At 38.5% G+C, this 144,179-nt stretch overlaps 2 protein-coding genes across 23 annotated transcripts; both read right to left on the bottom strand.

The window, feature by feature from the left end:
- Positions 1–2,990: 2,990 nt before the first annotated feature.
- aebp2 (AE binding protein 2) lies at positions 2,991–19,387 on the bottom strand. The gene is made up of 8 exons (XM_017494227.3): positions 18,776–19,387; positions 13,260–13,470; positions 12,123–12,230; positions 11,784–11,970; positions 11,526–11,650; positions 10,496–10,563; positions 9,854–9,967; positions 2,991–3,812 (listed from the first exon to the last, which is right to left on the bottom strand). The coding sequence occupies exons 1-8, from the start codon at positions 19,249–19,251 to the stop codon at positions 3,800–3,802; spliced, it is 1,302 nt and encodes a 433-aa protein (XP_017349716.1). The 5' UTR covers positions 19,252–19,387; the 3' UTR covers positions 2,991–3,799.
- A 3,102-nt stretch (positions 19,388–22,489) lies between these two features.
- plekha5 (pleckstrin homology domain containing, family A member 5) lies at positions 22,490–121,743 on the bottom strand. 22 transcript variants are annotated; one of them, XM_053688479.1, is made up of 30 exons: positions 121,589–121,743; positions 121,357–121,433; positions 120,617–120,674; positions 58,855–58,938; positions 52,854–52,974; positions 52,499–52,603; positions 52,118–52,190; positions 50,881–50,981; positions 48,719–48,834; positions 45,266–46,204; positions 40,717–41,167; positions 40,511–40,582; positions 37,147–37,266; positions 36,231–36,284; positions 31,815–31,895; positions 30,436–30,498; positions 29,748–29,828; positions 29,407–29,556; positions 28,635–28,736; positions 28,409–28,517; positions 28,257–28,288; positions 27,937–28,107; positions 27,460–27,580; positions 27,255–27,367; positions 25,925–26,119; positions 25,394–25,477; positions 25,183–25,283; positions 24,956–25,092; positions 24,565–24,652; positions 22,490–23,544 (listed from the first exon to the last, which is right to left on the bottom strand). In XM_053688479.1, exons 1-30 carry the CDS (start codon positions 121,678–121,680, stop codon positions 23,517–23,519), a joined length of 4,119 nt encoding a protein of 1,372 aa, XP_053544454.1. In that variant the 5' UTR covers positions 121,681–121,743; the 3' UTR covers positions 22,490–23,516. The 22 variants fall into 22 exon arrangements, 21 of the variants coding, with proteins under 21 accessions (XP_053544454.1, XP_047018333.1, XP_047018335.1 ...); XM_047162377.2 differs by lacking the exon at positions 31,815–31,895 and having other exon boundaries at positions 22,490–23,548; positions 24,539–24,652; XM_047162379.2 differs by lacking the exon at positions 31,815–31,895 and having other exon boundaries at positions 24,539–24,652.
- Positions 121,744–144,179: the final 22,436 nt, after the last annotated feature.

Below are 144,179 nucleotides of genomic sequence, written 5' to 3'. Positions count from 1 at the left end.
CATGGACTGGATTGCAGACAGTAGTGGTGTACATCTGGTATGGAAACCTGCATTTAGTATGCGCCTTACTGCACTCACTGAAAACTCAGTGCCTGTTACACCAAGTCTTGCTGCAGGTCTTTTGCAGTCACTCGAGGGTTTTTCACAACCTGCCTTCTCACAAATCTGCTTGCAGCCATCGATAGCTTCCTTTTTCTGCCCCGTCCAGGTATTTTAAAGTATTTCTGCCCCTAGCCAGTTCAGGTATTTCATATGTTTTCTACCCCTAGCCAGTTCAGGTATTTCATATGTTTTCTACCCCTAGCCAGTTCAGGTATTTCATGTGTTCCAGCTCAAACACACCTGGTGCAACTAATGAAGCCCTTGATTAGTTGAATCAGGTGTGCTTGAGACAACACCTGTTGCTGTGAGGGATTGTATTCAGGGTGTTGAATAATTTTGAAACTGGAGAAGTCATTATAAGTTGCATTTTCAGTTGAATTTGGGGAAAACACAAAGCATTTGTTGTGTCGAACCATTTCAATTGCGTTTGTTTGATTTGTTCATCGCAAACAGCTGAAAGTCTAAATTTTGACAATAAACCTGATCTGCAATGGGGGTTGAATCATTTTGTCTGCAACTGTATGAATGCAGTTTGATAGATTTGGGGAATTAGTAACTATGGGGGTAAATACGTTTTCACACAGGCCCAGTTGGTTTTGGATAACTTTTCTGCTTCAATAAATAACTATCATTTAAAAACTCTATCTTGTGTTTACTCAGGTTGCCTTTGTTTTATCTTAGATTTTGTTTTCATTTCTGAAACAGTTTAGCATGAGATATAGACAAAAACAGAAATGATTCATTCATTCAAATAAGTACAAAACAGTCTTTACAGACACTGATGAGAATTAAATTTTTACATTGTATTTAGCATGAAGTTTTGCTAAATCAGAGGAATGTTTTAGTATTGACCTCTTTGTCTCCATGTATCTGTTCGATTGCCTGCTCTTCCAATATTGTCCCCCCCCCCCTTGATATATAAAATATTATATTACATATTAAACATTAAGGAGAAGTGGTGGATTAATCAAACTTTGAAATGAGATGTACAACTGAATTAGACAATTTTAATAAAAAGAAATTCTCAACAATATTGTCAAACATTCAACTTGCTGCTAAAGCACATACTGTACAGGTCAATTTTGCCTGGGGTGAATGAGTTGTATAAAGGACAGAGTTGTATAAAGTATTTCATGCTGTGTCTTTCCAAAGGTCAGATTGGAGAGAATGTTTAAAAAAATTAACAATTATTTTGAATTTCAGTTAAGATGGCCTATCTGTATGACAGGACTAACCCATTAAGTATTTCACTAGGGAATCAAAATGGCCATGTAGTTACAAATGCATTGCAATGTGGGTAACTGCATAGATTGCAGTGATGTCTGATTACACTATCATTAAAAAGTAACCTGATCTAACTTGTTGGACATAAAGTAGTTTCATCCTCTTTTTCTTCAGCTGGCATGTAGGCTGATGGACAGACTACTCACCTAGGGTTTACTATAATATTAAATGTATAACTTTGGCCAATTACTGAGATGTTTAACCTCTTATCAAAACATACAATAAGGAATAACCATTCCTAAAAGTTTACACAGATATGTATGTTCACTAACTGCGTCATGTTTTGTGACTGACTTATTTTATTTTAAAAGTGACGTGCTATTAAAAAAAAAGGCACATGTCCAAGATTAAATACTGATTCCATATCAACATTTTATTTTAAATATTTATTTATGCCCCATAAATGCTTTACAAGTTAACACATTAAGTTATATACGTGTATACATTAATTGATTTGAATCTTTCCATAGTTCTACTGAGGTCACTGCTGGGTGAACAGTAATGCTTTACTGCCCCCTAATGGTGTGTTGGTGTCACTGCTGCCAGGTCCAACTGGTCTTTCAGTCATTTCTGCTTATTCGTAAGTGAAACATGTGTGCGCATCATAAACTCAGATTTGAGCTCAGCACACTTTAGCATGGTCTCATGTCCGAGTGGGTTTCAACCAACATCTACTCTAAAAGTACCCCATTCTGACCAGGATAACGCAGTTTACTGTTGTTACAGTCAATATTAAGTGTGTTTGCATTCTTGGCATTGATTCTATAAGTCTCTGGAACCTAGTACAGGTCTCTGGAAGGATGAACACCATGTAGGCTCAAAAAGCTAGTATAGTGCGCTCCAATATCGCCAATAGATGTTCAGCAGGGTTGAGATCTGAGGATTGTGAAAGCCGTAGGCTGCAGTTTACATCAAGTTCATCCTCATCAAACCATTCAAAGTGAACCCTTGTACCCTGTGGATTCATCCTGGAAGAGACCACTCCCATCAAGATGGTGATCAGTCAGAAGAACTCTGCATTGACTTGTAGTGACTCCTCTCTCTTAGTGGACAAGTGTACACAAACCATCCATCTAAAAATAGCAAAATGGATCAACCAGTTTTTCCAGACCACAATGACTCCTTTGTGATTGGGATATACACCAGTTTCAGTTAAGGGAAGTCTGTAGTTTTCAGAACTATAGTAGAGAACATTTTTTTTTTAAACAAAAAAACAAAAAGATCACACACACACACACATACACACATCTATTATTGTTCCTCCCACGCCTAAGTTCTGTTACCGGGATTAACACCAGCTCTCATTTGATCATTATCGAACAGCAATATTTTAGCAAATACTGATTTAAACATGCGTACCTATGAATCTGTTTGAGAAGAGGAATGTTTAAGACAACTAAGACTATTATCAAAGAATAATGCTAGTTTTAAACAGCACCTAGTTTAAATTAACTCATGATTCATCAATGTTCTAGACTAGAGCGTAGGAGTGTGTGCCCTGAATTGTGCTTTATACAGTTTATGCTTTACACATGCTTGCAAGCGGGTGACTGTTGTGCGGATGTGTGAAGAGGAACACACAAGTAAAGACAGACGCAATGGTCTTGCATTGTTTTCTGTTTTTACTACAAAGACAGAGTTAGGATCCAGCAGTACATTGGCTTGAGTTACTCCACATACTACAGAGCACAACCATTCTCGATCAAAAAAACTTTTCTATACAAGTCTAAAATGCTAGTGTTTACTGTAGCACCATTTCTTTGAGATGTCTTTAGGGTCCTTGGCTCATATATAACTAGAGTAAGGTCACTATCAAAGAGCGCACACGTTAACATTAACATCATTCTCATCTATTATAAAAGCACACTGTAGCAGTACTCGACAAACATCGCAGTGAAAAAAGGGGTCACTACATCTAGTCTTTGACTAAAAACGTGTTGGAACATTCACATAGTTCCAAGCTAAATAACTATCCCGTTCTATCTCTCTGTGCAGTAATATTTCCTGACGTTTGTGGAATATTACAGGTATCTACAGTACAGTAAAATTCTTCAAGTACAAAAATATATTACAAATCTCCAGGCATATTTACATGGGCACTTTCTCAACAAATACATCTATAGGATTTCTATAAAGCTAGTGAGGAAAAGCTGTGGACAAAAAGGGAGGGCAATTCAATTTTAACTTTATAGTGGTATTAAGAAATAAAATGAAGCATTTCAAAGTCTAGCACCATTCAGAGTTCGATATTGTGCAATTTCTTCCTCTTCATAGATTGAAAACACGTTTAAAATTTTGGGCATTAAAACAAAACAAAAAAAAAAAGGTAATAAGAATTTGAACTCCTGCCTCTACAGAGCCACAAGTCCATTTGAGCTTGGAAACATCAGCAGGCAATGATCCTCCCCATCTCTTAGAAAAACATCCTGAAAACAAACAAATTCACATTCAGTAGGAAAGACAGACACATTTTAAGCATGAGGTAAGGAGCACAGGTCATGAGTTATATACCAAACAAAGATAAGGCTCTACAGATTCTCATACAAGATCCACATCTTTAGATACATACTTTCTCACAAAAACTTGTTATTCAGACGTGATTTATTTAAAAATGTACTATAGCATGTTTACTACAATCTGGTAATGATTGAGCATGTGGACTCTCCAATCAGAAACACACAGAAAAGCCCAGTTGCACGGTCACCAGAGAAAGATCTGCGACTCTTCTTCTAGACAACAGAGTGTATAGATATAGGTACGATGAGGTCTGATGAGGTACGTTCAACATTATGAAAGTACAATGACTAATATAGCTGCAAGCAGCAATGATCAGGGTTCAAGCTGTTTAGGACCCTTAATGACCTTAAAAGATATAGCTTAACAATGCGCAATCCTATAAGCACCCAAGTCGAAGAAAGAAAAAAAGAGAAGATAATTTTAAGAAATATCGGCCTTCGTTAAGCTCGTCTAACAGCTGCTGAACATTGATTGACCAATGGCGGCCATGTTTTTCAACATTCACAATTGTCCTCATTTGCGTTGATTGGACCTTGCATAAGGACCATTCTCGCAAGATTTATTTATCAAGTCTATTGGACCAACGGTTCCACATTTAGTGCCAATTTCATGTTTTGTTCTGTTATAACGCCACCAATTGGTCACAATCATTAATTATTTTTGTATCTGTCCTCAGATTGAGCCCATGCATAAGCACCCCATGTTTGGTGATGTCATATTCCGTTCAAGAGTTGTAGCCATTTAAGTATGGGTGGCCACGCCCACTTCAAACGTTTTTGATGTGATCTTACAAGGGTAAATTAAAAGATACTTTAAAAAAATAAATAAATAAATAAATAAAAAGGGATAGATTTTATAGATCTAAATAGTCCAAAGAATTGTCCTGCGAAAAGCCTAGGACTAGTTTGCAAAACTAGGTTTTTTAAGTAATCTCAAATATTTAACGGACAATTTGACTGACAGCAGTGGCCCTATAGCAAAGTTGTTCAGAATGAGGAGATCTAACAGAGAATACAAAGAACATGTGCATGTCTCAAACATCGGATCGTATACAATCATTTACACACATACGCAGCCATGCTGGCCAAACTCAGTAATTTTTGTCAAGTGATCTTAAAGGACATACATAAGTATCCCAAGTTCGGTGAAAATATATAATTCCATTTGAGTTATTACTATGTAATAGGGATGCACCGATGTATTGGCCGATAATCTGTATCAGCTGATAAAGGCTATTTTCACACTATCGGTTTCATCGACTTCATCGATTTCGTGCTGTGTGCTACTCGAGCTGAATTAAAGGGTCAGTACACCATTGAAAGATTTTAATGAAGATGGGTCGACAAAAAAGTATATATACACTGCACAGAAAAATATATTTGTAGAGTAGTATATTTCATATCCAGTTAATGTTAATATATAAAAAGTTGATATTATATATGACCAGTTTGGTGTCAGTGATGGAGTAGAAATGCTTGAGTTCGTGGTGAGTGAATGTGAGACTACCAGGATGTTTTTTTTTTTACAATTCAGTCAATGTTAATATGAATTAATAACATTCAATGATTTAATAAACTTACTTTAATCTTCAGAATTTAATGTTAATTCGAGTAATGTGTTTTCTGTTTATGAGACCAGTTACTGTGAAACAACTTGTTGAAATGGAGAGAATAAAGTCTGATTTGCATTTCTTTCAGAATTGTGAAATTTATTATTATTCATTTATAAGAAGGCATAAAAGGCAGAACTATCGTATCGGCATCGGCCGATATCACTCTGAATAATCTGTTATCGGTACGGCCGATATCACTCTGAATAATCTGTTATCGGTACGGCCGATATCACTCTGAATAATCTGTTATCGGTACGGCCGATATCACTCTGAATAATCTGTTATCGGTACGGCCGATATCACTCTGAATAATCTGTTATCGGTATCGGCAGAGAAATTTAGTATCGGTGCATCTCTACTATGGAAATAATGTGGCCAAGTCCATGTTGTCGACACGTAAAATTGAAAGTTAAACTTTTTTCAAAAATTATCTATAAAAAATAGACTCCACGGAATCTTGTAGCACTTGTCATTCATACTGACCAAAAAAACCTATGGCTAGTTCGCAGAAGTAGGTTTTTAATGTTATCTGAAATACTTACCAAACGGTTTGACAAACACCAATAGTTCTTGAGGCACAGTTGTTTAGAAAGAGAAGCCCCATCATTTGATGTATATCATTTGTGTTTTTTCTAAACACTGCACTATATACAACCCTTAACGACAATAATTGTGATAGCACCACCTAAGTGGCCAATTTTTTTTTTTTTTTAAACTTTGCAGAAACCTCTTAGACCAAGAGTCAAATAGGTCCAGCAAGTTTCGTTCCGATCGGTCATTGTTAACCTTGCCTAATAGCTGCTGAAAACTGATGGCAGCTATGTTTTTCAACATATGTGAATGTCCTCCTACATAGTGATGCCACCTGAGAAGGACACTGTATACACATTTTGAAGTCAATCGGATCAACAGTTCCATAGTTACATGTCAAGTTTTTTTGGTATTATAGCGCCACCATGTGGCAAAACCACCATGTACATAAGCCTATCAAGTTTGGTGAAGATATCTAATTTCGTTCAAGAGTTATATCAATTTACATAAACATGGCCACGCCTACTTCCTTTGATAACTTTTGATAATGAGACTCCGTAGAATTATTTGGCACTGGTTTGGTCCCGATCGGACAAAAAACCCAGGACTAGTTCGCAAAAGTAGATTTTATGAAAAAAGATCTCTACCAAGATTGTGGAAAATTTTTATAGGCAGAAATGAAATCGGATATCCAATGGTATAAAGCACTTCAGTCTATGGTCAATGGTCTAGGAGTTATGAGTAGTTTCGCGTTTTGACCAATTTGGCCGAGTCCGTGTTTCTGAGCAGCGAGCAATACTACTACCACTATATGACCAAGTTTCAAGTCTCTAGGCCAGTGTATCCCCCAGTGTGCCGGTGTGAGAGCAGGGGTGCCGTGTAAAAATCCTTCAAACATATCTAAAATGCTAAAGTGTGTATAAAACACGCTTACATAGACATAGAAATAATAAAACAGACACACACACGCATAACAATAATAATAATAATAATAATAATAATAAATTATATATAAAAATAATAATTCCCTGCCCCTCGACCCCCCTCGCTGACCTGTCAGCAGCACGTCAACATCAGTATGCGTAAAATGTGTGTGTTTTATCCTAATAATTAGCGTGTGACGATGCGTGTGTATTGCAAAAGAATATGGACAGATTTCTTAAAAGAAAAGCTCCAGATGCTTCTGGACCATCAACTTTATCCTCATGGAGCTAAAGCCTTGTTTATACTTCTGCCTGGCTCCACAGCGAGAGCCTACGCTGACTGCGCGCGCACCTCCCCAAACGGACGAGGCGTTTATACTTCACGCGCTCACCAGTGTAATATTCTTTAAAACGAAAGGAGGCAACTCTGAGTAGTCGTCCTATAAACCAACAGGAAATAGCTGAGACGTAGTTTGCTGGAACAACAAACACGCAATGCTTACAAACATGGCGTCTCACATGGAGTTGCTGAATGCTGAGGAGGAATTGTTGTGTTTGTTTTCAGTAAACTTCACTAAAACCCACAGCATGAAAAAAAAAGAACAAAGAATCATATAAAACCCAGTAAACCTTGAGATTATCACTTGTCACATTACAACAAAATATAGCTAGAAATATGAGAACATGTATAAAACTAAAGCGAACAACCTCAATTTTATTTTATTCATTTCATTAAGAATTTTATTAAACATGGACCTTTACTTTCATTAACTAGACCTTTCATTTATTGTAGGCTCATTTTGTACATGTTAGCAATTACTGTAGACATAAGCAAAAAGTGGGAGCTTCCTGCAAATGTCATTTCTCACACTTAGAAAATCAGGTGATTATGTTCACTAGAGATGCGCCAATAAAGTAGGGCTGCGTGATTAATGGAATATTGATCTCGATTACGATTTTTACTGCCCACGATTACATGAACATGATCGACTGAGATACTGAAGTTTAAAGTTCGTCCTCCGCTCATAGAAAACTCCACTGCAAGATCAAAGCAAGCGCTTCCTACACTACAGCCAATCACCATAGACCAGTGCAGGGATGAATTCTTTCTGTAACGCCAAAACCCAGAAATGAGTTTGCGTTTTAGCGCTCGAGCTGCCAGCTTCGCTTCGTGCTCCAGCGCTTGCGTGAGGGGAAACCGTGACACTAACATGTTGCTAAATGACACTACAGAGGTTGCCGGGGACATTAAACGTCATCACGTCAAACAGGAAAAGTCTGTGCAGATAAACTGGTTCAGGTTTGCTCTGCACAATTCCCAAAAAGAAACGTGGATCCACACAGTAAATCCATATTATGGAGAATGTTTTAAATAAAGTTTGGAGAAGTTGTGGGAAGCTCGGTGATGGTGACGGTGAAGTCGAGCGACCGTGGTGTAGATCGTTTATAGCGTACGGTTAGCCGTTTATTTCTCGAGATTGTATTTAGGCTTCAAACTTCATAAAAGTCGTGCTGATTTGTGAAAATGATCTTGATGGACAGAACGTGTTAGTGTTGTTCTTGTGTTGATCACAGAGATTATTTTGTGCAATCATCCAAAAGTCTATGTGAAAATCCTATTGGGTTTTTGTGGAGGGAACCGGTGTGATGATAACTTCCGGGTTCCGGTACAAAATGACGTCATCCCTGTGTCACCGCTCTATTGGGTGATCTGTCTGCGTCTCTCCTCCTGTAAACAAAGTTACTGACTTTTCTGCATTCGCCGGAATTGTTTATTTGGTTGAATATCGTTATATTTGATGCACATTTTCATTCGGTTGATGGCATTTTTATTTTTACTCATCCTATGTTTTGGGTACAACTGTATTTATAATTTGCTTCTACGAGATGATGCACTTTAAGGACCAGTCGTATTTGATAAGATTTGTACGTGAGCAGGAATGTAGCACAACATGGAGGTGAAAGCAGTGGTCTGTTTATTTAAATGTGAAAGTGCAGTAAAAATATGTTGTCCCTAAAATCAATGAATAATCGTGATAAATAATCGAGATCTCAATATTGATCAGAATAATCGTGATGATAGTTTGGCCATAGTCGTGCAGCCCTATGATTAAGGGTTATGGCCCGTCGGCCAACGGTTTAAAAACATCATATGATCAGGGCTGATTATATCCTGTCAATCAAAAGAGGGCGGGAAAACACATCAATTTCGTGCTGTGTGTAAAGATGATGTCTCTTGTGTGGAATGACGATAGAACTGCAGTTTGTAATCTCTGCACTGCTAAAAATTTTACACCAGAAGTTAGCAGCAATGAACCAGGCATCGAGTCTTTTTTAAAATTTTATGTAGCACTAGTTGTGTCTTTTACCCCTGTGCGCACCACTAGCAAATATAAATTACTGCAGTAGCCAGGATTGAATCAGAAAAGAAAGGCTCCCTGAATGCAGCAGAGTGTATATTGTGTGTGTGTGTTTGTTTTCAGGGGCATAACTGAATAAGAATACATTAATCGGATTCAAAAGATAATGCACACTAAACAGATATAAATATAGATATAAACAGTTTTTTTTTACCCCCAGAACTCTTGCCAGCTCTCTTTACTGCCATGTGCCAATGTGTTAACTGTTCTGTGTGAGTGGTCATTTAAAATGGTGTTATATTTGCACTGTAAACTGTCATGGGGTCATGCCATTAGGTTTTTGTATTATTCTATGTCTTGTTTAAGTCCAGCACTGCAGTGTAGTGCTTGTATGTGTAAGTGTGCACCGTAGGAACACTTTAATTCCTTATACGCTTAGGCATACTCGGCCAACAAAACTGTTTCTGATCATGGTGCTACAATAAACTGCATCGCCTACTTAATACGGGCTAAGTGCATCTCACCTGTAGATATTCGGGTCCAGTAGCACGGCTGTATCCTGAGGCAGCTGTGAGAGATGTACCACTTTGGTCTTCATTAGTGGTCGGTCACTCTCGCTCACCCATGAGTCTGGCAGTCTGAGAGAGAGAGAGAGAGAGAGAGAGAGAGAGAGAGAGAGAGGCACTTAACAACATTTGTAAACCTTTTAGAAACTATCCTCTCTCTACACTGATGTCTGCCATCATAATAGCTGAACCCGATTCTTCTGCTCACAAACAACCACTAGCACCACCAGTCTTCCAGTCTAGTGGAACATATGCTAGTAATACCCATCTCAGAAGATCAGAAATACTCACCCTGTGCACATAATCATGAGTTATTAGTTCAATGCGGAAATAAATGGAAACCTTTAGCCATTAAAAAACCACATATAGCAACACTACAGTAATGTCTTCACACAAACATGCTTTAATCAGTCAGCACTATAAACGATCAAATATAATGCCAGTGCAATACAAACTAACATCATAACATCAAGGCTGTGTGCCTTTAAAACACGAAAGTACGCAAAATGACCTGTTCTCCCTTAGAGGTAGAAGAGAAGCAGTGCATTTCTGTTCTTCTGTCTAGACTGATGGAGGTTAGATTTGGTGAACTGTACTCACATGTCCTCTGGAGTCCAGTGGAGCAGCACCTTCACCTTCCCTGAATCCTCCTTCCGTCTCGCAATGACCTATTCATTTAAAATATATACAAAATATTTTGGAGGTTTTAGACTTAAGGATATTTTCAAAAAGACCTTGAGAAAGTAGTGCTCTGGTCAGCATAAAGAAAGCCTAGCGACCAGTTCAGTACTGAGCTTGAAGTTGTTGTTTTTTGGGAGGGATGGAGTTCGGATCCACAGCTGTTTCTTACATCCATTAGGATGGTACAGCTTACTTCCTATTTTTCCTTCTCTCTCTCTCATAAATCATGGATCAGACTCTCTCACGCCTCCATTTTGCTTGTGTGCTTTCATGCCTATTTGAAAAGGACAAAGTGGTTTGTTTGCTTATTTGGAAGGGTTTGGTTTCACGCGCTATATATTTAAACAAACCATGCAATACGGGAAAGAGATCAATAAACCTGTGCACGCGTAGAGAAATTATAATCTTCTGAGAATATGGGGACACGGAACCGTCGCTACATAAATGATAAATAAAGTGGAAATGTGATTTGCATCAAGCTTTTTTGTTTTCGATTTTTTTAATCAGATAGTCCAAATATCCTGAGCACAGCATTTCTGCAGCACTACATCTCTGTCCTTTGGCTCGGTTTGTGTCTGGTGGCTCACTTGCATCAACAAAAAAGCTGCCTGCAATCCATAATGCATGTCATGGTCTGGTTCACTTCCTGCAGTCGGGTCAATTCAGGACTGAATCACTTTGTCACAATCTAACCATGCTAGAGTTCAACTGACCATGGATCCAGACCAAGACCATGACCATGGTCTGAACGCCCAACAAAACTGATCCAAGCAGTAAAGGCGACCTGGAGCAGCTGAGAAACACCGTGTTTGAGACACATTTATCCCACTGACTCAACGATTCATTTCATGTATAAAATATTTTAATTGCAGCTTAAGGATAAGGATATTTCTGAAGGACAAAGTAACTTTTTACATGTTTGTTCTGTAGTCATGTATTACAGACTCACCGTGCTGTGAAACACCACACTGTGGCCCTTGCCCTGGCTCTCAATGTGGGTTGCCAGATTGAGACAGATGGCACGGTGACGGATGGCATCCATCGTTTGTGCGTCAAAGAAGTCATGTGGCCGAGCTGGAACAGGCGGTTTGGGTTAAAAAAAGAGGTATGCAAAAGATAATCACTTATAAAAAATAAATAAATTAAACAAAAAATAAAACAAAACCTAACAACAACTAAAAAAAGTCACTGAGACACCAATACATACGCAATGACCTCCTGCATTTGTTCTTCAGCTTTCTGCGTTTGCTGATGCCTGCTTTGGAAGGCGACTCTTCTTTAAGCTTGGCTTGGCTGGACAGCTTGGATGAATTCTGTGAGCTGAAGTGGGTGGGTACGTGACGCGCTAGTCCTCCCTGAGAGGCAAAGGTGGCATTGCAACCACCCACTACACACTGAAAAAGCAAGGAAGGATTAAATGAAACCAGACCAAAAAACCCCCGAAATAATGGAATCACAATTTTTAAGGAATTGTAGAAGAGTGAACCCTCTTGGTATGCCAGGTGTTTTGGCTCTGTAGACATTAATCCACAGAGCTGAATCATACCTTGAAAGGTTTATCACCACTGTGGGAAAGCATGTGTCTCTGGAGCCAGCTCTGGCTAGTGGACGGTGTGTTGTACACTTTACAGCCCTTCCACAGACACACAAACACCTAGCACAGAGAAACACACACATTTCAATTCAATTCCATTCCATTTTATTTGTATAGCGCTTTTTACAATAGACATTGTCTCAAAGCAGCTTTACAGAAATATCAACACGGTATACAGATATTAAAGGTGCGAATTTATCCCAACTGAGCAAGCCACTGAGTGGCGACGGTGGCAAGGAAAAACTCCCTACATTTAGCATGTATACAGTAAAGCTGGGTTAGATGGTGATATAACAGTGATTTTCAGAGATAGTGTGAGTCTAGTGATATCTTTTAATAACTTTAAAAAGAAAAATTATTACAAACTGACTGGAAGCAGTTGACTAGATGTTGAGTTTTTGTTTTACACCCCTTCAGTATATAGTTTGTGGTCATCCCCTAGTATAAAGTTTAATAGATAAACAGACAAGTGCCCATATGATGTAGAATTGTAATCTCTGACACCAGCACTGATGTAATTTTATATGATCAAACATTAAGCAGACACCAGCAACTTTAGTTAAACAGGGATGTACTTCAATGATTTTCTCAAACTCTAGGATCATAAACAGCTTCATATAGAAATATAAAGTCCTCATACTGTCAAAGAAACATGTCAGACACAGGTCTTGGTGAACACTGAACTCTCAAACGTATCTGAAGGATGTTCTGTGGCCTCATGGGGGACACGACTGTAACAGTCCTGATGATGCTACAATCATTCAAAACAGCTTAACCACATGTTACTCTACCAGCAATAAAAAAAGAATCAATACTCAGTGGTTGTTGAAATAGCAATACATATATAAATTTATTTTCTACATAATATATAACATCTGTTATTTATTTGCCCAATTACCTCCAATGCCAGTAAAGCAGATCAATATTAATATCAACCAGCTGATATATGGGTCAGTAACACTCTTAGTATCTATAGCTTGAGCCCACAAAATATTTGATATTTTGGGGGGGGGGGGGCATTCACCTAAATGATACACCGTGCGTTAAACTGATGATCATTTCAAACTAATAGTGTAGTGTGTTACTGACCCCTCCACGCTGACCATCAACGTGGACTGAGCGTATGTGTTCGGCCAGGTCCGGGCTGCTGGTGAAGAGCAGAGGGCACTGATCCCAACAGCAGGGATATGATGAACCTTTGGTAGATGCTGAAGCTGCTCCTCCATGGCCATTCATCATCGCTGGTGTGGAGCGTCCACTGGACGCAGTGCTCTCCATGTCCATAAGGGTGCTGCTGATACTAAAACACACACAAACACACATCATATAAGCAGTTCTCATTGTATTTTATACTGTAATTTTGATTAATTAACCGGTGTTAGCCGGCGACAAAAAGACAGGCAGCCGTTCATTTTCTCAGCGTCACAGATCCGAAATTCCAGGGACAGCGGCAAGTAACATTTGATTGGAGCTTTTCTCAATTCTGAACAAATTAGGTATGATGCAGTAAAGTGACAAAATCCAAAGAACTGCCTTGCATGATTTTTCTGACCAATCCTTTGCTGCGAATGGACCGATTAATTCGGTCCCTACTCACTTTTGTTCCCACCTGCAGTTTGACAAGCAAAAATGGAAGACAAAGTTATAAACACTAGTCAGTTCGGATCCTGGAACCTACTCACGAAGTGCCTACTGAGTGTGCTGCTGTTCCGAATGACGGGCAAACCTGGCGCTTATTTACGGGGTTCATAGGACCACACTTCATAACTAGCATCATATTTCACCCCTCATCAATGTGGATAACCCTATGCCACAAGGTCATGAGACCCTGACTCATACAAGGTTGCTTGGAAAGGTGTTTGGAAATAAGTCACACGTTCACACATTTGAGGGGGCGGGGCTGAACCTGGAGTGCATGATAATGCCCAGATAGCTATGATGCAGATCTCCTGAGTAGCACACCCCACAGTAGTGCCCAGCGAGAATGGCACACTTCTCAAAGAATGGCATGTCAAATTAACGAGCTGGATATCCAGTCTGCTTGTAGGACAGGGTGATTACTTCCATAAACCAGTGGGCAACTATTTGTCTAGAAAGGGCAGCACCTCACACCTTTACCTGATGAGTGGGTAGCCGTGAGGTTCAGACACTATAAGGCACATACTGAACAGAAAAATGAACACCCTGATGGTTGGCCCTTGTAGAATGCTGCAAGGTTAATTGCCTGGTTCCCAAACTTGGGCAGTGACTTTAAGCAGAAACGCAGGTTGGGTGTGGGAAGCCTTGAGGTCTAGGCCAGCTTGGACCTGCGAGCAGAAGGTTGTTTGGCCCAGCGACAAACCACAGCTAGCAGCTCTGGCGATGAAGGGAGTACCTTCCAGTGTGTTACCAACAGTTGTGAGGAGAAAAGAGCGGGAAGCACCACTGTGAATTGTGCCTTCTTGCCCCTCCCCAAGAAAAACCAATGCCAACAAAGAACAATGAATCCGTGTGAATGGGTGAATAGGCTTTTAGGGGAGGCTGTGCCTCTGTCCAACTTTTATTCAATCACATACACATGTTTAAAACAGAGGTACGGATAAGAATCTATACAGTTCCAGAAGCTACCCCTCACCCAAAACCACATACAGGGTTTACAAAGGATATAAGGGTTTCAGATGCACTACAACTCTTTGCATGTTTTTCCTGGCATTTTCAAAAGAACAAATCAGTCCCAGCATTTTAACAGGGACCCAATTATTAAAGGTAAAGCATTAAGCATTTCACTATTTGGACAAATATCGAACAGCTAAATAATTTTATTACCGTTAAAAAGATATGTGGTACTATAGCAACCACTATATTATAATTGAATACTGATAACTGATGAGCACTTGTACATGACATTGTTGTATATACTATAACTAAGAACGTCTATTTATTAATAAATGCTATACTGTAATCACGTCTGCTACAGTAATGTCAGAATGTAACAAACTGCTACTAAAAATTATATTTCAAGTTAATTAATTTATCTATTTATGCAACTTGATACTGCAAAAATATTGTTTGCAGGTGAAGATTGGAAAAAAATGTGAAAGATTGGGTAGATGGAAATAAGACCAGATAACCATTCCCAAACTAAAATATTTAAAATTGATCAAGCTCACAGTCAAAAGTAGCTTCCTCTTTAAAATGAATCAGGAGAGGCTAACCCCCCCCCCCCCCCAAAAAAAAAACCCCACAGCATGCTGGTTTCACATGCAAATAGGCTAGTATGCTAGCTCGAAAAAACAGAAATGGCCAGTGAGTGTTGAACCAAAACTGTAGAGTTTTCTGATATTTCCTTTTTAAACCACTGCAGTACGTAGAATTGTACACTGATTGATTGGCAGGTGGGTGGCCATATTCTTTACAAAATGTCAGCATGTTTTTCCAACAGTGTTATTACAGACAGCCGCTTGTGAGTAAATGGACACCACTTTCATGAAGATAAAGCAAACATCCTTGGAACAGTTTGCAAAAATGGGTTAGCCATATTATGCAAATGATGTTGCATAAGCCAGTGAATCAGGAGAAAAAGAAATCTTCACTAGACACTTTACGCATGATATTCTTGTGAAGTGAAAAGCATGAATAGTGCACAGGTGTAGGATATAATTTCAGCTGAATCAGACTCATGGTTCTTGAGAAACAGTTCTGACAACTGGTGGCCACACTGTTAACAAATCTCAACAGCGTTCTAATAAATACTGAGGGGCCGCCTCTGATGAGTCATTTGACACCAACGTCCCGAAGACAGGACAAACATTCTAGGAATAATTAACAGAAGTAGATTTTGCCTATTATGCAAACTAGCTACAGATCTTAGTAGGTTGAGCTAAATGGGTCGGAATTAGCCAGCACATAAACTGTGCAGATGTGATGCTCGGCATCTTTAAGAGCAACGAGTTTAAGAAATGGTCATAATTAAGATAAGCAATATGATCCAATACACGGTATCAGTGTTGGGCTGATACTGGCATAAAAAAGGTGGACATCTATCGGAAAAAACATATGAGATCAGATCCTGTACCAAGATTGAAATTAGAAAAGAACAGAGTTTTTTTGAACTGGAAATTGTGTATATAATATAATATGATATAATATAATATTATATTATATTATATAATATTATATTATATATTTCCAATGAGGTTATTCAACTGAATTTTTTTTTTCAAGCTTTGGTATTAACTCAATAAATCCACACATATAAAGAAATCCAAACATTAAAGTCCATAAACAAAGTGATGTGTAATAAACAGGAATGACACGGGGGAAAAAAGTATTGAACACACTAACTGAAATTTCTTTAAAACAGTGGAGAAGTCTTTGATTGTAATGACGCTTCAAGACACTTCCTGTATGAGGAAATTAATGGGCCGCAGTATTCAGGTGTGATTTTGGCCCGTTCTTCTAAACAAATTGCCTTTAAATCTTGTTCAGATGGATTCGAGTCAGGTGATCGACTGGGCCATTCTAACACCTTGATTTTTTTTTCTCTGAAACCAATTGAGAGTTTCTTTTGCTGTATGCTTTGGATAGTTGTCCTGCTGGAAGTCCACCCACGTCTCATCATCATCCTGGTGGATGGCAGCAGATTCTTCTCAAGAATCTCCCGGTAAAGGGCTCCATTCATCGTTCCTTCAATTATATGAAGTCTGCCAGTACCATGTGATGAAAAACAGCCCCACACCATGATGCTTCACATCCAAACTTCACTGTTGGTGTAGTGTTTTTAGGAAGATGTGCAGTGACATTTCTTCTCCAAACATGGTGTGTAGTATGAGAACCAAAAAGTTCCATTTTGCTCTCATCTGACCAGACTACACTCTCCCAGTATTTCATAGGCTTGTCCAGATGAGTTGTAGTAAACTTTAAATGAGCTTCGACATGTCTTTTCTTTAGTAATGGAGTATTGCGTGTGAGCGTGAGCAGTGGAGTGCATTGCCTATTGTTTTCTCTGTGACGATGACACCTGCTGCCTCCAAGTGTTTCTGGAGCTCTTTCTGAGTGGTCCTTGGCTCTTGGGCTATTCTTCTTACTATTCTTCTGACTCCCTGGTCAGAGATCTTGTGAGGAGCTCCTGTGTGTGGCCGGTTGATGACGGAGTGATGTTGTTCCACTTGTGAATAATGACCCTGATGGTGTTTACTGGAGGATTCAGAAGTTTTGAAATACGTCTGTATCCGATTCCATCAAAATGTTTCACAACAATAAGGTTGCTTTACTCATCATGAGATGTTTTTTTCTGTGACACCTTGGTAACGAAAAGCCTTTTTATAGACCATCAATTTACTAACACAGCTGATATTAATTTGCACAGATAGGAGGTATAATTACTTATGGGTTTCAGCTGGTTATTTGCCTTAACTTGGAGAACTGCTTTTTCATAGCGTGTTCAATACTTTTTTTCCCCCATGTCATTCCTCTTAATTACACATAACTTTATTTACGGACTTTAATGTTGTGAATTCTTTATATTTCCAGATTTCTTGAGTTAATACTGATGTCTGGTGAAAATTTAATGTGAATAACCTCATTGGAAATATATTTACTGAAAAAATGTTGACACATTTTATACTCACCCCCCCTACTGTGTGTGTGTGCATATTTTAAATATATATATGGCCCAAAAGTATGTGCATCCCTGCTGCTCACACAAATATGCGTTTGTTGAACATCCCGTTTCAGATTTATTCCCCCATTTTGCTGGTATAATAAGCTCCACTCTTCTGGGAAGGCTTTCCACTACATTTTGGAGCGTGGCTGTTGGGGATTTGTGTTCATTCAGCTCCAAGAGCATTAGTGATGTTGGTATGTCGAGGAGGCTTCAGTTCCAGTTCATCCAAAGGTGTTCAGTGGGGTTGAGGTCAGGGCTCTGTGTAGGACACTCGAGTTCCTCCACCTTCTTCCAAACCCTAACACACCACGTCTTCATGGAGCTCGCTTTGTGCACAGGATCATTGTCATGCTGGAACAGGTTTGAGCCTCGTAGTTCTAGTGAAGGGAAACTGTAATGCTACGGCGTACAAACACATTCTATACAATTGTGTGCTTCAGACGTTGTGGGAACAGTTTGTGGAAGAAGCACCTATGTTCGGGTGTCCACATACTTTTGGCTATGAAATGAATCATAACAGCTATATAGCTGGGAGTCATGGTGCAGTGCAGTAAACCACATTCAACTCAAAATCAGAGCAAAACTCGAGAGCTCTCACACCGACACCACTCGGCACAAACAAAATGCCATCTCTCTGTACTTTCTAGAGATGTCCACATCTCGTGGTGATGCGCTACAGTTTCCATCTAAACTCTTTAACACCGAATATACACTTTTTTTTTTTGTTAGAAGTGTAGTTTTGGCTGAGAGGAGAAAAAAACCCCACATGATAAAAAGCCTGGCCTGTGCCAGTGATGTAAAGTGCTGAAGTCCCTGCAGAGCTCCTCTAAACTGGGCACAAAGACAGATGTAAATAAACAGGTGGTGTCGGAGGTCAGTGTGGGTATTTTACCCAGGCATGCTGATGAAAAGTGTGGAGAACTCAGCCTCGTGTGGGACAGCGGTGTAAAAATGTACAAACCTGTCCTCGGAGTCGATGCGACTGAGCGGCTCTCCGTCGGATGAGGAGATCTCCACGCTGGCCCTGCGCTTGAGTTCGGTGCCCGTTTTGTCTTCACCCTTCCTCACGGCGCAGTGGAGCGGCGAGGACACGTTCTCCTCCTCCCTTTGTTCTTGCCCCAGCTCCGCCGTCACGTCTGCCGAGCCCTCCGCGTTACCGACACGTTTCTGCCCCAGCATGTCCGTCTCCGTGTCCATTTCCTTCTCCTCCTGACCGTCTCTGTTCAGTCCTTCGTCGTTGGATGGGGTTTCCTCGGACTCGTCGGAAGCCGTGCGCTTCTCCTCCTCGAGCTCGCCATTCTCGTCCATCTTAACACACTCGCTCTCAGCCGGTTCCTGATCCGGAGCGCGCAGGCCCTCGGGGTTAGCCGTGCTGTTTTGCTCCTCACTAGGGTTCGGGGAGTCTTGTTCGGACGTGTCGGAAGTCGCGGAAGCCATCGCGGGCGTCAAAAGCGTCTCGTGTAACTCAAAGTGTAAAGTTTCGAGGACAGGCTAGAGAAAGGAAATCAGTTCTCGTCGGGCCGCTACACAGCGCAGGGACGTGAGGGGCGGAGCCACAGCGGTGACGTAGGGCTCCATGCCTCCACGCGGTGGTAACACTGCCTCGCCTCGCGTTCAAGCACTTGCAGCAGTCATATGCTGCTTTCACGACGGAGTGGGAACTGCGGAGTTTCCGACTTGTCAGTGCGAACGATCCGTTTGAACGGCTCTCCAACTCAGAGTTGCGATTCCGTGACGTCACTTCAACATGGCCGCGCTCATAGTGGGAAAAGTAAGAGCTAGAAATAACTCCGCGGGTTAAGGTTTGCTATCGCTAAATACTGCGTGATACTTTGATAACTGAAATGTTAATTATCTTTCTATAAGATTCATTTTAATTAAAACGTCCCTTTTAATATGATTTCGGTGCCATTAACATTCAGTCATCACATGCACTTTACAAATGAATAAAGCACTAACCAAACTTTTTTTTTTAAAAAATTGAATCCACAACCCCAGTGCACAGTCATGTCTATTTACTTTCATGTAGAGTCAGTGTTAATTAACAAGTGAATGTGTCTGACTGATCTAAAGCTAAGCTTGTGTATATACAGTATAACCCATTTAAAGGTAAGAGGCGCTGCAGTGTTTACTGTACACGCAGCCATGTTGTTTGACGTCACGCGCTGAACTCGGAGTTGAGGAGAAGGACGAGTTCTGGAGTAGGACTTACGAGTTGGGGGACCGTTTTCTTTTAGGTTTTCCTGATCGGAAGTCGGGATTTACGAGTTACAACAGTAGTGTCGGTTTCATATTAACTTTTGGGCGGTGGACTCAACCAAATACTGACAATGAGGTTATTGTAGCATTAACACAGGCCAGGGGATTTGGGTATAGGGATTTGTGATGTTTGTGCAAGTAAGTGAGGGAAACCGTGAATTGAGTGAATTCGGAAATGCAGAAAACCCGAAAAGGAAATTTTTTTTGCCATTATTTCTGAGTGTAAGAAAGCACAGCTTGAGTAACGACCATTTTAAGAATACAGGAATGTTATGGACAGCTGTTCATATGGGTGCTGATGGGAAGGAGCTCCATTTACTCAGCCATACAAATACAGTTCAAATGATTTTTACTATAATTGTTTATATATGATTAATATACTTAGTTATTCCAATTAACAACAGAAATGTGCACTAAATTATGAAGTTGTCCTAGTTGTAGCCAGAATGCCACAGCACCTGGCTGCAGTATTGTTAGATGTGAAGCACCTTATGGACTGGCTATTCTACGTATTAACTCATTAGCTCATGTTTAGCAGGTTGAAAATCTTCAAGAAGGGGGAGCTTTTGGAATTTTAGTAGCCTTTAGCCTCAGTTCCAGTGCAGGGCCAAATTGACAGCAGATTTGGTGAGGACTTTGTGGTTATACACTCTTCTGGAAAGGCATTCCACTAGAGTTTGGGGTGTGGCTGTGGGGATTTGTGTTAATTCAGCTACAAGAGCATTAGTGAGGTGGAGGAGACTCCAGTTCTAGTTCATCGCAAAGGTGTTCAGAGGGGTTGAGGTCAGGGCTCTGTGCAGTACACTCAAGTTGTTCCACCTTCTGCCAACCTTAACACATGTCTTCATGGAGCTCACTTTGTGCACCACAAATGACCACAGCATATGATCCTTATTCTTTATACAGAAGCCTACTATATTCACTTTATTCCACCAGCTGTGTGAATGAGATATTTTTACTCATCATTGTACTGGAGTATTTCACTGAACACCTAGAAGAAGAAAAAAAGCTGCAGTAGTCATTAACATTATGTGGAATTATAAGTAAGCATTTAAAGCAAACAGATGTTTTGCAGGACTGTACAGTGCTTGTGAAGAGCAGCAAAGATCCAGCAGATGGGGCAGTAAATACACAGAGCAGGAACAAGTCCAGCAGATGGGGCTAATGATGCAAAATCGTGTGTCTGGTGTAATGCAGGATCTGCTGCATCAAGGTTATTTATCTGCTTGATACAATAGAGCAGTGGTTTTCAAAGTGGGGGCCGCCAGGGGGCGCCCGTGGGGCCTCAACAATTTGGTGTGAAAAATAAATTCTCACTCAGACAACCACACACACACACACACAATCAATTGCTAATGTAATGTAAAGATGTAAGATGTAATTATTAATAATAATTAAAAAAAGGGGGGATATATTCAGAAGTCTGTATTTTTAATGTGTTTTAAAGACATCTTGCAAAAGGGGGACCTCTGTCAAATGTTAATGCCATTTGGGGGGCCTTGCCCTGGAAAAGTTTTGGAACCCCTGCAATAGAGGACAAACAAGTCTTCTTTCTAAAATTTATCATTACCCTTAGTAGCAGCTTTAAAAATAAGAATCAGTCCTTTCTTTGTTGATGATTGCCATGGTAAAATAAATATTTTTACATAAAACTTTTATTAATAAAGTTACAGTCAAAATTATTCAACTGTCATTGCCAGACAGACTCAGCTGTTTGCAATGAACAAATCAAACAAAAGCAATTGTTTTTTCTGCTGTTGTGAGGGATTCTATTCAGGGGGTTGAATCATTTTGAGACTGGAGAAATCATCACAAGTTGTATTTTCAGTTGAATTTGGGGAAACCACTTGAAGCATTCGTTGTGTTGAACAATTTCAAATCCTTTTATTTGATTTGTTCATTGCAAACAGCTGAAAGTTTGTAAATTTTGACAATAAACCTGATTTGCAATGGGGGTTGAATAATTTTGATTGCAACTGTAGATACACCCAATAAGTGACTAATAATAGTTGCTACAGTTGCTTGCAAATTACTTTGTACATTATAATATCTGTGAACCTGATGAGATTTCAGGACACCATTATTGGCTATATGAATGCACTGAATTTACACATGGCATCCTAAGATGTTGAGAAAATATGTTTCTCTCACATTGTGCAAATGAGCATTGACTGACTATAGGATTTAGTGCTACGTACATGCATTTGATTTCTTTTTGATTACTCCACTCCCCCCCCCCCCCCCCCGGTCTGATTGGATATGACTGGTTGGAAATAGCCAGATAAATAATGTAATGATGTGCAATGTATTTACACCTGGTATTAATTTCTGTCTTGTTCCATCAACACTAAATGCAACTGCAGGTCACTTCTTAATGTCAGATACAGAACAGGGTAAATAAAAAAGATATCACATACACCTTTTATAACAACATTTATTTCACATGATATAAAACAGATGAGATTTGCATATTGACTCCTTAGATAAGTTTTTATAATTTTATTGTATGGTGTACATTATATACAATATGATCTTTACATCTTCTACAATAAAGTTAACACCAAAACCCTGGTTATTGCTTTTTACCTTTACATGTGCTATACTTTTCTAGATGGACCCCAACATGGACAGAGACCACACTAAACCAAATCTTTTATTCTTCTCTTTTTTTGTGAATACTCTCTTTAATTATATCTTTAGTTAAATATATCTCAGCCATAGAAATATAAAATGAATGTTCATGAATGTTCTGTTTGGGGAACAGTGCTGCAAGAACTCACAGACTATCTAAAGTTTCTTTACAAACCTAAAATAATATATTTTCATCTGCAGTGTTACTGTATAGCAGTGCTTTAATGAAATCACCTTTCACACTGTGTGTGTTCTGTACAGATAATTTGATAAACACATTACTACTTAAAAAAAAAAATATCAGTGAGGTGTTATACAGTGCAAAAGATATTATGCTAAAACCGGAGTGTTTATCAGCGGTAAAAGAGCCAGACTTTTTAAATAAAGAAATAAGCAGATTCTGTGCATAACTCCTGGATATTTGAAGTAACGTGTGCATGTGGGCATGTACGTATGTGAGAGAGCATGTAGCTCTATCCCACTTCCCACCCACTGAAAAGACTGTGGCTACTCTTTATAATAAACCTGTAAAATCAGTAGACCCTCCTCACTGCACTGCTCATATCCTTTTATACAAAATGCCTAAACACAGAATAAAACTCGCAATCATTTAAAAACACGATGAAACATGAAAATAAGAACAATATTATAAATAATAACATTAATAACTCTAAGGTAACCTGTTCGTGTAATTCTTCTGTGGCAGTTGGTATTTAGAGCAATGGCATGAGCTGCGACCGGGTTGTCGGTGCGGCCTCTCGCTCCTCTACAAGGCTGCATTTTTGGTTCTCCATTAGTACCTTCTTCACGTGTCAGTGTTTATGGATGTTGGTGGCAACGCTGGCTGGGAGAGAGGACAAACAATTAGCAGTCACTTAAGCTGCAAATTTTATTTTAGCCATACCAAGCATAACAGCTTTAAACCTGCCCATATAACCATAATACTTCTTTATATTGTAATGAAAGTGATTAAAATAATTGTATTTCAGTCTGAAAACCTCAAATAGACTGAATCCTATGTTATAAGACTTCAGAAAATCACTATTAAAGTTAGTATTATGTTCAAAAGAATCTAGCAAGTGCAACATAACTTCTGCCTTGAATGGTATATTAGCTTTGGTTCATCTACGGTCATCTAAGTATTACAGGCGGATATCTTACTAAATAACACAGAAACCCCCATGACAATATCCTCCTTAGCTGGATATTCTACAGTACGTCTTTTAGCACTTTTAGGTTAGTCTTTTAATTCGTCATTGGCTTTCAGGTAATGAAACCCAACTGTTAGGCTAATTACTGTTTCATATCCATCACTGATCCCGCTAGCTAACAAGACTTTGTGCACAAGTTGTTCTATGCCCTGTTTTGCATCCCCTGCTGTCAAATGCCTCCTCCTCTGAGGAGTGCGAGAGCCTATAATCACAATACCAACAGAACGCTGCAAATAGGATCATGGATTTGAATCAGAAATGCATCCCCTCTTAAATTTGGCTAGATTATTGCTACATCCATGACTTTAGTCATCAAGATATCAATCATCAACAACAAAGACATACCATTTTATTTTCCCATTTATATTGTTTTGTGTTTTCTTTCACTGTAAGCTCAGAGGCTTTAGCTTCATATGGAGCAAGTAAACATGAACGTGATTATCTTTTCCCATTTAAGCAGTCAACGCCAAATTTTATCTATAGATTTTTCCTAAATCTATTAAGTAAACATGGTATTCATTCATCAGAATTGTGTACTTATCCAATCATGATTGTTTCCTACAGTAACGGTAAATTAAGGATCGTTACAGAAGATTAATTATAACAGGACAGGAAACCCTTACTGTACTTTTATCTCCACTACACACACATGAAGTGGGAACCATCAGGGAGGTGAGGAGGGGAAGAAGGAAGAGGAGAGGAGCTTGGAGACTGAGGCGAACTGGTAAAGCTGTTCACTGCAAACCATTTGACAAAACAAGACCATAAACAGGCACCATAAGGCAAAAATGTTAAATATACATACAGATTAAGAACATGCATTAATGCATTAGACGTAAAAACACACTCGGTGGTCGGAAAGACAAACAGATACAAAACAATTTATTAGTAAAATAACTAAGGAATAAAACACGATAGTTTGGGTGTTGACAGCACGTCCTACAGTGTTTTATTCCTCTTACACTACAGCAATGTTTCAGTGCCATCAGTCAGCAAAATGCCACCATGCTTTAATAAGAGAGCACATACAGTAATCTCACCTGAAACCGCCGTGCTGTGTTTAGAGGACGTCAGATTGTAGGAGGCCTTGACGATCTCATCTCGACCTTGTTCAGAGAGATTTTCATCATCATCATTTTCCTCTGTCCCCACTCGTACCATCACTGCAGTCTGCAGACTAACATACAACAGAGCAAACTTTTGGCACTTGCAAAACACTGATGGGGACACACACGTGTATACACGCACACACCCGTGAAACCCCTACCTGTCCTCAGTGCCCCGGGGTTTGCGATGTTCTGGACTTCTGCTGGCTTCAGGGACCTTATCGCCAAACTCAGGCCCCGACACCACTTTTCCCTGCTCCTGCTGAGTGGAGAGGAACAAGAAAAGAGCACAAGATGGTACCTAATAAGTACCTATGGGTACTATTTAGAACACAAGAAAGCCTTCTGCTATCTCAGCTTTTGTTGAGTTACCTCCAATGCTTTGCAGTTTTCTTTGAACATAGTGGCTCTGATATGGTACGAGTCTCCAGCTGACATCTCCCTTCTTTTTGTGCTCTAACACACACACACACACACGAAGTGAATATTCATCAAATTGAAAAAAATCCAACTTATCCTAATATGGCTCGTATTAAAACTCAGTGTCTGTAACTATGTCCCTATTAAGTTATTATATAGCAATATTTAATTATAACCATTTAACTTCCACAAAAGCCAGCATGCTACGAGAACTGTCAGAATGGCATGAGTACCTTAAAAACACTAAGATCAGAATATTACACTCAGTCTTGTGCAAAAATTATATAATTTCTCTGATTAAGCTGCAGAACCAGCTAGAACATCAAACAGCCTGGGGAATATGGGAATTTCTGAACAATGCCGCAGGAGTATTTAATCCTGTAATGCATTAAAGTTAAAGATTTCGCTGCGTCATACTGAATCTGGAGAGTGGAGGGAGTATATGGATGATGTACTGTATATGGATGCTGTTATGGATGCTACCTGCAGGGTGTAGTAATAGGAGGTGTCTTTGGTGAAGGAAAGACTGCGGGAGAGAGAACCATCTTCCCTCCTTCTCTCTCGCAGCGCGCCCTGCTGGTGCCTCCGAATCCGCTCCATTTGCTCCTCAACACTCATGCGCTGGCGAACTCCCTCTACACTATTGCTGATGTGCTCCACTGTACTATTTGGACGGTTCTGATTAAGACATGAATAAACACACACACAAAGACTGAGTGTTGTACTACAAGCAAATGGGCTTTAAAAAAGTATTAATTAAGGGGTATGCATACTTACTGTATCCAAGTTTTCTCACCCCCCACCCCCCATTTAAATTCCCAAAACCCAGTAATTTCCACTTGCTGGATATTTATTTATTTCCAACTTGAATAGAGACTTGATCAAAAAAGGAAAGTCCCTGATGGTCAGAGGAATCAGCCCCGAGGCAGCGGGCCACCTGGACCACGTCCACCCTCCTTGCACACATTGTGGCACCATGTCTCACAATGAACTCAGGAAAGGGCTCTTCCATAAAACTAGAGTAAGTGTGAATGCCATACACCCTATAGGGACATGGGAGAATGATCTCTGCACCCAGAAGTGGTGTGGTGTCCCACGGTACTTCCAAAAGTATTATCCTTCCTGCTTGTATTGCTAAATAAACTAGCGTTTATTTACTCTGAAAGTGTATGTGGTGGCCATTGCAGTGTATCACAGTGCTCTGGGTGGTGTCTTGCAGGGGACAAGTGACCTTTGTCCATCACACTCCACCAAGTACCCAGCACTGGATCTCCTTGTTGTGCTGGAGCCCCAATAAGGCCTCTCCTTATGAGCCCATGACTGAAACGAGAGTGCGAGTGTGGGATCATCTCTGAACACCCTTCTGTTAAGTCTTAAAGTGGGGTGGTTCCTCGTGACTTTGTGGCCAGGTAACATTCATCACCCCCAGACGGTGATGAGAGCTGGAACAGAATGCTAGTTATGTATGTAACTGTGGTTCTATGACACTGTGTAACTACCAGCTGTCGTTCGGGACTCAAGGGGAAGATGGCTGTATGACACTGGTATTTGTCGCAAATACCATGTCATACAGTCACACTGACATGCATGTGCACACGAGAAGCTCTGCTGGTGATAATTACCACCCCTGGTGGTTATCCAGTCTTCATAGGTCCACAGTTACATAACTAGCAATCTAGATTGATCAAACAAATGTTGGTTAATATAGAAGGAGATCCATTTAGCATCAGAAATGTGTCTGGTGTGAACTGGTAATTAAACTGTTGACCCAGGCAAGCCACAGCAGGAAATGAGGTTAGTGAAAGGGACCTACTGCTTTTGCTTCAGGTTTCTTGGCCTTCCTCAAAGTCACATAAGAAGCAATAGTGGAGGACACTGGCAGAGGTGACTTTGTCCTTGGGCTCACTACTCCCACAGGATAGGACACTGAAACGAGGAATTGTTGGGAAAATGAGGTTTGACGAATGAAACTAATTTTGTACTCTGATTTGTTGTGATCAAAAGGTGCTCCAGAGCACCTTTAGTACTAGAGGGCTCTTTTTCAGCAGCCTGTTCAGATTTCTCCTCGCCATTGCTCTCATCTACTTCAGCCACTGTTGTCAGCTCCGGCTCACTCTTATACAGCCTGTAGTCCGGACCCTGGGGAGGATTGGTCATTTCAGTCATCCTATTACTCACACATAATCATTGTATTTTATATATGAACGATGTGGGGAGATATGATGAGGCAAAAATATTAACACTGTACTCTAACTTACAGTCTTAAAATCCTCATTTGTCATCTGAGCTCAGAGTTCAAATGAGAATCAAAATCAGAGGGAACGAACAAGACAAACAAAAAAACAAAATCCCAAAATAGAATTAACGAGGATACTGGGACCACAAAACCGCATTATAAAGTAAAGAATGGAAAGATCAGAGGACACTGTTGGTGAAGGGGCATGATGGGTATGATGGAGGGTATGGGATGAGATGAGGGTTCAGCAGCCTCTTACGCTGTGACTGCCATTGCGCTGGGCAGCTTTGCGGTCTTCGGGCTGGTGAGGGCCTGTGCGAGGTGGGTGAAGCTGAGTGTGGCTGGGGCCGGGCAGGTGGGGCACACACAGGCGCGCTCTGCCCTCATAAAGGTGGGGAAGTGGAGGACGTGGGGGCACTGAATCTGACTCCTACAGATCAAAAATATTCCCAAGATAGAGGTAAAAGTTTGGCCAATGTTTGGAGGTGAATGACATATCGGACCCCGACTGTAACACTGAGATTGGACTCAAGTATGTGTGAAAGGAAATCAGAGCTTTGCTGAGCAATATATACATACCTCCTTTTTCTGAAGACCAGAGATTGGAAAACCTGTGGGAAAAGGGTCATGTATACATTAAATCTAGAACATTTGTACTTGGAATGGGTTAGCTTTAATTTGCGATAAAATGTGTGTTCGATGGAGAGGGAGAGAAAGAGTGCAAGTCTCACTTGGCTCAGCGCTTCTCTTTGGTTTATTTTTGTTCAGTGCATCCATCACGTCCTGAATCCTCCACAGCTCCTTTTGAATCTGGACATGCTGCTGACTAGGGGGTTCTGTCTGTAAATCACACACACATACCCACACTTCTTACCAGCTTGTCTTCTATGCATGATGATAGCTGACGGCGTTTATTTTCAGAAATGGAGATTTTTAAGCTTTGCATTGCACAGCTACCTGTGGACTGCCAAGAGCCTCCAGCTGATCGAGCAGGTTCCTCTTAGCCACGGTCACATCGGCCTCCAGTTTATCATACTCTTTCCAACTTCTATCCAGCTCCTAGAAAACAAGCAAACAAACACAAAACGTACACCGGGGCCCAGATTTGCTTTTCAACCATCAAAATACAGTACAAGAGATTTATAAAGAATGGCCTCCAGAGGGTTGAACTTTTCAAATACAAAATAGTATGTTTTTCTCATGTTTACCATTTTGGGGTGTTTCTAACTGTAGGCACAAACAACAGGGTGGTGTAAGTGCAAATAGATTAATATAGTGCCTTACACTTGAATTTACTAAGCCTTAAAATCACCTGATAATTGCAAATGCAATCCTGGTAATGGCAGTGTGTGGTAATTTAAAAAAGTGTGAATATTATACATTATTATTTGTGATTATTATTTCTATACTTACTGTATCCGTCTGAATTTTTACGTGCTGTTCTGGAAAGAGTGGTATAGATGGACTACAGTTGGATCAGTAGTTTTGAGGCATTATTTAAAATTTTTCAATGTAATACTGTTCTTTCCAGACCTGATCATCAAATAAAATCTGACTACTTACAACTGCCCCCTCATCGTATTGTACGTGTCTTTGAGTGAGTGAGTGAGTGAGTGTGTGTGTGTGTGTGTGTGTGTGTGTGTGTGTGTGTGTGTGTGTGTGTGTGTGTGTGTGTGTGTGTGTGTGTGTGTGTGTGTGTGTGTGTGTGTGTGTGTGTGGACTGACTCACAGTGCTGACTCGGGATAGTTCTCTGCAGGAGCTCAAAAGGCCGTTCTGCAGTACATCCCTCTGCTGTATGAGGCTCTGCATGGCCACTGGGTTATCCGCGCTCATCTCAAGCTCCTGACTTGCTGATAAAAGGGCTGTTTCTAGGGTGTGCTAGACACAGGAAAATCCGACAAACACATCAGCTTTAAGCGAAAAAAAAAGACAAACAGCACTTCCACGTGTGCCCATCAGGTTTGAATCGATAATCAGCATTTTTTAAAAAAATAAAATAAAATAAATAAAAAAAAAAAAATTATATTATAGATTGCTCAGTTAAAGGACACTGGAATATTCAGATCTACCTTCTCTCTGTGGAGTTGCTGAAGCTTCTCCTCTTGTGTTCGCACCACTTTGCCTTGTTCGCACAACCTGCTCAACTTTGTCTAAAGAAAGAAGCAGAAGTAATATTGTTTTTCCTCGCATGTAGTGAACGCACAGCGTAACAGAATACCGTACAAAGGGAGCGTAGTAGGACCGCCGCTGAGAAGGTACGATTTGCGTAGTAGTCCATTCTTTGTAAACTAACCTAAAATAGTGTAAAAACTAGAAAAGTGTACACGCAGCAAGGAAAATGTGCATGTAAACCTTTCTTATCGCAAACAGATGAGTGGCAACTCCCCTGTGGATTTCAAGTCAGATGCAGTACAGGTAATCTAGTCATTTTACACCTACTAAGTGACCCTAGATGGTGGTGTACTCAATAAAATGGTCGGTAATTGTAGGGACAAGACAGATGAAGTGGCACGTGCATTACCGAACAAATTATGTTAGTATCAAGTGTATCTGTTAAGAAGAAGTGTTACTCGGGCATCTAGAAACACAGAAGGGTAATTATTGTTAAAAAAAAAAAAAAAAAAAAAAGTGAAGTGTGATTATACAGCGAGAGTACTCGCACAATCATACACAGAAATCCAACATCAGCATGCAATAAATCTGTTCTATTTACATGCTGCTATAAGCTTTATTAAGAATATGTAGTAGTCAACTTACATCAACATCTAGTTCTTCAGGTCTGTAGGCATAAATGCTGTCGCTGTATGCCTCAGGACTCATCTGCAATAATAAGAAACAGTCAGATGCAGGTCTGAAAAACATTTAAGTGTGCAACCATGGAGCTATAACTACCCTTTACACCCTGTAGTAATGACAGAACTCAAGCAAGATGATACAGAGAAGTCATTAGTGGTACTATTTGAACCCTCCCTCTTACTAAGGAAGAGTCAGGACTAAAGCAAGGCACTCATCATGGATAAGAATGTTCTAGTGCTGCAGGATGACTATGTAATGCATTGTACCCTTTATGTGTAGATCAAGTTTACTGTAGCAGAAATATCTTCCGACTCTAAAATTGGTAACATAATTGGTTCTCTCTCTCTCTCTCTCTCACACACACACACACACACACACACTTCGAGTTGATGAAAAAGGAAGCAGGGGAGTGAGGACGATGAAAGTTTGGCAGCAGCACTTTTATAAGCATTTATGTTCTAAAAGTGGCAAAGGTGTGGTGTGTCACCAGCATACAACATGTTTGTGAAACATTCATCACTTGTATTACAAGACACCAGGAGCAGAGCGGGACATACATACGGAAAGACAAGATTCCATATGGAACAAAACAAAAAACAATTTTGCATGAACTACTCCACAGAATGCAGTAGGAAGATGAATTCACATGTCAGGCTCATGATGGCTAGGAATTCTAGGAAAAATAAGCGTGTCTCCATGATTCCTATTCAGGTTTAATAAACAGCGATTTGAAATGCTAGGCTAATTTGAGTCGTATTAGCTGACCCCGCCGGCCATGGCAGATCCTCTCAGGTGATGAAAAGCAGGATGCAGCAAGGGCAGCTGAGAGGACGTTCTCCATGAGCTGTACAGGAGGTACAGAGCTGATAGGCTCAATTATCATCATTCCCTTCAGCCTGTTTAGTCAATTCTTGAGTCCAGAAATTCCACTGCTAAAGAGGGGGGTGGGGGGATGAGAGGCTCAAGCGCCTTTTACTCACAAAAAGCACAAAAGAAATGTGAACACATAAAATGTTGTTTGTGTCCAGATAAGTCATCTTCCATTTTTTTTTTTTTTTTTAATAAAACCTGGCAGCCAGCATGAATGGGCATTGCAAATGACTTTCAATGGGGTGATCAGGCCAGCATCTGTCGGCAAGTTTGCATGGCATTGTAGAGAACACAATACATTCAAGCCATGCTAACACCATTTGCAAGAAAACGACAACCACCAAAAAAAAAGAACAATGAAATGTGCTTTAATAGACCCAACACTGGATGAGACAGTGAGGGAGGAGTAACAGGAGGTCCTGTGATACAAGAGAGATGGGTGCAAAACTGGGTGTACATCAAGACCTTACTTGCTGGTATAGTTGAGGCCTCGGTGCCGAGCTCTCAATCATAGTGTGAATCATGAAGATTATAGGCTCATTCTGCTTCATCTGGTATAGTGAGGAGGAGGAAGAGCATTCAGAGTAGAACAGAACTGCTAAAGCTTACAAAGGTGTGTGCATGTGTGTGTGTTCATGTCTTTGCTGTACTGTATATGAGAGCTGGCAAAAACCTGAACTCTGAATTCTCAAGAAGTTATAGAAGCATAAAGAACGACACACTGCAGAACATGCAGTTATACAAAGATAATTCACACTGGGGTGGTGTGATGCGCCATGATGCCACCCTGAAGTGGATTATTTACGTATAACTGCACGATCTGGAGTGTGTTTTTCCGCTTATAATACACAACGTTTCATTAATTAATGAACGGCATGTCGCACATTTTAACGCTTTATAGATAGATTTAACGGTGTGGAACATGCGAGAAACAAGTGACTTTTCTCACTTGTGTTATAGCCACAAGAAAGTCATTCCCTCACCTGCATATCTCTCTCTCTCTCTCAAAAACAACAACAAAAAACGCAGCTTGCCATTTTACCGAGAAATTGGAAAGAGAAAACGCCTATGTCCTGAAGACTTCCGTGACAGTTACACAGCGCTGACACTAGAGAATCCTTCCATATACATTACATAAATGTAATATAAAACGTATCACATTGATATGATTTTGTTTGTTAAATAACATGTTCTTTTAAAAACTCATTATTAATCTTTATGTAGATATGTAGACCACCCGCCATACAAGTCCCTGTGTATGAGTCCCTGTTACTATATAAACAATAATGTATTAGAACGAGGGCATAAATGTTAACATGTTGTTCATGTTACGGCAGGAATGTAAAGCTTTTTATTAAGAACCACACACACAATATTAATAATAATCATTATTTGAGAAACAGTGGGTAGAATTCAAAAATTGGCTTGATGTAAAAAAACAAAAACAAAACAACAACCCAGAAGTGAGGAGTCGTGATTTTATTGATCCCGAAAGAAATTCTTGAAAAGAATATTTTATACTATTATAGGTTATAATTAAAAAAAAAAAAAAAAAAAAAAAAAAAACCCATGCAAACTTAGTTTAATGTGTAATCACACAGATCCTGTATGCCCAGTGACCGGCAATAAGGCTCCACAATGTATTACCAAAAAAGTGACGTCAGTGAGAGAGGACTTCTCATTTTGCTCTGGTAATGTTTCCTTCCCAAGCATCTCTTCCTCACATCCTCGTTGGGAGATTAGTCAATCATTTGTAGCCTTCTGCTCGGCCTGTGACTGTGTATTCATCACACCACTGCTTAGCTGCATCACTGTTTCCAAGATTAATTTTATGAGGAATGTTATGTGAAACCCATTATATTAACGAGTTTACCTTTGAGGAATATATAACTGTGTTTTGGCCTTTAGTGATTCATGGAAAAGACTTAATAATGTGCTTCTAGGCTATAGAAAATTTCCCAACCATGGACGTAGCTTTTATATTCTTGCATTCTGGCTAAGCGACAGCAGTAATTTGAGAAGTAGCAGTAGGCCTCCGAGTGGCACCACTCAGTCCGCCAGCTAACCTGCCTCCATTAGCCAGCAAACATGATGGGACCCTTGGGTGTTTAAAATGGTGTTTTGTATAAGTGTTTGCTATACTCTGAGTATATGGCCCTGTCTGAGATGTATGATCACATGGTCCGCTGGGAATGTCTTCCATTTAGGATACCGGGGGAAAAAAGAAAAGAAAAGCAAAGAAAAGAAAAGAAAAGGAAAGAAAAAAAAAAAAAAGAGAGTGGAAGATATTGCGGTCCTCGGCCCATGTTGGTGGGTATTACTTCTTGGCTAAACCTTCGCCAGTGCCTCAGCTCATGGCTACAGAAACCCTGCTTCTTTGCTCTATCAGCTACTGTACCAGCACCCATGGCCTCCACGTCTGGACCCATATTAGTGCCTAACCTACTGTAGGCTAGTAAACCGGTGACTGGTGAAAAACGTATATATACCTCTAAGATTTCACGAATCTAAATAACAAATGTTGCTGTATCATAATCAAGGGTGTGAGAAGTAAATCAAGACCTGACTTTCAAGATTACTTTAACTGCAAGTTCAGCTGCAACCAAACAAAGAAATAGACTAAACACACTGTAAAACAGAGTTGACATTTTTTCAGTTTCTCTGCAACATGACAAGCTGCATGTTTTGCATCATTAACGTCAAGAAGGAAAGAAAGAAAAAAAGATCCTGGTGAGGCGTTTAAAACGACTGCTTATTCTCCTGTGTTGGGACACTTACTGCCTGCTACTGTTACAAAGTGCTGACACTTTGGAGATTCCTTCCATAAAAGTTAAACGAACGCCACCTTAAAGAAAACTTCACCATATCAATGATTATCCGGCTTTCTTTGTTATATAATACATGTTTAGTCTATTCATTATTTTCATTAATTTATGTGCAGCTATAGAAAATTAAGCAACACCTTCCGATTCAAGAATTCAACCATGCTGTGGTATAAGTATTGTAATCAACACACAAGCTTTCTGTATTGTGAGGGATGACAAAATGTTTATACACTGATGTTCTAAGAGACTGCAAATTTGACAAAACATCTGTTTTAGAAAATACTATCCAGCCATTAAAACAAGCTGTTTGGATGGGTTGAAGGGGGGAAACACTTCCTGAGAGCAACACAGCACTGGAGTGAGAGTGAGATTACAGCTTTGTGCGAAATATAGAATGTGCATGCCGAGTGGTATTTTTACAAGCTGGGTGGAAGCCAAATTGCTAAATTAGGACAATTCTTCAGTGATTAATGTGATCAATACAACCAGGACTATTCACGCAGCAATATAATGGCAACCTATTACTGTAGATGCTTATATCAAATCTTTCCATCTTCTCTTATATACATCATCATATCACTGTTTGTTTTCATTTGCTTCTTTGTCAATTTTCTTTTGATTTTATGTAACATCGTATTGCATTTGGCAGCAAGGGGGGGCGGGGGGTTGGTCTCTTCAGTCCACATTTTCCACCCTCGGAATCTTTGTGGAGTTTAAAGGCAAATGGTTCTGTTTAAAAACATGAGTCAGACTCCTCAGGAAAATTAGGCAACCTGTGTAAACTGACTTTGCCTATAAATATGAACAGATCCTTCAAGCTTAAGGTAAGAAATATATGGCAACTTGTGTACTCGTTTACTAGGTGTTTGGGTGCTGTAAGAATTTCAGTGCCCTGTGTTTCTGTTCCTGGATCCATTTCAATTCACTGATGGGGAGGTGATGTGAAATCAGAGATTCTTTGTTTCTCTACGAAACAAAGAATTTGTTGAAAAACTTACTATATCTACAATTAATAGCAAAATAAATTGCAATTACATACTATATATCTTGAAATATATTTACATTTATTCATTTAGCGGACACTTTTATCCAAAGCGACTTACAAATGAGGAAATACAAGCAAAGCGATATATCAAGCGGAGAACAATACAAGTAGAGCTACTGTACAAGATTTATAATTGAGTTCTAGAGAAACAAAGTGCACAGAGTAAAGGTGTAAGAGCCAGAGTAATTATTTATTTATTTATTTTAAATAAAGTGGGATTGGCATTTTAGGGGTTAGTTAAGCGCTCACAGAAGAGGTGGGTCTTTAGATGTTTTATGAAAATAGTGTCAGATTCTGAGGTTTGGATTGAGGTTGGAAATACATTCACGGCATTTGGCAGACACCCTTATCCACAGGGACTTAAATTTCTCATTTATACATCTGAGCAGTTGAGAGTTAAGGGCCTTGCTCAAGGGCCGCAACAGTGGCAGCGCTGGGGTTTGAACTCAATGATCTTCCAATCAGTAGCCCAACGTCTTAACCACTTGTCTCATTATAGTCAAATAGTCTATTTCAATTTGGCATAAATATATGGAATATTATATATATATATATATATATATATATATATATATATATATATATATATATATTAAAGGCACACGTAATTGGTACCTTTTTCAAAATGAAAAACATGGTTGAAGTTTTAAATTAAACCATTTTTTTATGCTATTTTGTTTTCATTAATTTATTAACGCTTGAAAATCTTTGTATAGGTGGAATGGTCAGAACTCCTGGATTCATCCAAAAAACTTAATTACACATATACAAAAATCCTCTCTACAGCGGTTACTGAACATGAAGGAATGAATCATGTAAAAAAGATTAGATATGCTCCTTAATTAATTATGGCGATAATCTCCCTTGATGCCTTTTGTGGTTTATTACTGTACAAGTTCATATTCACCAGACAGCGCCAATAGTAGTAGAAAGGCATAATAATATATAGTCCTAGAGAGAGAGAAGGAGAGAGAGAGAGAGAGAGAGAGAGAGAGATCACCGAAGAGTGCCCTCACCTGGCTGTCCAGATACATGAGATTCCTCTGCAGTTGATGAGAAAGCACCTTATTCTAGTGAAGGCAGTGAAAAATAGAAAGAAGAGTGCTAAGTAGAAGAGTAGTCAGAATCAGAGGACCCCTCAAGCAGGCAAGAGACTCACAACAGAATTTTAAAAATAAATAAATAAATAAATAAAATATTATTATATATATACGCGCACGCACGCACGCACACACACACACACACACACACACACACACACACACACACACACACACACACACACACACACACACACACACACACAAAAAAAAGCCATTCACAACTGAAAAAAGATTCAAGAGGTTGTCGGCTGGGACGAGTGCAGTGCAGGGTCTGAGTAAATTCATCATGCATTAGTGGGTCGTAGAAAATACGAGCAGACTTGCATCCAAAAAAAGAATACTGAATGTCATGGTTGTAAATGAAAGATACACAAGCGTCTGTGTGCAGCAGTCTTTGGAGCCAGTCCCCAGGAAGAACACACTTATAGACACACGCATTACACACACACACACACACACACACACACACACACACACAGTAAACTGTGTGTGTATATGAGTATAATAGGATAAAAAATGTCAATATCTTATCGTGTCAATCAGGCTGGAGCTCCTGGCTGTCAGAGGCGCCTGGGAACTGGCCCCAGTAGCCTGGTGCATAAATTTTCCCAGGACACACTGCTCAAGCAGGAATAACAGTCAATTAGCACGACAATACATCTGTAAGAAGCTATTGACTTTACCACCGTTAGTACGCGGCAAGACGGACCCAACCAATAAATAAAAAGTAACAAACAGCAGCATGCTGTAAAATGGGGGAGGGAAAAAATAAATAAAACAAAACTAGCATTCCTTCACAGTCTAGCGCAGATAATCCTCCAAGGCTGACCTTCGGGTTGGCGGCATCAATGTTTAGCTGCATTAGCTGAGCAAGAGTCTGTTCTCGGATGCTGTTGAGCTCAGCCTGCTGCCGTCGCAGCTTGATAAGCAGCAGGGTCAGCTCTTCTGGCTGGGGTCACAGGAAACAATATGTACAGGAATCACGGTTAGAAAACCTTAATAAATGCTGAAAATGCCTGTACGGTGGCTCGGAACTGCTGTACGGGGTAGGAGCGTGTAAAAATCACACTTTTTTCCTTCATTCTGATGTTTGATGTGAAGCTCTTGGCCTGTGTCTGCATGATTTTATGCAAACTATTAAACCATGTGGTGACATGTGGTTAGTTTATAGTAGTAATCCAGGAACAATTGTCCAGATGACACTAAAGCGAGGCATTCGTTGTCGGATGATCTAACCCTAATCTGACAAGCTGAATTCCAATAATATTCAGGAAACATTAGACTTCTTCAAACACAAGTGGGGAAGGTGAGATACGGTAAATTATTACTAAAAACTACTTCAGACATTTGACCTTGCTGTGACCTATTTAGATAGATCTCAAAATCTAATCCATTCATATGCTGGTTACGGTGATCATTCCCTATAGATCCTTCAAACCACTTGTTCTCGGGATATTACACTAACAAGAATCGTGGACAAACGCACAGACAACCCAAAACTATAATAATAATACAATAAAGGTATTGTCGGTCAATAAAATTGTCTCACTAGTTACAAGCTACTTGACTTGAAAAGCCACCATTAAGCCTGACGACTCAATACAAGCCAACTTTCAGTGTTCAACATGTAGAGAGCGTGAAGAGATTTTCATCCACCGGTCGTCTCTACTAACGAGTCATGAGAGGATGGGCAGGAGGTTCAGGTGCTTCAGTTTGGAGAGAGACTTTTCCAATCAAAGTGGAAACAATACACAAAGGTGTAAAAGCCAGTTCGGAAGGAAGCAAAAATCGCACTTAATAAGGCTGCGTAAACATCTCTGAAAGCCTTCTGACATTTGCCTGTACATCTTCACCACTCTGTTGTTTTAGCCATGTGTGTGAATACATATAGCATACATGTTCCAATAAAGACCATTTGCACCAAAATTACCACTTTTATTTTGTTGGCAAAAAGGATTCAAAATGTACTTTCGCTAAATAAATAAATAAATAGATAGATAGATAGATAGCTCAATGGATGCCTTAAATGGTTTTATTTTTTAAAAAACGGTTCAGTTTTGCAGCCCCATGCCAATATAATGTTCCTAAACAAAATTTTAAAAGCGCAGTGCCTTGTACCTACACACCTAGCAGCTGTGCTTGAAATGATAAGGACACGTCTATATGCACACAGCTTATGGACTTTTACTGAAGTTTGTGCTACAACATATAACTATAGAATCATCCACAATGATTTACCAGAAGCTGTTATTATCAAAATATGTTGAAGTGCAATGCTACACGTGTACAACAGAGTTAGCAAATTCCCTATTTCAAAATGCACAGACATGCTAGCTGGATAAATGCCCAACCCTAGTCTGTGTTAGATAGTAAACAAGGTTTTCTCTCGTTCCCATGAGTGCAGTGCCAAAACAAACAGGTTTAATCAGTCATGATCAGTTTATAAGCAAAAAATATTTTATAGAAATTTTAATTGACCTTGTGTAACTTAAGGCATGTAGCATTATAGGCTATGCTGTATAGGGAGTAGAATTCATTCATTCATATAATGAATATGCGGAATGAAATTATAAGTTACATGATGCTGATCCTAAAACATTTGGGAGTCTGGAGGTAAGATTTAAATAATATACCAGTAGGCTACACAGACTGGGGGGAAAACAAAAACAAAACAAAACAAAACAAAAAAAACGTTACTTACCAGTAACAAAAATTGTGTGTCTGCTTTTCATTTGTGTACATTGAACTAGTTTGGTGCTCTTGTTCTACGTCCCTGACTAGACCGGCCATATTTAATTTCCTTTTTCCTGTTGTTAGATTTTTATTTTCCATTATGTCATAATTCAGCTACCAACTGGGGAGGGTGAGGTCTAACACAGACTGGGAGAAAGGACAATTCTTTTGTTTTTGTTATAAACTGAAAACATTTGGGTTTGAGATGAAAAGATGAGGTGATGGATCACAATTTCCGATTTCAAACCTGATATTTACATCTAGATGTATTAAACAACCTGGAACGTGGCACCTTTGGTGGCAGCCCACCCAATTTGTAGGTGAACAAGAGTATAGGAACAGATAGTCTTTAAGTAAATAACACTTGATATTCCGTTGCATATCCCTTGCTTGCAATAACTGCATCAAGCCTGAGACCCACTGACATCACCAAACTGTTGGTTTCTTCTTTTGTGATGCATTTCCAGGCTTTTACCCCAGTCACTTTCAGTTGTTCTTTTGTTTTGGGTTTTGTTTCCCTTCAGTCTCCTCTTCAGATGGTGAAATGCTGCTCAGTTGGGTTAAGGTCTGGTGATTGACTTGGCCAGTCTAAAACCTTCCACTTTTTCCCCCTTATAAAGTCCTTTGTTAAGCTGGAAGTGTGTTTTGGATCATTGTCTTGCTCCAAGAGTTCCTCCCAATTAGATTGGATGCATTTCTCTATAAATTGGAAGACATATTGTTCATGTAAACTTCTGAATTCATTCTGCTGCTACCATCATGAGTTCCATCATCAATAAAGATCAGTGAGAATGTTCCAGAAGCAGCCATGTATGCCCAAGCCATGACACTACCTCCACCATGTTCCACAGATGAGCTCGTATGTTTTGGATCATGAGCAGATCCTTTCTTTCTCCACACTTTGGCCTTTCCATCACTTTGGTAGAGATTCATCTTGGTTCCAGAACTTTTGTGGCGCATCTCTTTGAGAATTCCAATCTGGCTTTCCGAATGTTTACTGCTGATGTGTGGTTTGCATGTTGTGGTATGACCTTTATATTTCTGCTCTCAAACCCTGCCCTGTAGAGGTTGTTGGTGACATCACATCTAGATATAAATATCAGGAAATGAAAGCTGAAATTCTGATCTATTCTCTCATTCATCTTTTAATCTCAAACCCAAGTGTCTTCAGTGTAGAGCAAAAACAAAAGTATTGGCCTTGCTGTTCCAAAACGTTCATTGGGAAATGTATACATAAGTATCAGAAGATATGCAACAACAGAATAGTCCCTAGTTTGGTTTCACAAAATGACACTGAAGTCCATCAAAAATAGGTATTATATTTGACCATGAAACCGAAGGACAAATGCACAGGAGTACAGAAACTCCTTTGCCCATTCACTCATTACTTTTACTGTATTTAGGAGCTAGGAGTGTGTTTTAATGTAACAATACAGAAGCAGACAGGAAAAGTAGCATACCGTTTTACCCTGCAGGGACTGCGGCGTGATGCTCTGAGCTGCTGGGACCCTGCAGTCAGGTGGGTATGCATACTGACAGAGAGCAGAGCAAAGAAAAGGGCAAGACCCCAATGAGGAAAAGGAAAAAAAGGCCACAAACCAAAAGTGCCGGAGATTAAGAGTTATACAAATATATTAGTTTAGATGACTTTTAGATCAGTGCCTACCTTTGCAACGTGTGCTCTGTGACGCCGGTCGATGCTGACATCTCCACGGAACACAGGTGAGGAAACTTCAGAGCATGTGCTGGGATTGTAGGGCCGGTTGGGAGAGACGGAGTGGTACAGAGCCAGGGAGCCATGCGAGGGTGATGAGGGGATGGACTCTGCAATGTGGCTCAGAGTCTTGGGGCTGGGCAGTGTGCTGTAGCCCATACGGCTGTAGGCCTGCCTCTGCTGCCACTCATACAGCTGCCACAAAGTGTCATCTCGCATAGAGCGCCTCTTCTCTGCTGCCACGGGCTGCAGCGCACAGTCATACATCGAACCTGCCACACTACAGACGCTGTCTGGCCGCAGCATGTTACGTGGAAGCGTGCGGTAGCCCTCAGGATAGCGTGGCACCACCTGTGTCCTATGGCTAGGCATGTTCCTGGGCAGAGTCTGATATGAAGTGATGCTGAAACAGAGATGAAATATCAGCATCATGTCATAAGTGTCTTCCTGGCTAAAACTCTCTAAATTATTCACTATTAGGGTCATTCCTTGTTTGTGGTGTCCCTTCTGTGTCTGGAAAAAACCAATTCATTACGTCTGAAGCATAAATCTTGAGTTACTGCATTTTGGTCAGTTATATATGCGTTTTCTCTATGTGGCCTACTTGATAAATGAACAGAAAAAGACTTCAAACTGTGCCCTGGATCAGATCAACTGTAACTCTGCCTTTTGGATCCCATTTTGGATTGTTCTGACTGCATTTTTGCACTGCCCTTATTAAAACACTTTGTAAAACAAATAATTAACGTAGAAAAACAGATCACTCAATCCCTGCAAAGCAATGCTAATTCTATATTCAAATAGTTAAGGCAAATTAAATCTCAAGAGAAACATTGTTTGGCTGCTGTTTAGTTCTAATACGCCTTAAAAAAAACAACAAAAAAAAAACAAACAAACAAAAAAAAAACACGGAAACAAATATCCAGCGGAAGCATGACTTTAAATCTTCAAATAAGAAAGCAAAATTGGACAAGAGCACCAGGAGGCAGTACATCTCCTCTAGTCAAGTTACTCTTAGGCAGGGTTACAGATGTTATTCAGAGTAAAAAGCACCTGTAGGGCGAAGGGAAATAACTTCTACAGTAACATAACCTACAGCCTAAGTGAGCATAGAGAACAGAGATGCTGCCCAGTAGGTTACACAGAGAAAAATATTGTGTGCTTCACATTAAAATATTTAGTTACTCTTCAAAATGTGATTTCATTACTTACACTAAATTTAATTGAAACAAAAACAGAATCAACGTATGCAATTATGTAGAGTGAGTGCGATCCACTGACCTAGGATTATGATTCAATCATGTTAGCAAATCTCGTGAGAAGGCGACTAGCATTAAATTAACTTAATACAATCATCTGCATGCCGCAGTGGGTAGCATTGCCACCTCACAGCCTCAGGGTCCTGGCTTGGATTCTGTGCTCAGTGACTGTCTGTCTGGAATTTCACATCGAAAGCATACGCCGTATCGTCCGGAGATCGCGAGCCCTAATCCTGACTATGCCACAGTCACCTGTGGCCAGGAGTCCAAGAGACTGGGAGGGGAGGGGTTTGAGGGGCATACTCTCTCTCCCCTCTCCATCACAGCTACTCTAACCAGTCATGGGCATCTATGAGCTCACGCATGCAGAAGAGGGCGTCTCAGTGTGTGTGACGCAGCATGAAATGATGCAGTAGGCTTGGTTCACTCTCAGAGTAAGCATTTGATAGAATGATAGGGGATTTGTTGTATGATAGGAAATATGACTATGAGAAGAGAATTTTGAATTTCAGCTTTTATTTCCTGGTATTTACATGTAGATGTGTTAAACGACATAGAACATAGCACATTTTGAATCAGAACACCCAATCTTAAAGCAAGCAAAAAATATTGGAATATGTGACTGACGGTGTTTCTTGTTACCCAAAATGTTAGACTGACTATTTAAACAATAAATAGCTATGAACTTCTACTCTTGGTTTTAGACCTCTGTTTCACCTGTGAAGACTGCATTTGTTGCTAAAAAGGATAAGCCAACATGGAGATCAGAGAGCTGTCTATGGGAGACAAGCAAGCCATTTTGAAGCTGAGAAAAGAGGGAAAAGCCAATGCCAATTAGAAGCATTGCAGAAACATTGGGTATAGCCAATACAACAATTGGGAATGTTTTAAAAAAGAAAGAAACCACTGGTGTACTGAGCAACAGACACCGAAAAGGGTGGCCAAGGAAAATAACAGCTGATGACAAACATTGTGAGAGCAGTGAAGTAAAACCCACCAACAACCTCCATAGGGCAGGGGTGAAGGCATCACAATCCACCGTTCAAAGAAGACCTAGAGAGCAGAAATATAGCGGCTATACCACAAGATGAAAACCACTCATCAGCAGTAAGAATCAGACAGCCTGACTGGAATTCACAAAGAAATACAGAGACGAGCCACAAAAGTTCTGGAACCAAGATGAACCTCGACCAAAGTGATGGAAAGGCCTAAGTGTAGCAAAAGAAAGAATCTGCTCATGATCCAAAACATACGAGCTCATCTGTGAAGCATGGTGGAGGTAGTGTCATGGCTTGGGCTTTCATGGCTGCTTCTGGAACATTCTCACTGATCTTTATTGATGGTGGAACTCATGATGGTAGCAGCAGAATAAATTCAGAAGTTTACAGGAAGGAAGTTTTAATTTTGTCTGACAATTTACAGAGAAATGCATCTAAATTAATCGGGAGGAACTTCATCATGCAGCAAGACAATGATTCAAAACACACTGCCAACTCAACAAAGGACTATCAGGGGGAAAAATTCTGAAACCATGGATGACTGCTGAAGTGTGCTCGTTGCTGAAAACCCAAGACATTGCCTTCAGGTCTGATGACAAGGCACAGTAAGGGCCAATCTGTCTCGGGCTATCAGAGAGGTAAAGCACTATGCAGAAAGAATCCACAGCCACTTCCAAACACCAAGGATACAAGGTGTATGTGACAAGGCATTCAGGCCATCACAGACTCCAAGGCTACAACACTTGTCTGTGATGATGACGCCTTGCTTCCAGACGCACTGAACAATTTCTACTCAGGGTTCAAAGCACAGAAGAACATGCCAGCTCGGTAGACCAAACCCAACTCCCTCAGACCAAGTACTTTGTCCATCTGCAGACACATCAGGAAGACTCTGTCCAGAGTTAACCCACGGAAATGTGCACATCAGCTTGCATATGTCCTCACAGATAATGTCAACTTTTCACTGAACTAAGCAGTTGTCCCTGTGTGCTTCAAGATGACTACCATCATCCCCATGGCGAAGAAATCATCTGTGTTCAACCTGAATGACAACTGGCTCGTTGCACTCACACCTATCATTATGAAGTGCTTCAAGTGGCTAGTCATGAAGCACATAAAGAGCAGTCTTCCCACCACACTGGACCCATGTCAGTATGCCTACTGTCCCAACCGCTCAACAGAGGACTCCATATCTGCTACCATCCACCTTTCTCTGACCCATCTGGACAACAAGGACAACTATGTAAGGATGCTGTTCATAGACTTCAGTTCAGCATTCAACACAACAACTGAAAGCTGAGCTTGCTGGGTTTGACCACCTCCCTTTGCAACTGGACCCTGAACTGACTGGGAGACCCCAGTCCATCAGGATCAGCAACTAAAATTCAATTCACTTTTATTTGTATAGCACTTAACTATGGACATTGTCTCAAAGCAGCTTTACAGAAGCATGCAAATTCAGAATATAGATTTTAAATAATATGAATTTATCCCTAATGAGTAAGCCAGAGGCAATGGGGGCAAGGAAAAACTCAGAGACGATATGAGGAAGAAACCTTGAGAGGAACTAGATTCAAAAGGGAACCCGTCCTCCTTTGGGTGACACCGGATAGTGAAATTATAAACAAATCCCTTCTATAAATGTGCTAATACTACATGGTCAAATAGTACAGCTGTGTAACCAGGAAATTCATTACAGTTTTACATGAAGTCTGTTTTGTTGAACTTCTCCACTGTTCACTGTTGGAGACTTGAATGCAAAACTGTTGTGGCAATTAACTGTTGCATAACTGTTCATATGAACTGAGGTCATTGCTGCTATACTTATTGCTGTTACATTACAAAATAGTTTACAGCCCTTGTCCTGTGTATTTATTGTCCTGTGAATTTATCTTCTTGCACTTGTCTCTCACTGTTGTGTATTTGCACTTTATGCAGTCCTGCATACTATTCTGTGTTGCACCATGATCCTGAAGAAATCCAGATGTAAATACCAGAAAATAAAAGCTGAAATCCTAAACTCTCTCATCATATTCATCTTTTGACCTCAAACCCAAATGAATTGCCATTGCCATTCCAATAGTATCAAAGGCAACTGTATTTCATCTGTGTGGAGCCAGTGTACACATTTGAATCAAGTAAATTCAATAAACTTTTTTTCCCCCCCAGTGTATGGAGCTAAAGTGAAAAGGGAAGAGCTCTGTCATTAGAGCATGTTATTAAACAGGGGCTTAGAAACTGTACCTCTTCGTGTCGTCATCCTGAACCCTGGTACGCTGCGCCCTAAAATACTGCTCCAACTGAATGGAATTAGACCTGCTTAAGCTCCTCTCTGGCTCTGCAGGCTGCTGAGGCTTTATTGCTGTCCTTTGTGGAATGGTGTTACTCATTTCTCCTGGGCTCTGCTCTCCTCCAGAGCCATTCACTTGTGCAGCTTTATACTGAGCTGAGCCTCCTCTGCTCTGCAGTTGCCATGAGGAAGACGCAGCCGGGACAACAGTGGCTGCCTGCACAGGCTGCAGCTTGACGCTGTCAAGTTTGGTGAGTGTCTGCTCCACATTCTCATCCTTCTGCAAGCTGTAAGTTTCTTCTTCCTGCTGAAGCCTGGGCCTCTCTGCTTCTTTCTGCACACTGGTTTTCTGTGTAGGTCGTCCTCCATCTGTCTGGAGATATTTCTCACTGTCTTTGTGCACACCATATATCTCGCTGTCCTTTGGAAGCACGTGCTTGTCACTGTCTTTGTGCAGAGTGTATCTTTGCATATCTTTCTGCAGCAGATTTATTTCTTCATCTCTCTGGAGGGCATGCCGTTTACTATCCTTTTGCAGAGTAGAGGCGTACTTTTCTCCATCATTCTGTACACCAAACATTTCCACATCTTTCTGTAGCATGTACCTATATCCACTCTTCTGATGAGGATACTTCTGTCCATCTTTCTCTAGAGCATACTTTTCACCTTCTTTTTGAACTTGGTACTTTTCTGAGTCTTTCTGAGTGGCACATCTTTCTTTCTCTCTGTAGATTTTGGGCTGTTTCTCCAGCCGTTTCTGTTTTTTGTCCTCGAGGTGAAGACTCTCACGGTTCTTCTCATTATTTTGGATCTCGGGTTGAGTCAGAACCCAGTGATTTAGCATGTTGTTCATCTCCAGTGGGCTGCGTGGGTCTACCTTTACGTTTTCCAGTCTGACATAGAAAAATGCAGAGAGAACACACAAAATGGATAAGGATAACACATACAGACATATATAAGGCAAAACAAAAATTAGAAGAGCAAGAAAGTGACTTTGCATTATAAAAAAAAATAAACACATGGCCCAGAACCGTCTACCTAGGTGTTTGTTTTTTTTCAGGTCAGAATCCCATCACGCATTATATGGCATGATTTCGTTATAAAAAAAAAAAATTATCAGGGGTTTTTAGCTATTTAAATAAATTTGCATAAATTAAGAGTTAGATTTCTGTCTGTCTATCTGTATATTTTTACCTAATTAACCACAGAAGCAATAACTTTTTTTAAACCCATATTTACCAAGGGTGCCAATACTAAAACTGACTGTAGAATGCACACTGCAGAGAGGATAGCAGAAATCTGTCATTAACGTTGTTTCATTATGTACTATCCTGGATGTGGATATTTTCAGAGCTATGACCATTATGACCATACCCATTACACCAAGCGCAATAAAAATATAATTTACTTAAGCTAATAAAAATTATATATCTCCACTGTTACTCCATAAACTCGATCTGTTGCGTAGGCAAACAAATTGTTCTCGAGGTCTGCGTCGTTCAAACCCTCAGAAAAACACCTTGCTCTACCACCTCGCTAGGGTGTTAATTAATTCACTGGCAGTTCATCGCTGATAAATGATTCATCTGCTATACTGTTACCCTTGAAGGTGTTTTCACAGTTAATTCATTGTTAGACTGTTTTGTCTTTGTTCCAATGAGAATCGAGCAACCAGTGAGCCCTTAAGAGAAAAAAGGGTTTTTTTTTTTTTTTTTTGGGTCTTTGTTGGTTTCTGTGTATTACGGGTTAAACACACATGTTGCATTCAATGCACTACACAAGGCTGTCCAGTCTTATCCGGAAAGGGCAAGCAGAAGCCACACCTGAGTCTACTGAAAGCCAAGATCAACTGATTGAACAAGTGGAATCAGGTGTGGCTCCTGTTTGGTTGGAATGAAAACCTGCACCTACACCGGCCCTTTGCGGATAAGATTGGACACCCCTGCACTACACAATGTTTTCCATGCATACACATCATGATTAATAGAAAACAATTATTTACATCACGACCACATGAATTTGTGTCTCTTTACATGGAACTGGAAACCTTGTTATTTAATTTTATACAGTAGATGTGTTCAAAGTAAAACTAAAAGGATTTTGTAGTTAGAAGGTTTGTAACCTCCTTTAACTCTAAAGCGTTTTTTTTTTTTTTTTTTTTTAAAGCACAAAGAATGCGAATACACACGCGCACACACCAGAAAACAATAAAGATCATTAGGAGGACTGCTCGGGGAACACAAGTTCCTGTCAATACCACTTCCCAAATACCTTCAGAAAAGAGACAGAAAGTGGGCAATTACCTTCTAATGATGCTGATCAGCTGTAAGTGTCCTAGGGGAAAAAATTAAGCCGTCTACAGTGCCTCTAGAATGTATCCACCCCACAGTGATTATTTCTCTTTTTGCTGTATTGCAACATCAACTTTAAATATATCAGAATGGGATTTTTCCTTTCTGGTCCTCTTGAACTGACTCTCTACAGAAATCAAATTAAATAAAAGTATTCACTTGTTTTCAGTATGATTTGGTGAAAAGGGTGAATTGTCCCTTTCCAGCAGTAAAAAATTGTTTTCTCAGATGTTTCTCTATGAGCTTCGCATTTAAATTTGGCCATTTTCTTCCTCAGTGCAAAGTGTTGGTTGACATCAACTTTCAGGTCATGCCACAGATTCTCAATTGGATTCAAGCCTTGGCTTGGACTCTGCCATTCTATTTTTTCATACACATTCCTTTGTTTTGCCCTGTGCTCAAGCTCATTGTCCTGTTGGAACATATGTACACTCACCATCCACTTTGCACATTCATGCAGCTATCTAAATCAACCAATCAATGAAGCACAATCTTAAAAATAATGCAGATACAGGTCAAGAGTTTCAGTTAATGTTCACATCAAACAACAGACTGAAGAAAAAGTCTGATCTCCAAGACTTTGATAATGGCATGGATTTTGGTACCAGATGGGCTGGTTTGAGTATTTCAGAAACTGCGGATCTCCTGGGACTCTCTCTCTCTCTCTCTCTCACACACACACACACACACACACACACACACACACACTAGTCTCTAGAGTTTACACAGAATGGTGTGAAATCGAGGGGTGCACTAGTTCTCCTATTTCAGCCAGTGAGCACTGTAACCCCTTCAGCTGGACCATTGGACACCCTGCACTCTTGGACACTTCTCTGACAATTGCCCTTCTTGCACAAAAACTTCTGCACTTTTTTTTTTTTTTTTTTTTAAGCTTAGCGGATATACAAAGCTTCTCATGTGGGCCAGAAATCGAACCGCCATCCCTGCGATTAGTGGATAACGCCGAACTGATCTTGGTAACCGTGGTGATGCCTCTTCAACACAAAGGTGAAGTAAAAATAAATAAATATATCTTTTTGATTAGCATCTTTTTACCTTTTGATTGGCTCAGCATGGACAAGTGTAGCATCGGTCATCACTTTTATCCAAGACTCCATTTCTTTGGCTGTGTCAGTGCAAAAGTAGTATGTCCGCATGTTTGGGTGTGTGGCCTGCTCAAGGGAAGACAGGATAAACAGAATGGCCTGGAAGAGGAAAAGACAAAAAGAAAAACTCATTTGAACGCAGACCTGAGTTGAAATGACTTTTGTGAATGTGACTGTTGGGTGACATGGAGAAACATACTTTTGGTCATTGCTTATGGCAAAGACCTTTCAGCAGTCAAGGAACTCAGACATAACTGCCTACAGATCCTACAGATATTACTTTTTTATTATAACTGTCATTGCTTTGGTTAAAAGGGAAATAAAAATGATCTTCTGCAAATCCCTTTAATAGTAGCCTGGGGAAAACCTGTCAGTGTGGCTGAATTCTGGCAAACAGCCAACAAAGTGGAAAAATGAGTTTTTGCCCTAATTAATGTTTTCAGAACTATATATATATATATATATATATATATATATATATATATATATATATATATAGTAGAAAACATCAAGATTCCACCATGTAAAGGGTTCTCACAGGCCACCACGCATACAGTGCCCTCCACTAATATTGGCACCATTGTTAAATATGAGCAAAGAAGGCTGTGAAAAATTCTCTTTATTGTTTAACCTTTTGTTAAAAAAAAAAAATCACAACAATACTCTGCTCTCATGAATATTAAACAGTTGCAAACAATACAGGTTTATCCAAAAAAATCTATCTTTGTTAAATGTGTGCGCACAACAATTATTGGCACGCTTTTAAGTCAATACTTTTGCTAACTCCCTTTGCCAAGAGAACAGCTTGGAATCTTCTCCTATAACGCCTGATGAGGTTGGAGAATACCTGGTAAGGGATCTGAGAGCGTTCCTCCATACAGAATCTCTCCAGGTCCTTCAAGGTCCACATTGGTGGACTCTCCTCTTCAGTTCACCCCACAGGTTTTCTATTTTTAAGTCAGGGGACTGGGATGGCCATGGCAGGACCTTGATTTTGTGGTCAGTAAACCATTTCTGTGTTGATTTTGATGATGTTTTGGATCATTGTCCTGCTGGAAGATCCAACCACGGCCCATTTGAATCTTTCTGGCAGAGGCAGTCAGGTTTTCATTTAATATCTGTTGATATTTGATAGAGTCCATGATGCCATGTATCCTAACAAAATGTCCAGGTCCTCTGGCAGAAAAACAGCCCCAAAACATTAAAGATCCTCCTCCATATTTAACCGTGGGCATGAGGGACTTTTCCATACGGCTACCTCTCTGTGTGCTCCAAAACCTCCTCTGTGTTTATTACCAAAAAGCTCTATTCTGGTTTCATCTGACCGTAGAACCCGATCCCATTTGAAGTTCCAGTAGTGTCGGCACACTGAAGACGCTCGAGTTTGTTTTTGGATGAGAGTAGAGGCTTTTTTCTTCAAACCCTTCCAAACAGCTTGTGGTGATGTTGGTGACTTCAGATTGTAGTTTTGGAGACTTTCTGACCCCAAGACACAACTAACTTCTGCAGTTCTCCAGCTGTGATCCTTGGAGATTTTTTGGCCTCTCAAACCGTCCTCTTCACAGTGCGTTGAGACGATAAAGACACACGTCCAATTAACAGAGATTTATTTTGATAAACCTGTGTTTTGTTGCACTTATTTCATATCCATGAGAGCAGAGTATTTTTGTGATTTTTTTTTTTTTTAAACAAAAGATCAAATGGTTAAACAATAAAGACAATTTTTCACAACCTTCTTTGCTCATATTTACCAAGGGTGCCAATATTAGTTGAGGGCACTGTACAAGGCCATGGACAACAAATGACTGATGTGATGATACGTTTCCTGAGAACTCACCATGTTGGTTGATCTCTTTTACAGAATTGTTTCCAGTATACACAACCTCGGGAAACACAAAAAGAAACACAGAGATGCAACAAGAGAGCAGAGACTTTAATGAAATAACACAATAATAGAATAAACAGCAAACAAGAAAAGCCCACTCATGCAAAAGTGTTTTGCTATAGACTTATATGTATATAAAATGACATATTATAAGGTGAACTTCAGTTTAACCTCTGTGTTTATTGTTTGAGAGGATAGAAAGTAAAATACGAGCAACAGACTCAGACCTTGAAGGCGTATTTCTTGCTTATGTGGTCATCCACAGATAACAGAGAGATATGGAAGCTTGGTAAAAGGATGCTCCCAAGGATTCCTTCTTCCTTTTCATCTAAGAAGAGTAAATCCAGGAAATTGTATGAATTCTCAATAAAGTCATGGTTTTGAAATCATCCCACAGAATTGCCGTCCTTCTGATGGCTGTCTCTTGCAGCAACTTATAACCCAGGACTTAAATTCAGTAGGTGGAACCAAATATGCTAGGTGGAAACCCTCACAATATCCTTATGGGCATTTGGTTCTGGCAGTGTAAGTGCCCTGTTCTCTTCACCTGGCATGCTGTCTAACTACACAATTTCTTATTTTGATACCACTAATTATTATCTGCTGGGGATCCAAACACAATATACATGAACCTCTGAAACATCTTTAAGAGTCTAGAAACCCCATGATTCCAGTCACTGCTTGTTTGTAGCTATATTGATTATTTCAAAGTCTTTGGTGAAGACAGTGATAAGTCACTTGTGTGACTCGTAATTTGTATCTTGTGGCAGTGTACCATCTGTCCAGATGAGAAAGGGTAGTGGCCAAAATGTCTACCGCATATGATATACTAAAGCATACAATTTATTTGTCTTTAAAATGCATTTAAATAATTTCTAATATTTTAATACAGTGAACACTGTGCAAAATATGATTGTTTGATGCATGTTCATATTAGCCAAGGTTTCATATTTTCATAAGCTAACTGTACTAGCTATGTACACTCACCAGAGGCACCATCATATGCCTATCTATTTATATATCTTCATCTAACTAGTTAAACACAGATTAAATGTTTGAAAATTGGTTGTTTAATTTCCATGTTATGTGCCAGGTTTCATATTAGCGATTTCACAGATTAGCAGCACAAGTGTACTAGCTACAAATGCTCTCCGTAATGACGCTGTATACATTTCATGAGAGTTTCCATGTGATAGGATAAGATGCAATAACATTTCCTTCCATTTTTTGTGTCAAGCTGTACAACAGAACTCATTGTAAAGTTGTGAGAAGGGAACTGAACAAAAATGTTGACAGAAAAAAAAAAAAAAAAAAAAAAACTTGCTTGCCATACGATTGTTCTGAGAAATCATCTGAGCCACTCATTTGGATTCGTACACGGAAACTGAACGCTCGCATGCCACTTTGTCACTCGTTAGTGTGAACGTTGCTTACGGCATACAGATAGACAGATAAAAAGCTCACCTTTATAGTAGAAGAGGCACATATCGGACAACACAAACCACCTCTTCTTCCACATCTTCATTCCTGTGCTGTCCTGTAGGAGTACATGGTCATATCATGCAACTATTCAGCTTTGGCCATCATAGGACAGCCTTCTGACACACTCTACTAAGAGGATGCATGTGTAGAAAATGGCCTTTCTTTTTTTCTTAATTAAAAAATATTCAATGCAATTTCCAAATGCTCATCTTTCTACATCGTTGCATACATGCCTTTTGATTGTGTACATCTGTTACCAAGGATGTAATTGAATCTAATCTATGTAACAGAATCTGCCAGGAAAAAAATCCATAAAGAACATTTTCATTGTCAAATAACGCTGTTGAAAAGTGTTAGTTGTACCTGTTTATAAAGCCAGCTGCGTTTGACTACTGGAGCATTTGGGTTTCTCTTTATGGAGTGTGACCGCTTTCCAAAATTATGGACTTTTTTAGATGACCTTGATTGCTAGAAAAAAAGAGGATAAATAAAGCATTAATAATGCTCTGTGTTTTTCTGTTCCTGCACTGGAATACTGCCGCAGCTTGTTGAGTTTTCACCTCCATTGGAGCGTGCACATCATCTACATCACAAGTGGCCAGTTGCAGCACAAAATGAGGACGGTAACATACAAAATGTACTTAGCAATTTCCCTGACTATTTCAACCGATAGAGAGAGAGAGAGAGAGAGAGAGAGAGAGAGAGAGAGAACACTCACTCTAGTTGTTGGACTGCTTGGGTGCGTCATGTAATCTGAGCCACCCGTGTAGTTGGATGCCTCACTCATGATGCTCGTGGGTCGTTCCTTCTTCTCAGTAGCTGGTGTTTTAGCTGCTGGTCTGAGGAAAAAGAGCAGAAGCTGAGTGAAGCAGTATACCGCCGTCCTTGCCCAATTCAGCTAGACAACTTTAATGACAAAATACAATAAACGCATCTATCTGAGGACAGCGAGAGAGAAAGAGATGGAGATAGAGATGTCCACACTCAATTCACATACCATCAGATTCACCGCGTGTGACAACCCATAATAACAGAACATGTAGTGTGAGAGGTTTTATATTTTATATATACCTTAAAATATACTTCATACAGGATAGAAGCTAATGAGGAAAAAACCAGCAGCACTTCTTACGTTAACATTACTTACAGGAAATGGAGTTACACCAACACCTATATATTATTCATTTAGGAGTGTAGTTTCATTCAGTGCTTTTTTTTTTTTTTTGCATCTATAAAAAGTAATACATAAATAATTGCATTTTATTGTTGACATTTGTATGACATTTAATTTGACTGACTGAATCATCTTTTGTTTATTTTCTCCATCAATGCAACACCTGAACTTGTCCTCCACTCATAGGTTTTTGCAAATTATCATTTCATTTGTAAATAAATTTCAAATAAATCCATCAATAAACGATCATCAGCTCAGCTAACGTGATATTTGTGAACGCACGCGAAAAACCAAATTGATTAATTTTAAAACATCTCATTTGAATATATTTTGATACATTTAGCAAAAAATATATTATATTATTTAAACATTTTTAAAACTTTCCTGCGGACCCCCTTCAATTACACCACCGACCACTAGGGGTCCGCAGAAACTCTGCACTAGACTGTAGAGTACATAGTGCATAGTGTAAGTGTATAGTACGTCATTTGGGACACAACTTTAGTATCTACTCTCCGAAGCGTGTTTTCAAAACAGAAGTAACGTTATCAGTAAATGTACCGCGCGCAGACTGACTAATCGATAATGAGATTCATTGACAACGATTTTCATAATCGATTATTATCGTTTAGTTGTTGCAGCACTAATTTCAAGTCTGAAACATTTTTCTTTCAGATCCACTGTCAGAGTGCTCTGTCCAGAACATGTCTTCAAAGATCTTCAGCTGTCTTTGGACAAACCTTGAAATAATTCTGTTGCATAACCATATGGGAAAAAATTAATTATTATAATTATACCTCATGCATAGTAAATACGTCTACTCTTAACACCAAACGCTTTGCATTTAACAACACTCACTGCATTGAAATAAATTTTCTTGAAAGTCGTGAGTAAAATTTTGACTGAATTTTGAAATTTTATCTTCCATTTTATGAGCATTTGTTAGTATGAACAACATCTGATAATCTATTATGTTGACATACTTTATGGAGACTATTTTGGATTTAATGAAAGGAATTTTAATGAAAAGAAAATGAATCCTGGTACAGGTACTGTTTCTCCCAACTTCAGTTAGCAAAGAATTACCCGTTCACGACAGGGTGCACAAGATTCCATCAATCCAGGCTACAAACAGGAAGAAAGGGAAAACAAAAAACACCTAAATATGCATATTGTTAAACAAAACATATTTGAAATGTCAAACATGCTGGAAAACCTCTGCTTTCAACCTTTGAGTAGAAAAGAATGGACAGAAATTGAAGTTAGTTATGAATTATTCTGAAGACTGGCATGCTGCACAATTATTGCTCATTTTAACAAATGTACAAGCCTGAAGCAATTACTCAGGCCATAATTAAAGTAAGATGATTGACCATTTGCTCAGTTGTGTATGTTTAATATGGTTTACAAATCATGCTGCTGCTTTCTCTGCTGAGGATCACTGCCATATACTGAACACCATCTGAACATCTCCTCTGTGTTAGAATGTTCTAATGATATTATTCCCCTCCACCTGGACCCGCACCCAGCAGCGTCAACAAGCTGATTATGCAGTAATGCAGCATTTGCATGTGTTAAACACTATGCCTCTCTGTGTTAGGAGTCTGTAAGACATTTCCAGCGTTCTGGTGCTCAGAAAGGTCCGGAAAGCTTCCAGATATTCAACACCAAAAGAAAGCTATTAGTGTGTCACGGTACCAGACTCATGCATCATAAGTGTCTGACAAAACTATAAAAATGAATAGGAGAAAGAATCCCAATGCAATAAGTGGGCAATTTATCAAGTTACTAAACTACTGGGCCACTGCTGCCTCAGACAAGCACATGTGCACAATGCTACAAAGTGTTTAAAACACATGGGGACCTCCATGTTTGTGTTTGTTTTTGTTAGCAACAAACTAGCAGCTGGCTGAACTGTATAGTCAGTGTTACAGATTTAACAAGCAAATATGTTTGTATTTTGATTGATCTAAAGTAAATACTTGTATATACAATATAACACATTTAAAGGTAAGAAGTGCTCGTTTGTTTACTATTCATGCCGTGAGCGGCCATGTTGATTTGATGCCACTTGCTAAATTTGAGGATGAGAACATCCAGAGTTCTCCGGTTGCAATTCTGAGTTGAGGGAGCATTTTCTTTGCTTTTTGCTAGTCTGAGGTTGGAAGTTATTAGTTACGACCTTTAGTCGAATACAGCAATTCACTTTCACACTCAAATTCACACTCCAAATCTTTTGTCTGAACAGACGGAGGAGCCAACGCGGTGGATAATGGGAGTGAAATTTATATCACTACATTATATAATATAATTTAATAGGCTGAAATTAAATAAAAACCTAAATATAAAAAAAAAATTAATGAGGCTATATTTTAGCACTTACGTCGGTGAAACAACTCAGTACAGCCTTGTTGCGTCATGTTGTTGCGTCATGTTGTTGCGTCATGTTGTTGTTGCGTCATGTTGTTGTTGCGTCATGTTGTTGTTGCGTCATGTTGTTGTTGCGTCATGTTGTTGTTGCGTCATGTTGTTGTTGCGTCATGTTGTTGTTGCGTCATGTTGTTGTTGCGTCATGTTGTTGCTATGAGAAACAGCCTGAGGGCGCTGTGGGATACGGTATTGTGATTGACCCGGGGAGAAGGAGAGAAAGTGGAATGAGGAAATGGAGAAGTGGACACAGCCACATGTTTCTCTCTCGTTAGGCACGAATCCAAAATGTTCCCAGATTGCCGATGTAACATCAGATTGGATGGTGAGCATCTATAAACTGCCATCTTCAGGTCTATCCACAGATGTTCGATAGAGTGCCTGGGCACTCAAGGACATTCAGAGACTTGCACCGAAGCCACTCATTGTAGGGTCATTGTCACGTTGAAAGGTGAACTATCGCCCCAGTCTGAGTTTATGTACGCTCTTTTCTTCAAGGATGTTCCTGTATTTGGCTGCATTCATCCATCCCTCAACTGTTATTAGTCTCCATGTCCCTGCATCTGAGAAGCACCCACATACCATGATGCTGCCACCATCATGCCAGACATTGTCCTTGCCAAAAGAGTTTAATTTTCATCTCATCAGACCAGAGAATATTTTCCCCACATGTTTTCATAAGCCTTTTACTCAACTGTTTTCCATCTTGCCAAACAATTTATGCCTTGTTACAATTTGATCAGAGATTCACAGATAGTTCCTCTGACTTCATGGTTTTTTTTTGGTTTTTGTCCTGACAATGCAGTGTAACTTGTGGGCCCTTATAGACTCAGATGTGTGCCTTTTCAAACTTTGTCCAATCAATTCAAATCGCAACAGGTGGACTCCAAGTGAGTTCAAGACACAACTCAAGGATAAACACACACACAATCCATTTTAAATCTCAGTAGGCATGTTTTAAAACTCTATAGATTCATTCTCTACTATACTATACTCTAAATACTAAATATAGAACCAACAACCCCAGATGCTATTGATTCTGCATCTCTCAGTTAGCTCCTCTGTTTAGACTCTTTCACTCTCTGTCTCCTATAAAAGGTGACATGACCAAATTACATTGACTACGTTTATATGCACATCAATATTCCAATATTAATTGGAAATTGGCAACGCAGCAAACCGATTGCATTCTGATTCCCCAAATACAGATTCTCACCTCTGGATATAGGTGTATGCTCAGTCCGCAAGGAATTGTGGGTGCTAACAGATGCTTAGCTGTAGTCCAGGTATTTAGGAACTGCAACTTAGGCATACTTACAACAACCATGTGAACAGGAATATTTCGATGCCTGTACGCACATAAACATTGTATAGTTGGAATATGGCTGCAACCCGAATAAAGACGGAATCTGATGCGCATGTAACCACAGTCATCGTCATGTGTCTTTCTCACATCCCCAAACAGCAAAGTGAGAATAATGAGTGTTAATCTCATTTGCACAAGAGTCTCTGCTGCAATCTTGTGTGGAGCTCAGATTGGACTAGAGGAAGTCAGGAAAGAATAATCTATAATAATCAATATAATAATCATACATTATGATTATTTGGGGGGGGGGGGGGGGGACACCATGGTCCATTATGTATTGTTTTGGCAACTTTACTACCATATCTTTTGTTTGAGTAAAGCTGGTGACAAAGTAATGAATCTTTTTTGCAACCCAAATGATCATACAGCTACCACCACAAAACAAGCCCCCCCCCATCAACACGCGCACACACACACACAGAGACAGACAGAGAGAGAGAGAGAGAGAGAGAGAGAATCAGCAGACTAACTGAAAAAAATAACAGCTTATATAACAGTCTTCTGTGAATTTTTTTCAGCTAATGTGTCCTCCAGGTGTTTCTCTTATGATCAGCATGTGATGACACTTTTACAGAAACAGACTCAGAGCTATCACCATTGACCTATACAAAAATTTAGGACCAAATATTAAGACAATGTCAAGTTACAATCAGCTGTGCTGATCTATACCCACACTACAGTAATGCTGCAATTACCATAAATTGCTATAGAATACTAGCTCAAGTTACCTTTGTGGTCCTTTCCAAAATCTTGAACAAAGTGTACAGTTATGTATGATTGCCTTTTAAAAATATCTATTACTATGGGAATAAAGTAATAATATTCTGAGAATAAAGGCATAATACCATGGGAAAAAATGGTATACGTATATATCCAAGCAACGTTGTGTTAAAATGAGGGACAATGAGAATTTGGTTATGCATTAGTACTTGTTTTACAAATTAAGAATTACTTATAGTTCTGCCACATCAGCAGCAGATTATTATTATTAGTAGTAGTAGTAATATTACAATTTGAAAGGACTGCAAGAAATTGTTTCAGTCCCTCCTGGATTTTGCGATCTCATAAATTAATACAAAATCAAGCTAACTCTGCCATTTCGGAGCTCGCAAATGTGCTTCATATAACGTCATCCCAACACGAAATCAAAGCACTCTTCGATTCATGTGTGTCAAACCTGAGTGCAGCTAAAAGGTCTCATTTACAAACGAACATCACGGTGAAAGACAAGAAAATAATTTTGTGCAACTGCGATTTCACCAATTCAAGTAGTTTTCTGAAAAAAGCACAAAAATTCCGCAAATCACATCACAAACTTTTAAAAAAGCTGCAGCAAAATCAAGCATTTTTGGTCGCAATGATCACAAAAAACTCCACAATCCTGTGTGACACAATCCTATCTGGTGTATTTACAAGAAAGAACCACAAAATAAAAATACAAGATTTTTAGAATAAAGTTATAATCCTTTGACAATATAGTATGCATTACATTTGTGTGTTAAAATTATGTAGATTTAGATGCAGGTCAGCTTACCCATAAACCCCTTCTCTGTGTCTAAATCAGACACGTCTTCGCTTTGTGCAAACTGTGAAATTTTGGTGTTACACGCACTTCAGTCTATTTGGAATACAGCCCAAAGGCACACAAATACACACTTAAAGAGAAATGATAGAATTCAAGCCAGTCCTCGACATAATGGAAGATGAAGAAAGAAACAGAGAAGGTGAAGGAAAGAGAGAGAAAACACTTACTGTTCGTTTACAACAAAGATGCAGTTGTCTTGTGATGGTGCACCAGAGACTGGATGTTTGCAGGTCACTTTCCGCTCATTGTGACTGTGGGAGGGAGGAGAGAGAGAGAGAGAGAGAGAGAGAGAGAGAGAGAGAGAGAGAGAGAGAGAGAGAGAGAGAGAGAGAGAGAGAGAGTTGCTATATGTTTGCTGTTCATTCATTCATCTCCAGTAAGCACTTGATCCTGGTCAGGGTGGATCCTGAGCCTGTCCAGGGAATGCACCCTATTCTAAAACAGTTTTTGCAGGATTCTCTACAGACAGATCTTCCTTAAAAAAAAAAAAAAACAACAACAAATAAAATTCCTATCCTCTGCTCACCATTGAATCACCATTCATTTGTTTCAAATTGAGCCGACCTGATGGTTGAGCACAGTGCATACCACAAACTGCGTGAAATATCTTTTGGCTGAATTCTGGCTAAACTCAGTTAAGATCAAGTTTTGGCAAAATTTCTACCTGAATGAATGAAAGAAAAATGGCAGCAAGGTGTTGCCAGAACCGCTGAAATGCACCAAGTCTATGGAACTGTACTGCAGGATTGAACACTATTCTTCCAAAATACATTCCCTTAGTTGACATGGTGATGGTGGTTTAGAGCACTGTGTACCACGTCATGCCAGATTCTCTCACAGGTGTTGCTGAGAATCACTCTATGCTGCTGTGGATAGCCCCACACAGATACCCTAAAGACTGCTGTGGATGCTATCACACACAGATACCCTAAACACTGCTGTGGATGCTACCACACAGATAGCCTAAAGACTGCTGTGGATGGACCACACACAGATACCCTAAACACTGCTGTGGATGGACCACACAGATACCATAAAGATTGTTGTGGATGGCCCACACAGATACCCTAAAGATGGCAATGGATAGCATAAAGATTGCACTTACTGAAGTTTATACCAAAGTAGTTTTCATTATCCAGGAGATAAACTCACATGGATACTAAAAATTATAGAAGATAAAAGCTAATAATAAAAAAGACCCTACTAAGTCTGTACTGTTGGACTTTATAGCATACAGTGGAAAAGTTCACAGATCAGTGCATCATGTCTATAGAAAGCTCAGTGGAGCACAAGGGAAGGCAGATGCGAGAGTAGCGAGGTCTTACTGGACCAGCTGCCACTGACATTCAAGGTGACCTGACACAGTGCTCCAGGCTGGAGTCTCACTGTCACAATGCATCCCGCCTCAAAAGTGGATCTGAAACGGCAACATCTGTAGTTACCATGGTTTATGGTGTTTGGCTGACTCTGAGAAGTGAACTGTCAAGGCACCGTTTTGTGTTCCATCCTATAAAAAAAATCCTGTGCACTACTGCAAAGAAAATGGTGCAATAGTGCAAGTAAGGTATGCAAATATAAACTGCCGGTAGCCACAGAGTCACACAGCAACAATGGAATTAGTCACAAAACTAATAATGGAAATGATGAAAACATTATTTTAACCATAACTAATCTTACAGATCCACTGAGACTAAATCTGAAAATACAATTAAAATCAGTTACGCTATCTGGAAATGTGTAACGCTTTCTGTTCTTTAAAAACTTTGAATGCAGACAGTGTTTTTGTATTTAGCTTTCACCAGACCTTTGGGAGATGAACAACAGAGGTCACCTCCCTGTGGTGCTGCTGTCATTTACACTAGCTGTGTGTGTGACCTGAACACTAAACTTTCTCCAGCTCTAAATCAGCTGATAAACTAGACCGCTACAGCATTAACAAGCTGGCGCCCTGTTATATGCCCCCCCCCCCAAAAAAAAAAACCCATACTATTATGAAAATGATTCGGACCTTAATATACCACAGAAAAAAACTTCTATAATACAAAAAAAAAATCATCATCTTAGCAAGTGAAAATATAAACATATAGTCCAATTTATCAAGCATTTCCTATTATATTAAATAAAGCAGAAATAAGATTATTAAACCTAAACCTATCAAGCTTTAAATAATCTTATTCTATTGGCAGATAAGCTTGCTTCTGTCTAGAAATATATGCTCAAAATTAGCTACTTTTCCTGCCAATAGAAGAAGACAGTTTCAAACTTGAAATTAGTAAAGAAAAATGACTAGAAATAGGTTTATTAATTGAATAATATTTGGTGTAATATTATAATAGAAAATACTAGATACATTTGATTATATTCAAGCTATTTTCACTTGCCAAGATGTCATTTTTCTGCAGTGTATCTATGGCATGCTGGTTAGGGACCATGCAGAAAACTAAACAAAACGGTATTTAATAAGCCCTTGTATCTTATATAGTAAACATGGGTGATGGATATAGGCTGTTAGTGTAAATTCCTCTTTAACAAAGGATTTTTAAAAGCGATAAAGATAAAGCAGGGGCCTGTACATGTAATGTAGAATTATTTTATAATTAGTTTCAAGGCAGTTTTTATTATAATGTCACAGACTGTTCATGTCTTAAGCAGAACAGTAAAGAGGTCAACAATAAAATTCCCATTTTACATACAGTGTCGGTACCTGTAGTTGGAGAAGAAACACTGAAATGGCCTTTTCAAAGTTTGAATTTGCACAACTCTGGTTCCATCAACTCATCAACTAATCAGGAGGTTAAACACGAACATGTCAAGTTGAACTACGCTGTAATATGTACTGTAAGCCTGCACACTGCCTTCAACTAGGTAACCTTAACATCATGCTTTTTTGCCACCGTTTGAGCCCTCTAAAAGAAAATGAGTGAGTATTTGAATTCCTGGGTGCAGGTTTGATCTTTGACTGTCTAAGTGAACTTTCGCATGTTCTCCCCATGTCCACGTTGGTTTCCTCTGTTTATCTCTCACCTCCAAAATTGATGTGTGGATTGGTGACTCTAGATTGCCCCTAGCTGTGACGGAGTACATAAAAGATGCACTGCAATTGACTGGTTTCCTGATTCATGGGAATTCCTGTCATGCCTCTTGTCATGGCTTCAACTCACTTCTGGTAATTTTGACCCAATCCACACCACCACCAGAACATTTATTCCACCATTGTGTAATATTATAATTACACAATCTGTGCTACACACACATTGAAGAACACAATCCTCCTTTAAAAGGCAGAACAGAGAGAGAGAGAGGCCTGAGAGCTTCTGATGAGTGCATGGAGTGTGTATGATGGTGCAGCAGTGAAGCACACACTCCTGTCTTTCGCTTCCAAACTGAGAGCTGTGCTATACCACTGTTAACAGAAGCTTGCCTCTGAGTGTGACCAGAGTTAGCCAGTGGACTCCCACATGCACACACGTGTTTACAAGCATGTAGAAACCCACAAAAGGGACATGTGGAAATAAACCTGGTTCTTAGTATTTTTTGATACATGAGTAACTAAACACAGATTTCCTTTACTGTTTTGACATTCAATATGTTCTAATGGAATCCTGTTACAGTAGTAATGGACAGAATATAACATTTTTCAATTTCCGTACAGGGAAACGAGCTGCAGGTTGAGTAAAGTGGATGTAAAAGTGTGGAACTCATTCTCTGAGCTGTCCAGCTGTCCACCATCACCTGTAAACACTTGCTTGATTTCAAAGCACTACAAATGCTAATGCGTGTTGGTGGGGTGAGAAGTGATGGCCACTTACATCTGACTGCACATTTCTTGTGCATCCTTTAGGATGGAGATTTCGACGACAGAAAAAAAAAATCTTAAAGCTTTTTCAGAAACTTTTTTAAATATACCAGGCATACTGTGTTAAATAACACGTATGGCAGATGTGTGTTTAATTGTTTATCTGTGAATGCATGTACAGGGTCTATCTATTCAACAATATGTTCTGATGGCTTGATGCAGTTCTAAACTTTTCCACAAGATGGCACAATGAACTGAGCAGAATCGACCAGATTTTTCCTGACTGGAATGTAACTGAATGTGGTGCTGCTGTCAGCCATTTGAGTCCTGCAATGAAAACAAGGCATTAATGGAACTGAAGACAGAGAGACAATCAAAAAGCAGAGCAAAACATTAAGTCTTGAATCAGAAAATCACATCATAATGGAGTCAACGACAACATCAATCGTAGTCAGGTATGTCATGAGCTAGGGGTGGGTGATTTTTTAAAAAAAAAGCTGGATCATGCAAATCATATGGCAGAGCAGTGCAATGCAAAAAAAAAAAAAAAAAAAAGAAAATATGCAGATACAGGTCAAGAGCTTCAGTTAATGTTCACATCAAACATCAGAATGAAGAAAAAGTTACATCCCTGTGGCCATGGCATGGATGTTGATGCCAGATGGGCTGGTTTGAGTATTTCAGAAACTGGCGAGCTCCTGGGATTTACACAAAACAATCTCTAGAGTTTACACAGAATGGTGTGCAAAACAAAAAACATCCGGAATACCATGTTGAGAGAGATCAGAGGAGAATGATCGGACAGGTCTGAGCTGACCAGAAGTCTATAGTAACTCAAAAACACTCTTTACAACCATGGTGAGCAGAAAAGCATCTCAGCATCCGTAAAACAGCAGAAGACCACATCAGGTTCCACTCCTGTCAGCCAAGAACAAGAATCTGAGACCATCATAGGCACATACTCACCCACACTGGACAGCTGAAGACTGGAAAAAAAAAAAAAGAGGTGATCTTCAACTGTCCAGAAATACTTTCCGAGCCCTGCTCTTCTACAAAAATAAATGCCCACCTTCTAACTAATCAGATTCAAGAATTCAACTACACTATTGTACAAGTGTGTTAAACTTTCTAAAACATAATTTTGGGCAAGTTCTAGTAGTATTATCTTGAGGAACCTGAACTGATTTTATAACGTTAGAGATGTTTTTCATTTATGTTAGCTGCGTAGGTGCACTTGGCCTGCTTGTATAGGTGACTCCCATTCCACAGCTCTTGGATGTCCAGTTTCAGTTTGAGTGGGACATACATCCTTCTTCTCTCATACACCCACACAGAGCAGCTCACTCATACCTCTCAGAGAGCATACGGCATGATTCACACTCTCCAAGCCTGCCATGTTTTTCATGCAGTCTTGATACTGCACTCAGCATGATGCATGGAACTGAATTTTCTGGTGTTACAATCTTTTCAGTAGTCGTGTGCACATGGAAATTAACATCCAAACCTTACGTTTTGGTCATCTCCAAAATCAGACGAAGCTGGTCAGTCTTGCAGTAGGTACCCTATCAAACAAATGTGCTATTAATTTTAATATCTCTCATGCCTTTTGGGTATTTCCAATGCAGTGCCAATATTTTTCAAGGCAGCGCACGCTGTTCTCCTCAACTGTTTTCTCGGCCTAGTTTTAGAGCGGTCACATTACACATGAACTCGGCTCCATGATGACGCAGAAAGATGGGTCTGTGGTTGGCTCAAAGAACTGGGTTGTTGTTTTTTTTCACAGAAATTAAAGCTGCCCACTCTTTATACTTCCTGATGGTCAGTAGGAGAAGCGAGTGGCCACAGTCCAGAAGTCAATCACCACCTCTCCACTTCTGGAGATATTCAGATATGTGAGATGCTCGAGGGACTTAAAGGGCAAACATTTATATAAACCGAGTGGTTATATGAAGTCTGCTCCAAGGCAGTCATGTCATCACGATGGTCAGACATTTTGATTGTGAAACGCACTTATATAACTGTAGGTATAAATGGTGACTTATAATACACAAAGGGAACAGGTTGAGTAAGATTAGATGTAAGATTTTTTTTATCTTATATAACACTAAGATGGTAGCTGAAAGGCTGTTTTCTTATTCATTTTAAACCTCTATATAATCAAAAACTAAAAGTGGCCAAGTCTGTGAAGAAACTTGGGATATTGTAGACTATTGAGATCACTTACCAAGACATTTTTCCAAATGGTTATTATTTCTATTAAACAGGAGTTTAATATGATGACACAGTTGATTTCAACAAGGTCTAGCTACAGATATAAAAATTACAAACCCTGATATTCTGTTCAGCTTAGGGCACTAACCCAAAGCGTGATGAAGATACAGATAAAAAGGTCTAATATGCGTCTACAAAATACATTAGATGGCAAACAGCAGTAGAAAAATGTCCTCTGACCACCCTTCCTCCAAAATGTTTACATAAAGTATAAACCAAGGCCATACAAGAACCCAGCAGACACCTTACACCCAAACCATTGAAATATCTTTTATACAAGTTTTCACAACAGACTAATGGCTAATATTTCATTTATCCTTCATTCTCATAACAAAATATTTACAGTTGAGGTCTGCTAGCTTCCACACTGTGCTGAAACTTTCCATGATCACATGACAGATATATGATTCACCCATGGGCTCTGAAACTGGATGATGAATGACAGAGGCTTTTCCTTTGAGCCAGAAAAGGAAAACAACATAAGATGACTTCATCTGACAGGGCTTGATTAGATTTTAATCAGGACTCATGTTTCAATTATTAATGGGTCTCTTTAATAAGTTATGCCTTTAAAAGCCTTGAATGTAGAACTACTATTCCTGACAAGACTGGACTGATCCAAGCCCATAAATAATCTTGCTAACTCTGCAGATGAGGCTCCAAAGCTAACAGCAAATAATACTGATGTTTTTATCTGCAGTTAATCTAAGAGACAACAAATTCTGTCCTCTGACACAACACTAAAACCTGAGCATTACTTTCTTTTAAACCTTAGCATCTACCTAAACTTATCTACAGGGTGTCCCAAAAGTCTCCATGCATAGGGGAAATTAACACTTTTTAGCAAAATGTTTCATCCTTAGTTACTATACATTATATTTTAAAGATAGCCTTTAAGAACACCTTTGACAAACAGAACATAATGAAATCAAGGTTGCAATGGATGTATATTTACATGCATAACACCAGATGTGTTAACACAAGTTCTTCATGAGTGGGAGAAAGGACTGTGTGTGTTTACAAAGAAATAGCAATCCTGTAGAGGATGTTTAATAAATCAAGTTTTGCTTTATAAAAAGTGTTAATTTCCACTATGTATGGAGAATTTTTTCCAGACACCTTGTATATTTGTGTATTGATTTAGATTAGTCTCTCTGAACAAAGCAAACGTACAACAACAACAAAAATGCATCCGCGGGATGTCCAGTATCTGTATAAGTCTTATACCAGTAGATATCAAGGATATCAACAAATCTGTTCATGTCTGAAACATCAGATGAAATTACAACTGTGAGGCTCTTTAAGCTGAACCATATCGATACACATTTGTCATTTATTTTCTTGGAATTCAGGTTGACGTCACGGCCGAGAGATATAAACCGAATAAACGCTGATACACAAACACAGGACATGTAAATGACTTTCACTGCAAATTAAGAAAAAATATCTAGTGCAATAAAGACTAATTGTCTAATGGCCCAAATAATTGGTCACATATTAAATTACCAATATTATTATGCTGGGTAGTTTGCGAAATTTAAAGGTTACAATTATTAATGAATTAGTCCCTACAACTCTATATTGCTCTGTCATGGGGCATAGTGGCTACTGGAAACCAGGAACTAGGAAACAAAGGCAGAAATGCATTCCATACTTTAAAAATCATGCAGCTTCACTCATGGCTATGTATATGCAAGTTCATGTATACATGTGCCTTTATGCTCATGTATTGTGGTTTGTTTGTTTTTTCCTCCCAATGCACATACTGCATCACTGCTGCTACAGGTATATGACACATCATATAACTCCTGATTAGATAACCACATTTCAGATAGATACAGTAAGCAGATTTTGTTGGATTTATCATACAATTTAATCAATTTCAGTTACAATAAAATGGAAAATGGAAATCATTGATCTACACTGGCAAATATGCCAGCATGGCACTGATTACTCTCTCGACAATAAGTAAGAAATGACTGGATGCTAAACTGAGCACATTTGATTGATATACTGCATGTTCTGGTTGAAAGAAGAAGAGCCCTGCATGCTTTGTAAATACTTTAAAGGTTTATTAAAGGACAAGTACTAAATTTACATAAATATACACCAAAACAAAGTGCAATTACTCAAGAACATTTCACCACACCATCTTAAACATGTTTTTAAGGATTACTGAGCTTACATGGGCACTGATCAGGGCATCAATAAGAGAATCTATTTACTCATTCAACCTTTAACAAGTCTCAGAACCTGGAATGAGACTCCTAGCTTTCATAACTGATAAGAATCCCAAGGAGTTGATCAGTAATGAGCCAGGGGGAGTGACTCCTGCTGTTCCTCATCTCATTCCACGGCCCAGTGGGGCTTTTTATAACGCGCTGCACTAATAGACCAAAATCTTCAACTGCAGTACAAAATGGAACAAGGAAATGAAAGACTGAAAGACTGAACGTGTTTCTATTCACAGAGAAGCTGCTTTTTTCCTCTCTTTTGGTTTCCTTTATAAAGCAAACTGACACCAATCTAAGGACATAAAACCCATAAAGGAGATTATAAAGTATTGAAAATGCTCGTTAAGCAGGTCACTATGTCAGAACAGATTACTGCAGATCTGATTTGACGGAATAAGTAAGTACTGAGTAAATACCACGGTGCACGGTGTGTACGGTGCAGTGAGATCAGGTCCAGGTCTGTTTCAACCACATTTCAGCTCACAGTACTACTCAGGATGTATGTATGTATACTCCACAAAACAGCAGGTACAGATGCATCACGAAAACTAACCCGTGGGAAAAAAAAAACCTAAAGCTCGGGGACAATTTGAGGTTGGGCAGATACCAAGCTGACGAAAAACAACAGGCTTCTGATCTAAATTAAAAACCAAAAGATGTGTTGGTCTCTGTTTCTAAGCGGTTCCCTCAGGCTCAAATCACAGTTTTGAGATGGATATGAGGCGCAGCCTACGAACTGCAGGTGGCTTAGCATTCATTCATCATAAAGTGACAGCCACTGGCACACTTTCAGCTTATTCTCTATCCAGGTCTGCTGTAAACCCTGCTCGAAACGTTAAATCCGAAGACCACAACAAGGAGAGATTTCATCAGTGGTCTAAATCTGTGTCTATAAACATCAGATAAAGCTCATGCCCTGACCCAAATGGCACATATGCAGTCTTTAAGAATGTATTGGTTTCCAGAACTTCCACAAGCAGCATGGCTGCAGCTCGGAGCAATCTCAGAAGTGACGTACACTTATGTAACTCTGTATGGAAATACAGGCTTTATGGGCTGCTGTATGTGGATTTGCATTCGACTGTTGTAACTCGCTGTTGACCTCCTCATGTAAATTAAAGTAAATTCAGCCTGTAATATTGAACAGGAAATTAATGTTCATTTCAATTCAATTGTCATCATCACAAAGCAGATTTACAGAAATATATCAATTCCCGGATAAGTTTTACATTTATAAATTTATGTTAAATGGTAGTCATTAAACATAGCTTAAACATGTGGTTAATGCAAGTCTTGCATTTATTCACATATAAAAACGTAAAACTTTGACACATAATAATCTTTAATATGTCTGATTTGCTGATGTTGGTTTTAAATGCATAAGTCAAATCCAAAATGCAGACAAATAGGTTCACCAATAAAAAGAAAAGTTAACTGATTTCCTAGTTGCCAAGAGTCAAATGAATAAATTTGACTGCAAATAATTTTTGCAATGGTGGTGTGTGTTGCTCACAGATATTCTTATTATTCTATTATAATTAATTAGTAACAATAAGTAACAATTAAATAACATCAACCCTGTCTGCCTTATTTGGGATTGTTTTGTGTGAAAGGTTCTGGAATTTGTCTCAAACTGCAACAGAGATTGTAAACATTAGTTTGTTGTGGTCACCTGAAATGTGTCACCTTAACTTAAGGTACTTAGGGTCACGACTTGAGCAAGGAGACGACATAGTTTTAATACATAGATACATATATTTAAAAAAATAATAATAATTAAAAAAAAAAAAAATTTTTAATTGTAAACATTGTTTTAATTTCAACTTCCACAATGACTGGCAGAACAAAATGCACCAGTTACGGAGTTACTTGTGGCATATAAATTTTGTAATAATGGTTTGTTGAATCTATATAGAATAGTTAAATCATTAGCTAGTGTACAACTTACTGCCACGATGTCCAGTGACAATTACGCTGATTATATCAATAATTGAGTAAGCTTTACATTTAACTCCTGAATTCAAACTGATGGATATAAAGACATTACTCTGTATTTTTCCTTGCATTCACTATTAAAATGTTGGTTAAAAATACATTTTCAAACATGCTCTACGACCTCAGAATGAACTCTTTCGTTGTGACCATAATTGAGTGTAGTTAAGCAAGCTGCTCACTGCCAAACCATGGTTAATCTATCTGCATGTAGCATTTGGGAGTGCAGCTTTTAGACACTTAGCGGGAGTAGTCCCAAACATAAAAGAAGGAAACAAAAACAAAAACTAAGAATGGAGAAAATGGAGAACCTTGCGCAAAAATAAAACCTGCATCAATCTGGTGTTTTTTTTTTTCTTGTTTTTTTTCGACTGTTCAGTCTGAATAAAATGACTTGCTGTTCGTCACAAAAAACGGTGACAATACAAATCTTTGCCAAGACACAGAAAAGGTTCCCCCACAGGGTTGCTGGGCTGACTCTATGCTCTAGCGTGAGTTGCACTATTGTAACTTGCTGCTGCATTGATATCCGTGCCTTTCTTAAACATAATGACATTCAGCATCGTCACTCCATGGCTTTAGGTTTTTTTTTTGTGTGTCAATTTGTATATGTTAAAATAAAAAATTCGATTTAGAATAAGATTTTTCAAATCAGAGAAAAATCAATATTGCACAAGCCGAGCGTCCCTGCAGTAGATATTAGCTTGTATACAACAATCATACTAATCAGCTAAGTGCCATGTAGCACCAAAATAACCTGAATACAAATAACTTTCAAATAGCAAGCAACAGTGGTCTGAACTAGCGACTAAATTGAGTTCACCCTAACCCAATGCACAGTGATGGCTGCAGTGGCTTAGCATTTTAACTGTGGCTAGTTATAGTCATGAGGAATTGAGGACGTGCCAATGCAGACTGTGTGTTTGTCTAAGCAATCAATCAATTCCTACATATGAAAAACAATTTGTACACCGAGTCTGCATTGGAAGAATAGTAATGCCATTTGCAGCATTGACCAACTGTCGTAGAATTTGTTGCTGATTTGCAAACCATGAAAGAGGATTCATGAAAAGGATTTGCCTTAGCACAGATGCCTTTTTTTCACACATTAATTAATGCATGATCATTTCTACTCCACAACTTCCAAGTGAAAAAAGGTAGACAGTAATTTGAATGTCAACATTCAAGCCTTCATCTACTCATGCAAATTTAAGACCTGGTTAATCAAGTATGAAAGGCAGTGCAGTTCAAATTCTGGCCTGAATTCAGGCAGCATATTTTGAAAGAATGGTTAACGTGGCTGCCTCTCCAACAGTCACTAATCAGTGACACAGTTGCGTATAGGCCAAGAAGCTGATCGTCAATGTGCCAGTGTTTTCTATAGGTTTGTGAATTCAGCTAAATTCATACAACTGTTCAACTGACCAATCATGTCACAACAGTGCAATGCATAAAATTATGCAGGTACAGTTCAAGAGCTTCAGTTAATGTTCTGAAACTGGAAAGTTCACCTGGGGAAAAGTGATGGTTTTCCAATTGTGTTGAGTCTGTGCCCACTATAATCTTCTTTTCCTGTTCTTAGCTGAAAGGTGTAAAAGCAGATGTGATCTGCTATTCTGCCACAAGGTTCAGATGCTTTTCTGCTCACCGTGGTTGTAAAGAGTGGTTATTCGAGTTACCAGTCTGCTCGACCCAGTCTGGCCATTCTGCTCTACCCAGTCTGGCCATTCTGCTCTGACCTCTCTCATCAACAGACATTTACATGCAGATTTACAGATGTTCCTGAGTGTATATATTTTTATATAACATGATAAATACTGCTGTCCCATTGAAGTGACTGATGTTGACGGACCAAATGAAAATATAACTAACCCTTTTTCCTTCTGATAATCACTAAGCGATTGTTCAGCTAGGGCTGAAATGAAGATGACTGTTACATAACAGCCTTCTGGCCTTATAGTGTGTGTTGTCCTACATATAGCTTCCTGTAGGGGCTGATCACACATCAGCACTGTGCAAATGTGTGTGGGAGTGCATCTACCTGTGTGCAAGTGTGTTTATATAAAAGAGTGTTCATGTACAAGAGTTTGATGTCAATCAGTGGAGAACAGGAAAGAAAATCTCATGAAGCACAAGCTACATTATGGCAAAAGGACATGCACGTGGGTTTATCTACAGCACAAGTGTGTGTGTATATTTTATATATATATATATATATATATATATATATATATATATATATATATATATATATATATATATATATATATATATATAGACACACAAGTTTCTGGATATACATTATACATGGAGAACAACCTACTTCAGCATATATTTAGCAGGAATTGTTCAAATGAAGTGTGCAGCATGTGTAGGACTTTGTTCAACTATACAGAGAGCTCATTTTTATCACACTATTTGAAGAGAAAAGATCACATCCTTTAGAGTATTGTTAATCGTAATACTAATAATAATAATAATAATAATAATACTAATAATAATAATAATCACCATCATAAACAAACAGCATTAAAAAAGCTAGGCTGAGAAAAATCCACTCATACATCCAATCTTAATTACATGAGCTCAGTATGTGAGCTCCATCAAACCAGAAGCAATGAGAGGGGGGGGGGAAAGCAGCATTCTGTTTCCTTCTATCTGCGTGTGCACGTGAATGTGAGCATCTAAATTAGCTTGCTCTCCGTCTGCACCATCACGTCTATTCATTCAGCGTAAACATCACAATCACATCATCTGGCAGACTTTATCTTCAGCAAACATAAAGAGACAGAGAGAGAAAGAGAGAGAGACACAGAAAGAGAGAGAGAGAGAGACTCACAGATTGAAGAAGTGATAGAAATGCTGCTGCTTCCAGAGCTTCTCCAAGCTGCATCTCGCATGCGTCTCTGTGGTGTGAGGCTCAAACTGAGCATGCCCAGAACACTACACACAGGTTTATACACAACCACACGACTGAGGTTACCGGCAATACCTCATTCACTACTGCACAGGTTACTGCCCACTCATCAGACCTTATTACATGCAACATCATACCCTACTGAAAGCCAAAATCCTTTTCTATCAATTGAAAAATGGCACTGATTTTGCTGATACATTAGGTCAGAGAGAGAGAGAGAGAGAGTGTGTGTGAGTGAGTGAGAGTGAGAGAGAGAGAGAGTGAGAGAGAGAGAGAGAGAGAGAGAGAGAGAGAGAGAGAGAGAGAGAGAGAGAGAGAGAGAGAGTGTGAGTGTGTGAGTGTGTGAGTGTGTGTGTGTGTGTGTGTGTGTGTGTGTGTGTGTGTGTGTGTGTGTGTTTGTGTCCTGCTGTGCTTTTTTTTGGTAATGGACCTGGGCACAGCCTTTGTTAAACTTACTAGGTCACTGGTTTGAATACAAGAAACAGAGATGGACAGAATACCTGTTTACCCCTTTATTATTAGTATGGACTTTTTGAAGATATTAAATAAAAGTATCATTGCTATATAGCTGCCACTACTGCTGTGACCTGTGGTGTTGTCTGTTGTTACTTTGTCCTGTGGTCATGACTGCTACTGCTCTGACCTGAATTTTGTTTCTTCTTACAATTAAAAAACATCTAAGGTATATGGTTTGTTTTCTCATTAGTCTGCGCCTCCCCCCGCCCAACCCATATTTGATATTAAACCCGGTCAGTCATGTGTTCATGTCTTTATAATAGCACATTAAACAGTTAGAATGGTAACAGACAGTTGTTTAGACAGGTCGCAATATGATATGCGGCAAATCTGGTGAAGATTTGAAAAAAAGCAGCAAAAAAAAGCAGTTAGATGCAAGCATTGACGCTAAATTTGTTGCATAGCCTCAGGTCATGGTCCTGAAGTTGCTTACCATTAGTAACTGTCCTTTAATGTGTGTTGTATTAAGCCCTATTGCTAATTGCCCTTTATGGGATTAATAAAGTTGTAGACTAACTACCAAGTGTTGTGTCAGTGCACAAAGTCACTGATACAGCCTCACACCATCTTTGGGTGGCTTTTGTGAGGCTCACTGTAAAGATGATTTGTGCCAAATTTGGTGATGATTGGACACAATTTATGGGATCAGTAGCCAAAAAAAATATTTCTGACAAAGTCCAAGATGGCAGAAAATACAACCCCAATTCTAAAAAAGTTGGGATGCTGTGTAAAATGTAAATAAAAACTGAATGCAATGATTTGCAAATCTCATAAACCAATGTGTTATTCACAATAGAACACAGAAAACATATGTTTAAACTGAGTAAATGTACCATTTTAAGAAAAAGCCTTTTTTTTTTTGCCCCGTCCCAACCTTTTATGTTGCGGCCAGTGAATTCAAAATTACCTCATTATTTTTCTTAAAATGGTACATTTACTCAGTTTAAACATTCAATATGTTTTCTATGTTCTATTATGAAAAAAAATCTGGGTTTATGTGCATCATTTGCATTCTGTTTTTATGCATACCATGCAAATCATTGCATTCAGTTTTTATTTACATTTATTTACATAGCATCCCAAATTTTTTGGAATTGGGGTTGTGTAATTAGGCAGAAATTGGCATTATAGGGTGTGATGAACTCATCTCGACAAAGGGAATCCAGGGATTTTACATTTTGGACAGGAACCAAAAGATATGACCTTAACATACATCCAAATTAGGCCCAAATTTGACCCAATGGTGGCGCTAGAGCATTCGCAGCACTTGGCCCAAATTTGATCAGAATGTTCTTTCGACCCTCCCCAAACAGGGTACCAATTTTCACAACTTTTTACTAGACTGTTCTATGGGCTGCCACAGACAACCTAGCCAGAAGAAACAGAAAAAGAAAAGGTAGAATAACAATATGGTGCCTATGTACCTTCAGTGCTTGGCCCCCGCATAATAATTATTTCCTTTGAGATTCTGGTCCATGGAGACATGATTGCATCACACAATTCCTGCAGATTTTTCAGTTGCACTTTCATGCTGCGAATCTCCTGTTCTACCACATCCTAAAAGTGTTCTACAGTATTCATATCCGGTGACTGGGAAGGCCACAGAACTCATTGTCATGTTCATGAAACCAGTTTGAGACGACTTCTGCTTTGTGACATGGTGCATTATCCAATTCAATTCAATTTTATTTGTATAGTGCTTTTTACAATAGACATTGTCTCAAAGCAGCTTTGCAGAAATATCAACACGGTATATAGATATTACCATTATTAGATGTACCATTATCATGCTGGAAGTAGCCATTAGAAGATGGTAGATTGTGGCCATGAAGGGATGCACATGAACAATACTCAAATAGACTGTGACATTCAAGCATTTTTAAATCTAACCTAACTACTCTTTTTTTTTAGGTTAGCTTTTTCTTAATGGTTTTAACAATTTTGTATTCAAGTCTGTTTTTTGTTTTTATCTGTGTATTTTTTTATTTTCTTGGTATTTTCTTATTGTGTAAAGTGCCTTGAGAAGCTTCTTTAAAGGCGCTATATCAAAATAAAGTTTATTATTATGATAAGCCAAGGATTGATTGATTGATATTAACGAGTCCAAACTGTGCTGAGAAAACATTCCCCACACCACTACACCACCTCCACCAGCCTGGACTGTTGACACAAAGCAGGTTGGGTTGATGGATTCATGCTGTTGGTATCAAGTTCTGATCCTACCATCTGTGTGCCTTAACAGAAACTGACATTCATCAGACCAGGTTACATTTCTCCAGTCTTCAACTGTCCAGTTTTGGTGAACCTGTGCCCACTGTAGCCTCAGCTTTCTGTTCTTGGCTGACAGAAGAGGAACCCAACATGGTCTTCTGTTGGTGTAGCCCATCTGCCTCAATTTTCAATGTCTTTTGCATTTTGAGATGTTTTTCTGCTCACCACTATTGTACAGAGTGGTTATCTGAGTTACTGTAGCCTTCCTGTCAGCTCAAACCAGTCTGGTCATTCTCCATTGACCTCTCTCATCAACAAGGCATTCCCATCCACAGATGTTTTTTTCTTTATTGCATCATTCTGTGTAAACTCTAGAAACTGCCGTGTGTGAAAATCCCAGGAGCTCAGCAGTTATAGAAATACTCAAACCAGCCCATCTGGCACCAACATCCATGCCACGGCCAAAGTCACTGAGATCACGTCTTTTCCCCATTGAACTGCTGCCACTCCATTGGCTTATTAGATAATTGCATGAATGAGTAGGTGTGCATGTGTTCCTAATAAACTGCTCAGTGGGTGTATACATATAAGGTATTTTACCTTTCATAGACAAAATGGAGCTCAAAGTGCTGTACAATTAAAGAGGTAAAATAATACATTCTATAAAACCATTTAAACCAAGAAAGATTAAAATGATAGAAATTTAAAAGGAGGACAATAATCAGAAATCAATAACCCATGAAGTGAGAGAAAAATGAGAACAAAAGAAAAAAAAATAAGTTTAAATAAACAAAATAAAGAAAATTGAGCAATAAAATAGTAAACTTAAAACAGTGCATTAAAAGCCAAGTTAAGCCAAGCAGCTTTTTAAATAAGTTTATCGAGCGGGACTGATGGATTATATACTGAGAGTGAAATCCGAACACTAAAAGTACTTTCAGTACTACTTCATGTAAAAAAGGAACATTCAGAAAGGCAACATTTCTTGATCTTAAAAATGGATTTTTTGATGATTAGTACCCTTCTCCTGGGTCAACACTGCCCCCTTCCTTCATGAAAAACAAACAAACAAACAAACAAAAAAAACACACCAGAAAATATTTTTTTTTCAAAATATTCAAGCTTCAAAACCTCAATATCAATTTTGCTCTTCTGCAAGGGGAAAGACACACAAATCTAAAAAAGAGATTATTTAATTCTCCCCCTTAGTGTTCTCTGTTCCATTGTCTACACTTACACTTCTCTAAGCAAAATCATTCTCATAAAAACTATTTTCCAAAAAACTGAATAAAACCACACCTAGCAGATTACTGGCACCCATAAATAAAAATTTAAAGTACATTTAAACAAATAGATAACTTTTAGATTATTGTATTACTTTTAAAATTGCATTTAACTCCAATAAATAGCTTTCCTTTGACCATTTCCTGTTTCCATTCATTACCATGCAACAATCATCTTCTTGACATGTATAAGTCAGGTACAGATGCATAAACATCCTTAAGCTGTTAAAAATTAAGCATGTGTATTTGAAATGCGTCAAATCAATGCGTATTCAAACCATATACTATAACAGTGGCCCACGGTGGGGCTCATGACTTGGGGGGAGGTGTTTCATGTGGTAAATGTGAAATGTCTGAGATCTCATTTCATGAGATGAGTGATCTGAGTGTGATCTGAGGAGAAAATGGCTGGATAACGCTAGCTGACTTTACATTCAGCGTAGCACTCTGTTACCTTGTGACCTTGATTAAGTACCACAATTTTTTTAATTTCTGAATACAGTGACATCCTTCATCTCAGTGGATGAATTGAGACAGAAACCTCCCTATAAAGTTACTAAGTTATTGCTTGTATCTAACATTAACCCTGTATCTATAGTTCGAGAAAGAAAACAGGAATAAATGAGTCTGACAGAGATTGCGAGAGAGAGAGAGAGAGAGAGAGAGAGAGATTATCAACCACAACCATCAATGCCATCTCTACACTACCTCTGTCTAGTTGCCATGGCTACCATTCGTCTCTAATGCACACACACACCCACATGCTGTTGGTGAAGGGCAGCACACTGTGACAAAGGAACACACTCCCCTAGTGCCTCGTTGTTCCTCAGTGACATGAGTACCACAGGGCAGCGATAGTGCGTCAGGGTCCCGAGGCTGAAAGAGTAAAGTCCTGAAGCTGAGAGAGTCGAGTACAGACTCGAGTTGACTTGACAGAACCCGTTGTTACACTGTAATGTTCATCACTGACCTGCACACAACTTCATTCTCTGATCTAATCACATCAGTGCTCCCATTTATCATCATGCCCACAAACTATTTCCTCTGAAACCTGTGATTGAAACCTGTCATACCTCATTGTATCTCATTCATTGTGAATAGAGACGTTAGGAAGAAAAACAAAAACTTGGAAGGAAGTAGCACAGGTCGTTGGTGCTTCGTGTGAGTGTACCGAGTTAGTACAGTTAGCTTGCTTTGCTAACAAAATTACAATCTTACTAAGAAGAACAGAGACTTTCTAGGGTTATATCAGGATATTTTGGGTTGAAATACTCTGGAATATAACAGAATTCACACTGCCATCAGACTTCACCAGAACCCCTGATCAACCAGCCACAATACAGCACTACTAACCCCTGTGGTCTACTGGAAGAGAACATCTGTGGCTTGCTTGACTGACATACAAATTTACCAAATATTATAACTGCAGTAGCTTACATACGGAATATGGAATAGGAAAAAAGCTTACCTGTTCAGGTGTTCACAACATCAAGCAGGACATGAAACAGAAAGAGTTATTTGGTTAGTACTGGAGATATTACAGCCTCAAGCAGTTTCAATTATGTTTAAACAGCTTGTTAAAATATCAGAATGGTGATTGTGGTTTTCAGTGAAATATCAACATTAAAGAACAAAGTGAGGCTGACAGGCTGGTGTTCCCTCAATGCACTGTAAAATGTCAACATTTCACTGGAAAAGCTGAGAGCTGAAACACATATCCTGCAAGATACACAATTCAGTGCTCTACAAGTCACAGCCTTACACTTTTACCTGGATCATTTGACTAGCTAGCCAATTAACAGCTCATTTCTAGCAGGCTTTTACTTTTCCACAAAGCATTAAAGACCATCACTATTGGACAGCAAAGGAGGCATAAAATAAGGTTTCAAAAAAGGGTCCTCAGTTTTCTAAGACGGTTCAGACCAACATCAGATCTTTGCCAAACTTTCTTTAGATTGCAAAACAAAAGTCTACACACAGGGTATGTGGTGGAAAGGGGTTTAAAGTGAAATTACAAAAAGGAATCCTTCTGGCTTAGCTAAAATGAAAGCAAAGCCTAAAGAAAAGAATTCTGGAAGCTTCCATAGTAAACAACTACAAACCTGCACAATCACTCAAAGTTAACTTCCACAAACTCTGCGACATCATGAAAATTGATATTTTTGACATATATAGTTTTCTATTTCTACCTGCTTTCGACAGGTTGGAACACTGTGTAGGAGTTTTCTGGATCAGGTCTTATTCAGGAGCCTGGGGTTGTGTTGTCACCATTGGCAGTTCTGAATCGGATATGATCACTATGACCTTCAAAAGATCCATTCTTCTGCCTGTTAGTCAGCCTTTATATGAATAATCTCATCAGGTTCAATCCCACAGTACAATTCAATCGGCTTCCCATAGTCATGCAGATGTTACCCGGGTATGCTCGGCTTTCTCAGTTTTATCAAAAGTGTACCGAATTAGGAAGAGTCAACATTTTCTTCGAAGAAATAAGAACAAAATAGAGATTATTGTATTTGACAGCACAGAGGAGTGACTCAATTAGTGTAGTTTTAAGTCCATGCCTCTAAAATTCCATGCGCAACTACTATTTATTTACTTATTGGTTACACAATATATCTTTTGTATTTACCTTTAATGAGTCTTATTTTAACAGACTGCTTTGTTGTTGGAAGTCTGAAACTTGTCTGAAAAGTGATTTAGTTAGTATTACAGGTTTGTCTGGATGACTCAACATCTCAGGAACAGGAACACATTTCCGTATTTTACTCTCCCTTGACTCAATGTCTCTTGTTATTTAATATTTTTGAACACAGATTGTATGCACTGTGGCCTCACCATTTTAGTTACTCTGATCATGAAGGAACATCTGGTTTAAATTAAATGTTTGGAGATGCAGATAAAGGAAGAGAGAGTGAGCCCAGCTCAGCATGTGGATTTCCATCTGAATTTGAGTAGCACAATGTGGAACAAGAAAAACAAAAACACACATTGCTGTATTAATTCTGCTACAGTTTACTATGGAGGTATAATAATGTCTTGCTGAATTGAAGATGAATAAGGAACTAGTTCCCCCTGCTGGTCTCCATAAGCTATCACACACATCAAACCCACCTAGAATACATAACAGTAAAACTATTCCACTGTATTTTATCACCATGAGGGTTTTGGTGAGAGCTTTTGCACACATTTCAAGGTTACATAAAAGACATAAATGGAAAATATTTTTTTTTAAAAACTAGTCTATGCTGATTTCAATTCCAGTTTGAGGAGAGACATTTTATAATCATAGTACAACAATGAGGTTTTATTCAAGTATTCTAAGCTTTTTTTTTTCTACAGTTTTCATGCCTTGTTTAAAAATTTTCTGTAAATAATTTCCATTTTAGAACATTGTAATTGACCATCAGAACCTGTGTTCACATTAGCAGTTTGTGTCACTTGTAGTTTGTCACTTGCAGAGCTTCAAAAATGGGAAGTGTCTATAAGAAAATAGCACAAGCATTGAAAATGCCCATTTCCACAATCAGGACAATAATTAAGAAGTTCCAGTCCACTGGAAATGTTATGAATCAACCTGGAATTGGACGCGTGTCTATATCGTCTATATCGTGTCTATATCGTGTCTATATCGTGTGTGTGTGTGTGTATATATATATATATACACACACACACACACACACACACATACATATATACACACATACACAGTATCTCACATTTTTATAAATATTTGATTATAACTTTTAGTGTGAGAACACTGAAGAAATGACACTGTGCTACAATGTAAAGTAGTGAGTGTACAGCTTGTGTAACAGTAAATTTGCTGTCCCCTCAAAATAACTCACCACACAGCCATTAATGTCTAAACCGCTGGCAACAAAAGTGAGTACACCCCTAAGTGAAAATGTCCAAATTGGGCCCAGTGTCAATATTTTGTGTGGCCACCATTATTTTCCAGCGCTGCCTTAACCCTCTTGGGCATGGAGTTCACCAGAGCTTCACAGGTTCCACTGGAGTCCCCTTCCACTCCTCCATGACGACATCACGGAGCTGGTGGATGTTGGAGACCTTGTGCTCCTCTATCTTCCGTTTGAGGATGCCCCACAGATGCTCAATAGGGTTTAGGTCTGGAGACATGCTTGGCCAGTCCATCACCTTCACCCTCAGCTTCTTTAGCAAGGCAGTGGTTGTCTTGGAGGTGTGTTTGAGGTCGTTATCATGCTGGAATACTGCCCTGCGGCCCAGTCTCTGAAGGGAGGGGATCATGCTCTGCTGCAGTATGTCACAGTACATGTTGACATTCATGGTTCCCTCAGTGAACTGTAGCTCCCCAGTGCTGGCAGCACTCATGCAGCCCCAGACCATGACACTCCCACCACCATGCTTGACTGTACGAAAGACACACTTGTCGTTGTATTCCTCACCTGGTTGCCGCCACACACGCTTGACACCATCTGAACCAAATAAGTTTATCTTGGTCTTATCAGACCACAGGACATGGTTCCAGTAATCCATGTCCTTAGTCTGCTTGTCTTCAGCAAACTGTTTGTGGGCTTTCTTGTGCGTCATATTTAGAAGAGACCAATTTGATGCAGTGTGCGGCGTATGGTCTGAGCACTGACAGGCTGACCCCCCACCCCTTCAACCTCTGCAGCAATGCTGGCAGCACTCATAGGTCTATTTCCCAAAGACAACCTCTGCATATGACGCTGAGCACGTGCACTCAACTTCTTTGGTCGACCATGGCGAGGCCTGTTCTGAGTGGAACCTGTCCTGTTAAACCGCTGTATGGTCTTGGCCACCGTGCTGCAGCTCAGTGTCAGGGTCTTGGCAATCTTCTTATAGCCTAGGCCATCTTTATGTAGAGCAACAATTCTTTTTTCAGATCCTCAGAGAGTTCTTTGCCATGAGGTGCCATGTTGAACTTCCAGTGACCAGTATGAGGGAGTGTGAGAGTAACGACACCAAATTTAACACACCTGCTTCCCATTCACACCTGAGACCTTGTAACACTAACAAGTCACATGACACCGGGGAGGGAAAATGGCTAATTGGGCCCAATTTGGACATTTTCACTTAGGGGTGTACTCACTTTTGTTGCCAGCGGTTTAGACATTAATGGCTGTGTGTTGAGTTATTTTGAGGGGACGGCAAATTTACACTGTTACACAAGCTGTACACTCACTACTTTACACTGTAGCACAGTGTCATTTCTTCAGTGTTGTCACATGAAAAGATATCATCAAATATTTACAAAAATGTGAGGGGTGTACTCACTTTTGTGAGACAGTGTACATATATATACATACATCTTCTACTAACTTAGAAGACTTATAATATATCTTCTACTAACTAGTAGGAGAGGGAGAAATTGTGAGGGGAAATAAAAAAAATTTTAAAAAGCGAAAAAAGCGGTACCACACATGCCATAGGATTGGTTTGAGGAACATCCAAGCTCATTTGGATGTGCTGTACTGTGTAATGTCTGTCTTGCATAAAGTTGAGAAAACTTAAACATATATATTGCTTTTTGCCCTGTTGCTTTGTAATGTGCTGCTGTTGCTGAAGTCGTGGCACTGCCTCACACACAAACTGAATTGATTACATAACTGCATAAACGTATGCATTTAGGGACAAATTTTAAATCTGAAATCAATAAATTTCTGTAAAACTGCTTTGTGACAATGACCATTGTTGAAAATGTGACATAAATAAAACTGAATTCAGTTAAATGTTCCTATTAAAGTAGACAGTGAGTGTATGTTGGCCACAAAGTGTATTGTACGGTCTTTCATCATCATTATGTGCTTTATCTTGGTCGCAGTGAACTCTGGGGTGGACACTAGGTATGAGGTGGAGTGGTTAAACCCTGGATGGGGCGGCAGTCTACTGCAGGCCACTAGGTACACACAAACAAACAGCAAGGCTGCACAACTTCCCTACTAAACAATGCAACAAAACAAGACTCTGTATACTATTCTGACTTCTGTTCCATTTTATTACTACTATTCCATTTACAGACTGGTGTTATGCAATTCTGGCCTCAGTTCAGATGCAGGCTATAATTAGAGGGTGGTGTCAGGGTGGTGCAGGAAATGCTAATCATTACTGAAATCAGTGTATGGTCCTGGGATCACACAAGCACAAACAATTGAAGTGCTGATCTAAGACAAGATGAACAAACCGAGCCTTTCAGATGGTTGTTCAACACTTCCACCAGCATGCCAGAGCTACAAAGCCACAATTAGCATAATGAAATCCTTTTGGCCAAGTTCTTCTTTCTTGTGTTAGCAGTTTGTTACAGTTTGTAGATTTGTTTACAATCAATAAAAATCCAACCAGGAATGTCTTAAAGCAAATATGTTTAAAGGAAAAGCATTAAGGTGGAAATTTATATATGAGGCAAATTATAGCCTGTAGGGGATTCAATGCCTCTTTCTCAGAATTTTCACAAAATTAATTTCAACATATCAGTCTTCCTCGTTGGCCTTTATGGGACATTTGTTTGCTCAGAGATGCTATTCACCGTGCTCAAGCAGATGAACAAACGCGATATGAATTATCAAGTGAATAATTCGAACGAGTGTATTGTGATTGCTTGGTGGTGGAGTGTCTCTGTATTCCTGTATGCAGCCAGGATTACCATTATTAACAAGATTTAAAGTCAGAGCACATTTCAATTACGCTAAACATTAGCATGGACAGACTGGGAGGCCTGGGAGAAAAGTGTGTGGGCCGATTGCTGCAGCCCCTGAGGAGAGAGGAAAATTGACATGAATAACAGATCGCAAGATACTTAAACCTTATGAGCAGAAATCACATTTTGTTCTTATTCATTAATGCCAAAACAACTGAATCACTGAGCAGAGCTTCAACTCACTATTGTGCTCTAAACCCAGATGACTAGAGTCTCATGCTTCAATCCACTGATGCAGAACTCGATAATTTCCAAGTTACTTTCCCCCTGTTCCAATCCAAGTGCTTTCAGGAAAAAACATTTGTAGGGCTAGTCTCCGATTTTGCTAAATATAGAAAGAAGACCTATATGAATTATTTCTGCATGATGTGTGATGAGAAGCAGCACATATGATAACTGTCTTGTTCAGATTTGCTCATAAAAATTGTTACAACGTCCTAAACAAGTTAGAATATTGGGCCGAAATAAACTGAATTATGTTACAATCTAAACTTACAAAGCTGTTAAAATATCTTCATAAGACAAAAGCTAAAATATCAAGTAAAATTTCACCAAGTAGTAAATGATGCAAAGTGAAATCCTATGCACTGCCATATTGTTTTGACATCATCTGTGTTTATTACAGAGAACTCGGGCTAGGTGGATGTTGAACTTCCGAGTTGCACTTTTCCCGGTTGGAATACAATGAATTGAAGTATTCCACTATAAAAACAAATAAATAAATAACAGGCTGAGGACTTAATCTCATCAGTCCAGTAGGTGCCACCATAAGTAGGTCTTTCAGGTAGCTGCTGTCACTACAAAGCTGCTGTAGCTGAGGAATCAAATAGCAAAAAAAGTTTTGTCTCAGCAGTTTTGTGTCCGAAAAAATAACAGCAACAACAATTCTCCTGAAATAGAGCATTATCCTCAAAACTGTGCCACAGGAACACAGACTGTATATATGTATGGCAGACAGCTAGTTATTAGACAAGTCATTAAAATTCAATGGGAGGTTTAAAAAAAAAAAAAAAAAAAAAAGACTAAGAAGCTAGTCATAATGTCTTCTGTAGTGCAAGACGACTGAGACAGGAGTGGACACATTCCAGAAGTGTCTCAACTGGTCAGCTCAGAAATATCTTTTGTGTCTCTCTCAATCTCTCTCGTTCACAATAAAAACAGTCCTGGACTACGACGTGTAAATCTGGGTGTGGGCCGTTAACATTACAGAATTTGCAGCCTGTGTGTTTCAGTAGGCTTCTTACAGAACACATCTGGAATTACACACCTGGAACTACACATCTGGAATGCTGGCCAACAGTGCAACAGCTTCATTCCAGGGTGTTGGAAAGGGCAAAACAATGAGACTAAAAGAACACAAAGGATTTGTTTGTTTTTTAATTGTGATGCAGTGGTGCCTCAGTGGCTGAAGTTTTGACAAGAAGGTACAGAGTTTAAAGCTGCATTCAACTTACCTCTGAAGTGTGAAGTCGGAATTACGCCGAGCAAGCTAACTGTGATATGTGATGTATACAGTGCTGTGAATAAGTATTTCTTCTTGTTTTTGTGTTTATCACATAGTAAATCTTTCAGGATTTTTTTTTTATTACAATGTTATTTATTGAAGCACAAAAGCCTGTCTGAAAATGTATTTGCCCCGTAGTTACTAATTTCCCAAATCTATAAAACTGCATTCATAATGGGGTTCAGCTGGATTAGACACAACCAGGCCTGATTACTGCAAACCCTCATTTAAAGGTAAGAAGTGCTGCTGTGTTCATGATTCATGCTGTGAGCGGTCATGTTGATTTGGTGTAACTTGCTTTGCCTTAATAAGTTGGCACTCAGACAGTAGCTTTTCCTACATTCTATGGCATGGTGCTAGTACCTTCAGAACATCTCTGGAATAATTTGTTCCAGAGAGAGCGAGAGAGAGAATATACCACAGTGCCTAATATATAAACAATGTTAAATGATTACAGCTTTTATGTTTCTCATAGGCAGTTTAATAGATGTATTCTTGTACAAATCAAATGTTCGTGTTTCACTGCTTGTGCACATCAAATTACAGCCATAGTTGCTTACTCGACACTAGGCCTTCACTTTATGTCTTGGTATAAATTAACCAATTCCTACAACTGCAGTTGTTGTTGTATTAATGAATAAGAATAAAATACAATTTTGCTTTTAGTGTGCATGATGCTCAAACATAATGGTCACCCACACGAAACAAAACAAACATGAAAATATTGGAACAATAAATAAATCCAAGAGTGAATGGCAATGGTGCCATCCTATCAGTTTTGTAGCATTTGACTGAATTTGAGCATAAAGTATAGCTCTGTACACTTCAGAATTCATCCTGCTACTTCAATGAGCATTCACATGAATAATCACCAGTGACCCAGTTCCTTTGGCAGCCATACATGTCCATGCCATAATACCTCCTCCACCATGTTTGACAGATGATATGGTATGCTTTGTATCATGAGCCCTTCCTTTCCTTCTTCATACTCTTCTCTTCACATTATTCTGGTACAAGTTAATCTTGGTTTCATCTGTCCAAAGAATCTTGTTCCAGAACTGGTCAGGCTTTTTTTCATTATTTTTTTTTAGATGTTTTCTAGCAAAGTCTAATCTGGCCTTTCCGTTCTTGAGTGTTACCAGTGGTTTGCATCTTGAGGTGAACCATCTGACTTACATTGATTGTAGCCTTTGACAATGATATTCCTACCTCCTCCAGAGTGTTCTTGACTTAGCTAGATGTTGTGAAGGGGTTTTTCTTCACCAAAGAAAGAATTCTGCAATCATCCACTTTAGTTGTCTTCCGTGGTCTTCCAAGCCTTTTGGTGTTGCTGAGCTCGCTATGGCTCGTTTAGAGCAGAATTCATGATTCTCTCAGTTGAGACATGCCATCATTCAAACACCAAAGCATCCCCACACCGTCACATTACCACCACCATGTTTAAACGATATGATGTTTTTATTGTGGCATGCTGTGTTAGCTTTAGGTCAGACATAATGGGAGCCATATCTTACAGAAAATTCCACTTTCGATTTAACTGGCCATAGAACATTATCCCAAAAGACTTGGGGGTCATTCGTGAGACGAGCATTTATGTTCCTCTTGGTTAGCAAAAGCCTCACACCTCTCCCATGGATATAATTGTTCCCAGTCCCTTTCTAATGCTTGGATCATGAATGCTTACCTTATCTGAGGTGATCAATGCCAGCAGTTCCTTAAATGCTCATAATTTTGAGACTTCCTGGATGAATCTTCGGCGCGGTTTCATTTCTGGGAAGATTAACCACTGTTCCAAGCTTTCTCCCTTTGGAGTGAATGGTCCCAGAACTTTCTTTTCAGAATTATATTTTTCAATAACTTACTTTCTCATTTCTTACTGTCTCATTTGATCACAACATAGGGTGCTAATTGTCAAGACCTTTTACCCTACTTCACATTGTTGGAAAGGTTCTATTTAGGTGACGTTTTGATTCAACAAGGCTGGCAGAAACTCAAGGTAAGGAGTTTCTAGTCTAACTGAACCCAGTTATCAAGTAAACTTGGTTAATTAATGAAGCACATTAAGTTTCAACATGCATAGCAAATGAAAACTTATCTTGTGAAAATAATCAGGGAGAAGTTGTGAACAGCGATATTGTGTGCTTAGCATCAAAGCTGAAAAACACCCAAGATGGCACCAAGCCCATAGCCTGGGAGCACAGGCTAGCAAACAAGCCCAGACCCAGATAACTCTTTACACTACAGTAAATGTATAAAGAAAACCAACTTATGCGGCTCATACGGCATTTTGGGAAATTATTGGTTGTGAGGTTTGTGGTTGCACAGTATTACAATACTGGCTTTGCGGAACTGTGCCCACTCTCTGCTCCTCAGACAGCTGCTGACCTCAAGATGAAGACAGGAAGATGAACGTAGGTTGTACGCAAGAAGGACAACACGGCCTCCTCAGGATCAGGATCAGTGCAGGAGAATGAGCCATATCATCAAGAGAATACTTTAACCAGCAGAGGGCTCTTCTAAAAACACAGCAGCGGACTCTTCATATCAAGGGAATCTGTTTTGGTGCTTGCAGGACAGCAAATTTAAACAACTACTAAATATTTAACAGAAAAACAGAATTATATCTTTTTACAGTAAGGCTCAAGCTAGCTTTTGGTTTAGACAAACAGTTAATTTTCTTTTCTGGCTCACCTCTTTAGGTCTTATTTTTCCAGACACTTTCAGATTTTCTTATTACCTCCCTGCCTCTCGCCCTCTTTGACACACAATGCAATTTATTTTTCCCGAGAGAAAGACAAGTGACTGAGGGTCTTGTAACTGCTACCACGCTGAAGCACAAGGAGGTCGTTTCCAACTCCCACACATGTCGTGAGTTGATGGAGAAGCAATCATCCACTCCTTCTGACACGCTCCTTCTCTCTCAATGTCTCTCTCACTATCGCTTTATCCCCATGACAAACATTTCAACATTACACTATAAAGATATTTTAAGCGTTTCTAGGTGGAACTTTCCTATGAGCAAATTATCTGCTTCTTCAAGAGAGCAGGCTTGGTAACATGTAACTTCACTTGGCCTTAGCACAAACACGAGATAATGGTTCAACTCTTCAAAACTACAGTTCTTACAGGGAAAAAAACAAGTGATTGTTATAGTCCTGTGCCATTGCCAAGCGTTTTGCTGACTACTGAGGTATAACTACATCATCTCAACAGGCAATCTTGTCTCCTGACGACTGAGTATTGAGTAATTCTCAGCTGTTATAGTTGAGGCTGACAAGCTTTGCTTAAACTACATGCCAAAAGTTCACAGAGACCTAGGGTTAAACACATTAAATGCTACACATTTCATTAGCATACGTTAATTAGAGCATAACCTTTTCTCTTTTTTTTTTTACCCTAACCCTAGGTCATTTTAAATCATTCTAAAAAGAAAATTCCATAAATAATTGTAATAACTTTTAAATGCTTCAGATTGAACAATAGTCATAAATAGGGCTTAATTGGGAGGGTGCATGTGGCAGCATTTAAGGATCTTCCTTTAGAGATAATGTCTTTATTCAGCCACGACCTCAGGGGAGAAGAGAGAAAAAAGAAAAAAAAAAAAGAGAGTTGGACCTCCATAAATCCGGTTCCTCCTTAGGAACACCTGAATGTAAGGCAAGCACAACTGTATGCAAATATGAAAATACTGGGGCCACACAGACACCGCATGGTTCAGGAAGAAATAACTAATTGGATTGGGAGGCATCAAGTACCAAAGTATGCACATCCACCATCTCAATCAAAGACCCTGCTTTAGAAAGACCGGCATTAAAAAGTCAAGTTTGCAGGTAATCACCAGATTCTTTGAGGAGTGTTCTCTGGTCAGATGAAAAACCAAAAAAAACACTGTTGTCCATTACTGGCTATAATGTACTGTGATGTCTACAGACAAAAAGAATGAGGCTTTTAATGTGAAGACGACTATCCCAACTGTGAAGCATGGGGGTGGCAGCATTGTGTTCTGGGAAAATGTGTTTGGCTGGAAATGTAAGCTTTTGGTCTCAACTTAAAGTCATCAAATACCTAGTGTTTTTTGTTTGTTTGTTTGTTTTTTTTAGGAGAAGAATTTAAAAAGCATATTTTTGCATGACTTGTGCGCTAAGATTCAAGCTTCACCTGATAAATAGCTAAACACAGAGCTGTACTGTATGCCTGGATTTTTATACTTCCCTTCCCTCTCCCTCCTTTACACACACACACACACACACACACAGCAACTCAGTTTTCATAAGTAATAAATCAGCTTCTGTTCAGATACAAGCACTAAACACCAACACCTACAGGTTCGACTCCTACTTGTACACGCCAACCCACAGAAACTCCCATAGAGACTCACTATGTCTGCTACACACAAAATTTAATGAATAATTTAATTAACAGACTTAACTAACACACTTTTTTTTACTAAAATAACCTGTCCACTGATAGAGATTATATCAGTTATGCAAATATTATTATTAAATAATATTAATATTATTGTATACAAATATATATTAACATATATTAAGTTACAAATCCTACATACACAAGTGAGGGCTGCCATAGTCCCAAAGCAGTGACTGAATCATGTTCCTAATGACACAAATGAGGGGGAACAGTCAGGTTTATGATTCAGAGACAGACCGGTCCTGCTGGGTGAGATTTATGATGTTCCTGCATGTCGGTGCCAGCAAAGAGAGGCTCTGTCTCTTACTGAACACAACTAGCAGAACTCAATATCTAAAGGAGAGAACTACAGTGACAGGGCTTGTAGTGACCTGAATCTTTGAGCAAACACTGCAGTGTTTACCTTTAATGTAACTTCACAACTCATTGACTAATGGGAAGAGCAGTGTATTCCAGCCAAATCCCAGAAAAAGTAACGACTTATCTGTACTAGGATTCATTTGAGCTGTAACTAAGCAATGAATAATCTTTATGGCGGCCAACTGATGGTACAGTGAGACCAGGAGTAAAGCTAATAGAGGACATTTGTGGTCAGGGTTGAGTTTGCGCAACAGCAGCGCTACAAAACTGTGTAACTGTTCCAACATACATCACACTGGTGCGTGAAGGAGTCCAGTTAAAACAAGAAACTGATTACACAATCTCACACACTATACTAGGGGTGGGCAAAAACAAAAATCAAATCATGATACTTGAAAACATTTCTACGATACTCAATATACAGTATACAGTACAAATGCCAACTTTAGACAATTGAGTGCTTACATCTTTCTTGCAACCCACATATAGGTGTGATGGTCAGGTGTCCACATACTTTTGTCAATATAGTGCATAATAATAAAAGGTGTGCTAACAAATTGTCAGCGTAAAGTTCTGGAACCGAGATTACCCTTTAACAAAGTGCTGGAAAGGCCAGGGCGTGGAGAAAGAAAAGCTGAACCAAAACACAGTGTTGCTAGAACGTTTGTGAACCCTTTAAAATTCTGCATTTCTGCATAAAATTGATCAGATCTTCATCTGCAAAGGTTCACATGCTTTTTTTGTCAAAGGTATTCAATGTTGGATTATTTTTCTCAATAAATGAAATGTAAAAACTATCAATGTTATGTCATTTGTTTAATTGGGTTCTCTTTATCTAAAACTTATGCAGAAATACACAAAACTCGAAAGGGTTAACAAACGTTCAAGCGGCAATGTCAAGCACGGTACGCAGAATGAATTCAGAAGTCTACAGAAACATTCTGTCTGCCTCAACAAAAGAAGAAGAACAGTTTGGTGATGTCAGTGGGTCGCAGGCTTGATGCAGTTATTGCAAGCAAAGGATATGCAACCAAATATGAAGTGTCATTTACTTTAATTTACTTTAAAACATCCAAGGGAACATCCATTCTGTTATGGTTAGGCTGTGATGTACACACACATGTATACAAGACGTTCTTAGTTAAAGGTGAAAAAGCAGTCCAGACAACATGATGCATAATGGCACTTCCTCTTCACCTACCTTAATATATCTTCGTGGACCAGCGATCCACAATTAAACACAAGGATGAAATTGCAGTGGTGGGTGATATGACAAAAATATATCATCACAAAACATGATGATACATGGTATGTATTAAAATACATCATTTTGCTCATGAACTAACACTAGTGTTAAATTTAGATATAAAACGTCTACACACCCCTGTTAACAATGCAGGTTTTTAAGATGTAAAACATTTTTAAGCCACGTTAAACCATGTCAGAACCTTTTTCCACCTATATTGTGAAATTACAACATATAAAAATCAAATGACAAACACCCAGAAATGTTTTGGGGGGGAAAAGTGAAAACAAAAAACTTCCAATAACTAGCTTGAATATATGTGCATACCCTTTTATAATTGGGAATGTGGGAGAATTTAGAATCAACCAGTAATATTCAAACTCATGTTAAATACTAATTAATACACACTTGCCATTAATTAAAGTGACTCATTATCCCCCAAATAAAACACAGCTGTTCCTATAAGGTTCTCCTGACATCATCTCAACTGGAAAAGCCATGGGCTGCAAAGAGCTTAAAAAACAGGTACAGGATCTCATTGTTGAAAAATACCAATCAGGAAAGTGTTACAAAAATTTCCAAGGTATTGGATATACCATGGAACACTGTAAAGACAATAATAAAGAAAATATGGCATGACTGACATTACTGGCAAACCCCTGGTTGCTCCCTACATGCGGTAGCAAACTCCTGAATTCTTCAGATGTCTCGGCTACAGGGTAAGACAGAAGCTTTTTTTTTAACAAAAAAATAAATAATTTCAATACAAAAATAAAAAACAAAAAAACCAACCATCCATCCAAGTCTTGCTAAAGTTTGCAAAAGAATATTCTATCCAATCTCCTAAAACCATGTGGAATAATGTGTTATGGTCTGATGAGACCAAAGCTGAATATTTTCATTATAATACCAAAATATATATTTGGCATAAAAAAATAAAAATAAATAAAACAGCACATCAAAAGAACACCATCCCCACAGTGAACCATGGTGGTGGCAGCATCACACCTTGGGGCTGTTTTTCTTCAGCTGGAACTGGGGCATTAATCAGGGTGGAGGGAATAATAAATAGCTCCAAATACCTGTCATCAATTTTGGCACAAAACAAACACTTCAAATGAAGAAGAATTTCACCATTCAGCATGACAATGACCCAAAGCGAACCTCCAGATCAACAAAGGAACAGCTTCACCAAAACAAGTTCAAAATTTTGGAATGGCCAAGCCAGAGTCCAGACCTAAATACAATTTTAAAAAAAAATAAATAAATAAAGGGCTGTGCTGTGCACAGGAGATACCCACCCAATCTGACATAGTTAGAATGGTTTTGCAAGGAAGAATGCCAAAATCTTTCTAAGTTAAGATGCTCCAAACTTATTGACTCTTACCCAAAAATTTTATTGCGGTGATAAAATCTAAACGTGCTTCAACTAAGTATTAGTTTAGGGGATGCACACTCATGCAAACAGGTTAATCTATTTTCCCCCCTAAAATGATTATCGTTTTTCACTTTCATTTATAAGCTGCAATTTCACAATAAAGTTAGAAAAGGTTCTGACATTATTTATCTTGGTTTTTTTACATCACAAAATCCTGCTATTTTAACAGGGTTATGGAAAAACTGTCTATTGTTTAACGTTTGGTTCAAAAAATTCACAAAATATTTAAGGATTTTTGAAAAGATTTGAAAAGAGTATTGTGAAATACATGATAACAATATCGATATGTTGCCCTACATAAGTGCACATATACAAAACACACAATCTGACACACTTTCAGATTAAAGCCTAACTAGGTGTGGGTGATATGAGGAATTTAGGTTGTGAATGATTAAAATGTCTTTACAGAGAGATCACGTGTACAACCTAAAGTTGTTGTACAACCACAAGTTGTTTTTGAACCAGACTTTACTCTATTCGCTAGTCCACCTCGCGTTCTCCCTGATAAACACATGAACAAACCAGCAATAAACAAGAGTAGGTGGTTCCTTAGCTTCAACTTCCTCCTCGATTTGTTGGGCAACTGAGCAGCATATGACATCAGTTATATGGATCTGTTGGATTTTTCACACAGCCCAAACAATGGTTATTTGCAAAATATGCAAAGGCAAGATTGGCACCTTGAGGAGGCAAAACTAATTTGTTTAACCACCAAAAAAGCACCACAAAGAGTGTGCAGAAATCCAGAGAACACAGGGAGGGCATGTGAACAGCACCACAGCCAGAAACAGTCCTTATCAGAAAACAAATACGCACTGGAAAGCCATCACTGATGCATGTGACATTTTGCCTGGTCAAGGATATAACACCTATCAAAATATGTTCAAAAAGAGAGGTTTTAAGCAACTTTGACAAATAGTTAATGACTTCCTGAGTTGCAAATTATTTTCGAACACCATCATTCCTCAGCTATAATGCAGAGAGTAGTGAAATAATCAACACGAATCACATCATATACATATATATTCATATATATATATATATATATATATATATATATATATATATACACACACATACACACACATATACACACACACATATATACATACATATATATATATATATATATATATATATATATATATATATATATATATATACACACACATACACACACATATACACACACACATATATACATACATATATATATATATATATATATATATATATATATATATATATATATATATATATATATATATATATATATATATATATACATACATATACATATATATATATATATATATATATATATATATATATATAAAAATGATATTCCTGCCAGATCCCCCACCCCTGAGCCTAACACTCATATATGCACATAGAGTCGAGGTGAGCGGTTTGATTATTCAGAGCGACCTGGAGAAGCCTCGTCTCTTCCGCTGTTGTCAGACTGTAAGCTTGGCAGTGACAACAGAGCTTGAGCTATACAGATAAAAGGGTTTAAAGACTAGGTGGGACAGAGAGGTCTCTCTAATGCCTCTGTTCACCTTTTGAACTTAAAAGTTTGCACAGTCGACTGCACAAGCTGTAGAATGGTGCTTCATAAAATCTTCACACACTCCATGTTACTATGTAGTAGTGAGTCACCCTGCATAGGCACTTTCCTCTTTTCTGCCCTCTGGCAAACGGCTCAGGACTATTCGAACAGGCACTACGCAATTCAGGAATAGTTTCTACACCAATGCCATAAGACTATTCCACTCATATTAATGTGCGATAACAATAATGACACCGGACACGTTATAATAGCAATAATGTCACTTTGCAACTTGTCACTTTATGCCTTATTGTATTGTCACATTGTCAAGCAATTATTTTTTATAATTCCTGTACATTTTTGTAATTTCTGCACACACGTATACTAGTGTACATAGCAGTGATGTATCTTTTGTATTCAGTGGCGTAACGAGCTAACACCAGTTAAAATAATTAGACAGACGCTCACTTACATCATAGCGGCAATTTCTGGGCTTTCCTCTGGGCGAAGTTTTCGATCAAACCCTTAAGATCCAGCTGGCGCGCCCGGGCATTCTCAGTCGAGAGTATGGCAAGTCCAGGGAGACTGCTCTGTCCCGTTGCGCTCCTCAGATAGTTTATCAATTTCAGTTTAGAAAAAGAATGCTCGGCAGAAGCCACCATCACTGAGCTATCTTTTTAAAGAAATGTCCCATTTTTGGCAGCTTATTTTTTTTCTTTCTCTGACGCCTCTTTTAGATTTCGCTTCTGAAAGCTGCTTTTGTGCCTATACTTAAACTCCATGGCATCGCTGTTTAACTCAAGTTCAACTAGGTTTTGTTTTACACATACTAGGTATGTTTGCAATTACTAGCAATGTCCCAGAATACACAGTGCTGATTTTTTTTTTTTGAAAATCAAACCAAAATCCATCAATCCTTAAAAAAAATTCAATTATAACCAAGCTCATTTCAATAGTTTTACAAATATACAAATATATTATAATTGTTTTCTGGTACTGTGTTATATACTTTGGTAATGGCGTCAAAGACACACCATCAAGCAGAAGTTTGATACAAAATCATGGTATTTAAATCACCATTCATTGCTTCGGTGTTCGTGGGTATACTAATGTAAAGGCATGTCCTCCTAACGGATAATAGGGAACATATTCAAGTGTTTGCGAACTTCGCGGGTTCCTAGGGGACCTGGGCCCTTATGCATTTGCATTACCTGCTTACCGATTGTTATGCCCCTGCTTGTAGGGCTGCACAATTAATGGAATATTGATCTCGATTACGATTTTTACTGCCCACGATTACATGAACATGATCGACTGAGATACTGAAGTTTAAAGTTCGTCCTCCGCTCATAGAAAACTCCGCTGCAGATCAAATCAAGCGCTTCCTAAACTTACAGCCAGTCCCCATAGACCAGTGCAGGGATGACTTCTTTCTGTAACGCCAAAACCCGGAAATGAGTTTGCGTTTTAGTGCTCGAGCTGCCAGCTTCGCTTCGTGCTCCAGCGCTTGCGTGAGGGGAAACCGTGACACTAACATGTTGCTAAATGACACTACAGAGGTTGCCGGGGACATTAAACGTCATCACGTCAAACAGGAAAAGTCTGTGCAGATAAACTGGTTCAGGTTTGCTGTGCACAATTCCCAAAAAGAAACATGGATCCACACAGTAAATCCATATTATGGAGAATGTTTTAAATAAAGTTTGGAGAAGTTGTGGGAAGCTCGGTGATGGTGACGGTGAAGCCGAGCGACCGTGGTGTAGATCGTTTATACCGTACGGTTAGCCGTTTATTTCTCGAGATTGTATTTAGGCTTCAAACTTCATAAAAGTCGTGTTGATTTGTGAAAATGATCCTGATGGACAGAACGTGTTAGTGTTGTAATCTTGTGTTGATCACAGAGATTATTTTGTGCAATCACCCAAAAGTCTATGTGAAAATCCTATTGGGTTTTTGTCGAGGGAACCGGTGTGATGATAAATTCCGGGTTCCGGTACAAAATGACGTCATCCCTGTGTCACCGCTCTATTGGGTGATCTGTCTGCGTCTCTCCTCCTGTAAACAAAGTTACTGACTTTTCTGCATTCGCCGGAATTGTTTTCATTTGGTTACATATTGTTAAACTTGATGCACATTTTCATTTTCTTGATGGTATTTTTATTTTTAATTCATCCTATGTTTTGGGTACAACTGTATTTATATGTTGCTTTTACGAGATGATGCACTTTAAGGACCAGTCGTATTTGATGTAAAGATTTGTACATGATCAGGAATGTAGCACAACATGGAGGTGAAAGCAGCGGTCTGTTTATTTAAATGTGAAAGTGCAATAAAAATATGTTGTCCCTAAAATCAATGAATAATCGCGATCTCAATATTGATCAAAATAATTGTGATCATTTTTAGAATCATCGTGCAGCCCTACCTGCTTGTATTCCTGTCTTGTCTATAGTCTTTGGAGCAGTGGTGGCTAAGTGGTTAAAGGCTCTGCATTACTGATCAGAAGGTCAGGATTTAAAGCCCCAGCACTGCCAAATTACTACTGTTGGACCCTTTGGCAAGGCCCTTAACTCTCAACTGCACAGTTGTATAAATGAGATAAATGTGAGTCGCTCTTGATAGTGCATTTGCCAAATGCCATAACTGTAAAGACAAGAAAGTTATAAAATATATAATAAATAAAGTATATAAAATAAATAAATAATTTTTTTAATGATATCACTGTATTAAGATTGGGCTATATGATGATAACTGGATATTATAATAAATTATGTCAGTGATGTATTTTTATACGCTGTTTAAAGTAAAGATGAAAGCTTTAGCATTAAAAAATTTATTAGCATTAGTATTAAAAAAATTATTCTAGACATTAAATAAAGCAGTTTTTTTTTTTTTTTTAATGCAAACACTAGTGTTTTTTTCTGGCAGTTTATTTTACTTACTACAACCAGCATGTAAACGATTAATACCTAATATAAATCATTTTAGGTGTCAGTCATTTTGAGACCTGTATACGGAAATGACATTTCTCTTCCTCTCAGAACATACAGCATTTGTGTTTGAACACTGCACCACCGGTCTTCGGCTCAGTTAGATTCACGCAGGCTAAATGCTGCACGTGTGAATTTAGTGTGGTACGTGCACCCCACCTTCAGAGCCTTTCATTTTAGTCAAATGCAGCATTATAAAAAGGTAGGTAGGGAAGGAGAAGAGTATAAATGGAAATAGGAAGGGAAATGGTTTTTAGGCCATGGAAGCATGCATGGAAGCAGGAAATATAGAAACTACTGTATGATACAAAATGACAGGCATTTAAGTACTCATATGACCCAGTGTCAGCTGGACACCCTGCTCACCCAGACGCAGTGACTGCTCAAAAACGTGCGAACTCACAACAGCAGTGGAAGCAAGAAAAACTCCCTCCTGTCATATAGATTTGATCATTGTGAGTGACATTCACTGGAGGTGCTCATAACAAGCCACAAATCTGACATCATACAGCCATAAAAACCATTCCCCAGTCAGGGGTTAACTTTATACTGCCTGAGGCTCTGCTACTTTCACAAAGCCGATAATTGCTCGCTGCCAATAAATCTTATCGAGCCAATGACAATTAAAAGACAGCACAAACAGACAACCACACACACACCCCCCCCCGAAAGAATGGGTTTGCAGAAAGGGAAGCTAAAAATTATGACAAGACAAGTAGAAATGTTGGTGAACAGAGAATTTGCGACAGATGTTAGCCTGACAGTTCCCTCAAAAGTGGTAACACTAGACACACAAGGATCAACAATAAATGATAAAATGACAAAGATCCCATGTCAGCTAAGTACATGACAGAAGCTTATTCAGCAACAACCACTGATGAGGTCATTTCCTGTCTCCCTAAGGTATTTCACTGCATAGACATGCATCAACAGGAGCTTAGCACGCTATGCTAACTAGACAGATGAGACTTTAGAGAGGTGCATTACAGCTGAATCATATCTCACAAGCTGAACCTATTGCTCTGTAGGAAACACAGAATAGCAACCCTACAAGTAACCCTCACTTCCATTTGGACAGTTTCCTAAGGAGGCAACACAAGCTCATATAATAATATATATTATTATATACAGATACAGTGCCCTCCGCTAATATTGGCACCCTTGGTAAATATGAGCAAAAAAAAGCTGTGAAAAATTGTCTTTATTGTTTAAAATTTTCATCTTTAATTCAAATAATTCACAGAAATGTTCTGCTCTTATGGATAAACAATTGCTAACAACACAGGTTTCTAAAAATATCTTTGTGAAATATAGGTGTACAACAATTATTGTCACCTTTTTAGTCAATACTTTGTGCTCTCTTTGCCAAGATAACAGCTCTGAGTGTTCTCCTATAATACCTGATGAGGTTGGACAATACATGGCGAGGGATCCGAAACCGTTCCTCCATACAGAATCTATCCAGATCCTTCACATTTCGAGGTCCACGCTGGTGGACTCTCCTCTTCAGTTCACCCCAAAGGTTTTCTATGGGGTTCAGGTCAGGGGACTGGGATGGCCATGGCAGGACCTTGATTTTGTGGTCAGTAAACCATTTCTGTGTTGATGTTGATGATGTTTTGGATCACTGTCCTGCTGGAAGATCCAACCACGGCCCATTTGAATCTTTCTGGCAGAGGCAGTCAGGTTTTCATTTAATATCTGTTGATATTTGATAGAGTCCATGATGCCATGTATCCCAACAAAATGTCCAGGTCCTCTGGCAGAAAAACAGCCCCAAAACATTAAAGATCCACCTCCATATTTAACCGTGGGCATGAGGTACTTTTCCATATGGCTACCTCTCTGTGTGCTCCAAAACCACCTCTGGTGTTATTACCAAAAAGCTCTGTTTTGCTTTCATCTGACCATAGAACCCGATCCCATTTGAAGTTCTTTTTGCCACACATCACAGCTATATTCCTCGGTCTTGTCCATTTTTATGAATGACTAAGGGAATTTGGCCTACATGCCTCATATTTACACACCTGTGAAACAGGAAGTAATTATTGCACACCTATATTTAACAAAGATAATTTTTCTGGATAAACCTGTGCTCATATTTGCCAAGGGTGCCAATATTAGTGGAGGACTGTATATTATATCCACATCAGTGTTTACGTCAGCGGTTCCCAAACACAAACAAACAGGGTCTAGACATAAACTCACAATCTCTTCTTCAGTTTCATTCATTTATTTTACAAATTAATATTTTTTACAAACACGAAGATGGATTTTGTGTTTACACAAGCCACGTTTACATTAACTGTAAATGTTAAATGTTGCATTTAATCCTCCAAATCTACATAAGCCAGACAGACATACTGTAGCTTCTGCAAGCACACACAAAGTCATGTGTTGAGTATGTACTAGTCTGCTTTGTGTCAAGCCCTATCACACCACCCCTATTTTAATTAAAATAATGAGTGTGAAGTAATAAATACAAATTATGTACAACTTTAGAAGAGTTTTGTTAAAAAAAAAAAAAAAAGTGATAAGTACTGCTGCTGGATCAGACGGTCATGTTGATATGAACAATAAAGTTTTTATTCTCATTGCACTTTCTAAAGGATCGATACTGAGAGAAATGACTGGTAAACACATAGAATATATTCGCTCGGCACTGCCTGAGGAGCTCTGTCTCACACTGCTTTTCTACACACTGTTTTTCCAGACTATTTCCACTCTTGGTGAGCACAGTTGATTATAAGCCTGTTTAACAAGATAAAATGAGCATTAAACGACAGGAACCCACACGGAAGGGAAGAAACCTTAACTGTGAAGGCAGACATGCTGAGAGATTAGGAAGAGGCTGATGTGTGCCTTACTACTAACGCAAACAGGGCTCCAGCTGCTAGCGAGCGGGGGTTAAGAACTAATGAATCGAGAATGTCATGTGCGCTATTCAACATGAGTTCCTTACAAAAAAGATTAGTGTTTGAATAACAGATGTCTCATTTACAAACCCCTGTAAATGTATGTTGTACATCCTAATCTCGTACTAATCCACATAGGTTCTTTGAGGCGCAGATATGATTTACAAGACGTCCCGTCTTGCTTCTAGTTGCTTCCTGTCACAGGGGCTTTCTTGAAAAAAACAAAAAAAAAATACAACAAAAAAAAAACAAGATCTCTAGACACAGTCAAGAGACATCCAGGCTAAGAGGAACTTTCTGATTCAAATCGCACTGTCTTATTACAAATGAGAGAGAGAGAGAGAGAGAGAGAGAGAATGTGTGTGCGTGCACGCGTGTATAAGGGAGTATATTTCCCACCATGTAAGGGCAGGTCATGGCAGAGAGGAAGAGGACAGCAACTTTTGGACGAGACGCAGGCACAGATATTACAGATCCTATTTCTTGAAAATAAATATCAAATCCACAGCCATGAGGCAAGCACAGTTCATCCATGCCATTTGAAATGAGACTGCAGCTGTATTCACTGTAAAACTCCACTCTGTCCATTTTATTATGCTATAGTATAAGAAGCTGTCCAGACCTAAATTTAGTTCTTTTGTTTTTTTGCCTGTTATTCCACAGCACAAATCTCCTTGTGGACATCACAAAAATCCAGCTAATGATTCCTGTTGAAATGAATCTCAGCGGCGCGTTTTTGATGTGAAAGTTCCATCTGATTGTTTACAGTTTGTCAGGCTTTGTTTTTGTCTTTCAGCAAGTGCAGACATGCGAGTGCACACACAAATTCACTCAGCAAAAATGACACTTTAATAAACACAAATAGCGAGTGCACACAGCACATACAGTACACACGCTCATGCACATACACATGACCGTTTAAAAAGGTGTGATAGTTTTTCATTTCTGACTTGTACAAACAACATGGGAAAAAAAATCTGTAGAACATGATCAAACAATTGTTTAAGCCATGATGTCAGTACAAGTTTACTGACATAGCTGAGGAAACCTGTTTGGAAAACCGGTCGGGAATGCTTGGCCTCTTGTTGGTCATACACCCTTTCAGTCCACCCCCACCTCTGTCTGAAAAGTTAAGCACCCAGCAGAGAATCACTGCATACTCAAAAAAACTAACAAGAATTGCAGTAAAAATATACATAATAATAATAATAATAATACAGTAGTCATTATTACTGGTGATGGGGATGAAGCTGAATGCAGTGACCATAAACGGATGTCAGCACAATCCTTGCCAATTCTGACTCTAATGAGCACGCTAACCTTTGTGTACATTTAACCATTAGAGACTTGCCAAAAATTTGACAAATCTTGACTCTTTAAATTGATGGAGGCACTGGCCAACACATTGAGCTTTAACAGAGCGTTATTAATCTTGGGGATATTCTATATTCTTCTTTCTACAGGTAAACTGTTTTTAAAGAGCACTTAGTTGAACAGTAGAGAGAATGGAAATAAACTGAAACTTGCAGGTGTGCTTTAACTCCTGTGCATGCTTAAAGGTTTCATTTAATTTAAAAAGGTATGAAATGATTTTTGAAGGTGAAAGTCTTCGAAAACACTGAGTTTAGTCAGTGTGACTAAAGCAAAAATGATTTTTCTTGCAGCATGTACAGGATTGTTGTGATGTTAATTGTATATTTGCTTTATTATTAAATAAATAAATAAATAAATAAATAAATAAATAAATAAATGGCACACACTTTGCTGGCTGCTTAATTTCACACACACGTGGAGATTCCTCCGCATTAAATCCAATCCCTCACATGCCACATGTTTGTCAATATTGTGTTTCTGCACTATATTGCATTACTTGTGCATTCCTAATGGAAGAGTGTCTTATTAACCATTCTGGTAAGGATGGCATGTTGAGAGAAGGCACTGTTGAAACTGATAGCAGTGGTTAGAAAGGAACCCCCACAGACCTTCTTTGAGGACCTTGGTGGAATGAATCCTTGACTAAAGATACTCCTGGATATCACACCATGCAGTGGATAGGCAGAATTGTTCAGAATGTTCTTCAAAACTACTACCATGCTCTCTTCTGTTACAGAATTCAATAAGTTGAGACTGAGTCCTATGATGGCACCAACCTTCCAGATGAGATTAATGAAATGCTCGGCATCCTATGCAGTGAGAAGTGGCCCGTCTGTCATGAATGCTGCATTTGTATTACCTTGGAAGTGGGAACTCAGCATTACATCATCATTTCAACCTCCATGCGGTTGAGCTACCAAGTAGGAAGAAAAACACAGACGCCTCCATGTTCGTCTTTTGTTAGCAGCAAGCTAGCCAGCTAACTATGATGACTGATGTATAGTTACCTCCTTGAAACAGTATTACAGATTTACCAAGTGACTATGTATATCTGTTTTGTTACCCAGTCAAAGACACATGAAGGTATTACATGCACAGGAGAAATTGTCTGACCAATCAGAATGCCTTGCCAAGATTACCCTCCAGTCAGTTTTACCAATCAGTCTTACTGATCATTTTTTAGAAACATTAGCAATCCACCAGCATATTTTACAGTGGGGTACCAGGTGCCATTTCTTTTATGCAACCACCTCTTTTTCTTTTTTTAAACCAAGCATGCTGGTGTACATGGGCTGTAATGTGTATAAAAAAATAAAAAATAAAAACCCACAGTGATTACTGTGGATATCTCCTGGAATGTGGACAATTTTTGAAAAGAAAATTACGATGTAAATGGGGATGAACTTTATTGTATTCCCATGACAAACAGCCCACTTTAAACCAAATGAGGTAAACATATTTTGCAACTGCACCATGTTTAATACGCTTGCATGTTAATCAGTGTGGCCTTTTAAACCCTATACGTGTGGCTGACGCACACACAGAGCATGTGCATGACTTCTAACTAGAAAAACTACAATTATATGATTATAGATATAATTCCTATGTTCTTTCTATGTTCTGCAATGCTACAGTACAATACTAAACTGACTGGTAATTACAGTTGTGATGGCACAGGATAGTATATACAGTACTTTAGAACGATGTCCATACACACATGCACACACAATATTGGATATAAAACTTTTACACACCCCTGTTAAGATGGCAGGCTTTTGTGATATTTAAAAATAAATAAAAAAATAAATAAGTCTGTGCCCATGATAGCCTCAGATTTCTGTTCTTGGCTGACAGGAGTGGAACCCAATGTGGTGATACTTTTCTGCTCATCACAGTTGTAAAGAGTGCTTATTTGAGCTGCTATATCCTTCCTGGGATCTCGAACCAATCTGGCCATTTCCCTTTGATCTCAATCATCAACAAGCCGTTTCCACCCACAGAACTGTCGCTCAGTTTTCTTGTTTTTTTTTTCTTCTAGCAGTCCAAAGGTGGGTGACATTATGACATACAGTCCCCTCTGAAAATACTGGAAAAACAAGGCAAATTCTTCTATTTTACCATTTCTGTTGTGTATTTCTTGTATTCCAAAGGACAGCTCTTTGGTCTACAGCTTCATCTAAAAATATTTAAATATCATGGAAAAGTTTTTTTTATTTCCATGCGCTGTAAGCCGTGATCATCAATATTAAAACAAAAAAATGGCTGAAATATTTCTCTTTATGTGTAATGAATCTAAAATGAACTTTTCCATATTCTTTTTTTTTTTAGATGCACCTGTATATATTGGTTAATCCTTTTTAACAGCAAAAGTAGACATTCAGAGCTATTTATTCGTTAAACCGTCAATTTAGCAGGACACACCTGGGCAGCAAGAAACATCCGTCAGTCGCATGTTCCAATATTTTTGATCACTTGAAAAAAGGGTGGGTTGAGAAAAGGTGCCATGTTCTAACACATCTAAATGTAAATATCAGTAAATGGAAGCTGAAATTCTCCTGTCACAGTCATATTTTGACCTCAAATCTAAATTTCTTCAGTGTATGGCTTTGCATTCCAATGGTGATTCTTGGTGACTTTTGGTGGAGGCAGTGGTGGCTTGGTGGTTAAGGCTCTGGGTTACTGATCAGAAGGTCGGGGGTTCAAGCTGCCACTGTTGGGCCCTTGAGCAAGGCCCTTAACCCTCTCTGCTCCAGGGGCGCTGTATCATGGCTGACCCTGCGCTCCGACCCCAACTTCCTGACATGCTGGGGCATGCGAAGAAAACAATTTCACTCTACTCTACTGTATATGTGACCAATAAAGACTCATTATTATTCTCACTGCCACTGGAAACAGTGCTGAGACAACAGGATCTTGGCAAGACCGATGGTGACAGGATAGTGGTATTTATATTTTAAATATTATGCTGTATGGTCAATTTGTGACTTTGGTAAAGTTCTCTGGAAGAATGTGCACTCACAAGAGGTTATTCAGATAATTCTCACCATGTTAGTTATACAGAGTTAAAAGTACCACGGTTACAGTATATACCCAACTACTCTAGGGTTAGAGCAGTTCTCTTTATGACAAACTCATTCATTGCCATGTTCATTATAGTTCCATGTTATCCACTGAAACTGTAGCTGAGGAAGGGGGAAAAGTAGTCAAAGTAGTAAATCTTCAGTAAACAATTACAAATATCTCCTCTGTGTACTTGGATTACGAGACTAATCCAGCAAATCTCTCCATAGCTATTTACCATCATATACATTCCGTCACCACACTCTAAACTCTTCATTAATACTTTACGTGTGATGTGCTGTCAGCTAAAACAACAAGTAGCTCTTCAGCCAAAGGAATCTATCAGCAACAGTTGCTTATACTCGGGTTCCGAGGCCAAATTCTGTACATTGCAGAGGAGATAAACACTTCCACACAAATCAGTGTTCAAATCAATGCAACCTACACGCAGGTTGTTCGGGGTTTTATTTTTGCATGGTATAGGTTTCATCGTTGAATATATATATTTATTTTTCTAGCACTTACGTGTTCATGCTGGGTGAAACCATTCAAAGGACCACATAATCCTATTATATACAGGTTGGTATGCATACAGAATACAGTTCATATTAAAGGCAGCAACCCTACACAAAAAATCTGTTCTGCCAAATCCATACGCCTCTCAGTCCAGATCATCCCAAGACCTCGCATTATATTCAATAGCTATTTATCTTCACCCTGCCTGTCAAGTTCAACATCTGCAAAAAAATATAATGTTAAAATACTGAGAAATCCTGAGACAGCAGCCTGAGACGCAGACTATGAAAATCAGTGGTTAAAAAGCCATCTTCAGTAACATTCTGGTCTCACATAGATGACTGTAGCACACATCACTGAGGGCATCATCCCCACTAATGGGCATCCTTGTGAAGAAGTCTGGCCAGAGAATGGGAGGAGCCCACGAAAAGCTGCAGTTAGCAGGGTTCCAGACAGGATTCAGTGGGGATTACTGGAAGTGCAGACTATATGGAAAGTGTAGCTGTAGCCAGAAATCAGCAGGATAATACTAGACACAGAATCAAGTCTAAATGGAGTTAGACTGCATCAGCTGTTTGCTATGGAGGGCTTGAACACCATGCACATGGACTTGTCTTGGTTGTCAATTGTGGCTTGGCGAAACATTTACATTCCATGGCTAAAACATATCTATGAAAACCTTGTGTATGCTAAGCAACTGTCGCATGCTAAGTAAAAGTATGCTAAGCAACTGTAATTAAATGAACATAAAAAAAAAAGAAAAAAAAAAGAAAAGTAACGAAAGTGGAAGTACTTGCAAGTATTAGAGAAATTAATTCAGGATGGCAAATGTAAGTCAGAAAGTAATGCAGCAGTGAGCATGTGAATGATTTCTTTCTATGGTAAATAACAGCAGTGGAGAACACGTCCATATGATTAATAAATGAAGCACATGTGAGCAGTCACATATTTTGAGATATGAGGATGTGTTTTGGTTTTCCAGAAAGCATGTTTCTCAGTACAGTTGTGCTTCACTGATGCATTTGTTAACCCTTTCATTAATACACTATTTAAAAACATGTCCATGTTCGTTTATTTAGATTTTGACTTTTGCAATGTATCATGAATATTAAAAAGCCCATGTTTTGGAATATCACGAGTAAAAAAAAAATAAATAAAAAATAAAAAATAAAAAGACACTTGGGAAAAAAGTATGTAGATGACCAAAATTATAGAAAATATCCTTTTTGAACAAGATAAAACAATTTTCTTGACATTTCTGAAGTTCAGGACTGTTGCATGAAGCAGCTGATTTTGGAGGTTAAAAAAAATATCTACCTTCAATTTTAAAAAAAAAAAAAAAAAAAAAAAAAAAAAAAAAAAAAAAAAAAAGTTTTACAAAAGTGCTGATTGCCTTAATTTGGCATTTTGTGTCATTTTGCACCGTGATCTAGAGAACAACAGAAATTAGGATAATGATTTCTGAAAAAAATTCACAGTTGGACCTACTGTATGTAATGCACTTTGAGGTTTCGAACTCAAAAAGAAAGTGCTACATAAAGAAATATTATTTGATGTTGCTGGTGATGCATCTTGACCTTTTCATTTTTCACATTCAGTATAAAGCTCTAACTTGATACTTGATTCACTGCAGCTACACTGGGCTCGCACATACAGCCAAAAAGTAAAAACCACAGGGAAAAACCACAGCGCTGTGTTAGGGGGCATAGTACACTGAATACAAATTCACTATCTGATATTTATTCACAATGAATGTATATTTAGTCACATAAAAATGCAGAAGGGATTGTGGAATGGCAATAGGCAAGCATGGTCTAGAAAAGGCAGCCGCATAGCGCTGACCAATCACAAACTAGAAGGAAAAGTGCTGATGCCCGACTGCAAATAATAGTGCACACAGACTGTTCTTCCCCAAAATGTCAGACTTGAAATTTTCTTTATATCATTATCTCAGGCTATTAATGTATGACCTAGGCTTGTGTGATACTAATTTTCCCACGATCATGATTATGACGTTTTAAAATATCCACCCATCCATTTTCTATACTGCTTATCCTATAGGGTTGCGAGGAACCTGAAGCCAATCCCAGGGAGCATGGGGCACAAGGCGGGGTACACCCTGAACAGGGTGCCAATCCATTGCAGGGCATAATCACATACACATTCATACACTACGGACACTTTAGACACGCCTATCAGCCTACCATACATGTCTTTGAACTGGGGGAGGAAACCGGAGTACCGGAGGAAACCCCCACAGCACGGGGAGAACATGCAAACTCCGCACACACAGAACAGCGGCAGGGGGTCGAACCCCCAACTCTGAAGGAGTGAGGCGAACGTTCTAACCACTAAGCCACCACATTTTAAAATATCACCATAAATGATTTCATTGGTCCAGAACCAATAAAGCCTTAAAGACAGTAAAGACAGAAAAACAAGCATCTCAACCTTTTCATATTTAAGGAGTGTAGGCAAGAGTATTATAATATTTACTGTTGACAAACAACGTATTGAACCACTTTTAATTATATTATATTATAATTATACATTAAGATTATTTGCAAAGTGTTAAATTTACACTTCGTAGGACTATCGTTTAAGGTCAGAATCGTTTGACCACTGACCACTAGGAGTGAAGTCCAAAATATACTGATAGATTTCGCTTCATATTAATGAACTCAAAGCATTCTCTATTATCGATACAGATAGTGAGCATGCCACGCGAGTTCATTCAAGAGCATGTGCATTTGGGGGAAGGGGACAGGGCTTCCATGTGTTAATGTGCTCCAATAGTTAATATCAGAGAGTTCAAAATCACATGCACAGATTCACACTGTTGATTGGCTCATCTCTTATTTTATTCTGAATAAAACCACTCGTCTATTGCCATATTTTTTGAACGATAACTTACTAGGTAAGTGCTATGTACTACTGTACTCTGATGTTAAAGTTGGAGAGTCTGGTAATATAACAAACATCACCAGATATAGTGGCAGTGTAATATCTTTGTGGAGGGATGATAAAATCATAATAAGTACAAGTTTAGCATGATGCCAATAACGCTACATGATTGCAAAGATAAAAAAAATAAAAATAAATGTTGCCTGGTCAAAGGTTTCCAAAGATGTGCGTGCTCTTGGCGAGTTAAAAAATCTGCTGTTTACCACTTCATCCATCTGGGCAATGAAAAGATTTGTTTGTAATCCTTGTTGTAGACAGACATGCGTCTATGTGGTAAACCCAGAGGGCAGTGTGCATGTACCCTTACACACCCAAGTGTCTTCACTTTTATACCATCTCAGTGTCTTGCAGAAGTTGGTTATTTCATGTTAATCATTACGAAGACAGGTCATCTTGCTCATCTGGCCAATGTAAACACGTGATCATGTCACACTAATGTGGAAGGAGACTTCATACAATTACAAAACAGACGTTTGAGTATTTGATGCTGATTATCTGTTTAATTATGCAATGTGGCCACCATCTGAAAATAGAGATCAGTGCCACTGAAATACGTGTTAAGTGGGTGGAGGTGTGGTGCATAAATTCCGAGCTGATGGTGAAAAAAAAATAATAATAATAATCAGGACCTCTAACATTACAAAATAGATTAGAAGAAGGCTTTTAGCAAAGCTGTTAAAAAGAGAAGCACGGCAGCATAAAATTAAAACACAACTGCCTTCTACTCGCACAGAGGAAGCTATTCAAGCAAACTGCAGGGAGGGTCGTGAGTGGATGAAAGGAGAGAAAGAGCTGTGGCGAGTCTTAGTGGTAGGTCACAACTCTGTAAATCACACACAAACACGGCAAGAGACTCCCTGCACGCTTTTCTTGCACAATAATGAACCCAACAAGTTAAAATATTTTAATGGCCTAAGAAAACAATGGCCCCTAGTCATCCAACCTGTGTACAGTCAAATGTGATCATAAATCATCATTTTCATGTTTAGCATATCAGTGTCTAGTTAAATAGTGTGTAGATCTGAGCATAACATTTGAACAATGTTAAACGTGCAGCAAAGAAAAACGTATAACTGTTTTATGGTGAATTTTTTTTTTTTCTGAGGAGACATTTACAGAAGGAGTCTCCAATATCACTGCTTTGTAACAGTCATGGTGCTTCAGGACATTCCATAACATTAAATCCAACTATAAACCATTCAAATGTGAAACATGTCGATCACTGATAAATTAAACATTGTAATGATTGCCAAATCACTGTGGTATGAGCGGAATAACACACTCCAGACCATGCGTTTATAGCAAAATAATCCATTTCAGGGTGGTAGCAGTAACTATACTTCATCCGCCATATCACACCACCCCGTCATGGATTATTTTCATATAACTGATCTGTTGTTGTGTTACTCCTTACATTATCAAGATCAATTTCATCAATAATTACAGCAATTATACAGTAGTATAAGCAGAGTAATGTAAATAACATGATTCTCTTACTTAACAATAGTAGATGTGGATGTTTGTCGGCTCAATTGAGTAAATAGGTGCGTTCGTCTACAAAAGGCACAAAGTTCTGACCTGGATAATTTCATATCGCATCAGTTTTAATCATTGCAGGTTGATTAATTTCTTTCAGCATTTTGTTTATATGAAAATAGGATTCCTTGTGTTGTTCAGAAAGGAAACCTGGTTCACATGCAATTATAAAAACATGAAAATGTACGTAATTCTCACTTTAGCTAAATAAGCCCTATAGAGAACTGAAATAAAGGATACTTAGCTGTAAATGAAGTTCACATAATTACCAGTTTTATGAGGCTGTAAAATGGTTTAGTTTTCCTCTTGAATGTGACCTCAAACAGCTTTATAGAAAACAGAACACACATCCATCACTGTCTAGACACGTCTACATCATTTCAGCTACACTGAAATTAATTTCTCCCACTTTCCTCTGATCTTGCATAACTGTAGTCCACTGAATGCTTGACACCTCTATAAATTACATGAAATTGGGTTGCGTGTAAATTAGTATGCATATATGTATATGAAGGTAAATTGGGGTCTTTCATATGCATGTGACATTTAAATATGTGGATGAATTGTCCAAATTGTTTTTTTTTTTTTAATAAGCTATTGCCAAACAACTGAAGCTGATTCATCAGCTGTCCTCGAATTACTCATAAACCAGTTATAACAACAGCTCAAACGTCACTCCGTTGCTCAAATCTACACTAATTTCTACACAACTCTGATATATATGTATCTGACAAGCGGTCTGGCCGGAGCTGAATACATTATAAATGACGTGACAGCGTGACTGGTGAGCAGTCTTGCAGCAGATATCCACTCAAAAGAGCAACGGTGTGGAAATAACTCTGTACTTACCCTGACCTTCTCACTGTAGCCACACATGAATCAGTTGCAATGTACAGACAGATAGACAGACCAGCGTCAGCAAAAACCCAGCTCTCACTCAAATTAAGAGGAGAGCATCAAATTAATCAGCACTCCATCACCTCACATGCTGGTTGTTTAGCTATTCAGTGAACACTAATCATCATGACAAAACACTAAATAACAGCATTAGATGTGGATAACCTCAGAGGAAGTGCTGCTACTTAATACCACAGCGATCAACCTGTGTTCGCACGTGATTTCAGCGACAGCGGCAATCAAAAAAGCCTCAGCATGACAAGTGACACGCAAGTTGTGATATTTGCAACCTTATGCAAATGGGGTATAGTGCAGTAAAGCTACAAATCCAAACAAACATCTCAACTCACTCGTCAGATCAATCGTATAATGCCTGCGGTAAATCTTTTCAATTCAATATCCCTCTCACAACTTCCTACTTGCAAGTTCCTACCTGCAAATATTTCCAGTGTACTGCTTGACAAAAATGGAGAATAGAATAGGAATAACTAAGAGTTAAAAATGAAATGTGGGTGTAATATAGTCACTTTGAATAGTAATATACTCTGCTACCTATGAATAACTCAGCATTACCATTATGGTTGAGCACTATTTGTGATTGCTATTTCTTTAAGTCAATGCAGTGTCTCTTCTAAATTACAAGGATGGTAAACTGCAAGCTGCACTTGCTGTTATCCAGCTCTTTCTTTCAAACCACACAAAATGTGCAATTCCGTCATTTGTCTCTTCGTGTAATTTGTATTTCGAGTGCACAATGTTTGCTTGGTCCCAGCACTTGAGTCCACACTCTGGACTGTTTCTCATTTGGGGTAGGGCTAATAAATGCAGGTTTATATTTATATGAAATGTGGCTTCACTGCAGAATTCCATACATCACTTTTGTGGATGCAGGCTTGCAAAATGGTACGCATTAGATTAGTTACTTGCCATGTGGCCCAGAACACGAATAGCTTCCACACCTAACGTGGACGGTGTCATATTTTGGTTGAATTGAACCCAAAACCACCATTATCAAGAAGACCAGAGACTGGATCTCTGGACCGCTACAGCACTTGAAAACAGAGATCACGCTTCACGAACAGAACGTGGGGCTCAAACGGCTCAGAAAAACAAGCATTAACGTGACCTAATCTATTTACTTCTAGCATCTCATTCAAAGGTATTTAGAAAAAAAAATACGATCAAGAAAGTAATCAGTCTCAATCGATTTTACATCATCTGCTATTATATTTCAGAAGTGCCCCCCCCCCAAGAATGCGAATTCTTGTCGTATTCTTGGCACAAAAATTTAACATTTATTTTTCATTATTTATAATTATACACTATTTGACCTCTTGTAACATCTGTGAAACCTAACAGGAACCGTATGCAAATACACTTCTCCAATTACTCAGCCATTTGGCAAATAGCAAGGCTAACTATTACACAGACACTTAGAAACACATTGCTAACTTCCTGGCACTTTTTGCACCCTTTCGATTCATTGGCCAGTTATTTGGTTTGGATTGCACCATCAGAATTTACATTAATATTACACATACTGTCACGCTTGAAGGGCGATTAGTAATCATCCTGTCGTTTTCCTCTTTGAAGGGAAGAATATTAATATTTGCCCTCCTGGAAATCTTCAGCTAGAGGGTAGTACTTGCAGGTTTTTCTTATTGAAGATCCTGATGAATGTACAAATAAAAATAAATAAATAAATAAATAAATAAATAAACTAACCTACTGTGAATATCCAAAAAATCTGTGCAGAAATTTCCAATTCTGTAATGACTGAATTGTTCAGCGTGAACTTTTTTTCGGTGTACATTACATTTGTGCATAATTCACACATTAAAGCTATATTTCAATTTAAAATTGGATCTACTTGCAAATTCCAAATTGCGCTAATGCAATATTTTTTCCTCCATAATGTGCAGATGAATATTATTATAACTACATTAGTTTATCCAAAAACTAGCATGGAATAACAGGTGTGAATGTCAAATTCTCCCTTTTTTGACCAAATATAGACCATTTAATAAAAGTGCATCAGTTGTTATGTCATATCTGTTAAAACAATGACGGACATGTTTATAGGATAAAGTATTCGCCTGTACATACTCTTATACTGATGATATCCAGTAAGACTGATTCTGATAAGGTTTCTGATTCTTACATGCTTGCAATAGACCTGAATTTTTCCTACACACGCTCCAGTATAATAAACACTGCCTTGCCAAGCGATGGAGTTTCTTGTAGCGTGACTTTGTATTCCTGTGGTATTTCAACATCTTAAATGGGCACTCAATATTTACACCAAGATTAAAATATCACCACACCATGTTCTCCCACTCCTTTTTAAATTTCTACCAGTTATTAACAATATTATGAAGGTAAAGGGTGTTTCTGGACAGATTATCTCTCTGTTTTCTCCCATATAGCTCTGCACCCTGATATCCTATCTCAGTTGAATAATATTATTCTCTGGTCTTGGACCATTAGAGGGTTAAAACAAAGGTCATGTTTGTTTGCTAAATATGTTTAATTCTCATAGCTCCAAGAGAAATATGGGATTAGATATGATTTCTCGTAAGTGTCTCATGACAATTTATTACAATGTCAGTATTATGTCCCAGAGCAAGAAGGGTGGATGTGAAATTCATTTTTTCCTCCAAACCTGTGGCATTCTGATGCAACTGGTGAAGCCCTCCCTCATCCCCTACCTCAGTCGGTCAATCACAGGTCACATACACACTTCCATCAAGCGCTACATCATCTAGTCCTATGACCAGAGAGGAGAGAACAACAGGGACAGAAGGAATCACGTATGAACTCCTGCTGCATAGCAGCTGCTGTGAAGACAATCTTTGAATCACAATACTGTTCCTAGGTGACATTGAAAAAGCAGATCCTCAGACTGCAGCATGATGAATATGTATCTGCAGTGTGCTTTTCAGGGCATATTACAGGACAGTCACAGAAAGAGGTGGCTTTCGAGTGTAATCGCACATTAGAGATTAGTGCTTGGTTTTAGGGAGTGAGCAGCAGACACAGACAAACTGAAAGTCTGAAAGCACAGCAATGTCCTGCGTGTGCAAAACAGAGTGACCAAGATACAGAAATCCACTTGTTCATGAGCCTTTTTTTCAAGCTGGAGTAATGAATGGTCCCATATCGTTCTCAATCTCTGGCTGTCTGCCATCTACTGCTGCTGTAATTGAAGGAATTCTGCAGTGCACACAGCCACCGGTCAAAGGGCGCTGGGAGGAACTGGGCTTTTATGCTGAGCTAAGATGTGGCTCGTCATTTCTCTTGTCATTGTGTTTAGAGTCACTTCTAGATCAGCATAAAGCCTTATTCTTTGGTGTTATTGACGGAAATAACAGTCAGCCTAGTGGAATCTGTACCTGCCTTGAGGATAAGCATTCATAGATTATCCACATAGCAAAACGGGAAGGAAGTGCAGTCAAGTGAATGCGTAATGCACAGCCCGGAGAGTCTTTGCTATTGATGTTGATAGGAGATCGCTGGGGAATACACAACATGTCTCTTTTGTGTTAAGGAGACTCCGATACACAGCTTCTATGAACTTAAGGTCTCTTATCTCATCTCGTGGCGTATCAAGTGAGGGAGAGAGATAGGGTAGGACTCCATTGCCTGACCTGGAAAAGTATATTAAAGTGATTGTTTGCTGTTGTCCGAGCCCAATTACTCCAGTCAAGCATTGAGTACTTGCGGGGTGGGGGATGGGTTACATGGGGAAGGCATAGACCACAAATCACACTCATTGACTGAAACACACAGGAAAAGGAAGTGAGTGCCAATTAAACAGACTGCCATACACAAGCTTTAGTTCACACTAAATCAACAAAGCAAAGGAAATGGATGTCACCAATCCAACAACTCCTCAAATGTAATAGAATAAATTACTCAATAAATGGATTGTTTGAAAAGAGCAACAATAACAAAAAATAAAACATAAAAAAAAATAATAAAAAAAAACCCACCACCACATGACCGGGCATGCTGCTATGGGAAAATAATCAACAGGCTGGTGTGAGGTAGCTGATTAACACCAAGTGTTTTATTTCTTTTATACCACAGAGATTTATCCACTGATCACAATTTTGAATTTAATGAAATTCAATTTTAATTTAATTTCATACTTTCTGACCACTGAACACTGTGGAACATTTGTGAAACAAGTTTGATTCTGTTATATCTCACATTATAGCAGCGTAAAGGGACATACATGGTCATTCCATCACCAGCCTCTTTTCTCTTTCTCTTGAACTTAAGACAAAGCACTGCCGCTTGTCATGTTACAGAAAATCCCCAAAGTGTCAACCCCTCCATCCTGAAAATGCTCCCAGTGACTATAGAGTTATACTTCATATTATACTTTTTCATTTTTATTTATTTTTTATTATGTGGAGCATTCCACCTTGTGAATTAATTACATGGTGACTAATCAGATTCGAAAATTCAACAGTGCCATGGTCATTTCATCGATTATCAAGAATTATAACAATGTAGTGCCACCAGTGACTAGGAAGCCATTTATTAATACATCTAATAGCTAAACTAATTTCCATTTGATGGACATCTTTCGGTGGAAGAAGCAGCTCCGCAAAATATTTCCATCAAAATGCTTGCACAGGTTTCGCTCAATAACAGTCAAAATGAAAATTTGTGGGGGGGAAAAAAATGGATTGAGCTTTCAAAGAAATCTGACAATGTTTTGTGAGGTTAGTTAAACTCCAAGGCGCGAATAAAGTAGCTGTAGACTGTGCAGAAGCCGTGACATAACTGATTTATCCACGTGTGAAATGAACGTCCGCAGTGTACAATATAAATCAGTGAAGCCAGGGTTCAAGTGCAACGTACCAAAGATCACAATTAAAATATGGTTAATTATAATATGGAAACTAATAATATGGTTGCGGCCTGAGCTGTGCAGACAGAAAGCATGAAAGCTGCAGTAACAGTCTCTAGACTCCAGTGTTTGTCTAATGTTTTGGCTAAAACTGTTTTAAAATCCAATGTTTTGGCTAATTTGTCATCGAATGTAAAGATTATTTTAAAAATTTTGCTACATGAGCTATATAAGCTATTTTTAAAACACATCTGAGAATATATTTCATTCAGCGGGTTGCACTTTCATGTCTTATTGTACGCATATCTGTTGATCCCCTATAGTAAGGGTTATCAACTTCTAGACTGTGGTCCAGATGCAGAAAGTATTTCAGCAGCGCAAACAAAGAATTTGGTGGGGCTGATCGGGACCATCTCTGGTCTGATTGGCAAAGTGACAGCACAACTTGTATAAAATAAGTTGACAAAAATAATTGGACAGAGGAGTGTGTATTTATTCTCCCCACATGTGTCATCAGTCTGTTAATATTTATAGTGACAAAACTAAGCATTAATAGTAAGGAATGAAAAGGTAAGTGTTCGCTATTCAGTCATGTTATTTGCTTATCTGGACAAATGAATTTCAGGGTATTTTCATATGTTCAGGATTTAGTCTGTTTGAATCGAACAGTCAATGTTTTCCTCATTTCTGTGGTGTGTTGAACACAGCACTCTCACTTGCATGCACTCAAAAACAAGAGTCTGAGAGCATCTGACCAAGGTGATTTCAGTCTGGTTCAATTGCAGTGAGAATGTCATTCAATCCCGAATCGACTCAAGCTCAGACAGTAAACCAAACGTGCCATCTATGTCGGGTCGTGTGCAGAATTTTCCTGTAGATGCGAGCAGCTAAACGGGGCTGCAACACAAAAACCAAGCCAAAGAACAGAGCTTTACCGCTGCAGAAATACAGTGGGGGAAATACGTATTGAACGAGCAAACATTTTTTTTCAGTAAATATATCTCCAATGAGGCTATTCACATGAAATTTTCACCAGACATCAGTATTAACAAGAAATAGACACACAAAGAAATATAAAAATTAAAGTCCATAAACAAAGTGATGTGTAATAAAGTGGAATGATGCAGGAAAAAAAAAGTATTGAACATGCTAACTGAAATGTATTTAACACTTAGTGGAGAAGCCTTTGTTTGTAATGACGCTTCAAGACACTTCCTGTATGAGGAAATTAATGTTTCGCAGTATTCAGGTGTGATTTTGGTCCATTCTTCTAAACATATTGTCTTTAAATCTTGTTCAGATGGATTCGAGTCAGGTGATTGACTGGGCCATTCTAACACCTTGATTTTTTTTCTCTGAAACCAATTGAGAGTTTCCTTTGCTGTATGTTTTGGATAGTTGTCCTGCTGGAAGTCCACCCACGTCTCATCATCATCCTGGTGGATGGCAGCAGATTCTTCTCTAGAATCTCCTTGTGAAGGTCTCCATTCATCGTTCCTTCAGTTATATGAAGTCTGCCAGTACCATGTGACGAAAAACAACCCCACACCATGATGCTTCACCTCCAAACTTCACTGTTGGTGTAGTGTTTTTAGGGTGATGTGCAGTGCCTTTTCTTCTCCAAACATGGTGTGTAGTATGACAAAAGGTTTTTCAGCTGGTTCCTTGCCTTAACTTGCCTTGCAGAACTGCTTTTTCTTAGCGTGCTAAATAGTTTTTACCTGTCTCGCTCCACTCAACTTTAATTAAGGATGTTAATGTTGTGAATTCTTTATATTTCTGGATTTCTTGAGTTAATACCAAAGTCTGGTGAAAACTTCATGTGAATAGCCTCAGTGGAAATATTTCCTGAAAAAAATGTTGACGCGTTCAATACTTATTTCCCCCACTGTATCATGTGTTCTGGTTATTTGGACCAACAAATAAAATGAGAAAATAAATGGTGGATTCATACACAAAATGTTTTGCATTATAGTTTATAATCATTTATATAATTATCTAAATTACATTGATCTAAATTATACATAATTATATTATTATACAGTAATTCATAATATATTGAGTAATTATATTAGATAACGTAATTGTCTAATCATTTATTGAGCGCCAGATCTGTGTTCTCTGTGCTTTGGGGGATTTTTGAGCTTAGTGCACACTTAGTAAAAATGTGGGGTTTTTATACCCCATTCCAATATTTCTGAGTGAAGGAGTCTTATGAGTATGTTTTCATTTGTATACACCCTTCAGCCAATTATTAATTATGTGCAGTGTGAAACCAAACCAAATAAACAAAAGCAAAAGTAACAATTTCACTCTGAAATAGAAAGTATGCTTCACTTTTTATGTGTACGCTAGGAACAGCGTAAAGAACTTGCGACCCAATTTTCATCATCAGCAGAGTACTTGAGTACTGTATACTGCACCACCCAATTTTTTTAACCACATGTATTTTGTATGTGCAGGTCACACATGCGCATTTAATTTAGTTGTTCCAAAAGGTGGCAACAATGACCCAGGGCCATTGATTGTCAAGGTAGTTGAAGAAAAAAAAAGGAATAAATGGAAGCGACAAGAGACAAAAGAGCACAGGTTAGAAAGTACCCGTATTTGTATAATTCTAGCCTTAAAGTGTATAAGGAATGTACATGGGTGCTAATCATGGTGAGAGATTGCCCGAGCATTGTTCTTCGTGTTGTGATTCTTCTTCGTTTGCATCCTTCAAACCAGAAGACCTGCCTTACTGCTCTGTACTGACTCTAGGCCAGGAGGGGTAGTGCACGTTGTCGTAATGCACATGCGTCAACTGCCTTTGTATGCGTACATGTCAAATGGAGTATACTTTGAAAGGCTATGCATGCGACTTTTTCTACGACTGTTAAAAAAATAAAACAACTCAAATATACCAGAGCCTTGATTCAGTAAACAGACTAATAGGATACGCCCACTTATGTAGCTGTACATACACAAATTTTTGGTGAATACTCCTGCTTTACACAAACCTACCCCCATCGCTGGTGAATTTTTACACTTTCTTGGCAGATATTAGCGACTGTCCTGCACTCAATATGGCTGGCCAGCTCACAACACTGCTGCAGGTTATATGAGGTGAGACAGCAGATTCACTCAATTCAACAACACATGAGTAAAGCCTGGCTGAGTTTTATTTGCATGAGCCTGTGTTCCCAACGACCTATCACTGATCACTGCTGGTCATGGTTCCCAACAACCAACACTGTTCCACGGACCCATAGTGGTCAGTGGTGTAATTGCAAGGGAAAGTAGGAAAGTTTTTAAAATGATTAAATAATATACATATATTTGCAAAAACCTATGAGTAGACAAGTTAATTGTCGCATTGATGGATAAAATAACCAAAAGATAATTCAGGAAGTCAAATTAAATGTCAACAACAATAAAATGTAAAAAACATGCTTTGATTCAATGTTAAATGTCCAATGTTAACATTATTAATAATAAATAATAAAATAAAGCAACATGTATAGAAATGACTGTTAAATATATAGCCTATAATTGATGTGGAGTGAGGGGGTCCTTGTTGATTGTTTAAAATATGCTAGAGGTCCAGAGCTCACAAAAGGTTGAGAACAACTGGTCTAGTGTATGAATTTTAGAGAGGTAATATCGTCTCAAATGGAAAACATTAGTTTTTTACTAGTCGGAAGAGTAAGTCTCTTCCTAGTCAGTGGCACATGACGTTACACACGTGATGCGAAGCCGCTAGCTTTAGCAGACACTCGGAGTCACCGACAATGACTTTCTTCAGTTTACTGTTTGTCAGCGTTACCTTTTATTCCCAACATGATCTCAGTTACCATCAGACGGAGGCATAATCATCAAGTGACAGGAATAAAGTGTGCGACCCAAGTCCTTTAAGGCAGCGGGCATTTTTTATTAACCACCACGGAGAGGATCAAACTTTATAAAGTGGTGTTTGTGTAGCACTGAAGCACGACAGTGATGCACGAGCACAAACTTATGTTTGTATCCAAAATGCTCCACTCTGTGCATGGGCTTGGGGAAACTGGTGCAAGTTGCTTAAAAGGTTTAGTTTAATTCAAGTTTATTGTCATTATATGGTGTATGTGTGTGCTTGTAGTGTAACGTCTGTCCTTTATCATAATGGAAGTGATCTATTAGTAACGAGGCCACGTTGCTTCTCACTCGCGGTGGGAGCACAAGTAAGATCTGTAATGTCAAATTAAAGCACTAAAAGCCCTAAAAGCAGTGAGTAACAAAAACCATAAGTTGTAGTGAAAGGGAGTTTTTATTATTAATTTAGGACTGTGGTTTAATTCAGTGCATCCATAAAAAGTAATGCATATATACTATTTTATATATAAACAAATACACATACACGCACATTAATATATAAGTATTTATGTATATATACACTTATATGTGTAAATACTAATATATATTAGTTTATATATGTATTACTGTAGTATTTAAGCATTACTTTTTATAGATGCAAAAAAGCAATTAAACTACAGTCCTAAATGAATAATATATATTCTGGTGTGTGTCCGTGTGTATTTGGTTATTTTCAGTTTTATTTAATTGGACAAACAGTTGTGTAAAGTTTTAGTCTGAAGTTTATATTTGTAACACCCAGTTGGTAGATTTTACTTTAAATAAATGGAAAAAAAAAATGGTACTGAAAGTCCCCCCCCCCCCCCCCCCCCCGGATTAATCGGACGGGGGGGGGGGGGGGGGCCTTGCCAATTAATCGATTAAGAAAATAACCGTTAATGGCTGCCATACCAACAGCGATTACTGTTCGTCATTATTCCCAACAACCACTCACTGCTCACTATTGTTACCAACGACCAATCACTGATCACCTTTGTACCCAAAGACCAACAATTGATGAATATTGTTTGTGAACGACCACTCACTGATCACCACTGTTTGTCCCTCATAATAAATAGTCTTCTTGGTGATACTTACAGTAATAAAAGCAAGTTATTCCGTCTCTACCCATTTCCTGTGTCTATTCCCTCGCTACTTCAACTTCATTTTGTCTACCTTCCTGATAGAAATTATAGTATTTTGTAAAAACGTAAAAAGACCAAAGAATAATTTATTCTATAAGGAAATAAGTTATGACCTGTTAGTCACACTATATCTGCTTGCAAATTAGTTTATAGCCTAGTTCACACGATACGATTTTAAGCCCCATTTGCAAGTCGCCAAGCTCCCAGACAAAAACCCTTTGATCGGAGGAACTCGGCAAGCAATCGACAGTCGATCGTTATGTGTGAACTACTCAACGACGCATCAAAGAGGCTTGCTGACGCCAGACATATTTGGCATGCTAAATATCTAGAGCTGTCGGGCAGCTCCACATGCCTTTTCCTTGTTGTTGTTTCTTCAGCACAAATCATCATGTAATCATCTCACACCGCTTGTTTCTATCCTACGTCCATCTTCAAATAAACAACTCCTGTTTTGCACGTGGTTTTTGCGTCATATATCCGTGCCACTTCTCGCGTGTGTTTTCGTGACAAAATGCAGTTTGGACAGCAGATAAAGTCATTGGAAGACAGATCGTGTAGTGTGTAGATCGAGCAATCACGTACTGTGAACGCCACAATGACTTCATGACTCCTGATTACAAGACAACAAGTCGTGTAATGTGAACAGCACAGCGATCTGCTGATGTTGAAAGTCGTGTAGTGTGAACTGGGCTTATGATGTCATCTGCTGGCTTCTAGACACTTTCTGAGCACGCATGAACTACATTCTCCTGAAACTAGCTGTCAGCATTCTCAGTGGCTTAATAGGATACGAGCAAGGTTTTATAACACCAGTTTGTGATCAGAGGCAGGTGTAGATGGACTCATTTGCAGTGCAGAGTTGATAGTCTGGTGCAGACCTTAAAAAACGGGCTCTGCACAGAGTGAATATTAATAACGTGCAGGTCCCCAGAGGGAGAGAAGGGCCGACAAGAAGAACCTGTTCAGCCAAACCCAGAACTGAGTCAACTGAGAGAGAGAGAGAGAGAGAGAGAGAGAGAGAGAGAGAGAGAGAGAGAGAGAGAGAGACAGAGACAGAGAGTGAGTGAGTGTGAGAGAGAGAGACAGAGAGTGAGTGAGTGTGAGAGAGAGAGAGAGAGAGAGACAGAGAGACAGAGAGTGAGTGAGAGAGAGAGAGAGAGACAGAGAGACAGAGAGTCAGTGAGTGTGTGTGAGAGAGAGAGAGAGAGAGAGAGAGAGAGAGAGAGAGAGAGACAGAGAGAGAGAGAGGTGTGTGTGTATTCGCGGCAATCTAAAATCACAGCCGCTAATCAGACACAAAAAAGCAACACTAGATGAGAGGAAGATCCGCCAATGGCTACAAATCAAACTCACTTGATGAAGCAGCGCGCTCCCTCGAATGTATATCCTTCCTCCCATCCTGTTGGTAAATCTAAGGGGGTAAAAACAAAAACAAAAATTAGCCCTATTTTAGGAATTCGATCTAGGCATCCGTGTCTAGAAGAGCTAGCCTGTATTAGCAGCTGGGGAAGAGAGCAACAGCGTCTTGAAGCCACAGATCTGCAGTGCTTGTGCTCTTCTCTTTATCTGTGCTCCAGGCGGCTCTTAGACACTACATTCCACACCAAGACCAAGGAATGGGACTGAATTGACCTGCACTGTTTACAAACATAACATGCGGCTCAAATGTATCGCTGATCTGCTGAGGAAGGCACGTGAAGGTTTGCTGTTTTAGTTGTAAAAGTGATAAGAGTCGCTGGGGTTTTGCAACGCGTAGGCCACATTAAAAGTGTGTGGGAGTGGGGGAGTGGGGGGGTCAGCTGAATACACGCTGCGATTAAATCAAAGCAGACACACCGACGATTCAGCGTGAACGTGACTGGGTGCCATAGGCAGACATGCATGTGGAAATGTCTTTAAAAAGCCTAAGTTTGGACCACAGTGACTGTGTGTTCATATACAAATCGCGCAAACTGCCAGTGCTGCTGTGACTGCTGCAGAATTCCGTCATGACTTCTTTTTTTCCCCCTGGCTGCGTCTCCGTCTTACACACACACACACACACACACACACACACATAAAACCATTCCCTCTCCTGGAAAAAAAATTATTACCTGGAGTTTTCCTGTGTCCTGTAATCACCGCTTCACCAGTGACAGGATGAAGCCAAGTCGTACTCTTTGCTTCTTCACTGTTGGGTAAAAAAGAAATAAGAGCATGTATATAAAAAAAAAATTTAAAAAAAAAAAAAGGAAAGAAAGAAACACTCGTACACCACCGCGGGAGGCTTGCATTCAAGCCCCAAAAAAACATATCCAAAGGTTTTTAAATCCACATGATATTTACTTGATGAAGAACACTCTTCCGTCCCGGATCACCCCATAACTCCAAGAAGAAGGTAAGCAAGATAGCCAGTCGGGGTTTAGATCCGCCGCCATGTCTACACTACACTACAACTGAGGAGCAACCAGCAGCAGCGCACGAGCTGCGCGTGTCCGCCGCTAACGCGCGTTCACGGCACTCCTGAGCAACGGAGCTGCGCGCGCGCGCACCACAGCTTTTTATAGAAATAAATGAAGAAAACTACATTAATGTATCAAAATGAATCAAGATTACAAAGCAGGCCAATGACAGCTGCGCTTGGAAATGTTCTGTAAAATGCAACTTCTAAAATCTTATTCATTAAAGTTCTTTTTATGTTCTTTAAGGGAACATAAAGGTTCCCTTCACACATTGGTCAGCACGAACAACTTGGCATTTCTTCAACTAATCTCCTTATAAAACTGCACAAATTGCTCCTGAGACTATTGATGTTTGTTTGTACTGTCACACCAAACGTTGACTTTATTCCTGTTTATTGCTCATTATAGTATTTTTTTGTGTTAAAGCAGACATATTTCATTTCTTTAACACACCATATGTAACACTTGCGTTGATTTCAGTTCTTTTAATAATAACCTAAATAAGCCAAATAATCAACATCTGCATAACTGCATTAATGAGTAATATTAAACCCACTGGTTCATCAAAGCAACTGAAAATATCTTGAATATAGTCAAATGTATCTAGCATTTTCTCAAGCAATATTACAATAGACCAAATATGTTATAAGTTGATTAAATTTATTTCTAGGCATTTTGACTACTTTCAAGCTTGAAACTGTGTTGTTCTGTTGAAAGATAATTCAACTTCTTTCTAGAAATAAATGCATAAATTGAGCAAAAATTATCTGCCAGTAGAGCAAGACTTTTTCAAGCTTGAAATTAGTCGAAATGTTTTAAAAATTTAATATTTGGTTTATTGTAATCTTATAATAGGAAATACTCAAAAAAGAAAAAAAAACTAAGCTAAATATCAAATTCCAATACATCCAAGACCAGTGTTCATTTTATTGTCAACATGTAACGTGGTGTATTTTAATTGCTGCTCATTTATGTGCACTTTCTTGTATTTGTGGGTCAAATAAACATTATATAATGCAGGGTTATTCCATTATTATAAAAAAGCATCAATTAATACATTATTTTGTTAATATTACTTATGGTTTATTAATCCATCCATCCATCCATCAATCCATCCATCTTCTACCGCTTACTCCTTCGCCAAAGTTTATTGTTGTTTAATGTTAACTAATGCACTAATTCATTTGTTAAGGAAACCTTACTGTAAAGCATTACCTGTATTGCTGAATAAATCAGTTAACATCAATTACAGCCAGTTCTCTGTTCCATGGTTGATGCATAGAGGTCTAATGGGCCTGCTTTAAAAGGTACATGAATTGGAGCTGTTTGTCATCAAAAAAGAATAAACTATTGTCATATTATCATAGAACTTTTTCTTATTCAATTATGATCCAGACACGACAAGCATTTATTTTAATGAGAAACTCAGTCATACAGCTTGATATTCATTATCTTTAAAAAGTAATAATTGAAAAATATTCTGGCTGCACGGTGGTGTAGCAGGTAGTGCTGGTGCTTTTGCAGCCCTATAATTTGATCCTGCACTCTGTTTGGAGATGCGTATGCTTCACCCTGTGTCCGTGTGGCTTTCCATCTGGTACTCTGCTTTCCTTGCAGCTCCAAAACCGTGCCAGTAGATGGACTGGCTGCTCGGAATTGACCACTTGGTGTGAACACGTGTGTTGTAACTCGTAATTCCTGACTTATGACTAGGAAAAACGAAATATTCCTACTTGGGAACTCGAGGTGGTCTCCACAGCCCCAAGTTCCTCGAAAGTTCAGCAAGTGACATCAAATCCACATGGTTGCTAACAGCATGACCAGTAAACAAAGTAGCACTTATTCCCTTTAAATAAGTTAAGCTGTTTATACAAATATTTGCTTGTTAGCTGGCTAGCTTGTTCCTAACAGAAGACAACCATGAAGGCATCATCCAGGTCGAAAATTCTGAGCTGATTCCAAGGTAAATAAAATGCAGCAATATTCCTGCCTTGCGTTTATTGTACTCAGTCGCAACACAGTATGTAGAAGTTCAAGACATGGTGTTTCTACATATTATTAAAGCTACAACATTGTCTAACTTTTTTTTAAAACCACATATACTGAGCTTGGTTCAGAGTCTTCATCTCAGAGGTGCCATTTACTTAATATTGCCTAACTGCCTCTCCTTTTTCTCACCCATGGTCTGTTTGTCCAGAGATTTGTGGTGTGTGTGTGTGTGTGTGTGTGTGTGTGTGTGTGTGTGTGTGTGTGTGTGTGTGTGTGTGTGTGTGTGTGTGTGTGTGTGTGTGTTTGTTCTTGCTCCCTGCTGGCTGGTAAAGGATCACTAGGTCAGAGGGGAGTGGAAAAGGAGAAGAGAGCTGGAGTTAACTCTTCAGCCAGTCAAGCTATGCTCCTTTCATTACATCCTTCAGTCTTTGGCAAGTTGTCACTTCACTCTCGATTTTTTCATATTTAAAATGTGAATTTTCAATGACTATTGATTCAACATGCTTTCCAAAAAGCAACACTTTCCATTGTTGAGCCATAAATGTTTGTTTAAATCAAACTTAACAAACCAAACTGGGACTGAGGTAATGAAAAAGTACTGTGATTCCATCTTACCAAAAATGGAATGATAATACAATTTTTCATTACCGGCCATGAAGTAATATGCTGTTGTTCCTCTGGAGCGATACAGACAAATCATTTTACACTGATACCAGAAGGCAGTGTTTCTGATTATTAATTTTTTGGTAGAAATTGGTCACAATACTGGCAATGGAATATGGACATGATTCAATTCAACAATCAACTGAATTATAAACAGGGGTGGACAGTACTTGGTTAATTGTACTTCATTATTATACTTAAGTATTATTTGGTATATTTATACTTTACTTGAGTGTTATTGAAATGGAATATTTTAATAATATTCTAATAGTTCAATATTTCAATAATATTTCCCTGACTAGAAAGGATTAGCGGGTTTAATCTATCCTATTATTTAGCTATCTAAATAACTAGCTAGGATGTTAATGTGTCTTTGGTGTGCAATCATCAGCAATCATCAGCAACCAGAAACCATAATAATTGCACTAATTGCTTATAAATATATAATGCCTGATTTCAATAAAACTGTAATTGATAAACCATCTGAAAGAATAAGAAGCTAAATTTCTTTTGCAAATAAAACAGTGAGTTGGCAGTGTTATGTCGGAGATGTTTGGATTGATCAACTAAGGGTATTGTTTGGTTTTTTGTTAGTGCTGGGAATACTAGCTTTGGAGAACTTTATATTCTCTCATTGAAAATTGGTGTGCAGAGGTAGTCAAGTATTGTCAAGTCACCTCTCAACATCCTATTATGGGGTTACTCAAAAAATTCACTAGATAATAGCTTATAGTATACTGTACATCAAGTGTGATTTAGTTTGAAGCATTATACATGTGGTCGTTCTTAATTGTTTGTTGTTATTAATGTCATTGTTATTAATATTGTCATTGTTTCTTTCATGTATATCACAGTCACATGACCACCTGCACCTGAGCACCTGTATATATAGCCACAGTTTACACTGCACTCCTTGTATTACGTTTGTCTTTCTTTGCCGTTGTCACTGTTGCTATGTTTATGGTCTTTGTTTCATGGTTATTGGGGTAACCTTGGGGTTTTGCCATATGTTCTTTTTTGTTTGTTTTCATTGTTATTAAATTCTAATAATATTAAACTTGCATCCGTCTCCGCCTCCAAACCGTGACAATTAATGTCATCCTATGTCACAGAAATCTTGAGCAGCTCCTGGTGTTAGACCAAAATTAAACACATCTAGGCAAATGGTGAGAAAAGAGAAGTAAGAAAGACAGCAGGGTTGTGTGATCCAGGTTAAGTACCTGCCACCTTTGTAAGATTACCAAAGCATGTCATTTTCCTTAGTCTTGAGGCATGACCCATTGTCCAACCCAAGGTCCTTTAACAGCAAGGCAAATTGCTAGCTCAGCTGCTATATATTTGGATCAGGAAAACAAAACAGAGTGATAGGATAATGGTTTGCATTTTTTATTCATATTAACAATATTTAAAATGTTTATTTTACAGTTATTATACAGATCTAATATTCCGCAACAAGTCTTGTTTTTTCTTTATTTTTTAATTAGGTAGAGGGTAAAACCTAAAAAAGCCTATTTTTGCCTATTTATGTGAGTGGACCTATTTATGCTTTAATTTTCAAGGCGTGTTTTAATTTTGCCTGCATTCTTGTGCATCACATTACTTTATAATTATTTATTTAAAAACATTTGATTCCACACATGCATTCACATGTCTACATGCTTTTAATATCAATCTGAGCTTATTATTTCAATTTTAACCACTATATATTTAACAGTATTACCTATAACTGTTTTTATTTATTTATTTTATTTTATTTTACTATCTGTAATGTGGTTTCACTGTTGAGGTCATTTTGGCAAAATAATTTAAGCTGTCAGGTAAGCATACAGTGAATTTTTCTCAGCTGTACAGTCCCCTTCAAAACTATTGGAACAGCAAGACCTATTCATTTCGACATTTGGGTTTGAGATCAAAAGATGGATATGAGGCAAGAGTTTAGGATTTCAGCTTTTATTTCCTGGTATTTACATCTAGATGTGTTAAAGAACATAAAACGTGCCACATGTTGTTTCAGACCATACAATTTGTAGGTGAGCAAAAGTATAGGAACAGATCAGTCTTGAAGTAAATGAAAGTAAATAACACTTAATATTTGGATACATATCCCTTGCTTGCAATAACTGCATCAAATCTGCGACCCACTGACATCACTAAACTGTTCTTTTACAGGTTTTTACTGCAGTTATTGATCTTTTTTTTGGGGGGGAAGGGGGGGTGAGGGGAGTTCTCCCTTCAGTCTCCTCTTCAGGAGGTGAAATGCTGCTCAGTTGGGTTAAGGTCTGGTGATTGACTTGTCCATTCTAAAACCTTCCACTTTTCCCCCTTAATAAAGTCCTGTGTTTACGGTGGAAGTGTGTTTTGGTTCATTGTCTTGCTGCATGATGAAGTTCTTCCTGATTAATTTGGATGCATTTCTCTGTAAACTGGCTGACAAAATGTTCCTGTAAACTTTTGAATTATTCTGCTGCTACCATCATAAGTTCCATCATCAATAAAGATTAGTGAGCCTGTTCCAGAAGCAGCGATGCATGCCCAAGCCATGACACTACCTCCAACATGTTTCACAGATGAGCTTGTATGTTTTGGATCATAAGCCGATCCTTTCTTTCTCCACACCTTTCCATCACTTTGATAAGGTTATTCTTGGTTCCAAAACTTTTGTGGCTCCAATCTGGTAAATGGTGCACTTATATAGTGCTTCTCTGGCTTTCTGATTCCTACTGCTGATGACTGGTTTGCATCTTGTGGTATGTCCTCTATATTTCTGCTCTCAAAATCTTATTTGAATGGTGGCTTGTGATACCTTCACCCCTGCCCTGTGGAAGTTCGTGGTGATGTCACTGTTGTTTTTGGGTTTTTCTCCACAGCTCTCACAATGTTTCTGTCATCAGCTGTTGTTTTTTTCCTTGGCCGTCCCATTTGGTGTCTGTTGCTCAGAACCCTTATGGTTTCTTTCTTTTTCAAGACATTCCAGATTGTTGTTTTGGCTATGCCCAATGTTTGTGCAATGCCTCCGATTGATTTTCCCTCTTTTCTCAGTTTCAAAATGATTTGGTTTCTCCCATAGGCAGCTCTCTGATCTTCATGTTGCCTTATCATTTATTAACAACAAATGTAGTCTTCACAGGTGAAAATGAAGGCTTAAACCAAAAGTGGATGTTCAGAGTTATTTATTGTTTAAAGATTCAATCTAACAGGACACACCTGGGTAACAAGGAAGACCTGTCAGTCACAGGTCTAATATATTTTTGCACCTAAAAATTGGGTGGTTTGATACAATATGCACTATGTTCTATTTCATTTAACACATCTACATATTAATACCAGGATATAAAAGCTCAAATTCTAAATTCTGATCTCAAACATCAAATGTCTTCAGTGTACAGCAAAAAACAAATTAATTGGTCTTACTGTTCCAGTATTTTCTAAAGGGCACTATATATTTTACAATACACCTATCGTAAGACCTAAAATAGACTGGATAGTCATTTTACACTGCAATGGAAGGAGACATTTTATGGAGTCATCAGGGCAGAGGACTTTTTTTTTTAACATAAAATAAACAGTGAAAAAAAGAGAGGCTGGTGAGGGAACATCTGTTTATAGCTGCTATAAGGCAAGTTATAACAGGAACTAACTTTCACACCATTAAATGTAAGTAAACAGATAGATGCACAACGTGCTGTGGTATAAGGGGACATGCTGTTATTGGAAAATAGTCAACTTTGGGGTCATGTTTTATTCTTTACTTAACATATACTTACTGACCATATTATTTGTGATAAAAAGGAAACATCTGTAAAACCAAACCCAAATTAAATGTCTTGTTCGTTTAATCATTTTATTCTAGGAATATGCAAACAATTGTAGCAAATTAATTCCTTCAACTTTAGGAGACAATGTTTTTTTTTTTATAATGTCTTGTTTATTACAAGAAACAAGTTATTATTTACTATAATAAACAATGTTGTGTTTATTATAGTAAATAAACAAGCAAACACCTCTATACATATGTCCATGTAAATTCACATGTTTACATTTTTCCTCACACAAAACTATCTCCTGGTAAAATAAGAAACCCAAAAATCTCCACTATAAAGTTAATGTATTCATATTAACACATCAGCTCCTTTACTAAACAGCATGTTTTGGTACCTCAACCACATGAGTGAGTTTTTAGTCTTCACCCAGTAAGCATATTGAATTACCTTCTGTTTCCAAAAGCTTTGTGTTTGTCATGCTATGCCAATCTTTTGTCTACGCTGATCAAAAATAAGCCCCCCCCACCACCACCACCACCACCACCACCACCTCACCCGCTGTTTTCTACCTATTATTCCACTGCTATTTGCTTGTTCTCAAATAAAAGTGTTGGTGTTTGTCTCTGAAAAAAAAAAATCACTTGATACTTTCCCACTTCTGGACCTGTGTGCAGTCACTATTCAGGCATTCAGTGCATTTATATTTATTCATTTTGCAGATACATTTATAAAGAGCAAAATGCAACTGAGAGAGCATACAGTCCAAGCAAGTTCAACGTCCCAACACTGGCTCTCTGGTGGTGAGATCTGAAGTTACAATGTTCCAGTAACTGGCAGCACTAAGGTACAAAACTATGCTTGCAAAGAGACTGAAGGATTGCTTCCTATTGGAAGCCAGTATTTCTGCAAGTTATGGTCTAAACAACTCTATCCATTCATAAGTGTGATAATACTATTTTTTTTTTTTTTTTGATTGTAGAATTTTTATTGGAAATTTGCATTTTACACATTATAACACCACACCCAACAAGCTAAAACAAAACACTATTTGTAATGGTGGTATTGAATGCAGTGTTATTCATCATATATCCACATGCCCTTTAGTGATCTTGTCTCACATGAGCACTCTCTATTTTAAAATAAATCCATTCATTTTTGATAATGCTTTATGTAAAAGCCTGAACTGCACTGAAATACAGCAGTACAACCAAAATACGTATTAATAACATGACATGGCAGAGACTGTGTGGACAGGCACTGTGGGTCCTCAGCACATCTGGTTCTGCATATCCACCCATTTAGCACATACACCAATCCAACAGCAGTCAAAACACCATTAACTCAGGGGATAGAGAATAGTATCCTATAGTGCTCTCAACCAATTAGTTTCTTATTAAAATGTGACTGTGCACCTGTCTCATCTTCATATTCCTAGGTTCACTGCAGCAGTTACACCCGTTATCTGGGCACTGGAGTAACACTCCCTGACTCTTTTTGTCATTTTGTCATACAGACTGCAGCCACTGGAGGTTTAATGCAATGACATTTTGACAATCTGATGTCATGTTCGGATTCAAACTGAAAGTGGGTACTGGAAAAACAAAACTTTTTAAACTCCTGAACTGAGATGCCCTTTGGAACTTTCCATCTTCTATTCAATGTAACAGATTAAGCACAAGGCAAAACAACATTTATCCCATAATAAGAAGTCTACAGTTGACAATGATAGAATATGTCATGATACTTAATAATATAGATTTATAGTGGTGCAGGTTGAAAGTTTGTGAAACCTTTAGAATTTTCTATATATCTGCAGAAACATGACCTAAACCATCATCAGATTTGTCAGTAGATAAAGAGAACCCAATTAAACAAATGAGACAAAAATATTATACTTATCATTTATTTATTGAGGAAACTGATGCAATATTACATATCTCTGAGTGGCAAAAGTATGTGAACCTTTGCTTTCAGTATCTGGTGTGACCCCCTTGTGCAGCAATAACTGCAACTAAATGTTTGCGGTAACTGTTGATCAGTCCTGCACATCAGCTTGGAGGAATTTTAGCCCATTGCTCAGGACAGAACAGCTTCAACTCTGGGATGTTGGTGGGTTTCCTCACATGAACTGCTCACTTCAGGTTCTCCCACATCATTTCTACTGGATTAAGGTCAGGACTTTGACTCGGCCGTTCCAAAACATTCACTTTATTATTCTTTAAGCGTTCTTTGGTAGAACGACGTGTGCTTATGGTTGTTGTCTTGCCTCATGACCCACTTTCTCCTGAGATTCAGTTCATGGACACATGTTCTGATATTTTCATTTAGAATTTGCCGGTATAATTGAGAATTCATTGTTCCATCAATTATGGCAAGTTGTCCTGCCCAGATGCAGCAGAACATTCCCAAACCACGATACTACTACCACCACCACCATGTTTCACAGATGGGATAAGGTTCTTATGCTGGAATGCAGTGTTTACTGGCTTGTCCACATGATCTTTAGCAAACTGCAGATGGGCAGCAATGTTCTTTTTGGAGAGCAGTGGCTTTCTCCTTGCAAGCCTGCCATGCACACCATTGTTGTTCAGTGTTCTCCTGATGGTGGACTCATGAACATTAACATTAGACAATGTGAGAGAGGTCTTTAGTTGCTTAGAAACACCCTCAGTTCCTTTGTGACCTTGCGGACTATTACACGTCTTGAATGGTCTTGAATTTCCTCCATTTCTACACAATCTGTCTGACTGTGGACTGGTGGAGTCCAAACTCTTTAGAAATGGTTTTATAAACTTTTCCAGCCTGATGAGCTTCAACAACTCTTTTTCTGAGGTCCTCAGAAATCTCCTTTCTTCGTACCATGATACACTTCTACAAACATGTGTTGTGATGATCAGACTCTGATAAATCCCTGTTCTTTAAATAAAACTCACATTCACACCTGATTGTCATCCCATTGATTGAAAACACTTGACTGTAATTCCACCTTCAAATTATCTGCTAATCCTAGAGGTTCACATACTTTTGCCACTCAAAAATGTGTTTAATATTGCATCGTTTTCCATAATTAAATAAATGAATGAATAAAAGTATGATATTCTGTCTTATTTGTTTAATTGGATTTTCATTGTCTACTTTTAGGGTTATGTGGATATCTGATGATGTTTTAGGTTATATTTCTGCAGATGTATAGGCAAAAGGATTTTAAAACTTTCTAGCATCCCTGTACATCAGTTTTAGGTGTGTTACAATCCAGAAAGATCAGAAAAGTTGGCTGAACATGCTATTAGAATGTAGTATGAAACCTAGACATACTTGCAGTGCTTCTGAGGTTCAAAATGGGATCCTTTAAGCAGCAATTCATTATAATGACTATGATATATACATACATATATATATACATACACAAAGTTATATAAAATGTCTTTGCAAGCTGTAGCATTACAGTTTCCCTTCACTGGAACTAAGAGGCCCAAACCTGTTCCAGCTTGACAATGCCCCTGTTTACAATGCGAGCTCCATAAAGACATGGTGTGTTAAGTTGGCAGTGGAGTGGACATGGAGTGGAAGAACATGAGAAGCCTGTACAGAGCCCTGACCTCAACCCCACTGAACACCTTTGAGATGAACTGGAATACCGACAGAGCCTCAGGCCTTCTCACCCGACATCAGTAAGGCAGTGTTTCTGACAGGACTGAACGATGCATCTTCCATTCATATAATTTTAATGTACATTGGTGTTGGTTTCATGACCAGGGTTGCCATTTTCCTACATCAAGTGAAAAGGCTTATTTAGACAAAATGTTTAGGAAATGCATCTTTTGATAGATTTGTGTTAGACAACTAAAAGTTAAAAAAGTAAAAGAGATTTTAGCCTCTTAGGCTCTGGATTACTGATCAGAAGGTTGGGGGTTCAAGCCCCAACACCACCAAGCTGCCACAGTTGGTCCCTTAACCATCTCTGCTCCAGGGGTGCTGTATCATGGCTGACCCTGTGCTCGGACACCAACTTCAACAATCTGGGATGTATGAAAAAATTATTTCACTGTTCTGTAATGTATATGTGACAAATAAAGGCATCTTTTTCAAACAATTTTACTGTGATTTTCAAGACCTGGTAAACAACACGAAATTGTGATAGTTGTGTGAATTGTGTGTGTGTGATTGTATACTGGTATGTGATTTCTGCACTTGAAATAGGTGAGTTTCTCAATGGACTCATGGAGAAAGCCAATATTCATGTAGGGTCTATGTCTGGATGAGACAGTAACATGAACCCTACAAACTCCCACACCAACTCTGAGCTAGTTATTTGTCACGCTCTCAAGTGTACGTAGTGACTAAAATAAGACGATCACCAGTATGCAAAGCTCTCTCTGTTGCTTGCTTGCTCTCTCTCTCTCTCTCTCTCTCTCTCTCTCTCTCTCTCTCTCTCTCTCTCTCTCCCCTTCTCTCTCTCTTTGCCCTGTAAACAGGAATAAAGCAGTGAGCATATGGTGCTCCTCTGAGCCTGGCCCTGGCCCTAAAGGAGTTGTTGCACAAGTCACATGGTGTGTGTGTGTGTGGGTTGCAGACCAGACCCAGTCATTAGCTTTATCAGTGCTGTTCAGCCAGTATTCCAGCTCAACTCAGATATGCAGAAAACTCAAATAATGTGGAACTTGTGGATTAAGTGTTTATTGCTGCTGACACATGTAACATGTAAAAGGAGCAGATCAAGTAGTATATAATTTCCAACAAATTTCCCTGATAATTCAATTCAGTAACATGGCAATTATTTCATATTATATGCTTCATCATTACCAGTAATTCTCAGTGTACCTTGAATACTGTTAAGTTGATTAAGCAAAATTATCTGCCATCAAGCAAAATATATGTAAAGCTTGAAATGAGTAAAAATAAAAATAAAAATAAAAAAGTCAGAAATTAAAAGAAACACAGAATGTTTCTGACTGGGCCTTAAGGCCCTGTTCTAAATTTACCCAGCAGTTTCCATTTGTGAACTTTCCTATAGTTATTTATTGGATAATTTGCACCTCTCTCTCTCTCTGCAGATTATAAATATGCTTTCTGTTAGATCTGGGGGATATTATTTGCCACATGCCAGCTGTCTGTTGTGTTTAAGCCTCTAGCAGTGAAGAGCAGCCAACCATTTAACAAACAAAAGACGGCCATCTTGAAACACACCAGGCACATGCCATGAAACCTCCTATGCCCCTGCATGACCATTAGTTAATGCTGGCACTGTGCACCCATAATCAATATATGCACACTGACAGCTTTGCCAACATGGCTCCCTGCTTTTTTATTCAGCATGTGGAATTGTATGCAGCTTAGTATTTTCTTATTTTGGATGTCATCAAATGAGGATCAGAAAGTTGAGCATGATGAGTCTGTAGTCTACTTAATCAGGGTGCTGGTATCTCATCAAGCTCTCTTCAGAGCAAATTTTGGACACAGAACATTACTCCACTGTCAGCCATCTGAAGCAGTAGGGATTTTTAACCACAGTGAAACCAATAGGAAAAGGCATTTTAGGAGTGGCAGGTATGTAATAAAATTTTAACCCATATATAGGTCCTGGGAGTTTAAAGGGTTAAAGGATTGAGTGATCTATTTTCTTAAAAAAAAAATAATAAAAAAAAAAAAAAATAATAATAATAATAATAATAATAATAATAATAATAATAATAATAATAATGTCAATTATCTGTCAAAAGAAATATGTAGAATATTTTATGTATCAGTTAGAATCTAGTTAGAATCCTAAGTTTAACACCAGAAACCCAAAAAGTCTTATCTTAGCAAGTGAAATATCTTGAATATGGCCAAATTTATCTAATATTTCTTCTTATGAGATTATTATAAAACAAATATAAAATTATTCCGCCTGCTTTTAGCATTCATTTATTTCAAACTTTAAATGTTATTTTGTTGACAAATTATTTTGCTACTTTCTAGAAATAAATGCTAAAATGAGAAACATTATCTGCTCCTGTCTTTAAACAAGCCTATGTAAAGCTTGACATTTTTAAAAATGGCTAAAAATAGGTTTAATGTTACAATTTGTTTATTGCAATCTTGCTAAGATGTCATTTTTATCGCATCGTAGAAGGTTAAATATACAGTATAAGGATAAAATAAGCAGTTTTTTAGTTTAAGTGTCTTGACAAGAAACACTCATGTAAGAAAACAAACTTTAAGGTTTTCATACAACACTAACCAAATATTAAATGAAACCTAGTGAGAAATATATAAGAAACAAAAATCATGCTCTTTAAACATGACTTTGATCCAGAAAACAAGAGGAATGTTGTTATGGGATGACTTTCAGCCTCTAGACAAAATGCATTACAAAGGGACAGGAAGTAGTCCAGATGACTATTTATAGAACACTGTCTGGAGTGACCTAGTCTCTGAGAACAGTCCAACTGCAGAGTAATGAAGTTAATATGAACACAGAATTTCTATAATTCATGCTTTTTTATGTTAGGTAATAGTTTGACTCTCCATTTCCTTTTACGTCCACATTTACAAGTATTAACTTATGAAAAATGAAAATAAATTGACTTTTGTGGATACATAATAAGAGCATTTTCTTTGTTCAAGCTTAAACATCCAAACAATAATTTTAAAAGCAGCATCCCAGATAGATAGATCCAGGAGATACACTAAAGAATTTTCAGCCTGTACTCTAATGAATGTTTCTTGGACTTTCACTTCAAATGCCCTAGGGTTTGTGTAAAGAGCCCAGTTTGGAGAAGGCCATGGTTTTCATCTTTGCCCCACCATATTTTTTCATCACCCTATATTACTGGCTAACCTTAGTTGTGTTCCTGGAATCCCCACACAGCTACTTTCCTAGGTCACATATCAGTTTGTAATTTTCATCCTCACTGATATTCACCAGGTTGTGTCTCCACTCAGAAAAGAGTATTGATGAAGACATTTGCCAATTTAATGAAAGTGGATTCAAAGTGCATGCCATGCAAACAGATATTACTCATTCCCCAAGATTAGTGTCCACATGTGTGCAAAAGGCATAGTCAGCGATTTTTTTCAAAAACAAAAAATCTCTCTTCCGGTGGAATAGCCAGAAATTCATTTCAGGGGAGTAGAGTAAATATAGTAAATAAAATCAATGTGTGATCTGTACAATTAAATTGATTAGTGTGGTGTGTTCATGCACTTCGTGTAGATGCCAGACAGAAATATATGTAATGATATTATCAGAATTTGAGTTTTATGTATTTAAGGTGTGATCTATTGTCAAGCAATATTGCCATAATGTTCAAGAATCCTGTAAAGTTAGCTAGAAACAATTAGATACAAACATTTTATAGGCTTTTTAAAAAATTGTGCACTGACTTAGTAGTTTGCCATGCAATAATGGCAAATCAATACAATGCAAAAGCATGAGAGTCATGTCATCAATAGTCTAATACATTTTCAGTAATCAATATGGTTGAAGTTTAATATTTGGCACATTAGAACTAAATGGCAATATTCAGGATTTGGCCATCCCATTACTCCATATATTACTTTCCTACAGCAAAATCATGTTATGAATATCTGTGTAAGTCCTCTTCAAGAGCCCTGTGGAGTTTGCTGAACACTATCAAATGTAATTTAAAAAATAATAACTAAATGTTATGATGATTTACCAGCATATTATGGACTTTTCTATACGATGAGCATGCAATGGATATACACACCCCTGTTAAAATAATTGTCAGACTTTTTTTCCATCTTTAATTAAATTTTTTTTCCATCTTTAATTTTTATGCTGCCAAATTTTTTTTTATTTCCGCCTGTTTTGGGGGTGTACTACAAGAAAGGGTTAATGTGATATAGCAACCAACAAAATTCAAGTGAAGAACAAATAGTAATGTTTTAGTATACAATAATCCAATTATAATGGGGCTTAACCCCCCCCCCCCCCACACACACACACACCCCACCCCCGATGCATCGACCTCCACATTAAAAGGACTTTGCGGATATGGATGTTTGAGAATAGGTGCCATTGCCCATTGTGATTGCCTCTTTGAGATGGGTGAGGGCCTTTTCCATGGCCATGTTCCACCTGAGTTTCTTAAGACCCTTCTGTAGCCATGACATAAGTGGGGCTGCGATGGAGCTTAAATGAATTGACAAAGAAGTAAGTGAATCCCAGAAATCTCTAGAGCTCTTTACAATAGAGGGTTTGGCCATTCATGTACCACTGATACTTTTCCTTGGTTCACGAGGACCCCTTCTGATGTTGTACCCCAAAAATGATTCTTTGGACACATGTAATGAATTTTCAGGAGGCAGGAGACTTGAAAGAAGAAGTAATGCTGTGGAAGGGGAGTATATCAAAATGCTATCAAATTGTCCCATCATGTCACACAGCACATTGTTAATGAGACATTGGAAGACTGCTGAAGCATAAGAAAACCCATATGGCATTACACAGTACTTGTAGTGGCCTGAGGTGGCCACTCATCCCCTTCTCTGATACAGATGAGGTTATAAGCACTGCTTAGGTCAAGTTTGGAGAAGATTTTATTATTGTACAACTATTCTATTGCTGAGAGGACTACAGGCAATAGATAGCAATATTTGATGCTTATTTCATTCAACCCTCTGTAAACTATACACAGTCTGAGTCCTCTGCCTATCTATCCCATTAAAACACCCTGCAGGAGAAGTGGATGTGGAGATATTGTGCCAGCCATGAATTCAGTAGTATATGCTCTGTGAATGGGGCTGTGATTTCAACTTTGCTAAAAATGTCTCAAAATTCTTGATATGCAGAGGGAATTTCAACCTCTGAGTCATTTTTGGGGCTCTCCACAGATGTTGAGGGGACTAGAAGCATGGAGACCTTAAAACAACGAGCGTGACAGTGTGCTGACCACTGGGTGATTGCTTTCTCCACCGTGACCACTATGGGGTTCTTGGAGGTGACTGTTACTGTGACCCAAACTATATAATTTCATGATGGAGGGTTCTGACTTGGAACATCGTACTTTACAGTGAGTGAGTGCTGTGAAAATGCTTAAATAGTGTGTGTGTCTGAGCGTGTGCATATGATTGAACTCAGGTGTGCATGATTAGTAATCAGGTAATTGTGAACATGACAGTGGGTGTGAGTGACAGGAGTTGTAGTCCATGTCGGCCATGTTTGTAGTCCATGGTGAGCTCTGTTAAATTGAGTCTGACACTGATTCCAGGGTTGATATAACTATCACTATGCCCTGGAAACACTGAGATAACTATTTCAAAAACAACAATTCCATTCCAAAACCAAGAAACTGTTATTTATAGCTGTCAATAATATGCACCTAATAATATTTTAGCAGATTTATTTCAGATTTTCATTTTGTTACATTCCAGGATGATCAGAGGTTTGCTGGACGCACAGTCAGAATCTATTATAGAGCTAAGATGCGCTAGGAGTGTCAAACTAGGGTCCTTTAAGCAACATGCTAATGAATATATGATAAATATTCTGAGGACATTTCCTTTAAATAACAATGGAGAACAATCATTTAAGAATGCTGAAAAACACATGCAATGAGCATACAGTACCAGGTTTTTTTTTTTTTTGTAATTATTCAAAAGATTATTTTTTGGAGAGCTCTGCAGAGATATGTTGCTCTGCATGGGCTACATGGAGCAAATGCTCAAAATATGAAAGCAGATTTCTTTTGTTTGTATAAAAATATGGTAGAAATATGGTTTGATTTTGGAGCTCAGTGTTTAGGTCAGGCTACTGGAGTAAACCACTGATGAAAAAACAAACAAGCTGTAAATGTAAATGCAAAAATATATATAAAATTACAACCTTCAACTTATTATGAATGATGTCAGCTGTGACTTCAGGGGGCTAATGGGCCATATCTTTCTTCATTTTTTTTTCTTAGGAAACGAGAATTTGTGAAACATTTACAGGCACTAGGTTCTCTCCAGACAATGCTTTGGGGTTACAGCCAATTGTCACCAAGCAGATGGCTGCACAGCGTTTGCTGACCATTGGCTGGAGGCTCAGTCTAATAGGAGAGTTCTATACAGATGCAGTTTAAACCAGGAATTGGACCAGGAGTGTAATGTTTTGCTTGGGTGCAGCATGTCTCTACCTCCTCTCTCCCTGAGGCTCTGTGGGTTGGCAGATGCTGGCTGCCATGTAGCCTTTCTCTGTGATAGAAAATAAGCCAGAGTGAAATGGCAGTGCTAATGAGCCACCTTATGCCTACCCAGAACACAGTGAACATTTAGTATCCTGTCTCTCTTGTGTGTGCAAGCACACACACACACACACACACACACACACACACACACACACACACACACACACACACACACACACAAAATCCTCCTAAATAATCTTATTCACAACCTTCACTCCCTGCATTAAGCAGCTGCCAGCATCCAAGGTCTCATCCAACACTTGAATTCACATTTGAGGTTTCTCTACTTACTGCAGTAAGCACTGTTTATGATGCTTATAATCACTTCAGATGCCATTTTCCTCTCTGTTTAATAGATTTTATTCCTAATGGAGCAATAACAAGTATCCCACCAGAGAGGTGATCAAGCAAGGCTTAAAAAGTGCCCAATTCCTCTGCAAAGGCATATTCTTATCACAGAGCATTTTTTATGGTTGGTTTCTGTGGATGCTTGAAAGTTTTACTGAATAAAACTCTGCAATTCAGAATTCATTAAGCAAACTTATATAATATATATATATATATATATATATATATATATATATATATATATATATATATATATAAATATATATATAAATATATATATATACACACACACATATATACATACATATATATATATATATATATATATATATATATATATATATATATGTGTATATATATATATATATATATATATATATATATATATATATATACACACACTCGTAGGCCCGTTTTGAGCTTTCTCCTGCAGACGCATTTTACACCACCTTGATGCCTCAGTAATCTCTGTAATCACTATATCTGTATACACAGTATGTGTATTTTTCACACAGTTCTGGTGTTTAATATTTGCTCAGATAAATGAGGACACATGTACCTGTGCTTTCACAGGCTCAGCTAATATGATAGATATTGATGTGTATCACTGTGCCAGTCGTAATGAAATGTTATAGTCTGGAGATCTGGCATGTGTGTAAAAGAAGAAGAGAATATGAACAAGTGAAACAGATGTCGATAAATAAAATAAAATCATTGTACAGTGTTATGCTGAGAAATTCTTTTAGGTTTTGTTTTCCGTTTGTTATGCTCTCAAGTCAAAGAAACAATGTGATTCCTGGACTTCCCTGGTACTGGTTTTGCTGCAGTTTATTTCAGAATACATAAGAAAAAAACTGACAAATTATTGTACTTTTTATTATTATTATATTAAGATTATACAGATCTTATAATTTTATAAGTAAGGACTAAAACATGACTGCGTTATAAAAAAAATAGCAAATGGAAATACCTGGAATGTAGTCAAATTGATCTAGTATTTCCTATTATATGATTAAAATAAAACAAAGATAAGATTATAAAATCTATTTCTAGCCATTTTTTACTTTTTTGAAGCTTGAAACTCCATTGGTAGATAATTTAGCTAATTTTTTAGCAGTTCTTTCTAGAAAGCAGCAAAATTATTTGCCAATAAAATAAGAAAATGTAAAGCTTGAAATTAGTAAACATGTCGAGGAATAGGCTTAATAATCTTATATTTGGTTTATTGTAATCCTAGAATAGAAACTACTAGAAAATTTGACTGTATTCCTGATGTTTTCACCTGCTAAGATGACAATGGGTGTAATATCACCTCAAACTGTGTTTTTTTTTTTTTTAACTCTTATGCCGCAGGAATTTGCCAAGGATTACAATTTGTGATTTATTAATAAAAATAACATCATTTATAGTTAGATTTATATTATGGCATACTGGTGAGACAAGTTAATTCCCTTTACAACTTACTTAAAGAGCTATAAACAGTCATTCCCTCTCTTCAAGCAGTCAAACCTCTCTTTCCCCTCTCTGTTGAAGTTAATACAGCTTGTTACCAAAAAATCTCCTAATCAAAGACTCTCCCATGGTGGAAAACTTACTGACCATTACAATGAGTTGACACCCGAAACTCCATCAATAAATGTGAAAAATCATTTCAACAGAAAACTTTTTCTGTTATATAAGGTGTTTTTTTGATCAATTTATTGTTAGACTTAGCTAATGCAGAGCATGCTCTGTACAAGTCTCTGTGAATGAACTGTTACTATAGAATAGGACAACCTATTAGATCAAGTGCAATAATATAATCATATCACTTGAATTACGGCTGGAACTATTGTCAAAGCCATGTTGTTATAGAAAATTAACCCACACTGTCATGCAAATACTGGAAAAGGACTATAGACTATGATTCCCATCAGCCACTGAACCTCACCTGATCACATCACATGACTGTCTGCACCTGATTCATGTTTGGGGTTAATAATCACTTGTACATAAGCCACATTTTGCACTGCACCCATTGTCTTGCATTTTGCCGTTGTTTCTTGTTGCTGCATTATGGTCATTGTTTTCTGTTTGTTTCCTAGCCTGTGTGTTTTTGCCACTAGTTCTATAGTTCCTGTTTTGTTTTGATTTTCATTAAACCTTATCTACACTTGCATCCGTCTTTGCCTCTATTAACTGACACACACCTTCTGATCAATCAGACTGGATAATCCCTGGAAAATTAGTTTGGCATTTGCTTTTCTGTCTCATATTAGCACATACTGATACACTCTTACCTGCTGGAATACAATCAACCTACACAGTGCATGCAGATTCACACAAAATCAGTAATAAAGTAAAATCCTTGGTCACTATTGCCTTTGAGTGAGTATAAGTGAGAAGAACACCCTGACTGTACTTAATCACACAATAAATATGTATGAAAACAAACCTTACTTTGTATTCATACATATTGTAAACCACTGATATATACTTTATTTGAGATAAGGCTACTGCCTTAAACAACTATCTGCAGTCACATTGAAATATTTGTACACATTTCTTAGTAAAACCCCCATAATTTTATTCTTTAGAGTCTGCAGAAAGCTTTGGCCAATTTCTTGTGCAGTTCCTGTTTGGTCTATAGATATAAAGTCTGTCCACTTGACAATTCTTTCAGGAATTACCCTATTTTACCCTCTGAACAAATGGGTCCACAGAACATTCTACCAAAAGGTTTGAGAATCATCAAGGTGTATTTCAGCAAAATTCAGATGAGCCTTAATGTTCTTCTGGGTTATCAGTGGTTTTCACTCGCCACACTTCCATATATGCCATTTTTGCCCAGTGTCTTTCTTATAGTTACCTTTATTGATGGCCTGTAGGTTCTTTGATGTTGTCTGTGGCTCTTTTGTGAATTCTTAGATGAGTCGTTGCTGTGCTCTTGGAGGAATTTTAGAGGGTCGACCACTTCTGGAAAGGTTCATTACTGTCCCGAGTTTTTCCTTTTGGAGATAATGGCACTCACTGTGGTTTTCTGGAGTCCCAGAGCCTTTGAAATAGCTTTGTAACCCTTCCAAAGGTTTCAAATTCCCCAGTATTTCAAATCAACTTTCTCATTATTTCTGGAATTTCTTTCAACTTTGGTATAGTGTGTTACTGGGTAAGACCTTTTAACCAACTTCATGCTGTTGAAAAAGTTCTATTTAAGTGTAGATGTGATTGAACAGGGTTTGCAGTAATGAGGCTTGGTTGGTTCTAGTACAGCTGAACCACATTATGAATGCAGTTTCATAGATTTGGGGAATTAGTAACTCTGGGGGCAAATACATTTTACCATTGCACTCCACACTTTACATTATGGAACATCATTTTTGCTGCCAATACTGCTGCTATATTTGTGCTGCTACATTATATAACAGCGTACAGTTTAGAGCCCATGTCCAGTGTATTTATTGTTTTATTCTGTAAACATAGAAAACATATCAAATGTTTAAACTGAGGAAATGTATGATTTTAAGGAAAAAATAAGGTAATTTTGAATATCATGGCCACAACACGTCTCAAAAAAGTTGGGAAAAGTAAATCAAAAGAAACAGCTGATATGTTTTCTATATTCTCTTGTGAATAACATGTTTATGAGGTTTGCAAATCATTGCATTCGGTTTTTCTTTACATTTATTTCCATTTTACACAGCGTCCCAACTTTTTGGAATTGGGGTTGAAATAAAAATAAATGGGCAGAGTGTACATGTTTCTTATTCATTTAGATAGACATCAAAATGGTAGGCCTCTCAATGTGTGAAATATGGCCCACATTGTTCCATACAAACTTACTACTTGTCCCACATGTGGTCTGTTTGCATCTAGTCACCCTACCCCCCGACAATGCAGATCTGACTGCCAAGACTTGTGTACTGCTGCTGCTCTGGGGTGTCATGGTACCCAAGTGTGTACTAACTATGTGTGCCTGGACCTGCTTTGCCGAATGGCTTACCTATACTAAACTAATTCTATCTGTGTACTAAATCTAGTGGCCTGGCTGACTATGTGTGTCTGGACTGGGGAGCCCAGAACTAATTTAAATGTGATTTTAAAGGCTATGTGTACCCAGCTTATGCCTGGGTTTAGACTAAATAGGTGTCTGCATGTTTGAGGTGAGTGTGTCTTGTGTTTTTTTTTTGTGTGTATATTGCTAAGGGTGGTGGAAGGGATAATCAACTGAGCGACTGTGCGATCACTAATAGGAATAGATGATAAGGATTCGTGCTGCTTGAGTGAATGAATAGAAAGCGCACACTCCGAATAGAACACAGCACCACCTGAGAAGTCTTTATTTGGCTGAATCATGTGGAACTCATTAGTTGTTTTTTTTGGCATCTGTAATGTCTTTTGATCTAGGTATGATACAGCATTCGTAAGCTGCTGAGACCATCTGCCCGTTTCAGGGTAAGTGTTGGCACTTTAGGAGCTGCTGTTGTGACTGCACTGATCCTGAAAGAGTGGGGAGTGTGGGCTTCCCGACTGACTGAGGCCGCAAGGACAACATAGCTGCTAGGTTTGGAGGCGAACCAAGAGCTTCACTGCAAAAAAAAATAAAAAATATATATATATATAAATAAATAAGTTTCAAGAATGTAAAAAAGCCTTGTTTCTGGCAAATAAATCTTGTTTTATATGAAATAAGAAAAATAATATTGTCAAGCATGTTTTGCATTAGAAAGGTAATAGGTTCTGCATTCATTCAAGGGGAGATTTGGTTTTGACTGGCACATCTGGCAGCCAGTGGACATACTAGTTAAACAGCTTCTCAGTGCACTGTGTAATAATGGTAACAATAAAAAAAACAACCACTAAACTACATATTTTAATAGGCAAGTAGCTGTTTTTGTTTCTTCATTTTTTTCTGCAGTTAGTATGTTCCAAATATAGACTAGAGAACTTTATTTATGGCATTTTGCTGTCATGTCTTTTCTTTCTGCAATACTTTATCTTCTAGGTTTCTTTTTTTTAATTTTAAACAATACTCTACTGCCACCTCCTGGTATGGAGAGCTGTTTTCCCCACACAGACAACGAATATACACTGGGCACTTCAATAGGAGCACCTATACCCCTAATTAGAATTGTGCATTGTGCAATACTATTGTTATCCGACTTCATTATTTATTTATTTATTTATTGATTGATTTTTTTCCCTTTATTTCTTGTTGTTGGGGGGTTGTTCCTGCCAAAAATTTGTCACACCGTTTTTGAGATATCGAAATGGGTCAAATGCCTAATTGTTCTGTATAATGGACAGAGGTGCCTGTATACAGATTTTTGACCGGTCATGTGATTCCCACCTAGCAGCCATTTGAAGTCTGTTTTTCCCCATAGGACTAAATGGAAAAAAATATTTGGAACGACATGCAGACCAAACTGTGTCACAGACCTGAAACATATCTCCAAAGAAATTTCAATGCAAAAAAAAAAAAAAAAAAAAAAAAAAAAAAAAAAAAAAATTATATATACCTCCCACCAATCAATCATTCTAAGGCATTATTTTATTCAAACAG

This window comes from Ictalurus punctatus, chromosome 19 (assembly GCF_001660625.3).
Source record: "Ictalurus punctatus breed USDA103 chromosome 19, Coco_2.0, whole genome shotgun sequence".
In the NCBI taxonomy this organism is placed as follows: Eukaryota; Metazoa; Chordata; class Actinopteri; order Siluriformes; family Ictaluridae; genus Ictalurus; species Ictalurus punctatus.
This window is presented reverse-complemented; position numbering and strand designations above follow the sequence as displayed.

Coding starts and splice junctions, on each gene's coding strand:
- aebp2 (XM_017494227.3), bottom strand. CDS start 19,251: ATGGCTTCCGCGACTTCCGACACGTCCGAACAAGACTCCCCGAACCCT. Junction 13,471..18,775: donor CGCATCGACTCCGAGGACAG/GTTTGTACATTT, acceptor TGTGTGTTTTAG/TATCAGCAGCACCCTTATGG. Junction 11,971..12,122: donor GTGGTGATAAACCTTTCAAG/GTATGATTCAGC, acceptor TTGCTTTTTCAG/TGTGTAGTGGGTGGTTGCAA.
- plekha5 (XM_053688479.1), bottom strand. CDS start 121,680: ATGGCGGCGGATCTAAACCCCGACTGGCTATCTTGCTTACCTTCTTCT. Junction 50,982..52,117: donor GTGCCTCTTCTACTATAAAG/GTGAGCTTTTTA, acceptor TACTCTTCTTAG/ATGAAAAGGAAGAAGGAATC. Junction 27,581..27,936: donor AGCGCAATGGCAGTCACAGC/GTAAGAGGCTGC, acceptor AATCCTCCCCAG/GGTCCGGACTACAGGCTGTA.